Source organism: Sarcophilus harrisii, chromosome 1 (assembly GCF_902635505.1).
Source record: "Sarcophilus harrisii chromosome 1, mSarHar1.11, whole genome shotgun sequence".
NCBI lineage: Eukaryota > Metazoa > Chordata > Mammalia > Dasyuromorphia > Dasyuridae > Sarcophilus > Sarcophilus harrisii.
In genome coordinates, this window is record NC_045426.1 from 2,303,910 (window position 1) to 2,423,426 (window position 119,517).

Here is a 119,517-nt window from a genome sequence, read left to right on the forward strand (position 1 = left end):
AGGCAGTAATTATCAAAATGATCTCATATTGGCTAAGAAATAGAAAAGTAGATCAATGGGACAGAAAAGATATGCAATTTACAGCAGCAAATAAAAATAGTAACTTTGAATTTTACAAGCATAAAGATTTGAGATTTGGGTATAAGAATTCATTATTGCTTTAAAAAAATTGTTGGGAAAATTGGAAAGCAGCAAGGCAGATATTGAATGTAGAGAACTATCTTATACCATTTATAAAAAAAGATCAAGGGGCAGCTAGGTAGCACAGTGGATAGAGCACCAGCCCTGAAGTCAGGAGGTCCTGAGTTCAAATCTGATCTCAGATACTTAACACTTCCTAGCTGTGTGATCCTGGGAAAATCGCTTAACCCCAATTGCCTCCAAAAAAAAACAGGTCAAGATAGATATATGACCGACCAAGATATATATATGATATATATGACCTATATCTTGTAATATAAAGAGATATATTACAAGAAAAGTTGAAGAACATAGAACATATTACTGATAAGACATGAAATGGTAAACGAATATTGAAGTGAACAAATGAAAGCAGAGAAAGGTATTAAATGGACAATTTCAATTACATTAAATTTTAAAAGCCTTTGAACAAACTAAACAAATGTCAGCAAGATCAGAGGGAAAACAGAACATTAGGGGAGGAATTTATAGCATAGCCAGTTTTTCAGATAAAGATTTCACATTTCAAATATATAAAGAACTTTGTCAACTCTGTAAAAATACAAGTCATTCCCCTAAATAATCAATAGCAAAAGGATATGAACAGGAAATTTTTAGATAAAGAAATCAAAGCAATTTGTATGGGAAAATAGTAAATAACTCATTATTGACTAGAGAAATACAGAATAAAACTATCTTGAGATATCATTTCTAACCTATCAGATTGGCTAAAATGATTGAAGAGGATAAAGACATGTTGAAGAGGATGTGGAAAAACTAGGAATTGTGAACTGATCCAACCATTTTTGAGAACAATCTGGAATTGCACCCAGATTGATTGAGCAATACCACTGCTAAGTCTGTATCCCAAAGAGATATTTTTTATTTTTTTTTAATTTAATAGCCTTTTATTTACAGGATATATACATGGGTAACTTTACAGCATTAACAATTGCCAAACCTCTTGTTCCAATTTTTCACCTCTTACCCCCCCCACCCCCTCCCCTAGATGGCAGGATGACCAGTAGATGTTAAATATATTAAAATATAACTTAGATACACAATAAGTATACATGACCAAAGTTATTTTGCTGTACAAAAAGAATCAGACTCTGAAATATTGTACAATTAGCTTGTGAAGGAAATCAAAAATGCAGGTGTGCATAAATATAGGGATTGGGAATTCAATGTAATGGTTTTTAGTCATCTCCCAGAGTTCTTTCTCTGGGCATAGCTGGTTCAGTTCATTACTGCTCCATTAGAAATGATTTGGTTGATCTCGTTGCTGAGGATGGCCTGGTCCATCAGAACTGGTCATCATATAGTATTGTATCATATAGTATATCATATAGTATATAATGATCTCCTGGTCCTGCTCATTTCACTCAGCATCAGTTCGTGTAAGTCTCTCCAGGCCTTTCTGAAATCATCCTGTTGGTCATTTCTTACAGAACAGTAATATTCCATAATTTTCATATACCACAATTTATTCAGCCATTCTCCAACTGATGGACATCCATTCAGTTTCCAGTTTCTAGCCACTACAAAAAGGGCTGCCACAAACATTCGTGCACATACAGGTCCCTTTCCCTTCTTTATAATCTCTTTGGGATATAATCCCAGTAGTAACACTGCTGGATCAAAGGGTATGCACAGTTTGATAACTTTTTGAGCATAGTTCCAAACTACTCTCCAAAATGGTTGGATTCGTTCACAACTCCACCAACAATGCATCAATGTCCCAGTTTTCCCGCATCCCCTCCAACAATCATCATTATTTTTTCCTGTCATCTTAGCCAATCTGACAGGTGTGTAGTGGTATCTTAGAGTTGTCTTAATTTGCATTTCTCTGATTAATAATGACTTGGAGCATCTTTTCATATGACTAGAAATAGTTTCAATTTCTTCATCTGAGAATTGTCTGTTCATATCCTTTGACCATTTTTCAATTGGAGAATGGCTTGATTTTTTATAAATTAGAGTTAATTCTCTATATATTTTGGAAATGAGGCCTTTATCAGAACCTTTGACTGTAAAAATATTTTCCCAGTTTATTGCTTCCCTTCTAATCTTGTCTGCATTAGTTTTGTTTGTACAAAAACTTTTCAGTTTGGTATAATCGAAATTTTCTATTTTGTGATCAGTAATGATCTCTAGTTCTGCTTTGGTCATAAAGACCTTCCCCTTCCACAGGTCTGAGAGGTAAACTATCCTATGTTCCTCTAATTTATTAATAATTTCATTCTTTATGCCTAGGTCATGAACCCATTTTGACCTTATCTTGGTGTACGGCGTTAAGTATGGATCAATGCCTAGTTTCTGCCATATTAGTTTCCAATTTTCCCAGCAATTTTTATCAAACAGTAAGTTCTTATCCCAAAAGCTGGGATCTTTGGGTTTGTCAAAGACTAGGTTGCTATATTTGTTGACTGTTTTATCCCTTGAACCTAATCTATTCCACTGATCAACTAATCTATTCCTTAGCCAATACCAAATAGTTTTGGTAACTGCTGCTCTATAATATAATTTTAGATCTGGTACAGCTAAGCCACCATCATTTGATTTTTTTTTCATTAATTCCCTTGAAATTCTTGACCTTTTGTTTTTCCATATGAACTTTGTTGTTATTTTTTCTAGGTCATTAAAATAGTTTTTTGGGAGTCTGATTGGTATAGCGCTAAATAAATAGATTAGTTTAGGTAATATTGTCATCTTTATTATATTTGCTCGCCCTATCCAAGAGCATTTAATATTTTTCCAATTGGTTAGATCAGACTTAATTTGTGTGAAAAGTGGTCTGTAATTTTGCTCATAAAGTTTCTGATTTTCCCTTGGCAGATAGATTCCTAAATATTTTATATTATCAGTAGTTACTTTAAATGGAATTTCTCTTTGTAACTCTGACTGTTGGATTTTGTTAGTGATATATAAGAATGCTGATGACTTATGTGGGTTTATTTTATAACCAGCAACTTTGCTAAAGTTGTGGATTATTTCTAATAACTTTTTAGCAGAATCTCTGGGGTTCTCTAAGTATACCATCATGTCATCGGCAAAGAGTGATAATTTGGCTTCCTCATTGCCTATTCTTATTCCTTTAATCTCTTTCTCAGCTCTTATTGCTATAGCTAGCGTTTCTAATACAATATTAAATAGTAACGGTGATAGTGGGCAACCTTGTTTCACTCCAGATCTTATTGGGAATGGTTGCAGTTTGTCTCCATTACATATGATGCTTACTGATGGTTTTCAATAGATGCTGCTGATTATTTTAAGGAAAAGTCCATTTATTCCTATACTCTCAAGTGTTTTTAATAGGAATGGATGTTGGATTTTATCAAATGCTTTTTCTGCATCTATTGAGATGATCATATGGTTTTTGTTAATTTGGTTATTAACATGGCCAATTATATTGATAGTTTTCCTAATATTGAACCAGCCCTGCATTCCTGGTATAAATCCTACTTGATCATAGTGTATTATCTTGGAGATGATTTTCTGTAGTCTTTTTGCTAATATCTTATTTTAAGATTTTAGCATCAATATTCATTAGGGAGATTGGTCTATAATTTTCTTTCTCTGTTTTCAGCCTACCTGGTTTAGGTATCAGTACCATGTCTGTGTCATAGAAGGAATTTAGGGTTATTATTATTATTAAAGAGATATTTTTTAAAAGGATCTATGATGCACAAACATATTTATAGCAATTTCCTTTGTGATGTCAAAGAACTGGAAATTGCAGTGATAGAAAATGCAATGAAGTCTATCAATCGAGGGATGGATGGGACATGTCATGGTATATGATTGGGATGGAATACTACTGGACTATAAGAAATGATGAGCTCAATGACCAAAGGAAAACATGGATAGACTTGCACAAAATAATGAAGACTGAAATGAGCAGAACCAAGAGAGTATTATATATAGTAACAGCAATACTGTTTTAAGAACAACTTTGAGGAATAAGTCATTTTGACTATTATATATGCCCAAATTAACTACAAAAGGAAAACACTATCTGCCTCCAAAAAAAGAACTGACAAATAGAAGTATGTACAGAATGATAGTGATACGTATATACATATATATGTTTATATTTTGATATATATGTAATATTTCTGACTAATGGTAACTATCTCTACGATGGGATGGGGGGAGGAGAAATTTACATCATAATTTTGTTATTTTTTAAATATCAGATTGTACATAATAGATCTGCAATTATCTTTGTTATACTCTGTTGTAGAAATGCTTGATTTATTCCATAAATTAAAAATAAATTTTTTTTATAAAATATTTTTGTAATCATCTGCAATCGGTGTCATGTTGTAGTTTCACTATACATCTTCCTGTTCTGGCTTGAGTGCACAGACACAAGATCTTTTTTTAGAAAAAAATCCCATTTGACCAAGACTGTCAATTGCTGCTAGGACAGTTCCCCAAACCAGAGACACTCAAGCACCTTAGCCCAACACCAGAGAGGGAGCTCCCAGGATCTCAGCTCTTCAGACTCGCCTGCACAGCACCCTAGCCCTGAAAATCAGGACAGTTGCCTGACTCATTGAGATGCTGCTGAGTGAGGCTGGAGGCCCTGCCACCTACGCTCCTGCTCCAGTTCTGGAAGATTAGTTGTGTAAAGGCCACTTTGGAGAAACAGGTAGAAGAGAGAGAACTCTGTTAACATAAAAGTGCTTAGCCCCTCAGGGACCAAACTTGAAAGTCAGAGGATGAAAAAAAAAAAGGCTTCCTATCTGAAACTTGCTTTAAACTTTGATCTCCTCTGGGGCCTTTCCATTCCACTCAATTTGCCTATTGATGGTGTCAGCACGGAATTACCTGAGAATTCATAGTACCCAAGCACAGGGGCTATGGATCTGCAGTCAGGAAAAGCTAAATACAAACCTCATTTCCAAGGGTTTGTGAATTATATGATCCTTTACCAGTCATTTATCCTCTCTGAAATTCAGTTTCTTCATCTATTTTTAGACTTATAAATTCTGGGATCTTTATCTCAACTCCCATTTGGAATGAATTGGGTTCCCAGAGCAAGACTGGTTGCAACTCTCTCATCAGGATTCTAGAGTTACCCCTGAAGGATTCAGGATGTCTTCCTCTAATCCAGTTGACTTGAGTTCTCACTCTGGTGTAATCCCACCTACTTGTAGTAAACAGTGAGTATTTATCATTTAACCAATAATCAATGAAAGGGATATTTACTGAGAAGATAGAGTTAAGAACAGAAATAGAAACATTTCCCCCAACACTCAGGTCACCCTTTCTTCTACACACTAGCTTGGTCTCTAAGGAGAGTGGACTCAGTCTTAAAGTCATTTACACTTTTCTGACCAGTCACTTCTGAATGTAGCAGAGGCAACATATGATTGTCACTCCCTCTTAGCTGTTTTCCATTCATTTGTATGATGAATCAAACAGGCTTCTTTGAATATCATTACTCCCCAAACTCAACTATTCACAAAAGTCCAGAACAGATCCCAGCTCCTTGTTCTTCTGACCTTTTGAAGTTCCCAAGATTGCAATCTAGCCCAAAATCCCTTACCCAAGAGCAGGGAAGAACAGGAGAGGCAAAGAACAGAAATCTGTATTCATAGCTCTGGGTAGAGAGATAAAGTCTCAAGTGTTGTCTTTTTTTGTAGGATTCTCTTTTTTAAATCCACTCTGCTATTTTAAAGAGAATTCATTCTGTTCACATTCACAGTTATGATTACTAGCTCTGTATTTCCCTCCATCCTATTTTCTTCCCTATATATACTTTTGTTCTTTCTTTCCACCTTATCCCTCCTTAGTATTGTTTTGTTTCTAATTCACCTTGTCCTCTACCTACCCTCACTTCTATCACCCTGCCGCCTTTCTCTTATCTCTTTTCCCTAGTGCCCTCTTTTCTAATTAGCCCCTCCTTTTTCGTTTCCCTTTCTCCTCCTATTTCCTTATAGGATAAGATAAATTTGTATACCCAATTGAGTGATTATGCTATTCCCTCTTTGAGTCAAAAATGACGAGATCAACCTTCAGACAATGTTCATCCCCCTCCCTTCTTTCCCTTTATTGTAATAAGTCTTTTGTGTCTCTTCATATGATGTTATTTGTCCCATTTTACCTCCCCTTTCCTCTTCTCTCAGTACAATCCTTTCTCTACCCTTAAAGTCTTTTTCTTTGATATCATCACATCAGAATCCATTTCTATCCACAGCCTCCATTCATGTTTGCCCCCTCTAACTACCTTAATAACATATACAATTCTCAGGAGTTACAGATATCATTTTTTCATCTAGGGATCTAAACAATATGACCTTGAAATCATGTGTGAATGTGGGTATATGTAGGTAATATGTATACATTTTCACCTATTTATCTTTCTATACTTCTCTTGAGTCCTGTTTTTGTAGATCAAATTTTCTGTTTAGTTTTGTTTTTTTCAATAGAAATCATTAAAAGTATCTTACTTCATTGAAGATTCATCTCCTCCCCTAAAAGATGATGCTTAGTCTCACTGCATAGTAAATTCTTAGTTTTAACCCCAAGCCTTTGCCTTCTGGAATATGGGTTTTTAGGCCCTCCAATCCTTTATTGTAGATGCCGCCAGATTCTAGGTAATCCTGACTGTTGCTCCTCAATACTTGAATTGTTTTTGTATGGACGATTGCAGTATTTTTTCCTTGAGATTATATAGTTCTGGAGTTTTGAAACAATGCTTCTTGAGGTGTTCCTTGTGGAATCTCTTTCTGGAGATGATTGATGGATTCCCTCAATGACTATTTCTCCCTCTGGTTCTAGCATATCAGGGCAGTTTTCCTTACTTATCTCTTGAAGGATTCTATTTAGATTCTTTTTTTTTTTTTGGTCATGGCCTTCAGGTAGACCAATAATTTTCATACTGTCTCTCCTAATCTATTTTCCAAGTAAATAGTTTTTCCAATAAAGCATTTGACATTTTCTTCCATTTTTTCATTCTTTTTAGTTTGTTTAACTGATTCTTGATGTCTCATAGAATTATTAGCTTCTGGTTTTTAATGTGTGAGTTTCTTCAGTTAGTTTTTGTATCTCTTTTTACATTTAATTCTACTTTTCAAAGTGTTTTTTCTTCAATTGATTTTTTTTGGCATTTGACCTGTTGTGTTTTTTAAGGAATTGTTTTCTTCAGTCAATTTTTTTCTTCCTTTTCCAAATTGTTGACTCTCTCTCCTGCATACCTTGATTCTTTTCTCATTTTTCTTCTACCTCTCTTATTTGCCTTTTAAAATTTTTTATGGCTACTTCCAAGAGGCCTCTTTGGGCTTGAAACCAATTTATATCACTCTTTGAGATTTCCTATATGGACATTTTGTCCTCATCTGAGTTGGTGTTTTGGTCATACCTATCACCATAGTAGCTTTCTATGGTTATGGTTCTTTTCTGTTTCTTGCTCATTTTCTTTCCTTCTCTTTTTTCCTCTTTTGTGCCTTTTATGGCTGAACTCTGCTCTTGAGGTAAAGCGGGGCACTCCCAAGCTTCCTGTGCAGCTCTGAACCTTGGCTTTGGGCACAGGGTCCCCTTTTGTTGGGTGTCTTGCTCACAGCAGGAGGTAATCCAACCTACTCTCTCCAGAAAACAGTCTCGTTTCCTTAGCTGGCAATTTGCCTTCTGAACTGGGATTGAAGGCTACCCCACTTCTCTGTGTCATTACTGAGTCAGAACCGAGAGCTCAGTTGCTGATCTGCTGTGATTCCAGACACCATCTGAGTTTGGGCTGAATACCCCTTTCACTCCAATGAGACTGACCTTTTTTGAAGTACTTTCAATCTCTCTTGAGCTGGATAATGGTTCCATTCCATCAGTCTCCATTCAGAAGCTTGGTTTCATATGATTTTCTCAGTTCAGTCTTAAAGCATCTCTTCCTTCAATCATAACCAGGTAGTCAAGGGGATTGAATCATCTGGATACTGCCCTTTGGGAGCAGTTTTAGTTCCAGCTCTCTAGAGTCCTTGATTTCATGTTGCAAGCATTCAAGAACCAACCCAGCACATGTTTTAATGGCCACATGGAGACTATGTCAGGCAGAACACTCTGAATACTCTTAAAAAAAACTTTGCTCTTATTGGTCAATTCTAGTCTTGGTTACATGTGAAATGTGGATAATAATGGCACCTACATCACAAGGCTGTTGTAAAGATCAGATGAGATAATATTTGTAAAGTGCTTTGTAAATCTTAAAATACTGTGGAACTGTCCAGCATCATTTTTACTGGGTTGTTTTGCCTGGAAAAGAGATGACTCAGATTGGGATGGAGGATACGAGGAAGACATGAGAGCTGTCATGAGAAAGAGAGACTCCCTTGTTCTGCTTGATCAAGTGGATGGAACCAGCAGCCATGGATAGAAAATAGAGAGACAGACCTAATCTCAACATAAGGAAAAACAATCTGAAGTGGAATGGATCCCGAGAATTGGGAGGTTTCCCATTATTTGAGGTTTTCCAGTGAAGATCATTCATTCAGTTCATTTCAACAAACATTTATTAGATATAACTATATGCCAGGCACTGTCAACTTACTATCTATACCAACTTGGCAGTAATACTGTAGTCAAGCTCCTGATCACTGAGCTGTAACTGCTTTCTCTAAAGATACCAATGATCTCTTAATTGTCTAACTTAATGGACTTCTTGCCCTCCATGCTTCTGCTATCATGTGGTGACCACCTCCTCTCTAGGCTTTTGAATGCTGACTACCCTCTCCTGGCTCTCCTCCTACTTGTCTTTTTTTGCCAAATCTTCATCCTCATTCCACCCCCTAAATACAGACGTACCCTAGGGTTCTGACTCAGCTCTCTTATCCTTCTGCTTTCAAGCTCTAAGTGACTACATTAGAATTGAGTTCCATTATAATCTCTGTGGAAATGATTTTACTCATCTTTGCCATTTCCATCTTAGCTTTCAACCCAGCTGTTTGGTGATGAAGATCTGAAAATCAGTTCTTAGCCCACTACCATGGCTCCAAACCCCATAAATTGTTTCTGCATAATGTCCCATCCAGCCATCCAGGCAGTCAATAAACATTTGCTATCTGCCAGACACTGGGAAAAGTGCTATAGATTCCAAGAAAACCCAAAACATGGGCCTCAAGGAACCAATGTTTAATGGGACATAAAAAACACACATGCATGCAAACATGCAAAACATGCAACATGGAAAACAACATGCAAAAAAATTTTATGCCTGCAAGAAGAAATACCCAATTGAAATGGAAGGCAATAACAATGGGAAGAGAGGTGGCAGGACAGAAAATGCTTCCTAAAGAAGGTGGGATTTGAACTGAATCTTACAGGAAGTAAGGGAAGCCAGGAGTTGGCTTAAGGAAGAGAAGTCTTCCAGGCATTCAGTTAGGTCATTTCACCATATGTCTGCTGCCTAAGCTTGCATGCCTTCCCCCTACTAGTTTGCCGTCCCAGTCCATAATGATTCATTCGTCCTTGATCACCACTCCTTCATATGTTTTCTCTTTCTTTATTAGAATATAGGCTCTTTGAATCATCAGTGCGCTTTACAATGCTTGGCACATAGTAAGTGCTTAATAAATTCTTGGGTACCCATTCATTCATTCCTATGTATAGGAAGCTCCGCTCTCTCCCAACTTCAGGTCTGCCTCAACGACCGACATCTGGACATTTCCAACCAGATGGACCATGAGCATCTCAATTGCAACATGTCCAACAACAGAACTTGTTATCTCTCTCCCCAAATGCTCCCTCTTGCTCATGTCCTCCTTTCTGCATAGCACACCAGCCTCTTAGCCAAGTTCCATTGTCTTTCCATTGCCTGGACAATCCAAGACAAACTAAGATTTGGTGGGTAGCTCTCAGGGTAGCCCTAACATCTTTGGAAGACTAGTTATACTACACTTTTTCTCACTCTATAGTTTAACCAAATGGTGCCCACTGTTCCTCACACATGCCTCACTGCTAGATCTCTTTCCAAAGACTCATCCCCAAGCCAGGAAGCCATTCCCTCCTCACCTTCACCTCTTAGAACTTTTGGCTCCCTTCAAAACTGAACTCACACGCCACTTCCTTCAGAGGTCCATGAAACCCCTCTATTTGAAAATGATTACCTGCTGCACCATTTCCTGGTACTGATTTTGCAAGGATTTTAGAGACCTTGATATATGTACATGTACTTTCCCCCAATGGGATATAAGTTGCTTGATCTGTCTCTTTAAAACTCCATGTTACTTATCTGCCATCTAATTGAGAGGGGAATCTGTCTCTCTTTTTTGGAACCCCAGTCCATAGCACATTGCTTAGAACATAGTTGTTCCTTACTAAATGTTTATGGCTAGATATGCTACTTTAATGGCCAATAGAGAGGCAGCTAGATGGTACAGTATAGAAAGTGCTAATTATGGACCTGAATTCTAATGCTCCTTCAAACACTTTCTAACCATGCTCAAAAGGCAATAAAACTATGCTTCCCCTTTGATCCAGCAATCCCACTACTAGGTTTGTATCCCAAAGAGATCAAAAAAGGGAATAGGGGGAGATGACCTATTTGTACAAAAATATTTACAGCAGCTCTTTTTGTGGTTGCAAAGAAATGAATGCTGAGGGGATTCTCAATTGGAGAAGGGCAGAACAAGTGGTATACGATTATGATGGAACACTATTGTATTTCAGAAAAACCTGAGAAGACTTGCATGAACTGATGCACAGTGAAGTGAGCAGAACCAGGAGAACAGTGTATATAGTAGCAACAACACTGTTCAACGAAGAACTGTGAATGACAGCTATTCCCAGCAATAAAATGATCTGAGCAATCCCAAAGGAATAATGAAACATACTATCCACCTCCAGAGAAAGAACTGATATTATCTGAATGCAGGTTGAAGCAAGTGATTTTGCACTTCCTTTCTTTCATTTTTTTTCTTTGATTCAAGTCTTTTTGTACAAAATGACTATTATGGGAATGTTTTGCATAATTGCATATTTGCGACAGTTGATTGCTCACTGTCTTAGAGAAGAGGGAGGGGAGGGAGGGAATCTGGAAATCAAAATTTTAAATAAAAAAATATTTAAAAAAAAAACTTCCTAGAGGTGTGACAGAGCAAATCATTTAACCTTTGCTCGCCCTCATTAACTCTCAACTGCAAAATGGTACTTTTCATTGAAGATACAACGAGATTATATTTGTAAATCACTTTACAAATCTTAGAACACTACATAATGCTGGCTGTTGTTATCATCATGACCCAAATGCCCTTTCACTCTCTGCCATGGGTTTTTAATATTGTGTCTGTGAACCTATTTTTGTTTGGTTTGGTTGATAGCTTTATGTGCTTCTTTTGTTCTTTGATTGTATTCACAAAGATGATTCTGAGAGGAGATCCATAGGTTTCACCAGATTAATTGCCCAAAGGGTCTATGAGAGATGCTCCTTTTGAGACAGAAGTCTCTACTGGCCTTCAGGCCCTATTCTTGAGAACTGGGCAGCAGGATTGTCGGTTTGCATCTTGGCAGAGGACTGTTTGCTGCTCTATAGGTGCAGACATGTAGGGGAAAAAATCCAGGTCCAGAGGCTTGAGGCATTTTCCCAGGCTATTTGTCAAGAGACTGATGGATCTTTCATGACTGCTAATGAATAAATGGGTAATCAGAAGGAGGTCAGCTGGATTGAGGCTTATATGCAACATTAACTCATAGATCGCCTCCCCCAAACTAGCGCCGAGCATCTGGGGCCATGCTGGCCCACCTCGCTTGGTGGCTGTGGGGCAAAGGAGGGGGTTGATTTTCTGATGAAAAAAGCAGATACTGTCCCTCAGAGCGTCCTGGGGATCTGCTTCTGTTTTGAACGATGGCCCTTCCACTGGCTCCTCTGAGCGTTGTTTAAGATTCATAGCCATTAATGTGATATAACTTAAACATTCATAACCCGTTACAGATGATAAATGCAGAAGTTTCTTATGTGGTGGTTGGTGTCTCAATGCTCCATATATGGAAAGAAGATTCTCATCTGAGGGGATTAACCCCAGCTGGAACGGGCTCCATTTGGAAGAGTGAGCTGGGGGTGTCACTCCTGGGTTCTGAGACTTGGCTTCTAGAATAAAATGGGCTGGGACTGTCTGCTGTCAAATCAAGTTTACAAAGTGCTTCAGAATCCCCAAAGATAAATGCCAAAACAATTAGAAATTAATAGAGCGCTGTTATTTATTCCTGCCAACACCACTATTTCCAATCATTCATCATGGGTGCTGTCCCACGGATATATGCTACCCAGCTGAATACAGAATTCCAGTGGCAGCCATTCCATCAAATATTTTAGGTTTCTGGATCCGCCGCGTGCTCTCTGCTGGCCCGCCGCCAACGCGCCTGGCACCAGACTCGGCCCGGCTTCCCTTTTGTTCGATGATATTCTCTTTTTAACGATAAGTGCCTTTCCTTATCTATCGTTAGAATTGGAGAAGATGAGGCATCCTTATCACTCTCAAATAGAATATTATGGGCTGGGATAGGCTTTGGAATTGGAGCCACCTACCTGAGTTCAAATCTAGCCTCAGACACTTAACACTTCCTAGCTGTGTGACCCTGGGCACTTACTTAATCCCAATTGCCTCAGCAAAGAATAATAATAATAAATAAAGATAAAAATTGGAGGGACTTTAAGAGCCATTTCCAGAAGAGTAAACAGTCCCAAGGCAAGCAAATGATTTCTGAAGGTTACTCAGGAGAGTCAATATTCAAGTTCAGATTTTTCCTTCTCCAAATCCAGTTGTCTTCCCAAGTAACAGAACCTACATACATTTGAAAAAGAATGGTACGGATGTGATGGAGACATGCCGTTTATTCAGTCTCTCGAAGGTACATTTTCTCTTGGGGAATATGTTTGCTGAGGTTTAATAAAAATTAAATAATTTTTTTTATTTATTATTTATTTATATTGTTTATTATACATAAATAAATAAATAAATTTTAAAAATAAATAGCTAGATGGTGTAGTGGATAGAATATCAGCCCTGAAATCAGGAGGACCCAAGTTCAAATCTGTTCTCAGGCGCTTAACACTTCCTAGCTGTGGGACCCTAAACAAGTCACTTGACTCCAATTGCCTCCAGCAAAAACAAAAAATTAAATTAAATTAAAATTAAAAATGTCAGAAGGCTGGTGTGCTTGTGAGTTGGAGGACCATCTTTACAATAATCTCCCAACCTCTTAGGAGTCCTTAGGCCACATGTGGAAATCACTGGGGTAATTCACTGTGTGAGGATGAAGGGAGAGGAAAAGAGAAACATAGAAGAGGGAGAACCAGAGAGAAGAGAGTTGACGAACTCAGGAGGCAGAGACCGGCCCAGGCCTGAGGGAGGAAGGGGAGCCTGAGCTCCCACCTGGGTGATCCTGCCCTGGCTTTACTGGAAGTCTCAGGCTGTCTTTCTAGGTGCACATCATTTCCTTTGCTGACTATCCTTTCCAATTAAATTGGCATCCTTGCTGCTTCCCGAATGGAAAACTCCATCTCCCCCCTCTGCATCTTTGCACCGCCACTACCTCACGCCTCAGATGCCATCTCTCTTCACCCCCCTTAGAATCCTCAGCTTGCTTCAAGGCTCCTACAAGAGCCTGGGCTTGGAAGCCAGAGACGGGGCTCAAAACCAGGCTCTTCCACCTCTTGCACCCTCTGGCCAGTCTTGGACAAGGCTCTCCTCTTCCATGAGCCTCAGTTTCCTTGTCTATGAAACCTCTGAAATGCCCTGGATCTAGGAGGAGTCACTGCAGCCTCTCTGTCTCAAGACTGTAAATGTGGCCCTCACTCACCTCTGCTGGTCTCCTTTACCCCCAAGAGAAGGCAGGGCTTCAGGGCAGAGCTGATTGTCTTCCTGTCTCCCTCCCATAAACGTGCCAGGGGGCACCATTCCCGGGAGATGCTTAAGAAATGCCCAAGGAAAGAAGGACTGAATCAGGTCATTCTTCCCAGGATCAGCGCAGCAACGGGAAGCTGGGCCTGGAGACCTGATTCAGACCAGAGAAGGGGAGCCCATCACTGACCAGAAAGGCCAGAAATCCAGAGAGCACAGAACTGCCCGCTCCCACTGGCCAGCTCTAACTGGGGAGGAGGAGCCACTGGGCCTGGCTGCCAGGATGCCAGGAGGAGGCGCCACTAGACTCAGTTGCCATGATGCCAGGAGAAGGCGCCACAGGGCCCAGCTGCCAGGATGCCAGGAGGAGGCGCCACTGGGCCCGGCTGCCAGGATGCTAGAGCTCAGACACCAGAATTTCAGTGTGTTCAGCACGAGTTCAGGGTGCCGTCCTGTGGCCTAAAATTCTGAGTGGAAAGTCAGCCTCAAGGATGAAAAATTCTATCCCCTTTGGTCACTTCCACTCAAATGTTTTTCACGTCAGGCCGGAGGGCAGGAAGAGGCAATGGAACTGAGGTGGACGTTCAGAACCACGTCATCAGTGTCTCCTTCATGAGAGAGGAAGGCGTGGCTCAGAGACAGGAGGGACTAACCTGGAGACTCTCCTGCCAGGCTTCAGATCTCCCTGGTGACTGTTAACACTGCCTTTAAACAGGCAGAAGACCCCAGCTCACTAGCTTTTAAAACCCCTCCTGTGAAGGCTAGACTCCCAGCAGGCGCCTGAGGATGAATGGGAAGGCATCGAATGGTCCTGAAGAGTTCAGATCTGGAGGCTGGAGAGGGAGGCTGAATCCTCCAAAAGAGGTTTTATGAAACTTTTGTCTGGGACAATAGGAAAACTGCAGAGAGAGGAACTGGGAGCGGGCTGAGAGAGGGCAGAGAGAAGGCAAAGCCATGGCCACCATTAGGCCAGACAGGAGGATGGGACAATAGAACAGACATGGACAAAGGGAAGCTCAACCCAAGACAAGCGGGAAGCAGCCAGAGAGAGCCCAGCTGGCTCCAAATGCTGCTGCTCTGGGCTGCTGTCGTGTATCAAGGGGGCCCATATCTAAAGGATATTACCCAGGGGAGGAGTATTGATGATGGAACGAAGCACTGCCACCCGGGGTCCCAGAAATCGCTCTGCAAATCTTGTGGTAGAGTTTCTCCGGCTGCTCCTCAATTAGTCTTCGGAGCTGCCACAGGGAGGGACGCTTTGGTTTTGTTGTCACCCTCTGAAAGCTGCTGGAAGTCAAGGCACTTACCCAGGGTGCTTCAGGGATGGCGAGACCTGATTCAAACCTTGTCTCCTGGACTCCAGGTCTGAGTCCTATCCACTGTCCCCTGCTGCCTCCCCTGTCCCAATGAGCAGATGCTGCTCTCCAGTCCGATCAGACTTAGGGGTTTCTGGGAGATACCACGGCCGGCCTGGGTAGTCCCAGAGATCGACTTTGCCGGATGGCAGCTGAGTCAATGGCAGGAACACTGGCCCAGCAGCAGTGCACAGATTTGGGATGGTCTATCTGGGAGTAATTTTTCTCAATCGCTTAGCTGAAGGGGAAAGCCTCACTAGGCTCCCAGAAGTGGGATGTCGTCCTAGAGGGTCAGTCTTGGGATGGCCCCAAGCGTCATGTTGTACAATCCTCTCATGGTACTTGGAGGCCCGAAGGAAGGAGGCTAGTTACTCAAAGTCACAGGGACCTCAACTCAGGTCTGCTGATCTCCTGTCCACAATTCTTCTTCTAACACTAAACCTTGGTCCCACTTCTACTCACCATCATTTTCCTGACCATCAGCCCATCCCCTCCCCACAATCTGCTGCCAGCTGCAGGCTGATTTTGACTGAGACTTTGAACTCTCTGGACTCCAATTTCCTGGCCTGTGAAATGAAAGGGGGCTCAGACTGGCGAGTTCTCCATTTCCTCCCTGCTCTGGATTCTCCAGCTTCTGAAAGGGTCCATGCCAGAGGACAACTGAGAGGATGAAAGAAGCTCAGTCTGAGGCAGGACCCAGCTAAGCTCGGGAAGCTTGAAAGTCCATTTGAGTTGTGGAGCTTGGAACCCAAACATCTCCTGCAAGAGACATGAGTCCTTTCTGAGTCCTTTCCATTAGTTTGATCCCCGAGCCACAAAGCTGCACTTGACCAAAGTTACACAGAGGTTATGACCTCTCTATCCAGGTAAGAACTAGGATAAAAGAGGCTCAGGGTGAGACTGTTCTGTCAGTAAGAAAATCAGCATTTATTAAGCACCTTCTATATGCCAGGCAGTGTGCTAAATGCTGAGGGTTCAAAGAATGGTAAAAAGCAGTCCTGCCCTTAAAAAGATTACAATCTAATGAGGGAGTCGGCATGCAAACAAATATATACAAAACAAGCTCATGTGCGATCAGTAGGAAATAAGTATGAGAGAGGGCACTAGAATTAAGAGGGCTTCCTGGACAAGGTGGATTTAGTAAGGACTTAAAGGAATCAGGAGGGTGGGAGAGCGTTCTAGGCAGAGGATCCAGCCAGAGAAAATCCCCCGAGTCAGGAGATGCAGGGTCTGGTTTGTGGGCCCGCCAGGAGGCCAGTGACACTGGATCAGATAGGGAGAAAGACATAAGAAGGCTTGGAAGGTAGGAGAGGGCAACGCTCTGACGGGCGCTGAATGTCAAACCGGATTTTGTTTTTGATTCTGGAGGTGATAAGGAGCCACTGGAGTTTATTAAAGAGGAAGGAGAGGGGAGGGAGGAGAATAGGTATTTATATAATCCCCTACTCTGTGCCAGAGACTGTGCTAAATATTTTTTATAAACATCATCTCATTTGATCCTCTCAACAAACAAACAAAAAATGTTTTTCGAGTGTTTGAGTATGGGGGTAACAGGGTTGGACCCACCTGTGCTTTAGGAAAATCCCTGTGGTGGCTGAATGGAGAACGGGCCAGAGTGGGGGGAGGGTCAGACTTGAGACAGGTGTTGACCCGCCACCAATGGGCTGTCGCAATACTCCAGGAGCAAAGTGGTGAGAGCTCACCCCAGAGCACTGGAGGCATATCTTGGCAAGAGATTGGATAACGCGGGCAGGAGGGGTGAGTCATAGTAAGTACTTGAAGAGAAAACCTAGGTTGGGAACCTGGGGGATAACGCTGGGCAGAGGGGGCGGATTAACTACTGCCTGGCACAGAGAAGGTGCTGAATAAGTGGAAGGTTTAGGGGAAAGAAAAGAGTTCAGCTTTGGTCACGCTGAGTTTCTGATGTCTATCTCACATCCAGAAGATCTACCAGAGGCAGTTGGAGCTACAAGAGGAAAGGCCAGCAAGCTCTTGTCGCAGTCCATGGCAAAACTGGCACAGTACGTTGTAATCTCCCGAGGGTATGAATGTTGTAACCTCCTGAGGGTATGAACCATTCCTCATTGGCGATTCCATCCCTGGCGCTCAGCAAGGTACCTAGCACTTAGTGGGCACTTCTAAACGTTTCCCAGATTGCCCCGGTGCACGGAGATAAGCATCAGCCCAAGGTCTCGGGGTTTGCATTTCTCTCCTTTAGGACAGAGTGGGCAAGAATGACAATATCTGGGGGAAGAGACTTCTCTTAAGTAACGTGGCAGGCCAGAGATTTGGCGTCAGACTGAGATCCTTGATTCCACCACTCTCCTGCGAACTCCGAGGGCTAATTAAGGCTGATGAGCTGAGTGTGCCAGTACAGATCTCTCAGGGTGATTAGTGATTAGAATAAATAGAAGGTGCCTTTTCCTAGCCCACATCAAGGTCTGGTGCTGGAAAAGACAGTGACTGAATCCAGCAGGACTTCCTTGCTTGTTTGTGGTGCTCTGAGCCTACAGTGTGGGGGCAGGGGGATATTTTTTTTTCATTAAATATCTCCCAGTTACAATTTTAATAATCATTTGTTTACATTTTCAGTTTCAAATTCTCTCCCTCCCTCCTGCCCCTCCTCCACCCCCAGAAGGCAAGCAACATGATATCGATTATATAAGAGCAGTCATGTGGAACACATTTCCACAATAATGTGTAGGGTTTAAAAAAGACAAAGCCAAACTCCAAGGCTGACCATGCTTTAGAGGTACGCCCGGGATCTGCCGCACCTTTGGATTCTCATCTTTTCTCACCCTTCATTGGAACACCACCGGCTCCTCCCTTTGTCACCCTCCTAACTACCATGGGGCTTCTTCTAGTCCTTTCCTCCTGTCCCACTCCTCATGACACTGGGCCCTCCAGGGTCACCAGAGGCCTCCTTATCACCAAATCCAGTAGTCTGGCTTCCCTTGGTCTTCCTTCCCCTTGACCCTGCTGCATCAGCCATGGTCGGTTCCCCTTCCTAAAGGCTTTTCATAGTTCCCCCATTTTCCCCCTCCATCACTAACCACTTATTTCCCCTCCCTTGGCCCTGCTTGTTTGTCCCAATGGGCTTATGGGGGTTTTTGCCAAAGCTCTGTCCTTTGCCCTCTGATCCCCCCTCTTCTTTGAGAACCCCCCCAAAAAAACTTCTACTTTCTTCTGCTTCAAGCACCACATCCACAATGAGCACTCCTGAGTCCATATCTAGCCTGAGATCATGAGAAAGCATTATGGGAAGGCCCCAGAGGTCCATGATTCAAAGTCATCCATTTTAAAAGGCTCTTCAGTGGCGTCCCTGGGGAGGATCACCTAGCCTCTGCTTGAGGATTCCCCATTGAGTGCTGGGAAGTTTGCTTTCCCTCAGAGCTGCAGCTCCCTTTCTGCACCCTCCCTGCTGGTTCTGCTCCTGGTGCCAAGGACAACAAGACTGTGCAATGTTCTTTAACTCCTATCCTCTTCCCTTCAGTCTTTTCTTCCCAAGCTCCAGTGTCTTGTACCAACCAATCTTTACGTAATAGTTTCATCATTCTCACCATCCAGGTCATCCTTAACACTATGACTGGTCCAGAGTCAGAGCTGAATCGATTCTTTTTCCTCATTCATTTCTCCTTCTCTGGAGACTTCTTGTTTGTCACTGGCCTCCTCAGATTGAACCTCCTAGAGCTGAGCCCAATTCTCCAGTTGTAGTATGACCAGAGCAGCAGAAGCCCCAGAATCTAGAGCCCTTTTTTCTAGCCTTTACAAACTCTCTCTAAGCTCACTGGGCGCATGGGCAGCCAAATCACTTTCCTTCTCATGCGAGCCCCTCTGGCCACTAAACTCACTAGATTTTTTTTTCATATCCATAGTTATCTAACCGTGTCACCTCCTCCCTTGACACAATCCTATACACATGCTGTAGATTTGCTGGCGTCGTGGGAAGGATTTCATGTACACGTGCAAAAAAATCTGCCATTTTGTCCCCCTAGGGAACACCCAGTGTAGATATTCCCTTCACCAAAACATAATATCACCCTCTCCTGGGATTTAATTGATAAATCTGAGGGAAACATCGGGGACCCAGGTTATTTCACAAGTGCTAAGTGCCAAAGCAGCATTTGAGGCCAGCTCCTCCTGATTCCAGGACCGGTGCTCCACATCCATATGCCTCCTTATCCCTACTAAGGTACAACTCCTTTAGAGCCATCATTCCAGCCTGCTAAGCTCTTCCCAGTTCTAATTCTGCCACACACCGTAATCCCCTTGCCTCTGAGTTTCCTTTGACCTTCAAATCTGCTAACATAGCATGAGGCTGCCTTGGCAAACTGTCAAAGAGCAGGACTGCAACTGACTCTGGGGGGCTTTCCCCCTGGAGATCATCATCCACACGGGCAGCCACCCATTGCTCAGGATTCTTCCTGTTGGTTAATTGTTTCACCCTCCGTGACTTTTGGACCAGCCAGCCTACAGGGAACTGAAAGGGGACAAACTGCTCCGGGGAGACAGCCATGGGGCATTCCTTTGGTCTCACAAACTAGGAACCCCATCATCATAAACCAGAAATGAAGCTAGACTAGCGTGCCTCAATACTGATGGAACTGTGCTGGCTCCAGGGACTGTGGTGAGCATATTCTCTGCTTGTTTCCATGGCTGTATCTTGTTTCCCACAAAAGAAAAGCAGGAACTCCGTTTTTTTGGTTTATCTCTGTATCCCTCTCCCTAACATAGTCATAGGGAGTTAATAAATTAAACAGTAATTATCACTCCATCTGCCAATACAATGGAATATATTTTATACAGGCCTGATGATGTAACCTTACGAGGGCAGCTTTAGCATTCCTGAAACTACCTAGAGAAACGTGAACCTTCTTCACTTCACCTGTCCTTTCTCTAATCTTCCAAAGTCATGCTTGAAAAATCTTCTCCCCCTCAATCTCTCTCTCTCTCTCTCTCTCTCTCTCTCTCTCTCTCTCTCTCTCTCTCTCTGTGTGTCTCTCTCTCTCTCTCTCTCTCTCTCTCTCTCTCTCTGTGTGTGTGTGTGTGTGTGTCTGTGTCTCTCTCTCTTTCCCTCTCTCTTTCTCTGTCTCTCTGTCTGTCTCTCTCTCTTTCCCTCTCTCTCCTATGTGTGTGTATTCACACATATATGTATAAACATTTTTACATATATATAATCTCTCTCCCTCTCAATCTCTCTCTTTATCTCTTTTTGCCTCTGTCTCTATCTCTCTCTGTACATACTTATATATGAGATGTATATGTATGTATGTATAAATGTTTATACATATATATGTCTGTCTGTCTCTCTATATGTATATTTATATGTGTGTATGTATAAATACTGTACATATATATAATCTCTCTCCCTCTCAATCTCTCTCTGTTTCTATCTCTTTTTGTCTCTGTACATACATAGAGATGTATGTATATATATTTATGCAAATATATGTAACCTCCCTCCTCAATCTATCCCTTTTTTCCTCTGTCTCTGTCTCTCACTCACTTACTCATTCATCCTTTCTCTCTCCTCTCTCCCTCCCTCCCTCTTCTACCTCCTCCAATCTCCACATCATTAACTGTAGCATGATCCTTGAGGAAATATTGATGTTAATATTGAAGTTTCCTAGCCTGAGAAGAGGCAGTTTGGTGGCCCAGAGGATAGAGCACCAATCTAGGGTCAGGATTATCTTAGTTCAAATCTGGCCTTAGACACTTCCTAGTTATTCACATTTCCTGAACAAGTCACTTCACCCTGTGTGCCCCAGTTTCCCCAGCTGTAAAATGAGCTGGAGAAGGAAATGGCCAACCACGTCAGTAGCTTTGTCAAGAAAACCCAGAAACGGGGTCCTGAAGAGCCAGACAGAACTAAAATAACTGAACAACAACCGCATGAGAACAGGAGATGAGGACAGAAAGACTGTGAGCTCATTCAGGAAAGAGAGAAAGTGTCAGGGGGAGACTCAGTGATGGCCGCGAGTCTGCATTTGATGACAAATGCGGATGGCACAAATCTTGAAGGCAAAGCTGCTAAGGGATGTGGCAGGGGGAGAGGATGGAGCTGGCAGTGAGGAACAATGAGGATTGCATTTCTTCCCTCCCCCCCCCAAATCAATCAGCACTTACAGGGGCGGGAGAGGAAGTGTGGATAGTGCTGGGTGACCAGGGAAGCCGGTCACCCACAAGGAGCCAGGTCTCATATGAGTGCCAAAGTTGGTAAGAGGGAGAAAAGAAGAAGTAAAGATGAAAAGCCAGTTTTTGTATTCTGAAGCAAGTGCTCCTGAAGGCCCAGTGGGAAAGGTGGCTAGATCCTGAGGGACTGGCTTGAGGTGGATGGGTTTAAGGAAGGAGTAAATTGCAGATGAGGATTAGGGTTTGTATTTTGGTAACCGAGGGGTTTCAATCTCACTAGGACAAGAGTAATATCAATGGCCTGGAGTATGATGATGACTGAGGTAGTGGGCCAGGAAGACTATAAGCAATTAGAGAAGTATTGGGGGGAAAACATGTGATTAGCTTGTTCAAGCCCTTTCTCCACCTCCATTGTAGGTCCAACCTCAAGGAGAGTAGTGCTCCTGGGTCCATCTCACAACAGACAGAAGCAGGAGGAAAGGCCCACACAATCCTTTTCCAGAAGCAGGAGATGGCAGTGGGCATGGGCACCGGCTAAATAGGGGCCTGCTGGTGCTGACTGGGGCCAGGAGGCGGAACTGCCTCTGAAGAATCGGGGGGCTCTGGGAGCTTGCTTAGCTTAACACACTTTCTTCTCCAAAGTGCAACTTCCCCGCTCCCTCCTACATGAAACATTCCCTAATACTCAAACTATGAGTGCCATCCCGCCTCCGATGACCTTGTCGATATTCTGAATACAAGCTTAAACATACATAGAGTTTCCCCTGGTGGACTAGGAACTCCTGAGGGTGGGTGACATGCTCCTAGTCTTGTATTAGCAGCACTTATTCTGGTACTTGGCATAAAGTACTCTTAATATGCTTATTGATTAAATAACCTGGTCTCCCTAAATCTCAAAAGAACATGAACTCCCCAATTTTTCCCCCTCTATGTGTCACAAACACTAAGATTCAGTGATTTTAATGAAAGCATAGAAATCTTACTTAATAGATTTGTAGATTACGTGAAATTAAGAGAGATTTCAATACTCTGGCTAAACCCTAAAGGATTTGGACAAACTAGGAGGGGCCAACTCTAAGAAGGCAAAATATCACTGGGATGTTTGGGTTCAAAAACTAAGTGTCCAGAGACAGGATGGTGAAGGTGTGACTATGTCAAAGACCGCGGGAGGACCACAAGCTCCACAGATGGCAGCCAGAAAGGGAAATAAGCAACTGATGTTCTGGGCTGTGGTTAGACAGATCTTGCAAGTTTTCAGAATGGAGGAGGCTCTAGTCCCACCACGAGTCTGGTCAAGGTACACTTGAAGTCTTACATTCAGGGCCGAGAGCTCCATTTCAGGAGGAACGTAGCCAGGCTAGAGCATGGCCAGAACGAGGTGACCTGGCTCTGGTCCCTGAAGAGTCCTGGCTGAAATAAGTGGCCATGTTTGACCTGGAGGAGAGAAGACTTGGGGAGAAAGAGGGACGAGGAGCTGTCTTCAGATCTTTCAAATCTTCTATCCCACAGGAGAGAAGTTGTTCATTTGGGCCCCAGAGCACGGGATGAAAATGCCAGATTCTGATTCTGGTGGGCTGGAGGCAAAAGTACTAGAAGTGTGCCCCAGCACGACGAGCTGCATTGGGAGGGGTGGGTCCCGCTTCTTCCCTTTCACTAAGGGTTTTTGGGCAAAGACCAGATAGCCATGGCAGGCTGATATAGCCTGGATCAGAGGAGCCAAGTCAGGCTAATCTAGCCTAGGATTAGAGGGCCCCTGCATGACGAGCTGCATTGGGAGGGATGGGTTCCGGTTCCTCTCCTTCATTAAGGGTTTTCAGGCAAAGACCAGAGAGCTATGTCAGGCTGATATAGCCTGGATCAGAGGGGCCGTGTCGGGCCGATATCGCCTGGGTCAGAGGGCCTATGAGAGAGACCATTCAGTTCATGGAAGCCCAGTTAAGGTGGGGAGCAGCACCAGTGGAAAGGGAGCAGCAGCAGCATGAAGAGAAAGCATGAGGAAGAGCCAGTAAGCCGATGTTTAGCTAATAGGTGGTTTTTACATTACATTATACCTCTAATATATGACATGTTGCCTCATTCTTATGCTGTGTGTTATTTTCCCACTTTATGACATAGGCTGTGCACGGCTTTCTGTTGTATCTAATTCTATAGCCTAGTGTTATGTATAATACCAACAGTAGGATGCCATGAGCAGCCAAGGTTTGACCCCTGCCCTGTCTTCGAAGGTCTAAGAGTCTGTACTTGCCAAACAGGGCTGAGGGGGAGCTACAAAGAATGTTCCTTCAGCAATGGAAAGGCGATGGGCAAGTGGGCCCGAGGTAAACCACGGGCAGACCGTGATCTGCAGAATGGCTGGGAGAGGCCTTGGGGTCCCCACGACTTTGTCTCCAGACAGGGAGGACCTCTGTCCCCAGAGATCTGGGAGGCCTTCTCTACTAACCTGGGAACATCTGAAAACAGCCTGATTTTAAAATTAAAGGGGTCATTTGGGGGGTTAATTCTTTGGGCCCCCAGAGCCAGGCACATGTTAGTTCTATTCACAGCCGGGAGGTTCAGTCCCTTCTTGGGGAACAGCAGGGTGCCCAGCACGGAGCGATCATCCGGCCCAACTCCCCTTGATAGAAAAGCGTGACTGGCTCCCCCAGATTCAGCGGGCTCTCTCCATTACCTGAAGCGTTTGGGGGCAGCCAGGGCGTGGGGAAGGGAGCTGCTTGTGGATGCATCGGATCCAGCTCCAGCTCTGCCCAGTGCTACCTGGGGGCCTTCCCTGCATCTCGGAAGTAAGGCGCTTGGCCAAGGCCGGTTCCCCTCCAGTCCCAGGACCGGGCGGTCCCATGGCCAGTGGACACCGGGGCAGCCGGGGCCGGAATGATCCGGGGCAGCCGGGGGCGGTGGGAGCCTGCGGATTGATGCGAACTCCGTTTTCCTGGGGCTGGGCAGAAACAGGCCATGCTCGGAACAGCTTCTGGCCTTGGCAGAGCGCTGGCTATTTACACCAATATTTCATTGACTCTGAGCTTGACGAAAGGCAGAATGGAAAAAGCAAACTAGAAAGATGGGCTAGGGAGCCGGCGCTTCCCCAGGCAAGGCGAAGGGCGTCCTGGGCGCGAGGCTCCCTGCCCCTCCGAAAGCCTCGGCTGGCCTCCCCCTCCCCCCTCCCCCGCTGATTCGGACCCGCGATCTCCGGTAGCGACCCCACAGGCCCCGGCAACGGGCTTGCCCCCAGGGCAGAGATGCTCCCGGGCGCGCGCATCCTGAAGCTGAGCACGTCCGCCCGGGCTTCCTCTCGCTGCTATGACAGTCCGAGAAGCCGCTCGGTCCGGAGGAAGCCCCTCGTCCGTCCTTCCCCCTCCCTCCCTCCCTCCCTCCTCCCGCCCTCCTGGCTCTTTCAGCGCCTGCCCGGGGGGTGGGAGCAGCCCTGCCCGCTTCCGCGGCCGCTCCCCCGGATCGCCGGGGTCCGCCGGGGGGACGGGCAGAACCTCAGGCGGGAGGGCCTGCGGAGCCACCGGGAAGCCGGCCCGGACCCGGGGCCGGCCCAGCCCGCCGCCGCCGCCGCCGCCGCCGCCGCCGCCGCCGCCACTGGCTGGCTTCCCTCGAAACAGAGCTGCCCGGGGAAGGAGCGAGGGCAAGGCAGAAGGGGGCAGGGCGGCGCAGAGCAGGCAGGAGGGAGGGGCGCGGGGAGGGAGGAGATATTAGCAGAGAAGAAACGTGAGTGGAAAAGGAAAGCTAGGAGGGGAGACGGAGCCCCCACGTCAGAGGCTCCCAGCCCTGCTCGCTGATTCAAACTGAGAGCAGAGTTTCTGAGCTGTGGGAAACCAAGGCAGGAAGAGGCCGCTCTCCAGCCTGGACCAGAACCCCCCGGATTCCCTCGAAAGGTAGAATGATTCCTCCGAGCAGTCGCCGGGAGGACCTGGGGCACGAGCTGATCCAAGAGAACCCAGGGGGCAGCAGCGCCGAGCGACCTCCGTCCCCAGCCTCGACCCACAGCCAGGAATCCAAGGTACTGCCTCGCCTCGCCGGCCCCACCTCCCCTTCTTGCAAGTTCTCCGTGTCTCTGTGTATCTCTGTATGTGTGTCTCTCTGTGTCTGTATGTGTCTGTCTCTCTGTGTGTGTCTCTGTTTTTCTGTGTGTGTGTCTCTCTCTCTGCCTCTCTTTGCCTCTCTGTCTCTCTCTGTGTCTCTCTGTCTCTCTCTGAATCTCTCTGTGTGTCTCTCTATCTCTGTCTCTTCTCCCTCTTTTCTTTTCACCTCTCCGCCTTCTTTTCTCATCTTTCCCTGCTTCTCTTCTCTCCCCTCCTTTTCTCCCTCCCTCCCCTCCTTTCCTCTTCCCTCCTCTCCTCTTCTACATCGTTCTTTCCTCTCTTATCTTTTTCTCCCTAGCCCTCTCGAGTTGTCCGGTCCCTCCCTCTCCTCTCCTGTATCTTTGCTCCCGCTGCCAGCTAGAAAATGGGGCGAGCTCTGGAAGCCTGGCCCCATTTGCCGGGGGCCGCTTGGGCGGGGATGCGCAAGGGCCCCAGCGGGGCTCTCCCCGGGATCCCCCCGCCCCTGATCTCCAGGGCCGGAGCTCAGCCCAGATGTTGGGTGGGGCACAAGCAGATCCACAGAGAAAGCCCTGGCTTCACCTGGCCGGCGGGAGCTCGGCTGGGTGTTCGATGCTCGCTGGGACACGCCTTCAGCCCAGCCCGACGCGTCCAGTCCCATCTCGGTAGCTTTCTCGTTATCTGGTTTAACAATCACGAAGAGACGCTCGTGATTTGGGACGGGATTTGCCCCCTCTCCCTCCTCCCCCCTCCCCGGGGTTTTGCCCTCCTGTGCGTGTGTGCCGAGAGCATCAGAGTGTGAGCGGCTTCCTTCCGAGAGCTGTGTCACAGTGGGCTGGGCAGGAGAGAGACCCTGCAAATCGGGAGCGTGAGAGAGAGGGGCTAAGCGAGTCGTCTGTCGCTGGGGGTCTGAATGGCAGCCCTCCTTCACCGTGCTGGCTGTCGGGGCGTTCTAAGCTGGGAGAGGCTGGGCTACAGCGGTGTCGCTGAAAGTTTGAGTAACTGTGTCAGAGACTCCACTAACAACTTAAGGATACTTCTACCCCCCCCCAAAAAAAAAAAAAAAAACCTAACCGAAACAGTGGCAGAACAAACTCCCGGGGCATTGTCTGGGGGCGGCTGGTTACATTGTTGCACCAAAACCTGTTTTCTCCAGCTCCTCTTTCCGGTATCCGTTACATTGTTACCCAGTCAGAGACTCGCACTTGGCTACAATGTTGCATTTCTCCTTGCACTGTATACTTGGACGTGCTAACGGCCTTCCTTACATTTTCATACGTACTGGCAGCTATGTACCTATGATGGTAGAACATTATGGAACCCACCTGCAGGGAAGGAAGCCCAGCTTCCTGGGAGAGCCCAAGCCCAGCTTCCTGGGAGAGCCCAAGCCCAGCTTCCTGGGAGAGCCCAAGCCCAGCTTCCTGGGAGAGCCCAAAGGCAGCTCTGTGCCACACACTACCCACACCTCTGTGCAGACTTCTTTTCCTCTGGGGACTCAGTCTCATAATCTACAAAAAGAACGAGTTGGAAACTGTGGGATCCCTCAGTTCCATTCATGTCACTCAATCGCACCTTCTGTGAAGGATTCATTAGAGGGATCAGTCTTGTGGGGTGAGATCTTGTGGAAGAATTCCCAGCTCTTGCCACAGCTCACCTCCTGAGCCTCCCGGGCCGCCTAGGCTGTGCCCTTGTCCCCCACCCCAGAGATCAGGGGGCCAGAGGCAAAAGGCAGTCTGGGGCTTTTGCCCAACTGTTTGAACATCATGAGAAACCACTTAGAAAGAGCAAGGGCTGTCCCCACTCAAAGGGCTCTTTCAGACCATCCTGCCCAAAGTTCCAAGTTAGTAACGGGCTCTAGGGGAAAGTTTGAGTTCCCTGAGCCAGAGCCGGTGCTCTGATGCACCTACTAAGCAGAACTGTAGCCGGGGCCCTCCCGGCAGGAACAGAGTGAATTGGGTGCAGGGCATATTTCTGCCAAGAGGGCTACAGCATAAAGAAATCAATAAAAATAAAAACTGGCACCTAGTGACTCCCAAGGCCTTCATCTAGAGCTCATATTCCTCCCAATAACCTTGCAGGCTACATGCGCACGTACTGTCAGCAGCACTTCCATTTTATAGACAAGGAAAACTGAGGCTCGAGGCACTGTGCCCATGGTCACACGGCTGTGGTAAAGCTTTCTTCTCCCTGAAACATTCTGCAGCAGCCTTATAGTTCCCCTCCTCACACACACACACACACACACACGCATACCACACATACACACATATATACACCATATACACATATGTGTATACATACACATACGTGCATTGCATGTATATACAGACACACCACGCATATATTTACATGCACACATGCTCATATACATACATATACACACACATACATATACATGCCCCCTCACACAGAGCAGGCTCTAGCTCTGTCCCCCTCCCCCACGTCTCATTTCTCATGGGTGGCTTGTCATGATCCGTCCCTCACCTAAGTCTGACTGATCGGTGGCTGTTCCCCAGACTTGCCTCCAACGGGCATTCGGGCGGGAGAGAGCTTTTCCTCTGCTCCCAGGTCACCGTTCACGTTACCAGCTGCAGGTGGGCCTCTGGCTTGGCAGTGAGAATGATGCAGAGAAGCACATTTAAAGACCAACCCCTCTTTAAATGAACCAGAGCTTGGGGATCCCCACGGGAAATCATCCTGTCAAGCAAGAATCCAGTTGTGATCGGAACAGGCGACCCAGGCCTGAGCGGCGCAGCCTTCTGTATCTGTCTGACGAGTTAGGGCTCACAGACGGGCTCACAGACGGGCTCACAGACGGACTCCGTGGCTCTGCTCACACCTGCCCAGGCCCCGCCTGGAGGGGGTCCCTGGGACTTCCCGGACTGCCCCAGCAAAGCCCACCTGGCTATGACTACAGAGGAAGAGATGTCAGTAGGGTGTCAGAGCCAGATCCTTTAAATGAGACCTTTCACACACGCACGTATATGTGTGCAAATACACACTAGCACAAGACTTCTTTCTCTGTCTCTGGGGCAGTCATAGGAAGGCCCAGAAGATCCTTAAGGTCTTCAGCGGGACACACTCTGGGAATGACCAGAGGAGATGCCAGGGGGCCCAAGATCCTTTCAGCACTGAGGCCCTTGTCCATAAAGCCTGCGTCCACGAGTCCCTGTTCCAGGAGGCTGAACAGTAGCTGATGATGAGTGGGGGCAGGGCGGCTCATGAAGTGGTCCGAGCCTAGAATGGCCCCTGGTTCTGTGGACTTAGAAACATCACCAAGAAGGACTGAGAGTCAGGAAGACTTGGATTCAAATCTCACCTCAGTCAGTCACAAGCTGAGTGACTTTGGGCTAATCATCTCACCTCCTAAGGGCTTCGGGCTCCTCTGTAAAATAAGGAGGCTGGCGTAGCCAAGCTCTGAGGCCCCTTTCAGCTCCAAATCCCTGATTCAGTTTCATAGGCACGTATATTCTTTGGTTTCACAAACATTGATTAAGCACCTACTGCATGCTTGCCATTAGATGACTTCTCTAGCACGAGAGCTCACAGTCCAATAGGAGGGAAGGGTGAGCGTCCATTTTTCTCCACTGCCAGACCTGAAATCCCCAAATCCTAGACTTGGAGGCAGAAGGGGTTGTACACCATGGGGTCCAAGGCCCTTATTTGACAGATGAGGAAACAAGGCCCGAGAGGCTGGATTGGGAAAAGCCAATGGATGTCTAACCTGGTATCTAGGCCCAGATCTACCTGCCCCCAACCCAGTTCGACCCTCCCCACTCCCCCAAGTGCAGCCCCCATTGTCTCTCACCCACCCTACTCCAATAACCTTTACGTGGGTTCTTCTTCCCGGCCCATCCTTCACAACATTTCCAAAATTCTGTTCTTGCGGCACAGTGATCACTCCCGGATCAGAAACATCTTCCACGATCCCCCGTTGTCTCTAGGTTAAAATCCGAGTTTTTCAGCCCCAGATGCAAGGCCCCACACTGTCTGGCAGCAGCCCAGCCTGCCGGCCATTGCAGCCAACCTGGATTCCAGCTGCTCTCTGATCTCCTCACACTCTCCTTTGCCTCCATGTCCTTGCACCTGCCATCCCTCAGGCCCCCTCATTGTCTCTGAGAAACCTTCTCTCTCTTAGTGGCTCGGTTCACGGGCCATCGCCTCCATGAAGCCTGCCTTGCTTCCCCAGCTGATGCTCTCTTTCCTCTCTGCAAAAATCTTCAGCTTTTGCTCAGGCTTTCTCCTTCGGCGCCCCTTTGACTGCTTATCTTGTATCATATTTAGAAGAGTAAATGTGTGTGAGAGAGAGAAAGAGACGGAGAAAGTGGGGAGAGAGGGAGGGAAAGAGAGGGAGGAAGGAAGGAGGGGGAGGGAGAGAAAGAGAGGGATAGAGAGACAAAGAGACAGAAAGAGAGGGAGAAGAAGGGAAGCACAGAGGGAGAGAGACAGAGAGAAACAGAGAGAGACATTAAGTTCTTCTAAAGGAAGACTTAAAACAAATTCATTATATTAAGTAATTATGTGAAACAAATAATTGAGTTAAATTCCTTGCACACTTACTTTCCATTAGAAACTGAAACCAGTCCCAAAATCCCAGAGTAAAAGGGGAAAACCACAAAGACTTTACTTTGCCTAGAGTAGCTTGTTGACATCGGAAACTCCTATAGGATGCGTGGGTTTTTCCAAAACCAGAACCAACCAAGGGGCGTGTGTGAGTGTGTGTGCACCTGCACATGTATGTGTGTGTGCATGTGCATGCACAAGTGTGTGCCTGTGTGCACAGATGCATATGTACTGTATACACTGTGTATACCATCAGGCACACTGTGTGTGTGTGTGTGTGTGTGTGTGTGTGATTCAGCATGGAGGCACACACTCCTACCATTTATTGCTTTTTATTTTTACTTCAGGTATGTATCTGCATTACAAGGCATGATTTTTTGCTGAGGCAATTGGGGTTAAATGACTTGCCCAGGGTCACACAGACTCACCCAGAGGCACATAGACAGGCATGTTTTTTGAGCCTCTGTCTCCATAACAGTCATCCAAGTGCCTTCATTGTGAGGCAGGGGAAGGTGGGGGATGGAACACCAGATGTAGGGGCAGAAATCCCAGCACTAGAGTAGTGGGACTGGATGGAGCAATGGGCTCAGAGGCTGGTGCCGTTTTAGACACTCATTAACTCGGTGACTTTGCCTAGTCCTGCCTCTCTGGCCCTGTTTCTTCATCTGTCAAATAAGGGCCTTGGATCCCATGGTGCTTAAGACCCTTCTACCTCTGTCTAGTTTTCTGTGATAGAAAGTCTGCAAGTGGAGAAGAAGGGAAGCTGGCTGAGGCCTGGAGAGCCTTTCCTTTTGGCTTTGTATTCCACACACTTGCAAAAAGCCTCCAAACCACAGACACTGAACCAACATTTGATGGATGGAACCGGAGGGGATGTTTGTAAGGGACAGGGTGGAAGCAGAGCCCACAGAACTGAGTCACATGTTGGCCATGATGGAGGAAGAGAGAAAGAGGCAAAGGTGCCGTAGGTAGAGGTTGGATTGCTGTCTTGATAGAGGTGATAATTGTAGTCTTGGGAGCTGAGGAGATCCCCAAGCGAATTAATACAGAGAAAAAAGAAGAGGACAAGTAGAACCTCGAGGGATACCCATGGTTAAAAGGTCTATAGTGGCTGAGGATTCAGCTAAGGCCTTGAAGAAGACACACTCGGTTATTAGGAAGAGATCCCCGAGAGCAATTTCCCAGAAGCCCAAGTTAGAGAGTGTCCAGAAAAAGAGGATCAGTACTGTCACCCACAGCAGAGAGAGCAGCATGGGTCACTGAGAGCTGAGCAGTTTCAGTTCTGTGGTGAGGTCAGAAGTCAGAGTGCAGGGAACAGAGGGATGAGGGAGTACTATCTCCAGCGACTCCCCACACAATCCCTCCTTTCTCTCCTTCATTTTCCCCTCCCCTCTCACTCTCTCGTGTGGTTCCCCATATTCATGTATGTGACTATAGTATGTGTGTGTGTGTGTGTGTACGCACACATGCGTATGTGTGTGCATATTGTGTGCATGTGTGTTGCCACTTTGCTGCCCCTTTCACCTAAAACAGTCCTTGGAAATAGGGCAGACCTTCCCCACTGCTCTATTCTGGTCTAATGTCCTCGCTAGCAGCACTCAGCAATGCCGACAGATCTTCTTGCCCCTCTGGATGGCCCTGACTTGGTTTGTTATTCCTACTTTGAACGCTGGTTTTGAAACATCTAAGGCCAGAAGCATTTCTCTCTGGCCCTTTTCAGTTAATCTCTTGTAAACTGCTGAGCTTTTGCATTGATTTTCCTCTTGGGTTTTCCTTATTGCTGCCTTTGGTAGCTGCTCCGGCTAGTGTGTCTATTGTGTCCCTCCCCTTCCCTTTTTACTCCCTAACTCTAAAGATCACATTAACAAACTTCCAAGCAAACACTTCTAGGTCACTGGCAGATGGGTTCCGTGTCTGGTCCCAAGGCCCATTATTTCTGCACATTCAGTCCCAATCTGGAACGCAAATCTATTCTCCACCTCCGTCTTCTTAGCCACAGATTTTCTTCCTAGGTCTTCATTTTTCTTTTTCTGTTTCTACTTTCAACTGCTCCAAATGATGGATGTACCAGCTGATCCCTCACAAATGGCAGCTGCCTTCCCAGATCTCCCCGAGTTGCTTTTGGGGTTCCTTCTGACTTATGCTCCAGCCCCATCAATATGTCATTAGAAATGGAGAGGACGTATCGGATCTCCAGAGGCTCTTTGTCACCTCTGCCAGGACAGCACACTTCTTCTCTTCCGATCATCCCAATATTTGGAATCTTGTTAATAAGAGATCGCCTCTGTAAGCTGTCAGCAGGGCTAGACAAGCACGGTGATCTATCTCTTCATCCTGAAGCCAATAATGGATATTCTGGCTACAGATGGTGTGTCTAGGCACCCCTCTGAGGTATATGAAGCTGCTTCTTCCTCCAGAAGGTCCAGATCCCACCTCACCTAAGGGCCTTATTCCAGGGCAGCAACAGCAGCTCCAAGGGTTCAGATGAGTTCCGTCTTCACTGTTCCCTCTGTGTCGCCTCCTTGCACCCTCCACCTCCACTACCTGGCTTAGATTCCTCTTGGTTTCCTTGGAATCCTTAGAGTTTCTTCAATCCTTTCCAGGAATGTTTCCTATCCCTTTGGGCAAAAGAGTTGAGGGACATTCTGTCACCCTTTCACCTTCTTCTGCATTAAAAAATCAACAACCACTTTATTCTGCCTTTATCTACATGAAGCTCTTTGTCCTTGCTGGGAAGAACATAGAGCCCCATCCTTGCAGGCCCATGGGATCTCTTCCTGCCTGCCCCACCCTGCTTTCTCTCCAGCAAATGAAACCATTGGCACTTTGCCCTAGCTAATTGCCTCTGCCAGGTCTCTTCATCATGCCAGCAGACGCTGTCACCAGGGAGCTCTAAGCAAGTCCATGGCCTGAGCATTGCCCCTTCTTATCTTGCTCTGGTGCTACTGGATCAGCAGCTAAGAGTCCCTTGCTGATCGCCAAATACAAAATGGTGCCACAGAGCCGCTGCTTCCTAGGAGCTCTCCAAATGCTGGAGCCTCATTGCTCCCTAACGTCCCTCTTTGGAGATTTGTGTCCTATCTTTGGTGCATCGGTGACTCCTCTAGGCTTTATGTTTCTGAAGAACAGGCTACACGTTTTACTTCTATTTATACCCACCTTAGCCCTAGTTAATTACATGCAGTAGTAATGCACATCATTAGGATCTTCTATTTTAAATGGCCAGGTTATGCCTCAAAACTGAAGGAAATGTGCACAATTAATATTTTTTAATTCTGAATACAAGTCAGTAGAACAGTGATGTTTTATAAGCTTTTCAGGATCTTAGTTCTTATGTAAATATTTCATTAAAACTTTTTTAAAATACCCATGCATGTTTTGTAAATAAAAAGCTTTAATTAAAAAAAAAAACTTTTTAAAAAATCAGCATATTTGCCAAACAAAAGACTTAAAATAAGTTTAAACATATAGTAGGTGTTTAATAAATGTTTGTTGAATAAAGAGCATGCTGAATGTGGAGCAAAAGGACCTGAGTTCAATCCCTACCTTAGACATTTATTCCAGTGGGACCTTAAATAAATCACTTCCCTCCCTGGGCCTCAGTTTCCTCATCTATAAAATAAAGATTGAATTCAATGGCCTCTTAGCTCTCCATTTATGATTCAGTGAATGAACTGAGCTAATTTCACTACTTCTATACAAGTTCTGGCCAACCAGAAGCTATGGTTTACCATAGTATGAGGTGTCACAAATGGTAATGTTGGAAATAACTTAAAAGCAAGACAGCAGAAAGTGCCAGGGTCGGGATCTGCTCCATCCTGATAAAAACATCAGTCCTCCTTCTCACTGAGAAGAAACGTTGTGGTAACAACGGTGACCTGCTGAAATGGTCAAAAAAGACCATTTGAGTCTTGTGCAGTGGCTCATGGGCCCCTGCACCCTCTGCCACCCTCTCTTTCAGCTGGGATTTGGTGCCAACATAATGACATCATTTTCTGTTCTTCATTGTACTCTTGGACCAAAACTCATCCCCAACTGTATCATGGGAAGAACAAGTCCAAAATGGCCCTCTAACCTCACCGGGGCCATCACCAAGGTCGGCTGCCATCAGCTGTCTCTGGCAACCCACCTTGGACTCCCACCCAACTAGTTAAGAGTAGGTGCCAAGAAAAATAGCTCATGGCCCTCCTCTCCTCCGGCCAACCTCAGCAGATTCGGGCTCCTTTGTCTGCTTTTCCAAGCCCTCTTCCATTTAGATCCAGCCCTCTTAACTAACCTTATTGCCCTCCATCTCTCAATATGGATCTTCTACTGTCACCCAGTCGGCCCAGTTCAGGACCTGACCCACTTAGAACCTTCTCTTCCTCATTCCCAGAGTATTTTCCTGCTTTAAAATACCCTTCCATTAGCTTAACTCGGGGCAGAAGTTAACACAGTAGGGCTGCTGGTGACCACTTCCTTATCCTCATAGTCAGGCTTGGGGTGTCGGGGGCCCAGTGCCTGTCTCTTTCTGCCAAAATATCAGCCACCCCAAAACTGTATTCTCCCAACCTTCAGTCTGCTTTCAGTCAGCCTTAGTTATAACCCTTTCTTTTCTTGCCCTTACTAGCCAGCTCAGTTTTCAAACTAAAAACTATAACTAGCATTTATATCACATCTCACTGAAAAGCATTATCTCATTTGATCATTACAGTAACCTTATCAGATGATGTTATGTAATAGTTTTAATGCCATTATTTTACACAAAGGGAAACCGAGGTAAGCAGAAATTCAGATGACTTGCCCAAGGTCACACATGTGCCAGGACAGCCCACATCATAATATTTAGGATCTTATTAATCTTGTCAATATGAGATTGCCTCTGTAAGCTGTCAGTAGGGCTAGGTAGCCACGGTGATCTAGCTCTTCATCCTGAAGCCAATCATGGATATTCTGATGCCAGATTTTAACTCAGATCTTCCTTACTCGAGGTCCAGCCCTCTCTCCACAGTGCCAGCTTGCTGCCTTTCCTGAGTATTCTGTGGCCAAATTTCCCCTGGACTAAGCCAGAATCAATTCAAATTCGAATGCCTAGACTTCCGTGTGAAAGAGGGATTAACCTGATTCTGCTTGGTATTGGGGGGGATGAACCAGGCACAGTGGGTGGGCCTTGAAAAACCAGAGGCTTGAGTCCAGGGGAAATGCTTCAACCAGCTGAGGTGCCGATGATGGGAAGGCCCGTCCTGAGAAGTGGAGGGTTCCCGTTCCGGGGGGATTTTCAGTGGAGGCCAGAGGATGTCTTAGGAAATGTATCCTAGTGAGAATTCCTTTCAGGTATGTGTCTTCCTGGAACAATCCCTTTCAAGGACCAATGAGACCCTTTCCGAGTCTCAGATTCCATGGCTCTGGGTTTCTGGATGTTGCAGGCTTGGCTGAGCCCAGAGTAAAGCTGTTTTGTCAGTGCTAGATGGGTGTGTGGACATGATTTTCTCCGACCATGAAGACTTTTAGGGTCTCTAAGGGTCATCTGAATGGAAAGCCAACCTGTCTGGCCATAATTTGGGCAGGACCCAACTTCCCCATTGAGCCTCCTCTATAAACATGAGTCAGTTGGTCAGAACCGGCGCTAAAGACTGCCTGATGACTTTGGTCCAGCTCTAGTTTTTATGACATGTTTACTTAAGCAAGGATTTCCATGGTGAGGGCTTGCTATCCAGCCCAGGCCACTTCAGGGGCAGCCAGGATGGGCTTCAGATGTGTCTACACAAGGGCAGCTCTGAAGTGAATCTCATCATTGAACAATATTTTCCTCTTGACTTATAAAATTAGAAATGGATTTCCATGGAAGGAACTGGACTGGAGATTAAATAAAAATCACACTGAACCTTTTAAAAATCATCTGCAGAAAGGACAGTTGCTCATTTTCTGATAAAAACATCAGTCCTGCTTCTCACCGAGAAGAAATATTGTGGTAGCGACGGCTCCCTCTGGGCACCCATACTGTGGGGAGAAGGACTCTTTCTAGCCTGATTAATTATTCCTCTTTAAAATGCCAGTCTATCAGATGGAAAACGCAAAACTAATGAGCTAGTGCTGACTGATGTTCCCGTGGTCTGTTTGTTTAATTACTGGGATTCAGTATCTTAAAGCAGGTTTGCTGTGTGGCCCACTTGGTTTGTGTCCCTCTAGGGCCCAAGTCCTGTCATTCATCATTGGAAAGCAGAGTTCCCTAATTTATTGTTTCAGTGATAGAGAGCTGGCTAACGTGAAGGGAGGTGGGAGCTTTTATCCTCTTCAGGGGAGACCGAGAGAACTGAGTCCTGGCCGGTTGCTGAAGATTCCCACAGTGAATGTCCTTGGGTACCTCCCATGGAGCAGAGTGGGGAGCAGGCAGGGATGGGCACCGGTGTCCATAGGAGCCCAGCGTGAAGCTCTCAGATGCCACGTGTGGGAGACGAGCTCTGTGAAGCAAGACCACAGATAAATGCGAAAGGCAGCCTCGTGCCCCGAGGTCGCCCGAACAGCAGAAATGTGGCCATCGTACACAGGTTAAAATGCAAGCGGAGCATTTACCTTCCTGAGAGAATAACTCACGTCCAACCTTTCCAACCGAGTTCTCTCTACTTCGGTGGGTTTTATGGCCCTGCCTAGAAAAAGAAATCAAAGCAAAATCCAGAATCTATGGCATGTTTCATTTTGAGAGTTGTGGGTGCTGGTGTTTTAAACTGAAATGAGAGAGAAAGGGAGGGTATTTTTGTTTGTGTTTTTGTTTTGCTATTTTTATCTTGACAAATGACCAAGAGAATAGTCCCCAAAGCTTCCGTGTTAGTAAACAAGTCCTCTGGTCCTGTCGGGTAATAACCCCTGGGCCAGCCTGGGATGGATTTCCAATGTGCGCACAGGAGCGACCCAAGCTTTTCTGCCCAGGGTTGCCCTATTGACACTTACAACCTCCCAGAGTTGGTGTGAGGAAATGAGATAATAGTAAAGCACTTACACAGTGCCTGCACGTAGTAGGCCCCGTTTCAGTGTTAGCTCTTGTTATTGTTTGTCAGTTCAGTGCACATTCAGTCCCTGGGGACGGCAGCTGACGGAGGAGCCAGAGCCCAGCCACCTGTGCCCAGCAGCAGGCAGCAGTGCCGGCAAGTGGCCCAGGGGCCATCAAACAGCCTGGAGCTGGGAGGCTCGACGGAAAGCCAGCAAGAGCTGCCTCGCTGCTCCAGGAGGTGGAGGGCATTTCCCGGGAAAGCTGCAAGTTTGTCAGATATACCTGCTACATGTGAATCCATTAAAAAATTAAAAAGGCAGATACTTTAGCTCCGGCTCCCTCCATATCCCCTGGTTCAGGGTAGCTGATGGAGCCACACCAGGAAGCAGTAGCCAGATTTGGTTATTTTCTTCCATGAAAAAACAGGTACATTTGTCAAATTTCAAAAACGTTCTTCCTAAGCATTTCAGTAATCCGTTAGAAGGGCTCTCCTCCAAATACGTGCCCACGTTAGATGAATTAAGAATTAAAAGGGACCTTAGTGACAATCTAGTCACACAGCCCTGATTTATGGATCAGCCTCAGAGAGTTACCTCCCAGGGCCCCTCAAGGGCTAAGATGCGCTCAAGGTTCAAATCGAGCCTCTCCAACTCTCTGCCAAGGGCTCTGTCCTCTACTCCCCGACTGCACCTACAATGGGCCACTCGGTGTTTTCTTGCCACTGACCCTTCCTGAGGGGTTGCCCCGATGCAGAAGTTCCCCCAAACCAACCCAACATTGCAAAAACAATGCTTTGGGGACACAGCTACTGAAACTCCTGGGGAAGTATTCCATCCAAGGTTCAGTAACCACTTGAATCCATGGATGTGAGGTGCGAGTCCACATTCAGCAGAGCAGTCAAGGCTTAATCATTTCAATTGGGGATCTTGCAGTTCATTGAATATGGCCCGATTCACTAGTTTGGGGTGCTTGAACCAATCACTAACCCCTGCCCTAATGTAGGGCAAACAGAGGCCCCCTGTCCCCCTAAGATCACAGGGCCAGGCCCACTGGCCTTGGGCTGCAGCCCCTCAGTGACCCACAATCCCAGTTCTTTGGAGATCCCATGACTCAGTTATATCAATGTTTAAAACATAGGGTTTTGCTTCCCAGAGCAGCTAGGGGCTGGAGAAAAGCTGCACAATTTCTCCCATGCCATCCAGTCTCCAAACTTCCTCCGGTTTAATCCTGGACTCAAATAATTGTCCATTCAAATATCTCAGCCAAATGCCCATTCTTTATAAATCTGTAGGATGCTCCTATTAAAAAGAATTCACTTTTGCATGATGTGCTAAGGTTTCCAAAGTATTTTATTTGAATTTTCTCCTGTTCTGTTGTCACCACAACTCAAGGAGGCAGGTACTATTTTGATCCCCATTTTACACATAAGAAAACAGAGGCAGACAGAGCTTAAGTGACTTGCCTAGGGTCACACAGACATTAAGTGTCTGAAGCCACATTTAAGCTCAGAATTTCCTGACTCTTTATTCAATGCTCTATTCATTATGATGCCGTCTAACTGCCCAGGCTCAGAAAGACAGAGAGACTTTGTGCCATCCAGCAGAACAGTGTCTCAACAGCACCGATGCTCCCATGAAGGTCAAAGCGATTGTCTCTCCTTCCCACTCACCAGATGATATCCTAGAGAAGTGAAAGTCATTGACAAAGATCTGATACTGAAATGGCTGGTCCACCTGAAGACGTCTTTGATAAAAACATGAGCTTGAGCAGCCGACAGGGCTTTGCACATGTTCTTCTCCAATGGAGCGAATCTTCATGGGCCACAAGCACACAGGGAAGGATGGGAAAGGAAAATCCTCTGGGTCTCTTGTTCATTAACTTTCTGAATGGATTTGCCTGGACCCAAATCCCACTCACACAGCAGTGTGCCTTCCTGAGTGGGTCTTGGAATATCCCAGTCTTAGAGAGGGAGAAGGTGAAAGAGGTTGGGCAACCTCTATGATGGCAGCTCTCCATTACCCAGCTGTCCTAGGTGGAGCCTGAGAAAGTGGCCAAATAGTGGTTGCTTATGTCTTTTCAATTGCTTTTTTTTGGTAGAAGCTCCTTCTGCAATCTTTTTGTCCTTATAAAATCTATGTCTTTGATATACCTTGATTGTCAGCATCTAAATACTTTTAAAGTTATTTTTAAATAAATATTACTTATTAATATTCCTTTAATATAAATAATAATCCTGTTTATTCCAAGATGGATTCCTTCTGTAATTGTTCAGGGTCTCTCACTCTTCTCTGCCCTTTCTTCATGGAGTATATTTGGTCAAATCCCAATGTAGTCAGTTTGCTATAATCACAAATCGTTCATTAAAAAATAGAAAGGCTACCAGACCTTTTCATTTTACTTATTTTGTCCTGGTTTCATGAATTTGTAACCGCGCTCCCTAAAGCCTAGGCCAGGTTCTCTGAGGGAGCCTCGGAAGTACCACACTGCATATGTGTCCTGACTGGATGAGAGATCACTGAGCCGCTATGTGAATACAGCAAAAGTTTCCTGTAGGTGGTTGGAGACAGAGGTGGGTTGTGAGAAAAGGGAGCTTGTTTTTTTGGAAGCCAGTGACCCTCTCATCCTTGAGCCCTGTGCCTGTGGTCCTAGAGACTGCTGAAAATGGACTCCTGGCTCAAGCTGGCTTAAGAACTCCTCTCTTCTAGTTGATGAGATCATTCCTTTCATGTGTTCTCTGGAATATTCTAAGCCATCTAGCTTCCTTCCTGCTTTTTGTGATAAAGAATTGGGCCTCTGCCCCTAGACTGAGCAAGTAAAGAAAGGACAATTTTTGGTCATCTAGGAAATGACGTGTACTATTCCCAGCTGTTCCCTATGACCTCTGGAAGCAAATGTAAGATCTTCTACCTTTTAAAACCCTTCATAGCCTGATACCTTTCAGAACCTTGCCAGTCTTATTAAACCCTCCTCCCTTCCGAATAGTGTATACTCCAATGAGGCTGGACTCCTCCTTTCTTAAACATAATATCCCATCTCTCAGTGCCAGATATTTTACTGACCTTCATACCCGGAATGCTCTCCCTCTTCATCTCTACCTCCTGGCTTCCCTGCCTTCCTTCAAATCTCAGGAAAAACCCTATTTTTGTCAGAAGCCTTGATAGATGACTTTTAATCCTATGGCTTTTCCTTTGAGATTATCTCCAATTTCTCCTGTATATCTTGTTTGTACAGAGCAGTTTGCTCTTCTTAAAAGCTGATATTATTTTTGTCTTTCTTTTCGCTCTCCAGTGCTTTGCCAGGGCCCGGCACATCATATATGCTTAATAAATGCTCGTTGATTTCCCGTGGTTGTTGTGATATAGCCAGACATGATTGTTCATCATGGGCCATTCAGACTATTCTGGATACTGGCAGAAAAGTGGGCATTCAGTTTTTTCTCTCTACTTGATTTTACTGGCTTATAATAAACTTCATTTCTTAAGTCTTGGGACACTTTGTGCTTATAAGAGGAGCTGACTGACAACTAGATTTTAGATGGGAAGAAGGGACTTGAGCTGCTGAAGGTTTAAGGATATTTGGACAGAGCAAATAAGTCATATAAATAGAAGCTCCACGCCCACTAAAGAAGTGTTATGTGTGTGCGGCTATATAAGATGTAGCTTGGGGATCGCACAGATGGACATGACCTGGGATCTGTCCTACCCTTGAAGAACAAAAAGGGGGACTTTGCTGTCAGTGGCAACAGCTGAGTGGGAGAGAGGGGCAAGAGGATCCTGGGTGCCCGGGATGGCCAATCACTCTTCCTTTCTCCAAGGGTATTAGACCAGAATGGCACTGATTTCCTAAAGCTCAGATACCTCATGTCTGGGGATCTGATCCTGAGGGGCTCCAAATCTGGGTCCGTCTCCAGTTATCCTGGTCTTTATCTTGCCCCCTGGAACCAGATGGCTTTGGGGGAGAGAGTGAGGCCGGTGACTTTGCACAGCTCTCCCCCACTTAAATCCGATTCACTTGCAAGTCATGACATCACCTTCCTGATGTCATGGTCCCCTTTGAGAAAGAAGGTCAAACATTAGGAAAACAGTTGCAATCATTCTCAAATAGGATTATAAATCTCCACTTCCACTTATCATCTCAGGCCCTTTCCATCACTTTCTACTTCCCAAGCACCATGTCATCCTTGGACTTTGTGACATGGCAAAAATCTGGTAGCTTCGTGCTTGTGGTCAGTGGAGAGTCCAGAGGCCTCCACTTTCATTCTGGTATAAACCTGGCTCCTTGCCCCCTCTGCTAATTGTGTGGCTCCTTGCTGCCTTTTTTGCAAGGTTGGGGAATAAGAGGAAGGGAGGATGGCATCGAATCATAAAACCCTGTGCAGCTTATCACGCTCTCTGGAGCAAGAGGACCAGGGAACGAAAAACGAAGCCCTTTTTCCCAGCATACCCAGCCAATGGCACCGGGGAGGGACAGATGTACAGCTCAGCTATAGCCACAAACGTTCCAGATGCTCACACTCAGATCCCTCCCCAGCCCTCCACCTTTTCTGCAGGTTCATTTTCCCCTCAGTAATAGCTTGCTTTGCTTTGGGCACTCCATGAGGTGGCATTATTGTTTCAAGCTTCTCTTCAACACCTCAAGATTTCTTTTTCCGTGTATCGCCCGCTTGTTGCTTTTGAACCAGGATCCTTAGATATGTCTAGGATGTGACTGAGTGTGTGTATGTGTGAGCACAAAAGCAAAATAGCCCAAAAAGCCAACTCTGCGGACTAACACACACAAACTGAGGCAGCTGGCAGGTGGTTGAGGTGTGTACTCTTTGTGGATTCCTACACGGTTTGGTGCAAGTGGGTGCAATTTTCATGCTGACAGAAGAAATGGAGCAAATGCAAAAGCCACATTATGTTCCAACTGTTCCCTTTTGTATCTTATTGGGAGAAAAACCTCATGTTTCACTGGTAGAGCTGACTAATACGGTGGGGTGCGGGAGAACGCCAATTACCCAGATTCCTTTGTTCACCTCTCTGCTGAGAAACAAAGCCATCCTTCCATCTGAGCTCCAGCGAGTCTGTGGTGTGCATTAACCACGGATGTGATTCATCTCCTTCTAGGAAAGCAGGTACAGGCAGGGTGTGCTCTTGCTGGGGGGCCCTCGTGACATTTTGGCAGCAATAGCCAGTGGCCCCTGGCTTTGGTCTTATGCTCTAGAAGTTCCAGAAAACGGGCTGTAACTGCTGTGGATGCACGTCCACACCCCGCTTCCTGCATTCTGACCATTATCCTCATCCCTTTTTCCCATTTGCATGCTGGCATCTACACACACACACACTCACTCACAAACACCCACACATGTACTCACTCTCACACACACATACACACACACACACACACACACACACACACACACACAAATCCTGGATTCTACCTTTGAGACACTGGGCTCTAACAGGAGTGCCCTAGCTTGCCCAGAAGGCACGGCCATCACTTCCCAGCCATTTCCAAACCCGGCCACCACACGTGTATTCCCCTCTCTCTGTTGTCTTCTCCCATTAGAATTTAAGCTCTTCAAAGATCAGAACGGTCTTGTTTGATTAGCCAGCGCTTTGCAGAGTGCCTGGAACGTTGCAAGCACTTGATAATGCTTTATTTTATCAACTAATTAGTCAGGGAAGGATATCTTCTTCATGCCTGTGTAGCAGCAGCCGAATCCTGCCAAGTCTTGTGTTGAAAAGGGGCTGTCTCCCAGGATGCTCCATTCACCTGGAGTTCTAAACTCTCGGGCTATGAAAAGGTGACACTCCTCCAAACTACTGGGCAAAATGCAAAATGACATCTGGGACTTGCAGCCCCTATTCCAATCCCGAGACCTCTCTTCAGTAGCAACCCTTTAATTATTACCGCAGCTTCGTACTTCAGGAAACCTCCTAAACTGCCATGCTAGCAACAGGGAAAGAAAACTGTCCACATTGAAAAGTGCTCCCTGCCTCCATCTCCCCAGGCCTCTTCATCTTTTCCTCTGGGGATGTTGAAGGGACCTTCCAATTACTCACCCCAGCCCCTGCAGGTAACAAAGATGAGCAAGGAACACGTCATGCATCAAGGACCTCCCTGGGTCATTTTGTTGTCCAAGAAGATGGGGATAAGGAGGACGGCCTCCTGGCTTTCTTGCCAAGCCCCGGGTCTTTCATAGCATCTGCCAGGCCTTACCTCTGTTGGGCTTTTGTCTCAGTCAAGTCTCTTCCTTCATTGCCAGCCCCAATTCCCCCTGTTTTTGATCTTAGTCCCAGCAGTTAATCTAATACCACAATGCCCCGCAGCTGAAGCTATGTGGATTCCAGGCAGTCACTATCTCTGCCTTGGCTCCTTGCCACAGAATTAAATGTCAGGGCAAAAAAGGATGTTGATCCCAAAATCCCAAAATCCCAAAAAGGTTGGGAGTGGGGCAGGGGCCAGGAACAGTTAAGGGAGAAGTGTCCAATCCAGCCTAGCATCCATATCCTGGGTGCCTCCTAATTCTGTCCTCTCCTGCGGGCCATCCTCTTCCACGAATCCATGAAAGTAAGGTGGGGGGAGAGAGATCTGAGCTTCCTGTCCTTATTGCACAAGAGCAGAGGGGGAGGGAATTGGGGCCTGATTACGATGCTCCACTCTCCCTCCTCAATCCCAAAGTGCCATTGCATGGGGTCCTGGGGAGCGTGGCCATCCAGATGAGAAGGGATTGGGATGGCTGCCATGAGCTCTCCCCAGTGGATTCTTTTGTCATATTTCCAGGAGATCCAAAAATGTGCAAACTGAGTCACTCAAAGTCATCATTTGGATTTATTTTCTAGTCCTTAGGATGCTCCAGCCAGAAAAACAATTGTTAGCTGAGGGCTAGAACCCTCATGATGCATATCTGGAGTAAGCTCACCTGCCCCAGGACAGTGGACCTAGGAAGGAATAAAGAAAAGCCCTATTTCCCTCTCCCCTTGCCTTAACAAAGGGTCCTGAAGGTTGGAGCTGGGCCCTTCCTCTTAAAATGAGGTCTCTGTCACCTCAGGGCTAAACAACCATGGAGATGGGGGACTAGCCAGTGACCGAGTGCCCTCAATTATCTCTCCGGCAGGATCTCCTTCCCAAGGTCCTGCTGGCAGGTGCCCACTGCAGAGATGTCCCTTGATCTGTGGGCTCACGCAGATTCCCTGCCCAAACCCACTGGCTTCTTGCTTCCTAAGACTCTTGATCAAGGGGGAAGAGAAGGAGGGGGAAGAAAAACATCATCAGTTCTGAAGCTTTCCTAAGAACTGCCAAAAGACCAGGATGAAAAACAGGGAGAATGTGCTAAATGGAAGCCCCTTTCTTGACCTTTGATTGTGAGAAAGTTTTTCACAGCATCAGGCTAAAAGTCATTTCTCTGTAAGGCTCCCTTCTCAACCCTTGTCCTAGTTCTGCCTTCTGGGACCACCCAGAACAAGGCTGATCATCCCTCATTCACATCCCCCAAAATAACCATACTGTTCTTGAGTCTTGCCTTCTTCGGGCTGAAGAACCTCATTCTTTCAGTCAGATTCCCTTCCTCCAGACACTCTCCCAGGTTTCCATGCCCTTCCTGAACTGTGGGGCCCAGAACTGAACACGAGACTCCAGAGAAGGGCAGAGAATGGAGAAACCATCAGCTCCTTAATCCTCAAAGCCGAAACCCACCATTAGGCTGCCCTTCAAAGACAAGCTTTGCTGGGGATGTATTCCTCAGCTTCTGTCTCAATAGTAAAAGGATTTTCATGGTGGTCTGGAACTGGAAAAAATCTTGGAGATCACCTAATCTTATCCCCTTCATTTCCCCGATCTCTTCTAATTCACCCCATTTCTCTCCATGATGAAAGACTTCATTATCAAAGATCCCATTCCCTGGAATGGCTGGTTCTCAGAAAACAGATGCTCTACAGTCTGTATTTTGACCATCAGTTCTTTAAACTGGAGAACTTTATCCAGTGACCAGAAAGGAAACATGTCACTGGAGGAGATGAATCCCAGGGATCTTGACATTCTTGCTATAAATGAAAATAGGAGAAAGAAGGACATTGCGGCTCAATGGAAGGTTGGCTCCCAGGGATCCTTGGAGGAGCCAAGAAATAGTTAATGGGGGAGAGTTAGCATAAACCTGGAAGCTATGAATGTGACTCCCTGTGAGCCAACGTTGTTTTATTCGTTGTCTCTCTGTCTTTGACACTAGAATATATTATTATCCCTTCCACATCATAAGGGTTAGGACACAGCACCCCAACAATCTGGAAAATCCCCATAAAAATTTTGGCTTTTCCTTCATACCAGAGAAAAGATCTGACTTTTTTTCTTTTTCTTTTCTGGGGTGTTTACAGTACTATGTTGTAAAATTTAGGGTTAAGTATTTTGGTTGATGTTAAGTTAAAAATATTAGCCTTTGAGTGTCATCTTCTGGCTTTTTCATTCTTTTTGGGAAACTTTGACTTATTTATTTTATTTTAACTTTTAAATATTTGATTTATTCATTTAAATTATATTTAAAATAATATTTAAACATTTATTAATTTAATTAACAAATGAATAAATAATAAATAAATAAAATATATATTTAAATATTAAATATTTATTTTAACTTTTAAAAAGAAATTGCATTTTTTTTAAAGAATTTTTTTTTTGCTGAGGTAATTGGAGTTAAGTGACTTGCCCAGGGTCATACAGGTAGGAAGTGTTAAGTGTCTGAGACCAGATTTGAACTCGGGTCCTCCTGACTTCATGGTTGGTGCTCTATCCACTGTAACCCCAAAGTTGCATATACTTTTAAATTATATGTATTGCGTATGTTAAAAGATAAAATATGATGATATTATATCATACTACCCATACATTTTATGCCTTTCTGGCAATTTTAACTTTTTCTGCTGGTCTTCACACATTGGCTACGGCTTCCACAAAACTCCCCCAAATTCCCATTTAATTTTCTTATGTCAACCCATGATAAATCAAAACCATGGTGGGGGTGCTAGAGGGAGTCCCGGTGTGGGAAGGATAATGGAAAACAACACTTAATAAATGCCCGATGATGTTTTATCCCATCGGACATTCAGTCATCATGGAGTGCAGCATTAATCATAATTATCAGGGCTTCTGTTCCAACGTTAGATTGCGAGATCATAGAGACCAGCCAGACGTGATCTAACCCAACTTCCTCATCTGACAAATGAGGACACATCTCAGCTGAGAGGCAGAGGTACCTGTCCCAGGCCCACAACTAGAAAGTGGCGGAAGGAAAGGAAGTCTGAGCTGAACCTTGAAGGGAGCCGGGGACCTGAAAGGGCAGATTGATCACAGCCAGGCTGGGAAGCCCCAGATAACAGAGACCAATCAGTCAATCAGCAATTGATTGAGCAATGACTGTATGCCAGGCACTCGTCCAGAAACCAGTGAACAAAGAAAAAATAAGCTATTCCTGCTTTCAAGGAGTATATACAATCTGTTGTGGGAATACACCATGTGAGAAGATAGGAAAATAAAAACTATAAACCAAGTAAATAGAGGGACAGTGTGGCATGGTGGTTAGAGAGCCTCCCTAGTGTCAAGAAGACTTGGATCCAGATCCTTCCTCTGACACCGGTTAGTGGCACATTGACCAGGGGCGTGTTCCCTTAACCTCTCAGCCGCCCAGCCAGCTCTCTAAGCTGCAGGTCTCTGTTGGTAGAGGCCGAGTCCTTATCTGGGACTCTCTCCACCAATGAGATCGTGGGCAATGAAAAAACATTTCATTTTTGGGGGGTGGGGGAAGCTGCCAGCCAGGACCTCATGTAGAAGGGGGTGCCTGCGCTGGACTTGGAAGGACCATGATGATTGAATTTGAAAAGGCAGAAGCAAAGGGAGGAAGTGCATCCTTCGGGAGGCGTTCCCTCCCCGACATCAGGGGCAGCCTGGGCAGAAGCATGAAAGTAAGAGCTGGAACTGATGTCGGGTTCTTTGGCCAGTTCAAAGTGTGGATTAAGGGGACCAGAACTGAATTAGCCCAGAAAGGGAGCCAGAGGGGGCTGGGCTTAGAAAGGGAAGAGTGGTTTCTACCTCTCAGTTCAGGCTAAATTAGACGTGGCCACTCTTGCTTTTCTGCCATTTGGGTGGGCACTGCTTTCAGTGTGGCAGGGGCCCTGGCTTCTCAGGAAGGGAGGATGACTTCCGGCTCCATCCCAGCCCCTCCAGCCTTTCTAATCCTCTGAGAGTCTTGTCCACTTATCTTCTAGTGCATCTAGTCACCTTAGCATTTGCTCAGTCCCTGCTAGGCGTTAGGTACCCTCCCCCGCCAAGATCCTCCTAGAGGCTTCGGCTCATCCAGTCCAGTTTGGAGCCCCCTGCTCTCCTCTGACCTCAGTTTGTGGCAGGATTCCCCGCCCCGCCTGTCCCCAGTACCACCACCTAGTGCCTGGATAGGAGATCCCCACAGCCTGCCCAGTGGGTCTCAGCATCCTTCCTGCCTCTGACCGGAGTCCTCCCCTTTCTGCTGCAGTGCAGCCACTGAAGTGCTCTGCCCACACTGGCACATTAGCCCCTGATTTTTTCATTAGAGTCTTGGCTCTATCTGCCCTTTCCCATCACTGAGCTGGGCGTCTCTCTGAGGTTCAGGAGTGAGCCTGGCACTGCATCTCTAGCACGACGAGAAGATAAACAGTCTTCTTACTCGGGACCCATAATTCCCTTCCTGACAGTTTCCATTTTCTTTGTAGATTACATGTTAGGGAACTTTTCCCATTAAAAAATAAGTGTCTCCTACACAGTAAGGATGATGGAATTAACTGCTGCCTGACCCAGAAAACAACCGGGGACTCTGGGGGATCACGGAGCTGCCCCTCCGACTCTCTCCAGTTACGTGATGCACAAGGGATGATGTCCTTCTCGGGAGGAGCCCGTGGGGAACACACCCCCACAGGCTCGGGCAGACCCAGCTCGTTTCATTAGGGTGGCCGTCCCAGGGACATTTTTAAAAGACAAGCTTTGGGGGAATACTCAGTTATAAAACTTTCTTTTGAATCATCAGACTAAAGAAATGAAAACTGAGGCAGGCTCCCTCATTTAATTAATAACTCAACTTTGCTTTAAAAACCCAAAACCTTAAAATTGAGACACAAGACCCCAGCCTTCCCTGAAGGCATCAGGATGTACCTGGAGCAGAGGCCGAGCCAGAAGGACTTGGGGAACACAGCAGGAAGCAGATTATCAGACTGAGACACTGAAGGAAATGATTCTGGGAAGCCGAGTAGAAAGGGGCCTTCTGGGGTCTCCAGTGAGCCCTGCTGGAATCACAGTCATCCAGCAAATGACTGCGGCAAGCACTGAGGCAGAGGAGTCTGACTGCACTGTCTCATGGTGTGGCCATGGGAGACGGGAGGAAGGGAGAGGAGGAGAAAGGGGAGGGAAAGAGAGAAGGGGAAAAGAAAAGAAAGGGGGAAAGAGGAGGGAAGGAGAGCGGAAGGAGAGGAGAGGCGTCCTAAACTTTAGGACATTCTCCAGACAGAAATGACTAATGTAATGAGCTTTAGCTTCACCATCTCATTTCAAGTCAGAGTGGGGGAAGGGATTAGCTTTGATCAACAGCAAATTATATTGTGAAACAGAAAATCTGATTTAGGGCCTGTAATTCTTGATTGATCTTTGTTTCCAACCTGAAAAGCCTCCCCAGCCCAGGAAGTTTACATGACTACAGTGAGCTCTCTGTCTGCAGGCCTGTGGAAACAGCTTCCTCAAGGCATGTGGGCACATTTTGTGGGGGCCCCTAACCTCTGCTTGGCTTTGGTTCAGAGGGAAAAGGCCCTGGGGGATAGTTGAGGAGCAGAAATGGCGTTTTCCTATTCACATCTCAAGATGGTGGCAATTGGGAAGGAAAGAAAGGAAGGAGAGATCTTCCAGCTAGTCACACAACGGCACTTCCTGCTAGCTCCCAACGGGAAGTGAACCCAAGCACACTTATTATCTGTGTGACCATGGGAAGTTCTTCCTGTCTCTGGGCCTCAGTTCCTCTGGCCATTTGTTGGAGGCTCAATGGTGGAAGAAAGAACTTTATTTCTATTAAATGTCCTGGCAGAGCAGTTACCAGTGCTGTGGTTGGCCCCCCGTCATACAAGAAGGGACAGTTAGTGGTGAAGGCGGCTCACCGGTCCCCATGGGTGATTCCCCTAGACATTGCCTATGTGGGTACCCCAACTTGAGTATCCTTCCTCTCTTGCCTGCCCTGGAGTTGACCTCACATGAAAACATTCAGTGAGCTTTGGGGGCAGCCCCTTGTTTGACAAATTGAAGACCTCGGTCTTGATCTCTGGGAACCACAGACGGACTCTCTGCATCATAGTTTAGACTCACTCTTGCCCCAGGAAGAAAGGGAGGCTCTCCATCTATTTTTGACTATAGTTGTCCATTTTTGCTTTGCATTTAATGAAAAGAAGGTGACCACAAGTCCACACAAAGAGCCCCCAGAAATGACATCCCTATTATTGGTTCTGAACGCTCACAGAGCTGCCGTTTCCTAACCAGTGTGCATCCTCAATGAGCCACGCAAATTTCCGAACCCCCTCGGGGCAGCCGCATAGTAAAGAAAAGGGAACACGGCACTGGCAATCAGAAGGCACAAGTTCCACCATTTGCTGATCCTATCAACTGGAACAAGTCACTTCCTGTCTATGGTTCCTCTTCCATTAAATGAAGGACATGGTCTAAACAACCAACTCTAGATCATGAATCTGGATCCATTGTTGAGAATGCCGAAATCAAAAATCGTAACGAGCTGCCCTCCTGAGAAAGCTCCAGCTCAAACTACTGGAGCGAGAGAGCCTGGGTCTAGACCAACCTGTGCCCTTCCACTTCCTCAGATAACCTCCTGTTACAGCTCTCCACATGTTGGGGAATGGCTGTGGAAGCGACACCTGTCATGGAAATTTACCAGTCATCAAAAACATTTGTTCATTTAGGAAGTGGATCTCTCTCCTCCTCCTTCCTTTTCTCCCTCCCTTTTCCTCTCCCTCTCCATCTTCCTCTTCTCTCCCTCTCTCCTTCTCCCTCTCTCTTTCCCTCTCCCTCTTCTCCTTTCCTTCTCTCTCCCCTATCTCTGCCTCTGTCTCTCTGTCTCTGTCCCTCTCTCTCTTACGCACACACACACACACACACACACAGTACATATACCTGCATGCACATGCACACACACACACATATATGCCCAGGAATACACCCTTCTTATTTTTAACCAGACAAATGATAAAAAGCAGATGCAGGCCCAGGGGTTGCTGGAACTGGAGTTGAGCTTGTTGCTGCTCTCATGCTCTTTGCTGCAAGTTTTCACTTGATTTTAGAAGCTGCTAAGCTGAAAATTGTGTAGAGAACGTGTTACCCTAAGGGCTGCCAACAGAAGCTCAAACTCTTGCCCACAAAATGAAGTGATTGATTCCATAGAACTCCAGCAGCCGTACTCGGAGAATCGCTAAAGCTCAGATCGGAGTGGGGCGGGGGGCCTCAGCCAGCACCTCGTCCAGCTCAGAGCTGGCCAAGATTCCTGTCCACAATCCTCCCCTATTCCCAGAATCAGCCAGTCTTGACCTGACAATCTCCAGGAAGCATAACCCACTGCCTCCCGAGGTAGCCCCTCCCACTCCAGGTTAATGCTAATTGTGAGGAAGTTCCAGATTGAATAAAGCCTAAATTGGGTCCTTGTAGCTTCTCCCACTCCACTCCCCTGCCCAGCTCCCAGTTGCGTCTTCAGAGGATCAACGAAAACGCTCCATCTTCCACAGGCCAGCTTCTCAGGTACTCAGGCAGCTGCCATGTCCAGGCTCAACTTTTCTTCTCCGGTTCCTTCAAATGATCATGTGCCATGAATTTGAGATTCTTCACTACCTACTATGTTCCATCTACTCTCCAATGTATTAATATCCTTATCCTTATCCTTAGAGACCATCTGTTCTAACTTCACTTTACAAATGAGGAAACTGAGAAAAGTTAAATGACTTGCCCAGAGTCACACAACTAGTCTGTATCTGGAGTGAGATTTGAACTCAGGTTTTCCTAACTCCAAGTCCAGCGCTCTCTCCCCTATACTGTGCTGAGCTCCCTAAACTGAGCCCACTCACCCAGAAGTGATCTGACCAGGGCAATGAGAGGGTCTAACTCTTCTCTGTATCATTGAATGTTGCCCGAGATCATCTCCTGTGCCTTACATATCCTTCGCTTTCAGCCCACTGTTACCTCTGATCTTCACATGGCTGGGGAACCATCATTCCCCAAAAAGCCACTTGAAAAGTCCATTTTTAGCCCAAGGATGATGTTCCATTTATCTCAATTGCTTTCCATCTTCTTTGTAGATTCAGCTCAGCCTGCCTCAATCCTTCATGATGCCGATTCTGTCTCCTAGCATGTTAACCATCCTTTTCAGCTTAAAGTCAGCTGAAAATGTTATTGAGGCCTTTGTTCATGTCGCTGATAAAAAATCGTGTTACTTAGCACCACCTGGGCCGGGCAGAGATCCAGGAGCAACTCCCCTGAAGACTCCCTTCCCCAGTGGCATCAAACTCTCAATGACTGTCCTTTGGTTCTGTCCACTTACGAAAAGGTCCACTTATGCTCTCATCTATATGGCATGGGTGAGACACCCACGCCAAGAATAGCAAGAGATTCTGGATCCAACACTTGTCTAAAATAAGGTAAACTAAATTTATAGCATTTCCCTGATCTACCATTTAATAAATTTGTCCCCAAAAGGCCTAAGCTTATTCTACCAAAACCTGTTCTTCAGTTTGTTTGTTTTTTCAGATCCACATTTTCTCTCTCACCTTCCTCTTCCCAATTGAGAAAGTAAGCTGTTACAAATTGGTATAGACATGACCTGTTCTTAATCTAACCAGACCTCATTTAAGGATCCTTTTCTAGGTGCTCATTAGCCATCTCTCTGATAAAACTTTCTACAATTTCACGAGAGGCTCAGCTCATTGACTCCTTGAGTTCAGACTCTATTTTCTTACTTTAAAAATAATAATACAAAACAAACAAACAAAAAATTCTGCATTCCTCATTCTGCATCTGCTATTGGCCAGGTCTCAATGCCATGGAACAAGGCACCTTTTCCAGGTTAATCTTAATATTTCCAGGTTAATCTTAATAATTGTCCACTCCTAATCTCACCACCAAGCTACCTAAATCGAGCCTTCACTAACACCACCTCTTTCCTTGAATTGGAGGGCTGGAGGGTGGAGCACCAAACTCCTCCCAAAGTCTTTCTTTAGAGAGGGCAGAAACTGAGTTTTTCAGCTCAATCTGCTCTGCATCTGATTCCAGGTCTGATTTCAACTGCCCAGAGCAAGGTGCTCCTGCATCGGATCCCCCCGAATCTCGCCCCTACTTTTCTAGCTCCTTTTTGAATACTGTCTTCCTTTTATTAATTCTATCCCCAGCATCTAGCACAGCACCTGGCACATAGTAGGGACTGAGTAAATATTTACTGACTGGATTCTCCATCCTGCAGAACCTCTCCTGCTCTCTGTGATTTTTTTGAGTTTCCCTTTAGGGGGTCAGCCACCATATCAGTAACCTAGTAGTTTAACCTAGTTGTTCACTTAGGCCAGGAAAATGGGCAGGCAGATGCTCTCTTACTGTCTGATTCCTGGGAATCTCATTCAGGCCTGTTTGATCCCAGAGTCATTGTCCTCCTTGGGGAGAGGGAGAGGAAGGGAGATCCAAGTGGGGAGTCTTCCTCATCTCTGCAGTCAGTTTGCAGTTTCCCATCTGCTCTGAGCAAGGGATCTGAGCATTTCTCTAAGCCTCCTGTTTTGCCCAGGACAGCTGGGAAGCGGGGAAAGAGGAAGCCGACTGCCTCTGGCTTGTTCATTGGGAACGGAGCACCCCCAATTCTGGTGCCAGATCCTAAGCTAATTCTAGTTCCTAATTCTAATTTCCAGAAATCATAGTAATTCAAGGAGTGATATATGAAGAGAAAAGTGGTATGTGAGGGATAGTTCCCCTAATCATAAGGGGAAAAAATTACTTTCATCAGTGTTTACAGAGATACCCCGTAAGCTTCCGAATTATCAGGCAGCTATAAAACTAATATATTTCAAAGTGCTTTACAAATGCTAACATGCGACATAAATTCTGGTTGTTATTATTATCATCCAGGATTTATTTATTGCTTACTATGCTGATTATTTCCCTGCCCTCAAGGAGTTTACGTTCCACTGGAGAAATAAAATAAAAAAAAAAAAAAACAGGTGAAGCTGACACAGAATAAGTAGAGAATGATAGGAGGGGAGGAATTGGTAGCTACTGGAAGAATCCAAGTGTGAGAAGCTGAGGCCCAGCACTAGACTGGCTGTGGTGTCAATGGAGAAAAGGGGAGGGGAGGGAGGGTGTGGAGGAGTTGAGATCAGTATGACTTGGCAAGTGATTTAAAATGATGGCTGAAGGGGCCTGAAGACTTGGGATGACACCGAGGTGGTGAACGTGGGAGACAGAGTCCTCCAAGAGTCAGAGAAGTTAAAGGGAGCAGTGACTTGGGGGAATAGGACGATTTCTGTCTGAGGCTCCTTATGTTCTGGGACCTCTAGGTGGGAGCATCCACCAGGCAATGAGAGGGGCAGACCAGGAGCTCGGGACAGAGGTGAGGGCTGGATATATGATTCAGAGCCATCTGTAGAGAGATGCTAGATCACCAAACCTATGGAAAATGATAAGGTCAACAAGGAAGGGGGTGAGAAGAGAGCCCCGGGGGACTGGGACCCATTCCACAGACACCAGTCTGACAGCCTGGACGGAGTCAGACAAGAACATACACCCTTCTCCGTGCCCCGTCCCTTCCCTTCCCCTCCTCTCCCACTGGAGACTTTTCTGCCCCATTGAATCCTCACCCTGGAAAGTGAGCAGGATCCATGTCATTATTCCCACTGTAGAATTGAAAAGACAGGAGAAATAACCTGAGTTCAAATCCAGGACTCAAACACTTAAAGCTATGTTGACTGTGGGCAAGTCATTTGGGCAGCCTTGCCAAAAATAAATAAATAAATAATAATGATAGTAAAATTTTGTATCTGGAAAGGACATTTGAGATGATTCTTCCACCACCACCTCAATTCTAAGTCAATTGGGGCCCAGGAGGAAATAACATGTCCAAGGCCTCCTGGGTAGCCAGGGTGAAATTAGAATGGGGATCCTCTGTCCGACTGAGGGTGCTGGAAGTATACCCAATTACACGCCCTGCCTCCCCAGTGGAACAGGTTCTCTTTGCTTGCTGCTCATTGTTTGCAATAGATTCATCCCTACATTTGCTTCTGGCTTTGCTCTCCATGGGTCCAGCCGGCCACTGAGTGGCCTCCCAAGGGGGCCCTTCCCATGATACTTAGCCCCTGGTGTGTTCCACAATCCCGTGGGGTTATTTTGGAGTTAGAGGAGATGTGTTTGGAGTTATAGGAGTTAGATATAGACAGACATATATACACATACATACATATAGATATAGATATAGATAAGCTTTTTGTAAGGAAAATGTCCTAAGCCCTAGAGCTGGGTCCCGGGAGAACGGGCGCTCTGACAGGCGTGGCCGGTCACTCGGTGTCCTTGCAGATGATCCCCTTGCTCAAGCGTCCCTAAAGCCCGTTCCGGCTCTGACACTCTGGGGCTCTCAGCTTCCAGCTGACCCGGCGCCTGGGCCTCGGAGCCAGCGCTCTCTGGAGACCTGGGGGCGGCGGGGAGGCAGAGGAGGAGCAGAATGAGGAGGGCGCGGCCCGCCCGAGGACCTTCCCGTCAGTCCCTCTGGCCCCAGCCACCCCGGAGGGATGGGCCCTCTCTCTGGGCCGCGCTTTTCTCATGCCGGGGAAGCAGGAGGCCGGAGCCCCCGAGGCTGCTGCTGAGAGCGCGGGCCGGCCGGGCCCCAGAGCTGCGGAGCATGGCGGGTAAGAGGGCCTGTTGTGTCGTTCTGTTGCAGCTGCAGAAGCTGAAGCGCTCGCTCTCTTTCAAGACCAGAAGTTTACGGAGTAAAAGTGCCGACAACTTCTTCCAGGGGCCGGGCGGCGACGGCAAGCTCCCGGCGGACGCGGCGCCCGAGGGCCCCGGCGGCGGCGCGTTCCGACCCCGGGGCGCGGGCAGCCTGAGCGCCACGCCCACCCGCGGCCGCCTGCAGCCCCCCGCGGACGGCGGGGCCCACGCCTTCCAGGAGCACGTCTTCAAGAAGCCCACCTTCTGCGAGGTCTGCAGCCACATGATCGTAGGTAAGGCTCGGCCTCCGCCGTCCCCTCCCCCAGCCCTTGGCCTTCCGCGGGATTCTGGACCCTCGGCCCACCAAGGTGGTGGCCAGTCTGTGGCTGGGCCAGGGGCCTGATATTGTAGCCGAAGGGCAACTGGGCTAGGAGCTTCCTGCGAGGGCGGGGGAGGGCCAGCGCTGGGGGCCAGACCCCCCCCCCAAGCCAGCCTCAATGATTGTCACATGGCTCTGCACCCAAACAGCCGCGTGTCTGAGAAGGGAGAGGCTCCCCAGGACTCCCGGAGAAGTCGCCAAGCTTGACTTGACTCTGAGACCTTTCCCCTCCTCCTCCTGGCAGCCCCTTCTCCACTAACCCGAAAACTAAGGGGTCTGGAAAGAGGGAGGGGGAGAGAGAAAAGGGGGGTGGAGAAGAGAGGCAGAGATGAGACACAGAGACAGAGATAGAGACTAAAACACAGAGAGAAACTGAGGCAGGGACAGAGACTAAAACACAGAGAGAAACTGAGGCAGGGACAGAAAGTAAAACAGAGAGAAACTGAGGCAGGGACAGAGACTAAAACACAGAGAGAAACTGAGGCAGGGACAGAGACTAAAACACAGAGAGAAACTAAGGCAGAGAAAGAGAGAAGGGGATTCTCAAAACAGACAGGAGCAAAGTAACTTGCCCTAGTAATGCTGTGGCCTCTGATGTGGGGTTTGTCCCCAAGCGATGGCCGATTTGGCCATGTGAAGAATTCACAATGGCCGCTGTCCTTGGCAAAAGGGAGATTATTTAGGAGACGTCACAGACAGAACGAAGGGATTCATAGACACGGGGAATGGCAAATATGAAACAGTGGGAGAGCATGGGAAAGACAAGCTCCTCCGTGGAACTCACAATCAGCCGGGAGAAAGGGCGCCCCCCCCCATGAGGTTGAAGCGCGCCCTTAGCTGGTGGGCTAAATCCTGAAGGGGACGGAGCCCCCTGAGTTAGGGAGCTGAGAGGACTCCTCCTCACAGTGGAGGTGAGAAGCAGAGTGGAGTTAGGGGAGACACCACATGGCAGGAGGGGGAGAGGGGCAGGGAGAAAGATGCCATGAGGCAGAGTGACTGCGGGGCGGGGGGGGGTGGGGAGGACTGACCCAAATGGGGAGCAGCCAGGCCCCGAGGTGCTTTGTAGACAAAATTTGGCCTCAGGGTTCTGACATACTTTTTACCACTCCCTCTGCTGCCCACACCTGTCCCTGAACATGGCATCAGTAAGAAGCATCAGAGCACGGGTGGGAACACAGGCTCTGGGACCTAGACCAATGTTCTCCCCTCTTTGCCAAGTTCCCTCTTGATTGAAGACCAGGGGTGGGGGTCAGAACCCATAACTTTGTCGCTCCCTCCCTCCCTTGCTCCTCCTTAGTGCACCGGAACACAGGGGTCATTTCTGGAACCCCTAAAGGCGTGGGCAGCTCTCAGCCAGCTACCGTCACTTTCCCTTGGATCCTCAAGCTTAGCTCGCTGCCCGACACTTAGCAGGGACTTAAGTCATTCTTGTTTGGCCTCTTCCAGTCTGAGAATTACCTTGTCCAAGATGACCTTTGCCGATGATGAATGAGTAACCAAGCTCAGAGCCCAAAAATCCGTGAGATGAAAATCATTAACATGAGCCTGCTCACAATGGGGGGGCAGGGGGGGAAACCAGTGACTCAGGCCTGGGTCTGTGGAGACACCCTCCTCTCAACAGCTCAGAGAAACTCAGCCAGTTCAGCTGCCTCTGAACCAAAGTCCACCCTTAGGAGCCATGACCTGGGATCATGCAGCCTTTGTTGGGGTTGCCATCATCCCACAAGGAGGCCACAATGGGGTATATACCCACTGTGACTTGATGCTGCTTTTTTTCTCAGTAACGTGCACACACACACACACACACACACACACACCCCTCTATGACAAAGAGATCCCACAAAATTTAGTCTCCTACAAAACAGATTATCTTGAGAAGTTCCCTAAACGTGGGGTGGCTTTTCTGGAGACAAACCAGAAGAGAAGGGAGGTCGAGTTCGGCAGACATGGTACCAGTCAGCAAACCCCAAAGTGTGAGCCCATGATCCTCGGACGCATGGGCTGAGAGCAGTGTGAGGGTACAAAGGGAAGAGCTGAAGCTCAGTGTTGAGAAAAGCCACGAGATCTATGTATTCGCAGCAGCAGCTTCCAGGGAAAGTTGCCCCCCCTCTCTTGGAGAGCCAGATCCCTGGAGATGGGTAAAAATAGATGGTGCAAAGCCCTGGAAAGAGGGGAAGAGGGACACGCACTGTGGAGCAGAGAGGACTGATCTGCCTGGCAGGAACAGCTGTGAGTCCTCCGCCACCGTGCTCCCTGCATGGAGCTGCTGGGCTCTCCCGGCCTGCAGCAAGCCGCCCTGCAGCGGGCTCTGGAGGGCTCCTGCATCCTAGTTTGGCTTTCTTTTGACTCCTTCAGGGGATGGAGTCCCTTACGTGAGCCTGGGGACAGTGGCTGGAACTTCGACTAAAGGGAACCGTTATTTGTATCTTAAAATGGAGCCCCTGGGATGGCTTCACAGCTGACTCACGTCCCACCAGGTCTCACTGCTGCCCCCGACTAGGAAGGGTCAGGGAATTCTGTCCCAGAGGAGAAAGATGGTGAGTGGGGTCTCCTGCTCCAAAACTCCAAGAGCCAGGTTTGGGGAAGGTTCACCTGGTGGATCTGCACTCCACCCCTCAGCAACAGAAGGGGCAAACGCTGGCTCCCAGAGCACTGGTGACCTCCTAGCCACCTCTCTCAGGATGGTAGAGTCCATCACCTTCATCCAGTGGGTACAATACAGAACAGCTTTAGCCAATCAGAAGGAGGCTCAAGCCCCCAGCCACCAGGACAATTTTGCATCCTCCCAGTCCAGTGGATTTCATCAGGTCAGGAAGGCAGCAGGTGAGCAGACCACTCTCCACTATATAAAGTCCTTCTTCAACTAAAGGAGCCCAATCAGGAATGGATTTTCACAACGATGGCGCTGGCCACGTGTCTGAAGCTTCTCCGAGAAGGAGGCAGTCCGTAATGAGAGACACTAAGACCGAAAACGTAGCATTCCAGGGCAGGCCAAGGTGTCTAGACATAGATCAGCTACTCCCATGCAGAGTTATAATCACTTCCAAAGAGGGAACCAACAAAGCTCCCTAGTGCAGAACTAGTAAATCTCTCCAGTGCAGCCATAGCCCTTTGAACTCGGCCACAGAGTCTTCCATCGGTCCCACCTGGTACATGCGGAGCTCTCTAGGTCTCACCAGTTCAGGGCCAGTCTTTTCTATTTGATAACCTACCATTGGCAGAGACCTCTGGCTGTGGCTGAATTATCTCTCAGAGATGGAAAATGGACACAAAGGCAGGCCCCAGCATGGAGACTTACAGCCATTCTTCCCTCTCCTCTGTTCCTCTGTTCTATTTATCCATCCATTCATCCATCTGGCTAGATAAGTATCCATCCATTCATCCAGTCTCAAGTGAGCACCTTAGCTGGAATGGTCTGAAGAAGGCCTACATTTTCTCTACAGCCTGGATCACAACCTGACTCCCTAGTCTTTGGTTCTTTCCTTTTGGAGTTGATATTCTTTTTTTAGTAAAGCTTTTTATTTTCAAAATGTATGCCTGGATAATTTTTCCACATTGACCCTTGCAAAACCTTGTGTTCCAATTTTCCCTCTTCCCCCGCCCCTTCCCTTAGATGGCAAGTAATCCAATATATGTTATACATAGTAAAAATATATGTTAAATTCAATACATGCGTACCTGTTTATACAATTATCTTGCTACACAAGAAAAATCAGGCCAAAAAGAAAAAAAAATTGAGAAAGAAAATAAAATGCAAGCGAACAACAAAAAGAGTGAAAATGCTGTGCTCTGATCCCCACTCAGTCCCCACAGTCCTCTCTGTGGATGTAAATGGCTCTCTTCATCACAAGATCATTGGAACTGGCCCAGATCATCTATCTCACTGTTGAAAAGAGCCACATCCATCAGAATTGATCATTGTATAATCTTGTTGCTGTGTACATTGATCTCCTGGTCCTGCTCATTTCACTTAGCATCAGTTCCTGTCAGTCTCTCCAGGTCTCTAAAATCCTCCTGCTGGTCGTTTCTTACAGAACAATAATATTCCATCACATTCATATTCCATCACTTATTCAGCCATTCTCCCACTGATGGGCAGCCACTCACTTTCCAGTTCCTTGCCACTACAACAATGGGTGCCACAGACATTTTTGCCCAGGTGGGTCCCTTCCCCTCCTTTAAGATCTCCCTGGGATCTAAGCCTAGTAGAAACACTGCTGGGTCAAAGGGGATGCACAGTTTGATAACACATTGGGCCCAGGAACTGGTATTCTGTGAGCAGGAACCACAGCTCGTCAGGAGGAACACTAGCCACCACATTGGGATGCCATTGAACAATGATTTGTTCGATGAGTCTTCATCTAAACTTCCTTCTCTGTTAAAAGGGAAATAGAGTCCTGGACTCCTGGAGAAGCGACAAAACTTGCCTTGGATCTGTGCCCTATCCCTTCCTCCTCCTGGCTACCTTCCTCTTGCCACTCTGGCTGAGATGCTGACCTGAGAGTTAAGGGTAGGAATGGGTGGATAGATGCATAGGTAGGTAGGTAGATAATAGGTGGGCATGTAGCTAGGTACTCATTTTTAAGCATTTATTATGTACCTGGGATTGTTGAATACGATAGATGTGATTTGACTCACATCTAAAAGGCAGGTTTATGCCCAAATTTGGTGATTCTGCACTTAGAAGAGTGGTCGCTCAATGGCTCCCGCTTATGCCCCCAGTTAGAGAAGAAAATCTTAGCAGTGAGTGGGCTGGGGGGTGAGCTCCTAGCCCCGACAGGCCCTCCCTTCCCGCGTGGCTCCCATGAGCCACATGACACAATGACATAAACCGCGGGACACCTATCGACATAAGGGCAGGGTTAACTGCCCGTGTTTCTGAGAATCCGAAATCCAGTGGGTGTGTTCTTTACCAGAATATGTTGGAGAAAAGCAATGATGGGAGTCAGGTAGGGCTGGGCCAGGGCTCACCCATTATCCCCCTCTCATCCTTCCATCTTGTTCCCTCTCCACTTCCGCTTCTAGCACACAGGCCCCTGTGATAAACTACAAGAGACCTCCCAGTCTGGGACAGAGAGAAGTCATTTCTCCCACAATCTCACAGAAGGGAACTGCAGAGTGGCGAGCACCTGCTGCTGCCCCAGGCTCCCGGGCTGGCACGGGAGGAACACCACGCCCCCCTTCTTTTCTCCTCGTTCTCCCCTCTCTCTCCCCCTCCTCCCAATCAGCTTTCTCGTATTGAGTTTCAGAGCCTTGACTCACACCTCGAGGATTCGTGGAGTGGGAATGGAGGATGATACATGAGCACACTTGAGACCCTCTCGGGTGAAATATTCTTGCTGTCTGTTCGCTCCCATAAACCCCAGCACAGCCAGGGGCAAAACCCTCCCTCTTCCACCACTAAACTTGTATGAGCTTCCTCTTTCCAAGGTGGGGAGAACTCCAACTTTCAGAGGGGTAGGGAATCATCCAGCTCCTTCCCAGGGTTACCACCTAGCTATAAATACAAGTGAACATGACAGTCCCTACCTGAAGGGTCAAAGTCCCCAGCTTCCATTTCAGGCCTTCCTTTCTCTTTTTTGGAACCAAGGTTTCCTTTTAAGAATTAGTAAGAGCCCCCAACTCTCCGGACCCTAGGAACAGGAAGGTACCTTTAGCCTCACTCATCTGTTATTAACTGACATCCTGGTACCTGTCCCCAATTCATCTGGTCCCTGTGTCACCCTGTCCCCACATCACCCTATCCCCATGCCACCCTGTCCTCATGCCACCCTGGAACTCTGTCTCCATGTCGCTCTGTCCCCATGTCGCTCTGTCCCTGGGTTACCCCAGAACTCTGTCCCCATGTCACTCTGTCCCCGGGTTACCCCGGAACTCTGTCCCCATGTTGCTCTGTCCCCATGTCGCTCTGTCCCCGGGTAACCCTATCTCTATGTTCCCAGTTTAGCTGAATTTAATACAATAATCACAAAACCAACCAAGGAATAGAAGTGAACACAGACGGCACAGTTTTGAACCCAAATAATGGAGTAATATCCAGCAAATGTTCAAGATGAGCCGCATAGCTGATAGATATTCATTTCAAGCCCAAATTTCAGTGTCCTGTATTGTCTTGAATTCAGGTTTTAGAATTTGTCTTACTCAAAGAAGTAGCTGGTAGCAAGGCCTTAAAGGGTTTTTGAGAAGGATGATCCTTGACCAAATCAGAAATAAAGTCCCAAGAGAAAGAGATCTCCTCCCTCCCAACCTTGGGGACTTTCTTGTACTCCATTTGCTCTGGAAAATGAGGGGGGTGGGTTACATGATCTCATCCCTTCCCAAATTTGGACCCAAGGATTCTCTCGTCACGGCAATGGAGGAAAGCCAGGACGCCCAGGCCAAGGGGCATGGACAGGGAGAATCCAAGGGTTTGTGATTTCCAAGAGCATAATGAGAGGCAAGAGCAGGCTCAGTAGGAGTGGGGACTTGGAGGGGGGAAGGGACAGGAGAGGGTTCCGATGGGAGTCTCAGAGTTTGGGATTTGGGTGACACGAGAGTGATAGAAAGAGTGGATGACGGGGAGACCGGAGGAGCTTCGGAAGCAGCGGGGGCAAGAGCTTTGAGGAGAGTGCAAAGTCCTGAGAGGAAGCCCAGGAGACAGGCACTATTCTTAGCACAAAGAGGAGGAAGGTGCCCTGGTGGGAAAGGGAGCTGGGGTCAGCCGTCCCCGCAGCTGTCACAAAAAGAGCTTATATGAAGGTTCCCCTTCTGAAGGTCCTTGTGGTGGCCCCTTCCCCTTCCCCTTCCTCTCCAAGCAGACCCGATGGCCCCTTGGCAGGGGCGCTGTTCAGTGGTGGAGCTAGAAGCTGTCGGAGTCCTTCCCATCAGCAGGCAGCCGGAGCCGGCCGGAGAGGCTGGGAAACCTTGTTAAGTTCTCCGCGTGAGCATTTACACTTTGGAAATGCTACAAATGAGGCTTCTCATGCTGTCAAATTCTACATTTAAGAAAATGATGGTGAAAATATTCCCAGGCTTGTTGCGCTCACAGAGTTCGCTGGCTGTACGTTTGGGGAGGCGGCGTGCCAGGCTTCCTGCTCTGGGGTTCCAGGATTCCGGGCACTGTGGGCCTTCGTCAGGCGGCCATTTTCCCCTATGTTGGTTTTCTCCCTAGAACCCTGATCCATCAGTTCTCCTCCGGTTACAGCGGCCACAGGACACAAGCTCAGGCATCACTGTGGGGCATGTCAGCCTACCTAGATTGCCTAAGGAGGGAAAGCTGGGCCATGGCTGAGCCTGAAGCTCTCCTGAAAATGGCTTGTGTCCCTTCCAAAGAGCCATAGCAGGTGCTTCTGAGCCCCGGCCGCCAGGCTAGGGTGTGTGACCTCTGCACCTCGGTGTCCTCCCTGGGAAAAGGAGAGGATTGGCTTTCGTACTTTCCACTATCCCCTGTGGCCCTGAAAGCCCAGGAGAGGGAGGCTGCCCTGGCCTGCCACACTGCCCACAAATAGATGCCCTCTCTCGTTCCTCAAAGGAGGTCCCTTCTCCCCTCCTCCCTTCTACCGGCCACCTTGACCAGGCTTTCCTTCCAGACATTGGAAGTGGCAGGTCATCTGTTTTGTTGTTTTTCCCCACTGTCGCCCACCAGGCTTAAAATACGTGACCTGCTCCCAGCAGCGGTTGTTGCTTCCCGTGTGACAGATAAATGGGTAGAAATTACAGGGAGACACATTTGGACTCAAAAGAAAAAAAAAAAAAAAAAATCTTTCTGACAATCCAAGCTGGCCTAAACCTGCCAATGAGTGAGGTCCCCACCAGGCGCTGCAGAGAGCACCCATGTAACGGGCAGTGGAGTGGACAGGATGACCCTCTCCACACAGGAAAGACTTTGGGTTAGGTCATTCTCATAATACCAGCCATTGATGGAGGAGAAGCTAAGACCTAGAGCACTCAGGTGACCCGCCCACAATCTGTACCAGAGAGTGTCAGATCACCTGACTCCCCACTACAGCGAGTGGGGTGGAGACGTGTGTGGGGAGGAGAGCACCGAGCCACCCCGTGGCTTTTCCATAGGATCGGCCGGTGATACAAAGGGCCCAAATCTCAAACAGCTCTAGAAAAATCAGCTGGGGCAGAGCCGCGTTCCTACAGGGCCAGACAAGGAGGGGGGCCGGACACGCCGGCTCCGTGACCTGATTCAAAGCCCGGCAGAGCGGCACCGCATGGCCTTGGTGCGGAGAGGTCTGAGACGCCTGCCTGTGCCGAGGGGCTGACCCCTGCTCCCGATCCGCATAGAGCAAGGGGAATGGGGCCTGCTGAGGACCGTGGCCCCGTAGATCCCAGGAGTCTTCTGGGAGAGCCGAATTGGTGGGAGCTTAAGGGATGACAGAGCCAGTTCCCAAGGGCCGAGGGAGCCATCAGGATTGGAAGCAGACGTGAGGATCCAAAACAAGGCTTGGGAAGAGCTCGGGAAGGAGCCAGTGGCTGGGCTCCAGCCCAGGACTCGGGTCTCAGTGAGCCTCTACACAAATGCCCCCAGTCTGTGTCTTCCTTCAGGCTCCCCTTTATCCACTCAGGTGGCCCCTGGGTGTGGAGGACATGCTTATGGACAGCAAGAGGCCCAGTGACACCCAATGCAGTCGCCTTCCGAACGGCGTTTGCCCTTACGCCGGCCCCCACTCTTGCTGAGGAATGTCTCCCCTCGGGAGCCCGTGACCCACAAATACCCCAGCCAACCAACAGCAGGATTTGAACCGGCGGCCTCGAGGTGAAAGGCTGCGGACTCCAAATAACAGCCCGAGCCAGCGCGTCTCCTACTATTTTTACAGGCCAATGGGGATGAGGGATAGAAGAAAGCAGAGAGAATTTTTCCACTAGCAGTCAGGACCCGAAATAGGAAAGACCAACAGAGGCTTTTCTAAACAAGGAATACCATTAATGTTTTTAAGGGACGGGGGCTGGAGAAGCGATCGTGAAAGGAGGGGTGGGAGGGCTCCAGAGCCTTCATTTTTTAATGTACCGTGGGGTGTCCTTCGTGGTCTCTCTAGCCAACACCCCGAGCTCCCACTTTCCCAGAAGGCCTTGGAGTCATGCCAGAGATCCCACAGTCATTCCAAGTGTGACCTGGGTAAGGAGGGGTCTCAAAGGGCTTATTTTTAATCAATCCCCCATGACAAGGAGTTGATGTGATGGAAAATATGTTCCCTTTTTTCCTTTCACAGAAATCCCCAGAAACATCGACTCTGTGTTCAGCAACAGAATCCTATCTATTATGATCTGTCCGTCCCACAGTGGGCTGGATGAGAAGTGGAGGGATGGGGGTGGGATGACATCATGGTATGCTGGAGGAAAATCCCGGAGACTCAGGGAACCTCTGTCTGAAACGCAGCTTGGTGGTATCAGGGCCTGGAAGTGATCCTGGGCAGGTCATTTTCCTTCCTAGATCATGGCTTCTTATCTGTAAAGTGAGGAATGAGATGACCTCACAGGTCCTTTCCCACCCTGAATTCTATGGTCCAATTCCAGGATCGAGGTTTCCCCAGCTCGGGGAATTAGCCCAGATTTTGCCTTCTGTCTTAGTGGTGATGATGTGGGGTCAATTGTAAGAAGGAGGCTTTTGGAAGAAGGGGGGAGTGGGCCTGGAGGGACAACGAAGCCCATGGGAGGAAGTCTAATTTTGGAATTTCCCTGCACACATGCATTCCTTCCCAAAATTCCTCACTAATCTTTTCTGTTGCGATCTCCTCGGTAGAAACAAGAAGGGGGCAGCAGCTTCTTGTTTGCTCAACAGCAGAGGTCTCACCTTGGGAATCTTGTCCTTAGTGTCGCCTTTCCTGGGGCTGAGAACACCAGCTCACATACACACAGTAGGAACTTCATCAGAGCTTATTGGATGAGTGGATGGATGGATGGGTGGATTGGTGGGTGGATGGATGGATGAGTGAATGGGTGTAGGGATAGGTAGATGGATGGGTGGATGGGTGGGTGGAGGGATGAAAGGAAGGATGAGTGAATGGGTGGATGGATGAGTGGGCCCAGCTCCCTTTCCATTTGTCTTTCCCCGGGTAGCTGTCCTCCCAAGAGCCATTTCTCAGATCATTACCCTATTTGCAAGAGAAAATCCCTCCCTTGAACCAGAAGTGTCCCTTAAAGTCAAATCAGATAATCAGGTGTTTTATCTCCTTGGCCCTGAGCAAAGGTTCGATCCTTTAATTTAAAACTAAATTAACTAAACTAAAGCTAAAAATGCATTACATTTGGAGTTCTGTACTCCAGCCAGAGCAGAAAGAACAGAGAGTAGGTCAAAGGGTATGGGGGACCCCTCCCCAGTGGCAAATGTTCATTACAAGGGCAGGGAATTTGAGGACCAATCACAGGCTACAGTTAAGATGAGAACTTAAGATTGTTTTTTGAGAAGCGAGTTGGAAGGAAGGAGGGAACAAGCATTTATTAATCACCCATCCTGTGCTCAGCATGCCCCATGTGGTAAAGGCTCCCAGTATTATCTCCTTTGATCCCCACAACACCCCTGGGGGGGAGAGGAGGTGCTGATATTATCCCCACTTTACAGTCGAGGAAACTGAGGCAGACAGGATGAGCAGATCAGATACAGGCTCCAAGTACTTCCTAGAGAGGAAGCTGGCGCTCCCTCTGAACTAAGGTGGTGGAGGGAGTGATGGGATGAGCCAGGGGAGATGTCGGATCCCCACAGGGCCATGGGAAGAGCTAGTGGTGAGCTCAGATCCCCACAGGGCCATGGCCCCTCAGAACTTTCCTCTGCAGCCGAGCATGTGGCTGCCCAGTGGCTGCTGGGAGAGGAGGCAGCAGCCCGTGGGCAGGATGAAGCATCCGGAGGCTTGGCGCCCAGTCCAGGAGGCAGAACAGCCCAGCAGGGAGCCCCTGGCCTCTGACCCCATCCCCGCTGTCTTCCACAGGGGGCAACGCCAAGCAGGGCCTGCGCTGCAAAGCGTGCAAGATGAGTCTCCACCACAAGTGTGCGGACGGCCTGGGCCCCCAGCGCTGCATGGGCAAACTGGTAAGGCAGTGGCTGGGGGGGAGGGGGGCAAGGGCAGCCACAGACTGGGGCAAAAGCTGCCTCTCTCCTCCAACAGCTCGGAACCGATTATCCCCATTTTACAGAGGGGCAAGTTGAGGTGCGGGGATTGGCCCAAGGCCCACCCAGAGTCAGAGGCAGGATTTTAAATCAAATCCTCCTTTGGCCGAGTCACCAGGCCACATGACTGCCGGTGATGTACAAGCTTGAGGGGCCTCCCCCTGTGGCCAAGCTGCTCTTGTGAGAGGAAAGGGGGTCATGGGGCATGAGGGGGCTGTCCCTGCTGCCCCGTCCCAGTCACTGGAGGTGGGGGGGGAAGAGAAGAGCCTGGGGAGAAAGACTGCTTGAGCCTCGAGGGGACCCCAGCAGCCCCTCCCCCACGCCAGGCAGGACCCCCACACACACATAATGGGAGGGAGGCTCCTGGGCAGGCTGAGCAGGAGGGCTCCATGCTGTCCAGCAGCGAGGGAGCTGCCCTCAGGGAGGAGGCCGGTGGGAGGGGGTGACGATGTTGTTCCTGCCGGTACCATTCGGTCCCTCTCTGTTTCTGCAGCCCAAGGGCTTCCGGCGCTACTACAGCTCCCCCTTACTCATCCAGGAGCAGTTTGGCTGCATCAGAGAAGTCATGCCCATCGGTGAGTGGGGAGCGGCCGGACTGTGGGTGAGCCTCGCCCTGACCCTGGACTCCTTCCCCGTCTTTTATTCCTGGCTGTCCCAGGGACAGGGAAGTTCGGGGTCCCAAGCCTCCATCATCCCTCGCCTTCTTCCTTGGGGAGATACCCCCGAAGCTTTCCGGGTTTATTTCTGGCCCGTTCTTCCTGGCTTTCTCCTCTGTCCTGGAGCCTCGGCCTCCCTCCTTTGCACTTTGGGCCATTGGGGGAGCCCCAAACCCAGGAAACCTGGGAGGACTCGCTCCGGCCCATCTGTGCCCTTGAGGGAACCCAGTGCTGCTCTCCAGGTCGTCTCTCTCCGGGAGTCCCAGGCTTTCCGGTCCAGACAAAAGTGTTGACTTGAGGAATAGAGGGGCAAAGTTTCCTGCCTGCTTAGGGAGGGCCCAGAATCAGAGGGGGGCAGGTGTGGCCCGTGCCTGCAGCCTTCCATGGATGCCAGCCCCTCGTGCTCAGTACTGACCCATCAGATGGCAGGGCGGGGTTGGGGGAGGGGTGGGGAAAGACCCCCCCCCCCAGGGAGGGACCAGAGGTTGGGGAGGGACCTGGCCAGGATGGCCGCCCCCTCACAGACTTCCTGATTCTGCTTTCAGCCTGTGGCAACAAGGTGGACCCAGTGTACGAGACTCTCCGGTTTGGCACATCCTTGGCTCAGAAAACCAAGAAGTCGAGCTCAGGGAGCGGATCCAGTTCTCCCAACCGGAACTCGGTAATCCTTTCTCCCTCTGCCCATACTTGCTCACAAAGCGTCTCAATCTGCAGGCATTTCAGAAACACCTCCCGTTTCTTACCTGTTTATTTAGCCAGGCAGCAGGCCAGGTGACAAGGATGCAGAGATCAGGGAGAGAGACACTCTCTTTCTTCTCCATTTCTGTCTCTCTCTTCCTGTCTCTGGCCCCTGCCCCTGCCTCTCCTACCTGTGCCTCCCCCTGAGGAGCATGGCCCCTTTGAGCCTTCCCTTCCCGCTCTTTCTTCTCCATCTCTGTCTCTCTCTTCCTGTCTCTGGCCCCTGCCCCTGCCTCTCCTACCTGTGCCTCCCCCTGAGGAGCATGGCCCCTTTGAGCCTTCCCTTCCCGCTCCGAGAGCTGGGGTATGGCGGAGCAGTCTGGCCACCTAACTCCACTTCCCTCACTTGTCAGCCATATGACTTTGTACAGTCTCTTCTCCTCAGTATAGGATGAGGGTGATCATGCTGGGTGGAGAGTACTTGGGGCTAGAGAGGCACTCTAGAGCTGGGACTATCAGAGCCTGCCTCCCCGTGAGAATGTGCTCTGATCTGCCCAGCTGCCCTCCCCACAGCTCACTTTTAGCAGTCAGAACTCCTTCTATTTCTAAGTCACCTGGGGAAGTTATCCCTTCCCTCAAAGCAAGAAGCACATACATCCTATGCATCTATAATTCTCACCAGGGCCCAGCACAGAGTAGGTGCTTAATGATGTTTATTAAATGAATGAATGAACCACATCAATAGGATTCAAGGAAATCTCAGACAGAATCAGTCCTGGGCCCCAGTCAAGGCCAGGCATGGGAAGAGCTTTGATCTCTCAATTTGTGTCCAGTCCTTCCCCAGTTATGCCTTAGTTCCCTCCTCAATCCAAAGCTAGACTGATGTCCTCAGCTGCGTGGGCCACTGGAGAAGTCAAGTCCTCGGGTACAAGGCATAATCCAACTCACAGCTCAACAGTCTCTCAGCTCTGAGATCAATCAATAAACATTTATTAAGCACCTACTATGTGCCACACACTGTGCTAAACACATGAGAAGAAAATGAGACAAGACTCAGCCCAGTGAGGTCTGTGAGCCCTCCCACTCTCTAGGATGGCATAGGGGCTGCTTTTTGGACCAGTAACAGCCTAGTTAATGGAGAGAACTCTCCTGGTTGTAGAGACCATGAGGTTGTCACTCTTCTCCTGGCACAAAGACAGAGATACTTTGTTAGCACTCCCTTCACTCAATGAGCACTGGATCAGTGCGGGTACAGCCAGCCAAGAGGCACAACAGTCAGAAAGTCAGTACTCACTGCCATATTGCTAAGCTTCTTCTGTCCAGATACAGTGCTAAAACATAATTGAGTCTAAGCTGACCATGTGAAAAAACTCAAGGAATACTGAGGAGAGGTGGTGAGGAGGCAACTAGCATGCCAGCAAGAGACACAGGCAATTCAGCACGCAACAGAAAAGGCTGTGCCACTGGGAGATGCTCTGTCTGGGTCACTTGTAATATTCTGATGTTCTGGAGCTTAGATGAGAGCCCCTGGGAAGCTGTCAGCTGCTTAGCATCTCCAGATCATGTGGTGATGAGACAACACCAGACAAATTTATCCAAAGGTTCAGCGACAATAAGGGGAAGAGGGGGACAGAGTGATCTGGAGATGGTGTGATGAGAAGGTGGTATGAGCTGGTCATGGGTGATCAAGAAATGGTATAAACTAGGCATAGTGTGAGCTAAAGATGGGGTGAATTAGAGATAATGTGAGCTAGAGATGTTGTAATTTAGAGATGGGGTAATCTGGAGATGTATGAATTAGAGACTGAGCTAGAGATGATGTGAACTGGACATGGTGTGATCAAGAGATGGTGATTATGAGATTTAGAACTGGTATGATTAGGAAACCAGCTGAACTCACAAGACTTCCTCTGAATGAATCATGGTTGCATGTTAAATACTGGCATAATCCTTTCAAACCAAAGGGATGATAGATATACTGAAGCATCTTGAGGTTTTTAATGCCCTAATACACAGTCAATTTTTGTATAGGTTCCATGTACCACCAAGAAAAAAGTATATTCCTTTCTATCCCCATTCACTGTTTTCCAAAAGCCTATCATAGCTAACTTTTCTAAAATTCTATTTACCTCCTTAACTTCTTATTTATTTTGTGGTTCGATTTATCTAGTTCTGATAGAGTGAGGTTGAGATCCCCCACTGGTAGAGTTTTGCTGTGTATTTCTTCTTACAACTCTTTTAATTTCCCCTCTAGGAATTTGGATGCTGTATCATTAGGTACATCTGTTTAATATTGATATTACATCATTATCTATGGTATCCTTTAGCAAGATGTTTTCCTTCCTTATCTCTCTCTCTCTCTTTTTTTTTTTTTTTTTTTTTTTTTTTGCTTCAGCTGAAGCATAATAGATTTATAGCTTCAGTCTTTTACCTCTACTTTGTATATGTCTCTCTGCTTCAAATGTGTTTCTTATAAACAACATACTGTAGGATTCTGGCTTTTAATCCACTCTGCTATTCATTTCTGTTTTATAGGAGAGTTCATGCCATTCACATTCACAGTTAAAAGGACTAATTCTGTATTTCCCACCATCCTATTTTTCCCAAATTATACTTTTCTCTCTCCTTTCCCCCTTTCCTTCCTCAGCAGTGTTTTGCTTCTGACCACTACCTTCCTCAATCTGCCCTCCATTTTTCAGCTTCTCTCCCTTTTTTATTGCTTTCCCCATCTACTTCTGCTTTCATTTCTATTAGCTTTCCCCTTTCCTTTCCTTTTTCCCTCCTGCTTCCCTATAGGGCGAGACAAGTTTCTATATCAAACTAAATATGTATGATATTATCTCTTTGAGCCAAATCCAATGAGATTAAGGTTACTTATTCCTTCTCATTCCCCTCCCTTTTTTCTTTCAACTGTAATAAGTTGTTTTTACATCTTCATATGATGTAATTTACCCCACTTTCTCTCCCCTTTCCTTTTCTAGTACAAGCCCTTTTCCAACCCAGTTTCTTTTTTATATCATCACAATAAAGTCAAATTATACATATTCCCTCTAAGTACACCCCTAACAAAAATACAGTTCTCAAGAATTACACATATCATTTTCCATGTCGGAATGTAAACATTTTAACCTTTAAAAAAAACATAGGTTTTTTTCCCTTTCCTCTTTACCTTCTCATGTTTCTTTTGAGCTCTGTATTTGAAGATCACATTTTCTGTTCAGCTCTGGTCTTTTCATCAAAAATAATTGAAAATCTCTTGTTTCATGCTGGGTAATTGATTCTTGGCTATAGTACAAACTCCTTTGCTCTTTGGAATATCATATTTTAGACCCTTTGATCCTTTAAAGTGGAAATTGCTAGGTTCTGGGTAATCCTGATTGTGGCTCCTCAATATTTGAATTATTTTTTTCTGGCTGCTTGCAGAATTTTCTCTTTGATCTAATAATTCTGGAATTTAGCTACAATATTCCTTGGAGTTCTCATTTTCAGGTCTCTTTCAAGAGGTAATTTGTGGATTCTTTCAATGCGCTATTTTACCCTCTGGTTCTAGAATATTAGAGTAGTTTTCCTTAATGATTTCTTGAAAGATGTTATCCAGTCTCTTTTTTTCATCATGGTTTTCAGGTTGTCCAATAGTTCTTAGATTGTCTCTCCTGGATCTGTTTTCCAGGTCAGTTGTTTTTTCCAATTAAGTACTTTATATTTTCTTCTATTTTCTCATTTTTTGTTTTCTTTTTGACTGTTTGATTCTTGATGTCTTATTAAACCATTCACTTCAATTTGTTCAGTTCTAATTTTTAGTGAATTATTTTCTTCAGTTAGCTTTTTTAAACCTCCTTTTGGATTTGACCAATTGACTTTTTAAGGGAGTTGTTTTGTTCACTGGATTTTTTTCCCCATTTCACCGATTCTATTTTTAAGAAGTTTTTCTTTTTTTCCATTTCACCAATTGTATTTTTAAAAGTTATTTTCTTTTTCCATTTCACCAATTTTGTTTTCTAAGGAGTTGTTTTCTTCAGACGTTTTCTGTGTTTTCTTTTCCAAACTCTTCAGCAAAGTTCTCGTTTCATTTCCCTGTTTTTCTTCTAACTCGTTTAAGATCCTCTTTGAATTCTTCCAAGAGTACTTTTTGAGTTGGAGACCAGTTCATATCTCCCTTTGAGGCTTCATCTGGAGGTGTTTTGCCTTTAGTGCCCTCAGATCTGTTCTCCCTGTCTCCATAATAGCTATCTATAGTCAGAGCTCTTTTTGGTTTTTTTGCTCATTTTTAAAGGTTAAGGTCTGCTCCTAGGTCAGGGGAGATATTCCTGAGCTTCCTCTACAGAGCTGGTGACAGGCGTTTTACACTCTATACCATGGGCCTCTCTGTGCTGCACTTGTGCTGGACTGTGTTTCCCTCACCTCCCCCCTCTGATTAAGAGAAACCTTTCCTGAAGTCCTTCTAAGATATCTTCTGCTGGAAATTTATTACGCTCCAAATATTTGTGGGTTCTGTCACTCCAAATTTTGTTCAGAGTCTTAGTCTGCTGTTGATTGAGGGAAACCAGGAAGAGTTCAGGCAAGGTTCTGTCTATTCTCTGCCATCTTGGCTCCACTCCTGCTTTGAAACATCTTAATCACAGACACCCAATTACCTCAGTCTTTCTGCATCAGAGATTGAGGTCTCAGAAACTACAGGGATTCCAACAGACCAGTGTGGAAAGCCTATGATCAGAACTTAAAGAGTCCCTACTTCCTTACTTAAAAGTCCTTTGACTTTAACAACTGGCTTTTTGGACTCTCTAGAGTCTGCCTAAGGACTGCCTGAAATTGTGCAGGAGATAAGACCTCTAACCCTCGCAAAGGATGTTTTCTCCAGAGATCAGTTACTTAACATAGTGAACAGCCTGAAGAGTAGATGAGACAAAGTTCTAAAAAGTCAGTCTCTGCAATTCAATTTAATCCAACAAACATTTATCATGTATTAGGCACTTTGCAAGATACTTGGAATCCATGGCAGATGAATGCTCCAAGAGCTTTCATTCCAAATCAGTGTGGGCACTGAGAAGTAAATAAACTCAAAGAAATCCGAGGAGCAAGAGAACATTCCTGGGGGAATCAGGAAGTTTATCTCACTCATCCCCAAAAGAAATGGCAACTGAATGGAGATAAGAATTCTGAGAAGCAGAAAGAAACCAGGAGAGAACCCATCTCCAATAGGAGAGAGCGCCTATCCAAAGGCCTGGCAAGGCGAGCTGAGGGAATAGTAAATGGACCGATATGTGTGGAACATTGAGCATGTAAAAGTAGGTAATGTGATGTCAGACTTGGAAGGGAGCTCAAAGGACTTTCAATGTCGATTCAAGGTGTCTATGGTTTATCTTCCAAGTATAGGAAATTATTGAACAGGTGAGACATTATTAAGATACCTTAAGAAGATGATTTGGGCAGCTGACTGGGAGAAAGGAGACTAAGCTGAAATAGGAGGGCAATTAAGGGGCTATGGTCCTAGTCCATCTGAAACGGACCTTCATTCAGAGATGTCAGGCAGAATCAAGATTTCACAATTGATTGGATGGGGAGAGGAGGGGATACAGTGAGAGGAGGATGGCTTAAGGATTGCTTTAGGCTCACTAACTGGAGTGTTGGAAATCCTCCCAGTTCACACCCTTGACAAAGAGCAGGAAATATTTCTCCCTCCATGGGTGCAAAAATTTCTGGGACTTCAAATAAATGGAATATTTAACAAAGGATCAATTTAACAAAGACTACTTAACAAAGGATCAATTTGAAATGATGTTTCAATGATACCTGTAATTTTTATACAATTATTTGCCAATATACATCCCCTCTACCCCTCCCTCGTAACTAAACCAATCAATATGTTCTGTTCCCATAGTTCCCTGGGGTGCACGTGCCCACCCAGTGCCTTCCAGTTCTTAGTTTCCAGAAACATTGCTGCTAAGTCTATATTGGAGCTATCTTTCTTTGACCTTCTTAGGATATATGCCCAGTAGTGCAAAGGTTAAAAAACAGGAAGAAAAGAAATTGGGAAGAAGACAAAGCATGGAGTAAAGAGGGAGGAAGGAAGGAAAGAAAGCGGGAAGGAGAGAAAGCAGGAAGGTTGGAGGAGTAAAGGGAAAAGGGAAGAGGAGAGAAAGAGACAGACAGAGAGGGAGGGGGAAAGGCATATTGGAATGATGTGGCTGCCTAAGATGGACCTCAGTGGGCAGGGTTTGGTGCCTATCGCATTTTCTTCCTATTGTTCATCGCATTCCCTCATTGGCTCCCTCAGCGTCTGTCCTGGAAGTGTGGATGTGAGGGACAGCCTTTCTCCAGCTCACACAAACCAGCCCTGACGCTAGAATGTCTAGTCCCGGGGTGCAGAGGGGGAGAGAGGACAGCAAGATGGGGAGGGCCATGGCAGAGGGCCATCCACACTGGCTCCCCACATGTGCTGAGCCACAGCAGGAGTCCAAGTTCAGTTGGAAAAGGCCACCATTTGGAATTTCTCATCAGGTTTCTCTGATTTCTTGGGTAAGTGTCGGACCCAAAGTGGGGCCAAGGGTGAGACTCTCGTGGTCAAAACTATGAATAGCAATGAGATTGCTTGTGATTAAATGAAAAAGAAAATGCTCCCATTCCATTAGAGGGGAAGGCGGAGCGCAAAGGGCCAAGCCTCCCTCTGCCATGACTCTGCCGTCTGGTTGGAGTACACAATCGTGCCCAGACCCCCTTGGTGCTGGGATCTGCTGCAATGGCAGCATCCATTTCTATGGTTACTCTGGGCAGCCCATGGGCAAAAAGGGAATTGCTTGGTAGAAATTCAACAGATCCCAGAAGTCCTTCTCCACCTGCAGGACCAGGGGCCCAGAGGGATCGTCCCCAACATTTATGTCAACCTATGGACCCAACCCCAGACCCCACTCTTCATTGGTGGGGCCAGCCCTGCACCCAGACCTGTCCAGAGCTCATGCCCCAAAGAGCCCCAAGACAAACTGACGTGAAGCATTTAGTCCTTTTGTTGAAATCCCATCAGTGTCTCCAGCTGGGGCTGCCCCGGCCCGGGATGCTGACCGATCCCCAGCTCATCTTCCTCTCTTCCCATAGATTTCGGACCTTGGAGAGGTCCCAGAGGAAGTGCCCGGAGTATTTTTTGAGCCCAGCAGGAGGCGAAGCAACAGTGGTGAGTAGAAAAGAGAGAGCCGCTGGTCTGAGCTCATCTCAGAACCACTCAAGTCACAAGCATGGGAATGGAGCAGGCTCCTTCCCCTCTGTCCCATTTCTGGTCCCCAGCCACACTGCACAGGCAGGTTCCCAGGGGATCATGGGAAGGATGCTTACACAGCGATATAGTGACGCCCATGATGTGTCCCCTCTAATTCTTAGGTACAACTTCTGGTTTCCTTACCCCCCGCCACTTCAGAGCTTGCCGACTCTGCCATCCAAAGGTTCAACATTCACTCGGTGCACTTTGCTGCCCTGGCCTAATTTGCGGGTTTCCCTAGAAGTGGGATAAATTGTCAAGGCATCCCAAGGATGGGGGATGGGGGAAAGAGCAAAGGTGATTGGGTTGGACCAGGGCTGGACTGGAGACGGCATGAAAGGGAGCAGGGTCCAGTGGCTGGGAAGATGAGTCGGACTGTATTTGTGTTTGCTCCTGAGGCACTAGGGAGTCATTGGGGTTTCATGAGTAGGAGAGTGACACAGCAGACTTGTTCTTTAGGAGAATCACTGGGCAGCCACATAGAATGGGTTGGAGAGGGGAAAGACAAAGCAGGGAGACCAGGATGCCCTTGTGGCGATCCAGGTAGAGGGGAAGAGAGGAAGTTGGCTATGAATGTGCTACAGCATTCACACCAATTGAAAACAAACTCCAATCTGGCTCAGTATGTACAAAGAAAGTGAAAAATAAACCAATTGGGATGGGACAGGGGAATGTTTTTCCCACAATCAGAGGAGCTCCCTTTCCTTCAAATTAGGAGATTCAAGAAAATGGCTTAGAGTCTAAAGAAAAACAGAGAAACTTGAGCCTATAATTCAGAGACTGACTCTCCTGGGAGCTCAGACCACCAGTCCCAAAGTCCCCCAGTGAAGGAAGATCCTGCTTGGCTCCGAGCAGGAAAAGAGGGCAGGGTGTCCATAGTGGCCAAAGGGTGTGGCCCTGGCCAGCCCTGAGGACTTGTCATGTGTGTGCTCTCCTTCACAGTGTTCACGTATCCTGAAAACAGGTCCGATTACATCAGAGAAGACTTGAAGACCACGAATGGCCCCGTATTTACCAAAGTAGGGAAAAATGTATTCCCATGGGGCATTGGGGGTAATTCTTCAGAGAACAGCGACATTTGGGAGGAGACCGGGCATACAAAGTGGGGCCTCCATCAATGGCCTTGTCCCCCCATCCCCCAGCATGGTCTGGTACATAGGAGAGGGTGGGTACTAGCAGGTCCAGGGGAGAAATGGTCCCTGAGCTTCCCTGGAAGTACCTGACCCAACTATTGGCATGAGAAGGAAGGGAGCCAGCCCACGGGCCAGTGGTGGGGATAGAGGCCAAGTACCAAGTCTGCATAGAGTCAAAAAGCCCACACTCGACTCAACATTTGTCCACAAAGTCAAAAATGAAACAATCCCTGCCCTCAGGAGAGACAAAACCAGTATGTACAGGACACAGAGATTCACAGCTAGGAGCCAGAGCTGCCTGGGATTTCACTGGCATGAGGACACTGCCCTGCCCGGGCAGACTGGCACCTGCTCTGCATCTATTTATGCAGATTAGACACGAGGTATTGGGGAAGGGGCAAATAGGACACAAGCAGCCAGAGAAGAGGAAGGCGCTCGTGAAGAAAGCAGGAGGGTCCTAGGCATCCCAAGAGATAAAGGCCAAGGGGGCCCATCCCAGATGGGGGGATCTGTTGGGTGGAGGAAAAGCAAGAGGCCATGGAGGCTAGACAAGAGAGCTCCAAGGGGAAGAAGATGGGAAGCCTAAGTCAGAGCCAGTGGTAAAGACTACGTGATGGGTGGATGGATCCTCCTGGGGGTACAGCCGTCGTCTACACTGCCCTGTAACTCCTCGAGACCAGGGACCCATCCTAGGGTTTGGCTGCGTCACATACAGGCGCCGAGGTGAGGACTGGGCCGAGGAACTCCCAGGTGAGGGAATTCCCTCTACCAGTGTGGGCCAGCACCTCCCCCCAAACTTAGGAGTTATAGAGTTGCCTAGACTACACCCCAAGGCCCCGAGTGACTTCCCCAAGAACACACAGGCAGAGTATGCCCGAGGTAGCATTTGGACACAGAGCTTCCTGGCCTGGAGGCCTCTCTCTCGCTCAACTGATGGGCACAGGAGGACTTCAATGAGTGTTTGCCAAATGGACGGGTGGCTGGTGGGAGGGATGAGTAAATGGCAGAATGAGCGGAGGAAGGAAATCCAGTTCCTCAGCTTTGGGGCCCGATATTATATCCCCCCTCCCAACACTGGGTCAGTCAAGGCCCAGGCAAGAGTCATTCTCCTGAAAAGACTAGAGATTTTCCCTTCTTGCTCTGCAGTAGATAAACCAACCAACAAACACAAAGTGGCTCTCGACGCCCACCCCAAGCCCGCCCCGTGGGCCCAGCCATCTTGCCCTACCAAACAGCTGGCATCTGCTTATGTAGTTTGGGAACCCCTCCCACTTGTCCAACTAGGAAAGTCCAAGTCCATCTGTTTGCGGGTTCTTGGCCAGGGGTCAGAGAAGGGAGAAATGCCCTGATTTCTGTGGCCTCTCACCCCATTCTTCCCCAGCCCCCCCCCCCCTCTCCCAGCCTTCTCATTAATGAGCATCCGGAAACACGAGCAGAGTCAGGCAATTCTGGCACATTCTAAGGGTGGGAGTGGAAGCCAGCGCAGGTCCCAGCGGCCCTGGAGAAGGAGGGACACCTTCACCCTTCGGGGTGAGCACCCTGAAAGGAAGGGGCCTCCACGCCATCATTCCCTTCTTCTCTCCTTCCCTCAGGGCTCCCTGCACAAAGACACCTCACAGACCAGCACCTACGTTGCCTTGTACAAGTTTGTCCCCCAGGAGAATGAGGACCTGGAAATGAGGTAAGAAAGGGTCAGGGCTCCCCTGGCAAGAAGGAAAAACAAGCACTGGGTCTCACCAACTGCCTGATCGAAGAATAGCTCCTTCAGGACTCCCATGAATCACTAGCTACATCAAGCTTGAGAAATGGTGGACCAAGTGGCCCGAGCCTTTTGCCCCTTCGGGAGGGACCCCTGCATAGCGTGGAACTGGACAGCTCCCAGCCCCAACCGAGCCTTGCAGCCCCCCGCTGGGGGGCACTGATCAGAGCTCTGGGGAGGCAGAAGCACCAATAAGGGACAGTCAGCCATGTGCTCATCTGTCGGGGGCAAGTGAAAAGCCATTTTCCTCTTTTCCCATCAAGATTAGGAGATAGGAGGAAGTCTCATGAGGAGGTTTATGGATTTTCCAACCTTGTTTCTGCAGGAAAGGGGAGAATCTTCCAGGCCAGATGGGCCCTTTGGGGTTTGTCCTTTTTTCCTCTGAAGATAATGGGAAGTTAATTAGCAATTAAAGCTGCTGAAATGCTTTGCTAATGCTGGCTTCTGGAAAAGTGGGGCATGGGAAAATCCGCTCCAGCATCCTCAGCGAGGAGGCTCAGGGAGAAGGATCGGGAATGATTTATAAGCCCCCTACCCCCATGTCTTGGGGAGGGCTGCTCGAGGATTTTTGAGATGAAGCAATATTCATAGCATCCTCATTATTCACCCAAATCATCCTCCAGTCTCGCTCCCCTCCCTTCTCCAGCTCCGTCTTCCTCTCCTCTCAGACTTACTCTGTCTTCCTCTCCCCCTCTCTCCTCGGTCCTCCCCTCTCCCACACTCCATTCCTTTCCTCTTCTCCCTGAAACTTCCCCAAGCTTCTCAGAAGGAAGGAGACTTGAGTGACAGGGTTACTCTGAGGACTCCCGAGCTCTCTTGTCTCTAACCTTTGGTCCACCAAAGACGAGCTCTCTCTGGGGTGCTGACGGAGGGGGGTTTAGTGGCCGCTCTCTCTGAAATCGGCCCAGTTGTTGCTGTTGACTTGGGTCAGGTTCAGGACTGCTAGAGACAGAACGGAGCAGCGGCGTTGATGGGAGGTAGAGACCGCCAGGGCGTGAGGTGCGTTGGCCCTGGAGATGAATCCTGTGGCCAGTGCTGAGCTCCCTGCTTCAGGGTATGGCCTCAATGCAGAGGTGCCCTTCGGAGAGCCGGGTTCTCTTAGGAGATCCAGGCGCCCCTCAGAGAGCTGGGTGTCCTTTGGAGAGCCAGGCGCCCCTCGGAGACCTGGGTGCCCTTTGGAGAGCCGGGCACCCCTCAGAGAGCTGGCCTCCTGGGTGTCTCAGCCATGGGAGTTCTCATCTTCTCCCTTGTGCCCCAGCTGAAGCTCAGGATGCACTTTGAGGTCCCTGGGATTTCTGCTACATCCTGGTGACCCCTGGTCTAAGCGCCCACCCCAGCTGGGAGGGCGGCAGGGATCCCAGCAGGGTCTGGGTTGTCCCCAGTACAGATACCTCTGAGCATCTCCCACAGGACTGAGCTTGGGATCTGTACGATAAAAAGAATTCAACGGCAGCTCGCTAGAATTAGCGCAAGAGAAAGATGCCACAAAGCCCAGAAGCTTTACTACAGACTGAGCTAAGCTGGGGCGGAAGGAAACGGGCAGCTCTGCTTTTGGGCCGGCCCGCCAGCCGGCTCCGTGCTGCAAAACCCCAGCCCAAGGCAGGGGAGCAAAGCCACTTGGCTTTGCTCGGCTCTGGGGTGTGAGGATTTTTTACCTTTACATACTAGCAGGCGAGTCTGACCTAGAGGGAGAACAAGGCACGGAAAGGGCACTGGGCTTCAGCCCGGGCTCCGCCCCTGGGTGACCCTCTCTGGTCATCAGCGTTTATCTGGAAAGTGAGGCTGGGTGGGACGGGCTCTAGGGCCTCTCTCAGCTCCAGATGTCCGGTGGGGGGGGAGGTGTCAGAAAGGCAGAGGCAGGGTTGGAATTCAGCCCTTTGGGTACCAGAACTACAGCAAACCCCCCCCCACTGTGCCCCAAGGGTGCGGGAGCTCGGGGACATTTGATGCCTTTGGGCTCTTTCTGGGCCCATTCCACAGGCAAGCTCATTCCCCCATTGGGGAGGAGAACAGTGGAACCAGCCCTTCTGCAAGAGGCCACTGGGTGATGTGTAGCGGGTAAAGCATGAGCACGGGGCCTGGGGTCAGTAGCACTGGGTTCGAACCCAGCCCTGGCTCACACGGCTCCCAGCATCTCGTGCCCGGACCAGCCCAGTAGGTTTTGCTCAGTCTCGCTGCCTCGGGTCTCCCCCATCGCCACTTTTACCCTTACTTGGTTAGAAAGGGATTTTCTTAAAGCATGGAACTCACCATTTCCCCTTCCTCACTGACCCTCATGTGTCCCCATCACTTCCTCCATCTGATGTTCAAGGCTCCCCTTGCCCTCCCGGTGCCTCATAACATGGTCCACCCATGCACTCTCTGATCCGGAGACATTAACCCGTGTTAAAGTTGGCATTAACAGACACATCTCCCAGGGGCAGAACACTCTTCTTCCTCTGCCGGACCAGAGTCCCTCCCAAGGGGGCACTGCCAGCCAGCTTTCTCTTATGGTGCCGGTGCCGTGCTCCCCGGGGGGCCTGTGTGCCCAGGACACGGGGTCTGTGCTGAAGGCAAAGCTCCCAGGGGAGATCGGGAACGTCCCCAGGGCCTTCCTGCAGACAGCAGGCAGGTCTCTCGCATCCCTCGGGGAGCCCGCGAGCACTCGGCCCTCGGCCCGCACCTCCTAAGCCACAGGCCTCTCTCTCCTTGCAGGCCGGGAGACGTGGTCACTCTCCTTGAGGACTCCAACGAAGACTGGTGGAAGGTGATGTAACCCCGTCCCCTTTTGTTAGTCACTTGCAGCAGCCTGAAGCAGACGCACTCACGCTCCTCTTCACGTTTCAGGGGAAAATCCAAGACCGGACGGGGTTTTTTCCCGCCAACTTTGTCCAGCGTGTGCAGCCGGAGGAGAAGATTTTCAAGTGCGTGCAGACCTTCATTGGCTGCAAAGAGCAGGGACAGATCACCCTGAAGGAGAACCAGGTGGGTGAGGGCCCAGGCTCCCGGGAAAGGAGAGCCCAGGGTGGCCAGCTGATCAGACGGAGTGGGTAGCGGGTGATGGTCTGCCACTGTCACCATTAGCACTTAGTCCGTGCTGTCAGCGCTGCTCCTGGCAGCCTTGGGCCTCTGGCCTCCAGACAAGGCAACTCAGAGGTGGAGTCTAAGAGCCGCTTCTTGGGGGAATAAGCGCCTCCTGCCCGGCTCTCCCACCCAGCCTGCTTACCGGCTCGGTGCCTCCTCGTCACAGGGGGACCCCCCGAGGGGATCCTGCCCTGGCTGGCACAGGGGTCAGTCCTGAAGACAGCACTGAGGAGCCCTGGTGAAGAGAGGCCAGAGCTGAGGCCGGGCCCCTGCTCTTCCTGCCTTCTCCCACTTTGCCTCTCAGATCTCAGGGCTCCAAGTGCCCATAGTGCCTGAGAGTGGCCATAGTACCTACGAGTGCCCGTAGCGCCTCCCAGTGCCCATAGTGCCTCCAACTGCCCATAGCGCCTCCGACTGCCCGTAGCGCCTCTAGGCTCTAGCTCCTATGGAGCCAGGGGCAAACAGACATGTGGGCAGACTTCCCGTCTCTGCTCGGGTCTAGCCGAGGCTTTGGGTTTCCTGCTCTCCAATACATCCCAGGCAGAAGGCAGCTGGGCCCATGAATCACTGCCCTGCTCATTTTCTGTGTTTAATCCCTTTCTTGTTCCCTTGAAATCTGCAGCTCCACGTGCCCGTGCTTCCTTCTCAGACCCTAGCTTGACCAGCCAGACATCCAGCCCCTTCCTTGAGCTCAGCCCTCGAGAGCAGGTTCAACCCTTTTACCTTAGAGTCTAGGGTAGGGCCCTCACCCAAGGCCAGGTGCTCTACCCCCCTCCCCCAGCTTCCCCACTGCAGCAAAACTCCCAGACTGTGAAGTGCATTTGGAATAAGGTCTTGGGGAGTGGAGAGGGAGGCCTCTAGAAGACCCATTTCAAGGGTGGCTTTTAACCCATAATTACAGCAAGTCACCGAACTTCTCAGACAATGAGGTAGCTCTAAGGCTGCTACTCATCTGGCCCGGTGGAGGGTATTTACTCCCGGACAGGCCCCGCACCAATTAACCAGAGATCCAGAACCAAATGGCCCAAACACTCCCATCCTTCTGCAGGACCCGCTCAGAGTCCCACCCATCCACTCATTTGGACAACATAGATCTCCAGCCTTTGGTGGGAATCCATGATCCCAGCCCAGGATGTGCTCCCTCCCCTCCTCTGAAGTTGGGCCACCAATCCTGCCCCCCCCCATCCAGAGGGGCTCAGCTATCGTGTCAGGGACCTTTCTCGGGGTCTCTCATCCTGGCCCTTGTCATCTGAGCCACCCCCCCCTTTTCCCAGGCTGGCCCCTTTCTCCGGCCCCTTCTTTGGTATTAAGATGCCGTGTCCACCCCGGCCCCCCTCCCTCCGTTGCCCTCCGAGTTGCCCACGGCCTTCAGACTGTGGGATTGTGACCACCCTGCAGCATGGCCAGAAAAGGCCGATGTGAAAAAAAGACCAGCCTTTGCTTTGGACGTCAGGTGGAGGTCGCCAAAAGTGGCGCGCCCTTTCCCCAGGACAAGCCAACTCCTCCTCCCCTGTCCAGTCCTGGCCCAGCTTGGTCCCCAAGGCCCAACGTCTGGCCACCGTCTGCTCCTTAACTTCCCCAATGAGACGGTTTCCAATCTACCACTAATTCACTTTTACAGCATTTTTTTTTTAAATTCCAACCACTTAGCAGGAAATTTGCATTTATGAGCCTATAATTAAGAGTGATTTTGCGGGAGGACCGCTCTTTGGTGCCCCCCATGTTACAGGGCGTGAGTTTGCGCCAGCTGTTAGTCAGTGACAGGCAAGAACAGTCTCTGTTCCCTCCACACAAGAGAGAAAGTAGTTCATGGAACCCACGACCGACGATCCCTGCAATTAGACAATGTACTTCAGCAGCCATCAAGCCTAGGAGATGACCTGTGTGTAATCCAAAAGGGGCTCATTGAGGCCGAGGCCTGCAGCAAAGTAACACGTCAGGGGAGGTACTCGTCGGGGCCTTTGCACTCCCTTCCACGCCGCAGAGGGGGTCCCGGGACATCCCTGGGAAGATTCCCTCCAACAATTATTGGATCGATGCAGCCAGGGTTAGCGAAGCACCGTGCCGTACGGTCAGCCCTCTGCAGGTGAATGGGAGGATGGGGCTTTCACCGAGCCGCACTCACTCATTGTGAGCAGCTCTTGCCCAAAGCCTTCCCCCCCTCAAGAGAGGGGCCCCCCAGTGTCCTTGGACCTTGGTACCTACCACCCCCACATCTTGCACCTCTTGAAGGGCGTTCCCGTCTTAAGTCAGCGGGGAAGGAGGCTGCTCTTGGTTAGTGTCCACTGCCCCATGATTCCCTGCCTTCCAGCATGGCCACAGGAGAGTGGCATGGAAGGCAAGGCCTTCCTGAGATCCTGAGCTTTGGCAGAATCGGTGCCTTCCCTCTGCCATGATCAGATCCCATCTGGAGGGCTGGACACACTGGCAGCGCCCCTCTGTGGAAGGTAATGGTGGGCTGGAGGATCTCGAGACTTCAGTCATTCTCATGTGACTTCAACTCAGCTCCCACCCTCCCCCAAAGTCAAGGCCACCTGCCATGAACGCACTCTTCTGGGCTTTCCCCCCCTCCCTGAAAAGTCATTCCCTTCACCAAAGGGTTCTGGAGGGGGGACCGAGCCCTGAGCCTGCTCCTTCCTTTCCTTTGCATTCAGATCTGTGTGACCTCAGAAGAGGGACGAGACGGCTTCATCAAGGTCTGCAGTGGCAGAAAGAAGGGCCTGGTGCCTCTGGACATCCTAGAGAACATCTGATTCCGTGCCCACTGTGGGCATTGGAAACTTTGGCCGACAGTGGCCAGCGGCCTCTTCAGGTGGACGTTGTCGGGACCCTCAGGGGAGCCAGACTGTAAATGCTCAAATGCACACACACGGACACACACAAACACCCACAAACCCAAACTACTGAGCAACGGTGAGAATGGAAACAGAATGGAAGGTTTGCTTAGGAAACGCATTTAGTCAACCACTGAACGGAGACTGGAGGCAACGCCCTTCTCAGGGGAATTGGGGGGAGGGGAGCAGGAAGCAGTTGGAATTCAAATATACTTGTCTAGTAAAAAGATGTCTGCGTGTCTGAAGAAGCCACCACTACCTGAGGTAAGCCTGTGTCACCGGAGCCCCCGGCGGGAGCACTGACCTTCTCTGGACGAAGCAGCCCGATGCTTCGGCGTCATGCCGCGGGAGCCACCGGCCAGTGGCTGCTGGAGGTCTCACTCAGACCCATAGAATGGATCTCTTCACGTGAGAGGAGGAGGATACAAGGAGACTGAGAGGCCGTCACTGTTCTCTGAGCTCCCCATTGAGAGGCCGTTGCATTATCTGACCTCCCTCCTCTTCCATCTGCCTCCAATTTATCTCATTCCCAGTCCACAAGCCACACCTGTGTCAGTAAAGGTTGCCTGGCAACTCCTTCAGATGCTGTGATCCACAGATGTGGAGGCTCTCGGAGAACTGAGCTGCCCCTTCCCCTAAGTGTGGTCCTTATCACTGGGGGTCCCCAGGGCATGAGCCCTAGCTTTCTGTTCCCAATATTAGACAAACAGTGGAACATTTTAAACTGGGGTAGCCAGCCTCCCCAGAAAGCTGTTTGGAGCCCACCAATGTGGGAGGGTCTAGAATCCCATATTACCATGTTGTCAAGAAATACATTGGCCCACTGAGGTTCGTTCTCTCTTTTCTCTCTCTCTCTCTCTCTCTCTCTCTCTCTCTCTCTCTCTCTCTCTCTCTCTCTCTCTCTCTCTCTCTCTCTCTCTCTCTCTCTCTCTCTCTCTCTCTCTCCTTCTTTCTCTGTGTCTTCTGTCTCTCTGCCTCTCTCTGTCTCTGTCTCTGCCTCTGTTTTGTCACTATATAACACATTACAAGGCAATGGTGCCCTGTGTTTTACACCCATCAAAGCCAGAGGAGACACTGGTCCCAGCAGGTCTCTCCTTCCTCCCTTATTCTACTTTTCCCACAGATCTTGGAGATGCCATGCATCCAGTGATGGTTGGGTGAAGGGAACCTTTATTTACTATCAAAAAGAATCCATTTTCTTCTTCTTTCTCCTTGGGTTCAAAGCCAGGCAGCCTCCCAGGGCACTTTCATTTCCAACACCCCCCATCTGTTTGTCAGAGACCCTGGCCCTATAGGGGGGTTCCCAGGTCTGTCTGATTTAGGGATCAGAGTCAGGGGTAAGAAGGAGCCCAAATCTGGGGTTACCGAGCCCAAATCCCTATTTCCTTAGGGTCGTTTACTATAAGCTCCCAATTGGAGAAAGGAGATGCTACCCTCCCTCTTCTCGTTTGGTGTCTCCTGGCGAAACATGACGCTGCTCTTCTCCCCTCCTCCACCCCGATCTAGTGCACATGGATGCGCCATCCCATAATGTTTCCCCCTTCAGTCTCCTCCTCCTCCTTGTATTCCAACTCGAGGTGTAGCATCTGGGTCAAAGAAGGAGAAGGTGATCGAATCCACCATGGCCTTGAAATCAGTGTCAGTTTGATTTGTTTTGATCCGGAGCAATAGAGCAATTAAAGTGATTGCCAGACAGCTTCTATCCTGTCCGCTGATACGTCGCTTTTCCAAACCAAAGCCTGGCTGTCTCCAGTGACTCCTTTCTTCGTTGGGGCCTGGGACTGAGCAGGAGTGGGGAATGGGTGGAAGCCTTGTGTTCTTTTTTCAGATGCCTTACCCTCAATTCTGAGGCAGCGCCCCCCACACCGAGTTCCCTCCCTGCCTAAGATGAGGGATGTAGATGGGAGTTCAGGGAACACACAGACTCTCTCAAAATGGGATGGATGCATTGCCTGTAAACCGAATGTCTGAAGACCTTTGCTGTTTGCCTCTAACTCCATGTTCTATTTAATAATAAAAAATGTCCATCAGTGTAAGAACAACCTGCGTCCTGGCTTCTTCTTGAACTCCAACGGGATGTGCTTTGGGCTGATGGCCAAGAGGAGGCCAGACGGTATTGGTCCCAGCACGCCCACTTTGTCCTTCTATTTGTCTCTCAACCCATCCAGACTACAAAGTCCCCTCCCCACGTGGTACATGGAAGGGGTGGGATTGGATCCCAGATCCAGGGCTTTTTCCCAGATATCACTATATAAATTAACAGCTACAGGCTCCAGCAGCAGCAGCAGCAGCAGTGGTGGGGTGGGAGAGGGGGAAGAGTAGCCACATTCTCATCCAGGAAGGGCCTGGGAAGGGACAGGGCCATATTCTCTCTGAATTACCTGCCCTCTTCACCCATAGAACCCCTCATAAGGGCAAGGGAGGCTTGTATGTTCTCTGCTCCTTTCAGCCAACTGTGTGACTCTGAAGATGGGGTGCGATGGCAGGATCGCTGACTTTGAAATCAAAGAACCTTAGCTCTACTGCTGCTGACACAATCTCTGTGACCTTGGACAAGTCCCTTCACTCCTCTTGAGGAATGAAGAAGTCGGACTTTTCCTGCTCTCAGTTTCTGACCCTCTGGCAAATGTCATTTGGAAAAGCCCTTTGTTTCCTTCTCCCACTGCACCAAGGGCACCTTCCCTTCATGTGCAGCCCATCTGCCTTAGAGGGCACCGAAGCTGGCACACCTGGTAGTTATTTATACCACCACCCCTTCAGATGGCACAAAAGCGTTCCTTCAGCCAAAGCTTTGGAAATGCTGGTGAGTCAAGCCCAAATCCCCTGTGGGTCCTTGGCTCAGGCTGCTGCCCGGCTCATTTCATCTTCTGATCCTGGTGGCCACGGGAGTGGGCTTCGGTAGGGCACATCCCATGAGACGCAGCGTAAAGAGCAACCCAAAGACTGTCCGGGATGGGGAAAGCCGATGGGCTGATCATAGAAAGAAGTCACGGGACCACAGAGAGAGGAAATGCTTGGGAAGCACTTGCCTTATGGAGGGAGAACTCCGAACCGGTGAGGGAGACGGAGAAGAGGGCTTAGAGGGTGGAAGTGGACCCAGGGGGACTTTTCCACAAGCTTCAGTCACAAAGTCCCCAGGCAAGGATCCCAAGAAAACGCCCACCTTGGGATTGCCCAGGCCAAAGAAGGCCGGTTCCTCCAAAAGCCGCCGGACAAGAACGGGATTAATGAGCCTGGGCCTGAGGAGGGCTGGCTCTGGGGGACATTCCCCTGGTCCTGCCAGGGAGCACAGCTGATAGATGAATAGGGCCTCCAAAGTGTCAGGAAAGAGATGAGCCCATTAAAATGAAAGAGGAACGTGCCCAGTCCCGGGCAAGGGCAAGCGCCAGGTGCTGCCAGACCATTACTCACACAGACAAGGAGAAGAGCCTGCAGTCTTGATGCAGCCCAGGTCAGAGGCAGACAGACACAAGCGACCCGTCGGGCTGCTGGCAAGGGCATCTTGGGAAAGGGGCCGCTGAGCTCCTGAAGGGGGATTGGGCCAGTGTATCTTGACTTTGATTTCAGAAGATCTCAAAGTGGGTACAAGAAAGTCTGGGATTAGTTGATACCTATGAGCACTTTGGCAACTCCATGTCCATAACTGCCCCCCACCAGCCCCCTGTACATACTCTCTGGCTGCAATTCATTGTCAGGGACAGGTGAAGGAAAATGACCCCAAGACCCTCAAACCAGCTCAGGGGAGTGTCCTGGCACACAGATCCCTTAGAAGAGAGAGGGAGACAGAGACAGAAAGGCAGAGAGAGTCAGCGAGACAGAGACAGAGAGAGACACAGAGACAGACAGAGATAGAGAGACAGAGACAGAGAGAAGAGACAGATATAGAGCCAGGGGTGGAGAAGGACTCACTTCTCACCTTCTAGGTTGCACTTGAAGGTTCAAAGCAGGGAGGGAGCTGATCTGTATTGGTAGAGGGTTCTCGGAGTCAATAAGATTACAGGTCCAGACATTGTCTGTACTCTTGTTGCTGAACTTGGCTTAAAAGGGAGTAAAGGGGACAGCTCTTTGACGCAGTGGGTAGAGCACCAGCCCTGGAGTCAGGAGGACCTGAATTCAAATCTGACCTCAGACATTTAATACTTCCTAACTGGGTGACCCTGGCATGTCACTTAACCCCAACTGCCTCAGCAAAAATAATAATAAGGGAGTAAAGAAATCACGAGAAGACTTGCACAAGAACCTTAAAGGAACTTGCATTGCATTAGAACAAAACACTCAGGTACAAACTTTCTAAATGGCCCTTGTTGTTGTTGTTCAGTCGTTTTAATTATGTCTGATTTTTTGTGACCTCATTTAGTGTTTTCTTTCCAGAGAGGCTGCAGTGGTTCAGTTTGCCATTTCCTTCTCCAGCTCATTCTACAGATAAGGAAACTGAGGCAAACAGAGTTCAGTGACTTGTCCAGGGTCATACGTCTTGTAAGTGCCTTAGGTCAGATATGACCTTAGGGCTTCCTGACTTGAGCCCCAGCACTGTGCTAGTTGCCCTTAGTAAATCCTTACTTTCTTACTGCTTTTTCACCTATTCAAAAATGTCTGCATAGAATGAATTCCTGGTCAGTTGGTTATCTTGTCATTTCTATAATTTATATTCACAATCCACATGGTATCGATTCAATTTGTTTGGGGAGCAAGACCTCATCACACCACTCGCCCTGTGCTATAGGTCTCCTGTTTGACCATCCCCCATGCCAATCCCCCAAGATGACAGCCCCACTTCCCCCGGAGAGAGACAGGGACATGCACAGGAACAACTGCCTGGGCTCTGAGCAGAGGTCACCCCATACATTCCTTCCCACGCCCCCAACCTGGCATGGCACCCACCACCCAGGCAATCCCAGCAGGGCTGGAGCCCACAAAAAAACCCACAGAACAGAATCAAGATCGGGGGAGATGTCACCGAAAGGCCGGGCGGCCTCCCAGTGAAGGCTGCCCAAAGGTGGAATGGGGGGCTCTGGTCCCCTCTTCCTAGAGCCCTTGAGGCACAGGCTGGAGGCCAGTTGGTGATGGAGACAAACCTTGAAGATCCAGGAAATGCCTGTTGGTCAGAGCATCATAGATCTAGACATGAAGAGGATCTCAGAGGTCTCCACATTCACTCGTACAAACACACACACACACACATATACACACACATACACACAAACACGTGCACGCACATACACACACACACACACATACACACACACACACACACACACACACACACACACACACACACTTTTCCATTTGTTACTTCAATTCCCATCATTCTTCTGGCAACGGATCAAGCCAATTTTCCTCGCCTCCACAAAAGCACTAAACTCAATCTCCTTATCCATAAAATGTGGATAATACCTACCTCACATGGGTGCTGTATCTTATTAAATTAAAAGCAACAGAGACATCTGAATCTTCATCAAAACAATCATTCATTAAACACCTGCTCTATGGTGGGGTCTGGGCATATTAATACTGTGAGGGACATGGAAGACCCTTACCCAAAATGACTACTCGGGGATCATTCAGTAAAAAGCAGAAAGTTGTTTATTGAAAACCTCCGGAGGATGAGGCGTCCCATTGCGAGATAAGAAAGAGAAAGCTCGCGGTAGGAGGCTAAAGAAGTAGTAAAGATGCGTAGCTTTTATACAAGAGATTACATCACAAGGAAGAGAGCATTGAGAAGGGGAGAGGGAGGCACCCAATTGGTTGTTGCTATTTGGGGAGATTGGAATGGAAGGTTTCTGTTTGCCTGAAATCTCCTGATTTCTAGGAAACAGAAGGTCAGGCCTTCAGGCTTAATCAAGCAGACAGTGGTCCAGCTAATAGACTAAATATCGATAAATGTCAAATGCTGATCGATGTCGTCAGCTCAGGTTAAGTAAATGTGTTTCTAGCTGGCCAAGGCTCAAGTAAATATGAGCCCGCACATATTACACAGGTCAGAGGGGAGACACAGAAATAATGAAAATAAAATACAGAAAAAAAAAATTCCTACATTCCTGTAAGCTCTTCACCTTATTTCTCTCTATTCCACCCAATACAAACAATGAAACAATCCTTTGTCTCAAGTAATTTCCAATCTATTGAGAGAGACAAGTACTTGCATAAATACAGAATCAATAAAAATATTGAGGGTCAGTTGAGGCAATCAACATAAGGGTGAAGGGATCAGCGGAAACCATTGTCTCAAGAAAGAACAGCCAATAAATTATGAGAGAGAAACAGAGAGAGAGAGAGAGAGAGAGAGAGAGAGAGAGAGAATAAGGCCTAAACAACTCTATTGAGTCAATCTTCAGACTGGTTATAGTTTGATGAATTTATGAATCCTTAAAAGCCATGAGATGAACTAGAGTATCTCTGCACAGAAAGCAGGCTGGGTTTAGTTGAGGGAAAATGGAAAAGCCTGTTACGGAGCTAAGCTGTTGAGCACCTGGGAGAGGTGAGCCTCTGCAGCGCAGTGGCAGATGCCTTCAGCCAAGCCCCTGGGCCAAAATCGCTGGCTGAGGGGTGGGGAGGAGAAGATGACGCTTCAAACTCAGACTCTTGTCTTTGGGCAAAGGAGTCCAAGAGCATGCGTGCCCCTGGAGAAAGGGAGGGGCTCTAGGAAGTAGAGAGGGATGAGAAACAATTGGGACAAATGGGTAGAGGCAAGAAAACGGAGGGTCATGAGTCAGTAGCCAAGAGAAAGCCTTCTTGTTGGGGTTGGTTCTGGGAAGACTGGAAAGATGCCTGGGACCAGATCATGAAAGGTTTTTAAAGCTAAACAAAGGAACTTACATGTTTATCTGAGAGGCAATAAAGAGTCACTAGAGTTTATGGAGTAAAAAGTGGATTAGTCAGATATACCTTTAAAGAAAGCCACTCGGGGACTGAAATAGAGGGAGACTGGAGGAGGGGAGGCCGGCCGGGAGGCTGCTACAAAAATCTAGGGCAGAAGTGCTGGGGACCAGAACAGTGGCAACAGCTTGAGTGACCAGAAGAGGTCTGAAAGGAGAGCTGCTGTTGAAGCAGAAGCAGCAAGATCCGGTGGCTGGGTGTGGGCAGGGGGACGGGAAAGGGGAAGGGGTAGGAGAGGAGGAGGAGCACAGAATAATGGTCAACTTAGAGACCCTGCAGCTGGGGGAATGATGGTACTTTGGACAAGAAGATTGTTGTTGTTTGTCCTTATTTGTCGAAGAGGAGAAGGCCATCGAGGAGGTGATGGCATGACATGCAAGTGAAGGGAGGGCTGCACAAGGTCACTGGCCTCATGCTGCAGTGGTAAGATAGATAGATAGATAGATAGATAGATAGAGGATGGAGGCAGATAGATGGCAAAGTGGATAGAGTACAGGTGCTGAAGTCAGGAGGACCTGAGTTCAAATTTGACCTCAGACATTTAATATTCCTAATCTGTGTGACCCTAGGCAAGTCACTTAATATCCAGTTGCCTTACCAAAAATAAGGGAGAGAGGGAGAGGGAGAGAGAGAGAGAGAGAGAGAGAGAGAGAGAGAGAGAGAGAGAGAGAGAAATCAGGACAATTGGAGATGACCTCGAATGCAATGGGAGACCTTGGCCTTTTTAAACAAATGTCTTTAACTGAGGAAACAACACTCGGTGATTAAGGCTTAGGTTAGGGTTAGGGGCTATTTTAACTAGTCTAAAGAAATAAATCTGGAATGGGAAGAACCTTGAAGTTTCTGGTCAAAACAGAAACAACTACATTCACTCTAAACCAACCTAATCTATATCTTGAGACTGGAGATGAAGGGAAGATAGCCTGATTACTATGTGGCAGACAGCAAGCATGTAAGTGCTTCTTAGGAGTCAGCTTCTGTGCCAGGCACTTAGGAAACAGGCACAAAAATGAAACTTTGTCTCCCCGAAAAATGTTAACCTTCTATGGGGAAAGGAACATTGTATCATTGCTGCTGTAGCTTTTGCTACTGATGCTCTTACTGCTGCTACTGTTGCTGCTGCTGCTACTGTTACTGCTGCTCTTGATATTGATATTGTTGCTTTTGTTTCTGTTAGTGTCGCTATAGGTTTTGTTACTGTTGCTGCTGCTGCTGCTACTGCTACTGCTGCTCTTGATATTGATGTTACAGCTTTTGATTTTGTTGCTTTTGTTTCTGTCAGTGTTGCCATAGATTTTGCTACTGTTACTGCTTCTATTGATGTTGATGTTATTACTCTTGTTTATGTCAGTGTCTCTATAAGTTTTGTTACTGTTGCTGCTGCTGCTGCTACTGCTACTGCTGCTCTTGATATTGATGTTACTGCTTTTGATTTTGTTGTTTTTGTTTCTGTCAGTGTTGCCATAGATTTTGCTACTGTTACTGCTGCTCTTGATATTGATGTTACAGCTTTTGATTTTGTTGCTTTTGTTTCTGTCAGTGTTGCTATAGGTTTTGCTACTGTTGCTGCTGCTGCTGCTACTGCTACTGCTGCTCTTGATATTGATGTTACAGCTTTTGATTTTGTTGCTTTTGTTTCTGTCAGTGTTGCCATAGATTTTGCTACTGTTGCTGCTTCTATTGATGTTGATGTTATTACTCTTGTTTATGTCAGTGTCTCTATAAGTTTTGCTACTGTTGCTGCTGCTGCTGCTACTGCTACTGCTGCTCTTGATATTGATGTTACTGCTTTTGATTTTGTTGCTTTTGTTTCTGTCAGTGTTGCCATAGATTTTGCTACTGCTGCTGCTGCTGCTACTGTTACTGCTTCTATTGATGTTGATGTTATTACTCTTGTTTATGTCAGTGTCTCTATAAGTTTTGCTACTGTTGCTGCTGCTGCTGCTACTGTTACTGCTGCTCTTGATATTGATGTTACAGCTTTTGATTTTGTTGCTTTTGTTTCTGTCAGTGTTGCCATAGATTTTGCTACTGTTGCTGCTTCTATTGATGTTGATGTTATTACTCTTGTTTATGTCAGTGTCTCTATAAGTTTTGCTACTGTTGCTGCTGCTGCTGCTACTGCTACTGCTGCTCTTGATATTGATGTTACAGCTTTTGATTTTGTTGCTTTTGTTTCTGTCAGTGTTGCCATAGATTTTGCTACTGCTGCTGCTGCTGCTACTGTTACTGCTTCTATTGATGTTGATGTTATTACTCTTGTTTATGTCAGTGTCTCTATAAGTTTTGCTACTGTTGCTGTTGCCCCTGCTAGGGGCAGTACTGTTGCTACTGCTGCACATGTTCTTCAGTTGGTTGTCTTTCCAGGAGGTTGGGCTTTGGGTTCTGGGCCTGGTCACTTCATACTTGGATTACTTCCGGAGATTATCCGGTCTGATCCAGCCCTGGTGCACCAACCAATGTGGATGCAGCAAACAGACTAATTCTACAGGAGAGTTCACTTCCATTCTGTGCCAGGGCACTCAGAGAGCAGGGATAGGGAAGGGAATGCCAAGAAGTCAGCATTAATGTGATCAACCAGCCCCCTGGAAAGGAATAGGGCCAGCCTTGGTCGCGACCATCTCAGGTAATAACAGGCCAAAAGTAGAAATCCATGGGATACCAGATCGATCCCAACCAATTCAGCAAGCACTTATTAGGCACCAATTATATGCCATACGCTGTGCTTGATCTTGGGACTCCAAAGAGGTGCTTGCAGTTTGCTATGGAGGAGAAGAGGAGATGTTATTGATCCAAAACTTTCCCATGATTTCTTACAAGAGAGGACACATGGCCTGAGGATGCCAGAACTGGAAGCACATGACTGAGAATGTCAGAGCTGAAGGTACTTAGAGTTTCAGGGCTCAGCTTTTCATTCTATAGACATTAAGTCTTGTGGAAGGAATTAGCTTGCCAGAGGCTATAGCCAGCCAAGGTGGGGATGCAGGGGGCCTCCAGAAGCAGATCTCTGGCCTCCACTTCTCACCCATCACACTGAGGGGAGGTACAAGGGAATTTTCCTTCAACAGTTTGTCCAAAAAGGCCTCTGGGGAGTTTTGTGGCCACCTGGTGCTGAATTAGTGAGTACCCAGCTTCTCTCTTTCCCAGAGCACGCTCTCTCAGTGAACATAAAACTCATTTATCTGATAGTTGGTCCTAGAACACTATTCATTCAAAGGAATCGATCTAGAAATGCATTGGCTCTCACACACAAGGGAGGCAGGGAGGATGAGGAAGGCAGAAAGGACACTGGCCTCTGAAAAAGCCAGATTAGTTACTCTGGTCAGGATGCTGGTCTGGGATCATCAGGCACCTTCCCAGCTTTGGACAAGATGATGCCATTGAACTTTCTATTCTAATATAAGGAGGTATTGCTCCCATTACTGCCTGTGCAATCTCGGACAAGTTCTTTGTCCTGCCTGAGGCTGGTTATTCATCTAGGAAATATGCCGGAGCTTCCATTAGGGCTTATCAGCAGCCACAATAAAAAAATAAAAAACCAGCAAGTCTTTGAATCATATCCACTAAAAATCAAAAGAACTAGGCCTGTGGTCAAAAGTATCATATCCAGAAAAATCATCTATAATATTGAATGAGAAAAAATGAACATTCAATGAACTTGCAGATTTTTAGGTCTTTCTATCAACCAAACCTGAACTTACTAGAAAATTTAACACATAAGAGCCAATATCAAAGATCAATTTCAAGAAACTCAACATGGACAAACTGTTTTTGTACATGGGAAATAAATGCCATATTTTAAGATTGACATCAACAGATTGTTGGAGGGGATGTGGGAAAACTGGGACATTGATTCATTGTTGGTGGAGTTGTGAACGAATCCAACCATTTTGGAGAGTAGTTTGGAACTATGCTCAAAAAGTTATCAAACTGTGCATACCCTTTGATCCAGCAGTGTTACTACTGGGATTATATCCCAAAGAGATTATAAAGAAGGGAAAGGGACCTGTATGTGCACGAATGTTTGTGGCAGCCCTTTTTGTAGTGGCTAGAAACTGGAAACTGAATGGATGTCCATCAGTTGGAGACTGGCTGAATAAATTGTGGTATATGAAAATTATGGAATATTACTGTTCTGTAAGAAATGACCAACAGGATGATTTCAGAAAGGCCTGGAGAGACTTACACGAACTGATGCTGAGTGAAATGAGCAGGACCAGGAGATCATTATATACTTCAACAACAATACTAGATGATGACCAGTTCTGATGGATCAGGCCATCCTCAGCAACAAGATCAACCAAATCATTTCTAATGGAGCAGTAATGAACTGAACCAGCTATACCCAGAAAAAGAACTCTGGGGATGACTAAAAACCATTACATTGAATTCCCAATCCCTATATTTATGCACACCTGCATTTTTGATTTCCTTCACAAGCTAATTGTACAATAATTCAGAGTCTGATTCTTTTTGTACAGCAAAATAATGTTTTGGTCATGTATACTTATTATGTATCTAAGTTATATTTTAATATATTTAACATCTACTGGTCATCCTGCCATTTAGGGAGGGTGGGGGTAAGAGGTGAAAAATTGAACAAGAGGTTTGGCAATTGTTAATGCTGTAAAGTTACCCATGTATATATCCTGTAAATAAAAGGCTATTAAATAAAAAAAAAAAAAAAAAGAAAATGGTAACCCTTTTAGCTATTTAAAAAAAAAAAAAAAAAAAGATTGACATCAACATCTAGAGGATGCTGTAGCTCAAAAGAAATATCAGAACAGAGTTAAGGTAAAAGTAGTAATTATGTTATACAAATATATATAAATATATGTTTATATATATATATTTCTTGATCTGGAATTTAATGTTACACATATTTGAATCCTCCCTGATGGTCTGCTGGGCACATGACAATGCTTTTTTGTTTTGTTTCATTTTGTTTTGTATTCCATTTCTGTTTTTTTTTCTTATTACATTTTTTAAAAATACAATAAATTTTAAAACAAACAAAATATACCCAGAATACATATATGGAAAAGTAAAAAGACAAAAACAAAAACAAAATTGGGAATAAAAGTCAACAGGGAGCCAAAATGTTAGTCAGTGAAAGGATCACAGGGAAGAAAGATCTGGTTAAGATGATGGCAGAAAAGGTCACCATCGAGGACAAACTTCCCTCATGTACTCCAATGATTCTTTAAATAGGGCATCACCCATCAATTGGTGAATGGATGAATAAGTTATGATATGGGAAAGTAATGGAATATTATTGTTCTATAAAAAATGACGAACAGGCTGATTTTAGAAAGACTAGAAAAATTTACATGAACCAATGCTGAGGAAACCAGGAATAATTGTACACAGTAATGGCAAGATTGTTCAATGATCAACTCTGAAAGGTTTGGTTCTTCTCAGTGGCTCAATGATCCAAGGCAATCTTAATGAACTTTGGATAGAAAACACCATCTACATCCAGAGAGAGAACGATGGAGACATCTATGTTCACTTTTTTCATTTCTCTTTCTTCTATTTTTTTTCTCTCTCACATTTTTCCCTTTTCTAATTTTTTTTCTCCCAACATGATTCACAAAGAAATGTGTGTGTGTGTATTTAAAATATCTGTGTATAACCAGAAAAAAGAGAACCATAAACAAGGGGGAAAATAAAATTAAAATTAAAATATAAAATAAACAGGGCATCTAATCAAATAAGAAGACAGAAATCCAAAAAGAAAGTACATAAAGCTTTCCTTCATCCAGCCCAGGGCTGCACAAAAAGACATTCAAAGTTGTAGGCAGCACTCTGCCTGGGAAGCCTTGCAGAAGGCACTGGAGGTTGCAGAAGGGGCCCCCTTGACCAGGAACAAACACCCCAGTGAGGGCAAGATACTTCCGTAGAGGAAATGGAAGCCTGAAGCATCTCCCCTGCCCAGTGATGCTCCATAAGGAATGGAAGGCTCAGGCAGTACCCTGACCAGAGATAGTAGACCACAGAGCTCTGACCAAGGACCCATGGAAAGCACCTTGAAAACCTTAAAGAACTATGTGAATACTTAGCATCATCATCAAAGGAGCCAGAGGAAGAGTCCAGAAAATTGAGGTCAGGAGCAAACAGGGATTCACTCCGCCCCAGAGCACAGGACAGAGCAGAGTTTGACCAATACAAATTCCCAGATCATGAACTGATGTTGGAGATATGAATAAAAAGAAGAAAGAAAGCCAATAACTATGAAGAAATAGTGTGGGTCAAAAGAAGTCCAAGATAGAAACTCAGAAGTAGAGAAAGGAACTCCATGATAAATACCAACAGAGCTTCTGGGGAGAGTGTGCAGTCCCAAGGAGTACTACAAGAGCTTGGGAAAAATGAAGGGAGACATTTTTTAAATGAAATTAGAGCTCAAGAAAAAAATGGGAAGAAAGAGAAATAACTCTAAAACAGTCGAAAGAAAACTTTACTCAAGCTGTGGGACTCTGAAAATGAAAATAAGCCAAATACAACTTGCTTCCATGAAACAACAAGAAACATTAGAATGAAATCAAAAGATATGATTTGAATTAGAGTTAGACCAAAAAAGAAATAGAAATATGTGTGAGGGATCCACTATCAAAAGAATCTAGAGGATGCTGTAAAACCATAATATCCTCCTAAAAACATAGTTATATCAAAGGATAAAAAGTCTGTATTTTGGGCAGATGTCTACCCAAATAATTCATTAACTAAATAAAACTAAATCTCAATTTTTCTGCTTATTGAGTGATCCAAAAAAGATAGTTTCTCCATGCCTTTGGAAAGCTCTCTGACACTGGTCATTTTGGAACTACTGTTCATAGTATCTCCAAATAATCAACAAAATTTCTAGATAAACTAGAACATAGTTACAGAGATCAATTACAAAGACTACATTGTTATAAACATTTTACTAACTTCATCCAATGGAAGAATAATCTCTTAAAATTAGAAACACCCTAGGGAATAATATCTCTACAATCATTCAATCTCTCCTTCCTCCCTCCCTTCAAGGATTCCTCTTTCAGCAACTATACTTCCATTGACTGAAGAAACTGAAGAATTACTGCTTCTCTTAATCTGATAATTACTCTAATTACTTCATGGAAGAGTCCATCCTGAACCCATCAGTTGTGTGGGATCATGAGGATAGGTTAGAAACTGGTTAGACATTCAGAAAGCAGAATATAAAAAGGGTTCATTGTAGAGTCTTGTTTTAGAATTGATGGTTTAAGAAAGACTAAGAAGAATTTCTCATTCAGATGGGACAAGGACTTTTGGCTAAAATATTTTCCTAATATTTTAGAACATATTATAAGGCAACAGGAGGAAGGAGATGTGGCATCTGCTTGCACAAATGCCGTTTTTTAAGGAATCATAAATTAAGACTGTTCAGATCTCCTAGAATAAAAGAGCAACAAATAGAAACATTCTCTATTCTTTTTGTAAGAGAATATTCAAAATGAAAACTCCAAGAATTCCATAGTCAATAACTAGAACTTCAAGTCAAAAGAAAATAGTGCAAGTACCAAAGATTGCTGGGATCATGAAAAATCTGGCAGTGGATGTTGTTCGTTGTTCAGTCATTTCAATCATGTCCAAGTCTTCAAGATCAGATTTGGAGTTTTCTTGGCAAAGATACTGGAGTAGGTTTCCATTTCCTTCTCCTGGCAGTAGATATTTGACTCTAAAAAAAGAGAAGAATCCTAGAAAGTGATATTGTACAAGGCAAAGATAAAAGTTTTTGTTCTCTCTATGTGTGTCTCCATCTCTCTCTCTCTCTTTCTGTCTCTCCTCTCTGTCTCTGTGGAACACACACACACACACACACACACACACACACACACACACCTTATCCTGCAAGACCCAATATACTTCTACATGGAAAGAAATGATTTTTTTTTAGGGAAATGAATTTTAATGCACAAGAAGACTTTCAATTATTTCTGATAAAAACATAGTAGAAGCTTTCAAATGCATACACAAGAGGGAATATAAACATTAAAAAGGTTAATACATTTGAGCAATTGAAAGAAATGAAGCAAAGGTGAAGTGTTTGTTCTAATAGAGAGAAGGGACAAGTGTCCCCTCAGAATACTAATATGCTTTGGGGTTACAAAGGGAATTAAATAAGACAGAAACCCTGGGTGTTTTTGATGATCTGAAGAAAAGAAAGAAAAATGATGGGGAAAGGAATATACCAAGGGAAAAAAAGAGGGAAGTGGAGCTTTAAAAGTCATATATAAGCCATAAGTCATATATAAGGATGTGTGAGAAGAGTTATAGGATAGGATGGGGAAAGCATGAGGGAACCTCACTCTTAGCAAGCAGGACAGAGGAGAGTTGACCATGCAGAGAAGGGCGAGGGGGGAGAGGGACGGAGGGAGGGAGATGGGGGGAACCTATCAAAGAAATAGGCTGGGAAAGGGAATAGTTTGAGAGAAAGGGTAGAGTCATGGAGGAAATAAGCACAAGCAAAACAAACATCAGCTTCGGAGAGTGAATTAAAATGGGGAGTTTAAAGGGAAAATGAAAATTAAGAACCACGTATCAGGATCTAGATGTAGGGAAGAGAAAAGGGGCAGTGGAGTAGAAGCTCATCTTCAATATTAGGTTACTAGAGTGGATCACATTCACCACTTTCTTTTTTGTAAAATGTGGGCAGAGGCAAAGAGAATAAAATCATATGAAGATAAGATGGAAAAGAATACAAAATTAATTATCCTAGCCGTGAACGTGAATGGGATAAACTCACAAATGATACAGAAAAGGACAGTAGGATAAATTAGAAAGCAGGATCCACCAACATGTTTACAAGAAAGATAACTGAAAGATAAAGATCCACACCGTTAAAATAAAAATATGGAATTTGCTATGCTTAAAATGATTTTTTTAATAAGCAACTATGATTTCAGACAAGTTAACAGTAAAAACAGTTACAGTAAAAGAGATAAACTTGGTAGCACTCTGGCCAATGAAATAATTATTCTACATATCCTTAATGCCATAGTGTCTAAATACTTACATACTTAAAGGAAAAGCTAATTTAATTTTAAGGAAAAATAGACAGAAAAACTATAATAGAGGAGGATGTCAGTTCAGTCATCTAGATTCAACAAATTTAACAAAAATGCAAACAAGAAAGACGCTAAGCAACTTACAGAATTTTTGAAAAAATAGATATGATAGCTCTCAGGCAATTACTGAATAGGAATAGGGAGGATTTTATATATATATATATATATATATATATATATATATATATATATATACAATATCTTTACAAAAAAATGATCCTGTGAAACATGAAAATCTTCATAAGCAAATGCCAAAACCAGAAATATTACAAAATGTCTTTTACTTACCAACACAATGAAATAATATTTTAATCGATGGCTCTTCAAAAAGTGGATTCACTCTTAAATGAACACTAAATAATTTAATTCTTTTTTAAAATGGCAAGTCAAAGAACAAATCAGGGAAATGATGGATAATCTCATCAAAGAAAATGACATCGATAAGACTACATAACAAAACTTTGAGATACAATCAAACATTCCTTAGGAGAAACTTTATGTCATTAAATATTTCATCAGCAAAAGAAAGAAAAAAATAGTATTAGGAAAAAAGTTTTAATTCAATGAAACATAAGAAATATATAAGACCTCTACCACAGTAGGGAGAAGGACCCTGGACCCATTTGTATTGGTGAGAGTCAGAGTTTTCACTCACTCCCCAATATGAGCATCTTCTAAGGCCTGAGACTTCATTGGCTGTTTCAGTCCAGTTCTCACTCACATTGTATTCTCAGCTCTCGGCACACAGCCTGGCACATAGCAAATACTTAGAAAATGTTTGTTGAATGATTACTAATTGGAAGACTTGAATGAATTAAGTAAAATCAGAACCATTGATAGAATAACAATATAGAAGAAGAAGAAGAAGAAGAAGAAGAAGAAGAAGAAGAAGAAGAAGAAGAAGAAGAAGAAGAAAGAAAGAAAGAAAGAAAGAAAGAAGAAGAAAGAAGGAAGAAGAAGAAGAAGAAAGAAGAAGGAAGAAGAAGAAGAAGAAAGAAGAAGAAGGAAGAAGAAGAAGAAGAAGAAGAAGAAGAAGAAGAAGAAGAAGAAGAAGAAGAAGAAGAAGAAGAAGAAGAAGAAGAAGAAGAAGAAACACCTTCAAAAGCTTAAAGAACCTGGATCAATGGAATGATCAACTACATCTCAAAGGAGTTGGTATTAGTACATGCTTCCCCATCTTTTGCCAGAGAAGTGAGGGACTAAAGGTGCAGAATGCAGCATACATTATCAGTCATGGCCGATGTGTGGTTTTGTTTGCTTATGCTAGCTTTTTTAAAGGGGGGGATAATATGGGAAGAGATAAAGAAGAGAATCAGAAACTAGTATATACTATGGGAAGGCAAGGCAAGGGGAAATGTCAGTAAAACATTTTTAATACACAGAAACATGTTAAAGGAAAACAGACAAAAGGTCAGATTTGGAACTAACATGCTACATTTAGCAAACACTTTTTATTATTTTATTAAAGTTTTTTTTTAATTTTCAAACAATTGCATTGATAATTTTCAACACTGACCCTTGCAAAACCTTCTGTTCCAAATTTTCCTCCTTCCCCCACTCCCTCCCCTAGATGGCAAGTAGTACAATATATGTTAAATGTGTTTTTAAAAATGTATTAAATCCAATATATGTATACATAGTTATACAATTATCATGGTGCACAAGAAAAATCAGATCAAAAATGAAAAAAATAAGAAAACAAAATGCAAGCGAACAACAACAAGGTGAGAATGCTATGTTGTGATCCACACTCACTTCCCACAGTCCTCTGGTGCAGATGGCTCTCTTCATCACAAGATCATTGGAATCTGAACCATCTCACTGCTGAAGAGAGTCATGTCCATCAGAAGTGATCCTCGTATAATCTTGCTGTTGCCGTGTACAATGATCTCCTGGTCCTGCTCATTTCACTCAGCATCAGTTCATGTAGGTCTCTCCAGGCCTCTCTGAAATCATCCTGCTGATCATTTCTTACAGAACAATAATATTCCAGAACATTCATATACCGTAACTCATTCAGCCATTCTCCCACTGATGGGCATCCACTCGTTTCCAGTTTCTGGCCACTACAAAAAACATCCACCACAAACATTTTTGTCCATGTGGGTCCTTTTCCATCCTTTAAGATCTCTTTGGGATACAGGCCCAGTAGAAACACTGCTGGATCAAAGGGCGTGCCTAGTTTGATAGCCCTTTGGGCAGAGTTCCCAATTGCTCTCCACAATGATTGGATTCGTTCACAACTCCACCAACAATGCATCAGTGTCCCAGTTTTCCCACATTCCATCCAATATGGGTCATTATCTTTTTCTGTCAATTTGTCAGATTGTTGCCAATCTGAGAGGTGGATTGTGATACCTCATAGTTGTCTTAATTTAGGACAGACTTTTAAAAATTCAAGCCCTGTATAATAGAGAACATAGTTTCATATTCAGTCCTCTTTTTCTGTTCTTGATAGGTAGAAATGTTCAGGCTTGTTAATGTTTGTCAAGTTCAGAACAAGGGGAAAAATTAAATGAGGCTCATAAAATTACAGATCTGAAGTTGAAAGGAACTTTTACATCCAAATCTCTTTCTTTTTCAGATAAGGGAACTGCTTCCCAGAGAGGGAAGAACTTGTCCAAGGTCACACAGATAATAAGGGACAGACTAGAATTTTAAGTCAGATGCTCAGACGGTAAACCCAGTATTTTCCCTCTCTGCTACACTGGCAAATGACAAAGAGAAAGATGAAAAGAATAGGGGGAAATTGCTTCTGAATTGTGACTCGTCTAAAAAATGATGTTTCATTAAAAATCAGTTACAGCATCATAGAACCACATTATGTCAGAGCTGGAAGGACCTTAGTGATCACTTAGTCCAAGCCTGAGCTTACCACAAAATGCCCATCTTTAGTGCTCTCAACAAGAGGTCAGCCAGCCTCGGCTTGAAGACTTTGAGAAGGAAAAACTCAAAAACTCTTAAGGGAGCAACCTTCTCTATAAGTCAGCTCCCATTGTGAGGAAAGTTATCAGGTCAATTCAATAAGCATTTATGAAATGCCTACTGTATATCTGGAACTGAACTAAGCACTAGGATACAAAGAGAGCAGCAGCCAGTCTTTGCCCTCCAGGAGCTTACAATCTATCTAATGGGGAAAGAGAAAACAAGAGAAATAGATAATAATGAACAGAGGGAAAGTGCTAGACTGAAGAGGGGTGGGAGGAGGCTTGCTATGGGAAGGGACATTTTAGGGGACAATAATTCTGTTGACACTGGAGCGAAATTGGCTTCTTTACAGCTTCCACCTATTGGATCTGAAGCCTAATCTCTCCTTTTAGTGATAACCTTGAAAAGACCAGAAAAGTGGCTTCTCCAGGCTAAAGATTCCCAATGCATTCAACAAATCCCTAATGACGAGCTAGAATTTGGATACCGCATGAGGTTTGTGACTTTCTCATTTGATATCAAAGTGTATAGAGAGCTGGGTCTGCAGTCAGGAAGACCTGAATTCAAATCCAGTTTCAAATCTAGTTTGAGACTCTGGGCAAATGAAATAAGAGATGACTTAACTTCTGTCTGCCTCAGTTTTCACATCTCTAAAGTGTAATAAGTAATAATAATAATAATACTGACCAGGATTCTTGTATCAAGCATACATACATATATGTAGTTTTTAAAGCACTATGTAAATGCCAATTATTATCAGCACCATCAGCACCATCAAGGCCTTGTCCTGGCTTCTTGCCCGCGTCACACTCCAGCTTGTCCATCTCCTTCTAGAAATGTGGGGCTACCGATGACAGCACAGGACTGAGCTCCGAGGAGCTCCTTTGGCTCAGCATCACACAGCAGGGACTTGGTCCCCAAAATCTCCATGCTCATGATTCCCCTCCCTCCTGGCGGGAGACGCCTGGCAGCCCACCGCCACTCTTCCTCCTGCCCCTGGGCAGCACACATCCGCATCTTAGACCAAGGGCTCGTCGGTCTCTTAAGACCATTTGGGAAGACCGAGTTTCAGGTCCGCGTCCAGCGCTCGCTGGCCGGCCAGAGGCCGGGCTGGTTTGCTCGCTTCTCTCGTCTGCAAAATGTGAATCACATTAGAGTAGCTCCTTTCCAGGTCTGTTTTCACAACCAAATGAGATAAATGTAGATGAAGTGCTTTTCACATCTCTAAGTGCTACAGAAATGTCAGCCATTATCGTTCTCCAAATGGCATTTCTTCTCCATTAGAGTCTGCGGTCGGATGGAACAAATCCCCGCCGTGTGCTCTGACTGCCGTGCCAGGGAGCTCCGAGGGGAAATTTTGCCCACAAACTGAACATCTGTAGGTGAAGGAAGGCAGAGCCCATTAACCAAAGTACATGGGGAGGAGGGGGAGGGAGTGGGGAGGAGGGAGAGGGAGCGGGGAGGAGGGGGAAGAGGAGGGGGGGGGGGCATGGGAAGTAGGAACTTGGCCAATTAAGAAGCAGGCCCTAATTTAAGCCTCTGACTCACCTCTCCCCGATGCTGAGATGAAGCTCTGGGCTTTCTCACTGAGGGTCTCCAAGTCCTCGGGCCAGTTCTTCCCTCTGGCCACAGAAGAAGCAAATGGACTTTCAGCATTCTCAAAAGCAAGAGTGTGAGAGATGCTAAACGATCTCCCGGGAGCCTTGTGCTCAGCACCAGAAATGGCGGCCGAAGTGCTGAGGAGAAGCACTATGGCGGCCTCTGGCTTGCGAGCTGCCTGGCTTTTCCACGGGTGCACCCGGGCCCACGGAGTCATCAAGTGCACGGGAAGCACAAAAGGCTGAGGTCTGAGCAAACATCCTCCTGCTCCCAGGGAGACAAGCCAGACTCATCCATCAGCAGTCCAACCTTGCTGAGGGTGATTGTGGGAGCGATGAGAGGTGTCCAAGGGCTAAGCCCCCGCAAAGGGCTCAGATTCTTCCTCTGGGACTTGGGACTTCAGTCCCCCCCCCCAAATAAAAGGGCAATTTTGCACCATTCTTTCTCCAGCGAGCCTGGCTGGCTCCTGCCCAGAGAACATGGAATAGAACCCCCTGACAAGTGGGCTCTTCCTCACTTTGTGGCTGCAGCTATAGCCACAAGCACCTGGCCAGGTAGGACTGGGACCCAGGTAGGAAGCGAGGAGGGGGCGCTTACCAGCTGTGTGCTCACACCCTGAGAAGGGCTGGGAATGCAGGATATCCCAGCCTCATGTAGCACGGGTTAGGAGTCCAGAAAAATCTGCTAGGCGCAAATGCACTGAAAACCCAGCGCTGGGCTGACGCCTACAACCAGATCAGTCAGTGACCTTGCCTCATGGCCTGGAGTTGCTTTCTATGCCTTTTACTCCATCCACTCACTTGTGGGAGAGATGAGAAATTTAGCCCCCCCCCCATCCCTTTCCCCACTTACCTTTGGCAATTTGCTGGAAGATGACATAAACGGGTGCTGACCAGGAACACGTTAATCATTGGAAATTAAGAAGAAAGTCTTGGTTGAAGTCCAAGAGACTCCTGATAAATGCTCTCCTTGGTGACCAGGGGGAAATAGAATGAGATCCTGCTAGCTGAGGCAGCTTAGCCCCAAGATTCAGGGGCCTAGGGCAGGAAATCTTCCTTCTTTTTGGAGGCAAACAGGATCAAGTGACTGGTCCAAGATCACACAACTAGTAAGCGTCTGAGACCAGATTTGAACTCTGGTCCTCCTGACTCCAGGATTGATGAAAAAATTTCTTGCTGGCAACAAAATGCCTATGCCTACCTACTTGTGGAAAGATCAAAGACCTCTTTTTGAGGAGGTGAGTGAGTACTCTGCCTTTTCTAAAAGTTAGAGCAGAAAAGTCTCTGAGCTTAAGGCTAACAGGGCACTTGCAGAGCCCACTTTGCTGATGAGGAAGATTATTATTAAACGCTATCACTATACACAGCAACGGCAAGATTATACAGTGATCAATTCTGATGGACGTGGCTCTTTTCAACAATGAGATGATCCAGGCCAGCTCCAATGGTCTTGTGATGGAGACAGCCATCTGCTCCCAGAGAGAGGATTGTGGGAACTGGATGGGGATCAGAGCATAGCACTTTCACTTTTTTGTTATGGTTTTGCTTGCATTTTGTTTTCTTTCTTATTTTTTCCCTTTTTGATGCGATTTTTCTCGTGCAGCGTGACAAATGTGGAAATATGTAGAGAGGAATTGCCCATGTTTGACCTATATTGGATTATTTGCTGTATTAGAGAGGAGGAAAAAAATTGGAACACAAGGTTTTGCAAGGGTGAATGATGAAAATTATTCATGTCTATATTTCAAAGGAAAAAAAAGCTTTAATTTAAATAAGTAAGTAAATGTGGAGGAAAAGAAAATGAGGGGATTGGACCAAAGTCCCATCCAGCTCTAAGCCTATGGTTGCTAACTTACACTAAGATAACCTTGGTTTTTTAACTAGGCTGTGTTTCCTTTTCCTTCCCTCTTCCCCCTCTCAGACAGCTTTCCTCTATAACAAAGGGCATGAAGGCTTCTTGTCATTCTACTTTCATACAAATTTGTGAGGAAACTGGAAGGACAAGGGGATGGATTTGGGACTGCTCAAATGGCCGGACCCAGAGAATGTCATTAATGGTCCAATGTCAACTTGAAGAGAGGCCGAAGTGTCCCAGAAGTCTGGGGGGCTTAATAAGGTTAATAAGGTGCTTAATAAGGTCAGTGACTTGCATAAGGCTTGGATGGCACGCCCCTCTGTGCGGAAGGTGACAAGGTGGGGAAGGCCACCACAGATGCCATTTACCGTCCCAAAATGCGGGCAGAGGTTAAAACCAGTCTAATTCATTCCAATGAAACTTAATAGGGAGAAATCTCAAATCCCCAAGCAAGGGGTCAGGGAGGCAGGGCTAGACAGCAGCTTCTCAGGGAAATATCTGAAAGTTTCCATGATGGCACAGCTCAGTGTGACTTAGCAACCTACTGGGAGGAAGCGCATGGGATCATGAGTCACGGAAAGAGGCACCATTTCCAAGAATCGGGAATCAATAGTCCTGTTACAGTTCTCTGCTCAGACCCCATCTGGAGCAATGAGTTAAGTCCTGAGACCACACAAGACTTTGATGAGATGGAAAACATGCGGAGGAGGACATCCTGGACCTTGAAAAGGTTCAAGTCACACCATAGAAGCATAAATTGGAGCAACTGGAGACATTTAACCTAGAGAAGACAAGGCTTAGGAAGGGGGGATGAACATAACAATAGTGATGAGATTGATGATGAGCATGATGAGAATGAGGAGGAGGAGGAGGAGGAGGAGGAGGAGAAGGATAGCAGTGATCATAATCATTACGGCTTATAGAGCTCTCTGAGGTTCCAAAGTGCTTTACAAGTATTATCTCATTTGCTCAATGTTGGGTTCAAGGGGAATGAAGGGGAATTTCTTAGGGAAGAAGTTCTAGACTCTTTATTTGTTTGACCTAAGAAGGCGAGACTAGGATTCATTGATGGATGATGAAAAGAAGAAAATTTAGGCCTGACATAAAAAAAATAAAAATAAAAAAATAAAAAAATAAACTTCTCACCCATAGAGCTACAAAAATGACACAAAGGTCACAAAGAGAACTACAATGTTCTAAAAGTCATTCAGATGGCTTTCTACCTCCTGTTGAGTTATGGATCTACATAATTGTCCAAGATACAGACTATGGCCATCGAGGAAGATAGATGGTCCAGTGGTTAGAGGATTGGGGCCAGGATCAAGAAGACTTGAGTTCACATCTAGCCCCAGATACTTTCTATCTGTTTGACCTTGGGCAATTATGTTACCTCTGCCTGCCTCAATTTCCTTAAATGTAAAATAGGAATAATAAGAGCATCCACCTCAAAAGATTGTGATGAAGATCAAAGAAGACATTTGAAAAGTGTCTTGAACATAGTAGGGACTATATAAATGCTTATTCCTTCACCTTCCCCGTGGACAAACTGTGTGCATTGTCTTACTTCATAGCACAATCTAGACAATAGGCCTTCTTTGTATGTGTGTGTGTATGTGAGATTAGGCTGAATTCTGAGATACAGATCTCATTAAGGATGTTCTTTGATATTCCAGTGCTTGACTTAATTAGCCCAAGATTATCTGCTAGCCAGACCAAATGAAGGACCTCCCTACCTACAGAGCTAGGAAAAGACCCCCCCCCCCTCCCGGCACGCTGAGCAAGCTCCTTGTGGTGGCTTGTATGAGGGAATACAGACAAGGTCCATTAGTCAGTCAGTCGGTCAGTAAGCATTAATTAAGTGCTTGCTGTGTCCAGGAGTTCGAATAGCAGGAAGGAATGCAGCCCAGCTTCCCCATCATATATTCTCCACAACGATCTAGAAAATTTCGGATCAGGAAATCTAAGAAAAAGCAAAGTGAATCATTTCCCCAGGAAGGCCTGGATAGACATTGTGGAACCTTCCAGCGCCTAGGGACTATTTACATTCTTAAATGGGGAAATAATACATGTGTCCCCTCGGGACTCTTCTCATTATCAGGGACTAGAGAAGGAGTCTGATTAGACAGAGGGCCTAAGAATCGTTCTGTTAGGTTCTAATGATGGAAAGGTGAAAGGGGGAAGGAAGAAGAATGAGGAATATTATCTCACATCATTGGGTTGTACAATTACAAATCCCTATAAGAAAAAAGGGGTGAGGGAGGGTCGGCAAGACTTGAATCTCACTCTTGTATGAACTGGCCAAAGGAGAAAAGACTGTACATAATCCCCCTAACTTAGAGTTGGTTACAGAACTAGATCTCATTCAACCAATTAAGGGGTTTGTTTTGCCTATTCAGGCAAACGGGAGAGAAGGAGAGGAGATGAAAGATGTGTGGTATTTTAAAAGGCTCAGGAGACTTAATTTCAGGGTGATTTAATTATTTTATTAATAATGGCAGCATTTTTATTGATAAAAGGATGGTCATTTAGTCATGTCTCTTAGAACAAAGATCCCTCTGGCAGGGAGCTCATGGTTTAACATAAGAATAAGTACTTATGAGGGTGACAATCAACTGTGATTGGTAAAGAATTAATGAGAAAATAAATATTACAATAAGAAACTGGGCTATATTACATTAAGGGCCAGGTGCTATGTGAATTAGATCAACCAAACCTTGGTAAAAGAGCTTAGCAATTTCCAAACTACCTTTCTAACAAAAGGGAGAATCAACATTTTCCCAGACCTGTCTGAGTAAGCACCATGAGCACGAATGGACCCATCAGCCCAAACTTAGAATTTCTTTTACTGCCTTTGATTAGATTTCAGTCATCCTGGCGGGGCAAGTATTTTAGCAAGATTTCCCACACTGTTTGATCTCTGGATGAGGAAGCAGAAAAGAGCAAAAACCTTGGTCCTAATTCAATAATTAGTGATACAAGAGAGAAATCATCATTTCCCGAAGTAGGGAACAAGAGGGAGGGACAGAGGGAAGGAAGGGAGCCCAGCAGTACCAGAACTCAACCATACTACAAAACTGGAATTGTTTTTTTAAACTACAGTTTGGTACTGGGTAAGAAACAGATAGGTCAATCATTGTAAAAGATCAGGTATGCAATATGCAGAAGCAAATGAGCACAGCAACCTAATATTTAAAAACCCAAATATCTGAGCTGTCTCAACAAGAACTCAAAATAATAGCAACTATTGGGAAAACTTTGAAAACAGCCTTACAGAAACTAGACATAGACTAATATTTTACATTGTCCATATGCCCAAATGACCTCCAAATGGGCATGGGATTTAAACCAAAAGGGTGACATCAAAGACATTAGTGACTGATGCAGGATGGATTGAAGTACAGAGAGACTTGGGGCATGTAGAACCACCAGCAGCTAGTGCAGTAATTCAGGTGTGAGGTGATCAGGGTCTGCAGCAGAGTGGGGGCAGGGCCAGAGCAGAGACGGGGCAGGGGGGGGGGGGATAGTCTTGAAATTTTTCAAAGGTAAAATCACCAGGCCCTAGCAACAGCTCAGATATAGGGTTGTGATATTGTGACGTTGAAGTTGACTCCTAGGTTATAAGCCTGAAGGATTGGGAGAATGGTGTCACCCTCTGTAAAACGAAAGGAGGGAGAGAATTTAGGGGGAAAGTAACGAGTTCGGTTTTGGCCACGTTGAGTTTAAGATCTACTGGATACCTAGTTCAAGATGCCTGGAGGGCAATTGGAGGTGTGAGACTGTAGGTCAGATTGGGGCAGGAAAGAGATTTGCAGATGCTCAGCATAGAGATGGTCATTAAATCCCTGGATGCTTATGAGATCATCAGTGAAGTAGGAAAGTGGGAGAAGAGGGCCCCAAGACAGAGTCAGGAAGGAAGGAAGGAAGGAAGGAAGGAAGGAAGGAAGGAAGGAAGGAAGGAAGGAAGGAAGGAAGGGAGGGAGGGAGGGAGGGAGGGAGGGAGGAAGAAAGGAAGGAAGGGACAGAGGCAGGGAGGGAGGAAAAGAATGATGCCCTATTCTGAATGAATCCCAGAAATCAAATGTAATGGACAAGGCTAAGAAAAGGGTCCCTCAGACCTGTCCAGGACCAGATGCTTTCTAGTGTTCCATGTCAGACCCTCCAGGTGAACTAGTCCCCTGTCTTTTACAAAGGACCAAAACAGCCTCCTGTTAGCATGGGACAGTTCTCTTGCCTGAGAAAGGGGCAGCCCAGCTCTGTGCCCCAAGTTCCTTCACAAAAGAATAAGCCGTCATGGGAGGAAGAACAGAGCAGGGAGAAGAGCCTAGGGCCCTGGGCTCTTGGCCATGAGCTTGGAGAGGAGGCCACGTGGACACTGCTGCTTGGACCGCTTCATGTCCACCTCCTCAGATCTGTCACTCCCAGATCCACCTCCCCCGCCTGGCCCTGCCCGCCTCCACGGGGAGCTGGGATCTCTCCCCTGAGCAGTGATTATAGATTAAGCGATTTCATAGACAAATCGGAACGGGGCTGACGCTCTGTCGTCACCCTTAATGAGATATCGACCTCCCCGGAACTCGGGTGGAAAATTTCACTGTCAGTCAGGCTGGGAATCCTCCGGACAGACGTCAGCACCTGGCCTTCGAAAAGGAAGTGGGGTGAGGGGAGCCTGTCAAACCGGAAAAGGAAAACTTCTGCTCTGGCTGCTGGGCCGCCCCCTCGGCGACCACCTCCCAGCCAGGAGCCTTCGGGCCTCCCAGCAGAGCATTTCTCCACAGCCGCCCTCTCGGGCTTGTGCCAGACCAGATCCTCCGAGGAATATTGTCCCCATCAGCCTCCCTGCAGGATGAGCCTGTCGCCAGCCTCCCCGGGCCCTCCCTCTGAGCTGCCTGGGCACCGACTGCAGGCAGAGCTGGTCAGTGTCCAGGGCGGGCAACGCTGGCAGGGCCGCCCAGCACCTCGGCTGTGGGTCAGCCCTGCCATCTGCCCAGAGGCAGCTCACAGCTTGGCAGGAATTCCGGGGCAGGAAAGCTCCAGCGCCTGCACTGGCTGCCGTTGTGGTCCATTGGGCTTCCCATCACTCAGAACCAGCCCCCCAGAGCCAGCCTTCGAGCTCCCCGAGGGCTCAGTCAAGCAGTGACTGGGCGGCTGCTCAGCACCAGGCCCTGGCCAGCTCTTCCCCTCCTCCACGTGGACAGAGACCAGCAATGTGGACGTGGGGGCGCAGAGACCGTGTCCTTCCCAAAGTGGCAGGGCCTGAGTTCAAATCTACCCTCAAACACTTAGTCATGGAACCTCAGGCAGGTCAGTAGGAAGGTGACTTCCTCATTATAAAACGGGGGTGATAAGAGCACCCTCTCCAGGTGCTTAGCACAAGGCCTGGCATACAGTAGGTGCTTAATAAAGGCTCATTTTCTTTCGTCTTCATTCCATCCATTGTTCATTAAAAAACAAGCAGAGACCAGGGAAGGGCCATGAAGCCACAGACATAGACAAGCTCAACGGAGCTTAGGTAACAGCACCACCTGCTGGCAAGGCTCTGACAGCACTAGGGATGCTCCTAGACTGGGGAGCCATCAAAGCATATGAGGGAGGGGGGAGCCAAGATTCCCACTGTCCCCTTAAAAAGGGAAAACCCGAGGACAAGGCGCAGGAGCCCAAAAAGCGGCCATCTTCCTGCTGAACATAACAATTGCATTTCTCCAGGAATGGAAGGTTCGAAGAGCAATTCACCCATTTTCTCACTTTTCCTCCAACAAACCTGGTGTGGGAAAACCACGAGTAAGACTCCTAGAAAGAATGGCTTCTGTGCCCGAGGGGCGGGTGCACTGCATCCCAAAGGCACTAGGGAGCCCCTGGTTCTTCTTGAGCAGGGGCTCAAGTGTTCAGACCTGAATTTTACCAGAGACCACTGAGGAGGCTACTTCAGCATCCAGCCCCTTCTGCAGTCAAGGTGACCCTGGTTTTTCTTCCCTGAGCAACGAGGCTTTAGAGGAGAAGAGCAGATGAAACAATGTCACAGATGCCTCCCCATCGTGGCTCACGCATTCAGGCTGTGGATTTGAAGTTGGCTAACTTTGGGCAATAGCGAAACATGGAGGTTTCCCAACAATGTCCCTCTTGATCTCCTCCAGAACTTCTTAAAGAAATTCAGTTCCTGGAGGGCGGGGCCAAGATGGCAGAGAAAAGGCAGGGACTCTCCTGAGCTCTCCCAAATTCCCCTCAAACAACCTTAAATAACGCCCAAGAACGAATTCAGCAGCGTGCGGAACCCACAAAAGGACAACAGGAAACAACTTTCCAGCCAAGACAACTCAGAGAGTCAGCGGGAAAGGCTTGTGGCCCCAGGGTGCGCCCGTCCTGACAGGCCCCACTCAAGCAAACCAGGAGCAGCAGCCTCTGGAGCTCCCAGCTCCTGTGGGGATCAAACAGCTGGTCAGAAGGAGATTGCGTGGATCCTCTTGCTTCCACGGGATGCGGGGCTCTGTGGCATTGTCCAGATTTGGACCTGGGTTTGGCTTCGACCACATCATTCATCTCCCTGAAAAACTCGATCGCCTCCAGGATACAATATAAAACTCTACATTGCTGGGAACACTAGCACGCCAGAGCTTCGTGCCACAGGGGAGCGGGGACCCAGGGTGGAAAAGAGAGCTTGTGGCTGCTCACAGACCAGAGCACCGGAGAGTAGTAAACATACCTCTCTTTAGATCCTTGCTACCTTGGAAGAACTGAAAGCTTACAGTCCTCCAGAATAAGCTCTAGACCCAGAGCTGGGATAGTGGCTCCCTCCATCCCAGGAGCAGCCCAACTTTAACAAAAAAAAATCAAGGAACAGTTAGGGAAAATGAGCTGGAAAAACAATCTATCTGGAAAATATATCAGAAAGAGATCACTTAAGAAGTATTGGGATTTTTAAAAATATTGGGATTATCTTAAAGCAAAAAAGGAGTGTAGACATTCTCTTGCAAGAAACTGATCAAGGGCAATTGCCCTGATATCCTATAAATAAATAAAAGAGAAGCTAGAAGAATCCACACGCAAACTCCCAGGAATAGTATAGTCTAATTCCAGAGCTCCTGGTCAAAGATCAAGGATAAGGAAGCAGCCGGAAAGAAATAATTGCAATATCGTGGAGCCAGGCAGGAGCCAGAAAGACCCAGCTGCTTGGACACCACAGGGTCAGAGGGCTGGAGTCGGAGGGAATGAAAGTTTCCCTGTGGTGTCAGAGGGCTGGAGTCGGAGGGAAACTTTCATTCCCTCTAGTTCAGAAGAAAACCACCAAGGTGGTGAACGAATGGGTCAGATGAGGACTGGGAAACTGGCCATGGCTAGCCTGATGCAGAAGAGATTCACGGTCACTTCCCCAGACTACTTTGGATCCATTTATTCACTTTATATTGTATTTATTTTTAGCTACTTCTTGTCTCATCCATTAGAACATAAACTCATTGCAAACAGGGATTGTCTTGGCCTTTGCATTTTATCTTCACTAATAGGTGCTTAATAAATGTTATTGTTCAGTTAAAAAAAAAAAAGAAAAAAGAAGATTCATGGGGGTAAAATCACTTTCTTAGAGGACATGAAGGACTTGGTGTAGGAAGAACTAGACTTATAGTGCTCGGTACCAGGGGACAGAACCGGGGCAATGGGTACAATTTGGAATCTGGGCCAATTTGGGCTTGAAGTCTGGACAAAGTTTCTGAAAATAGGAGCTGGCCAAAAGTGGATTTATCGGGCTAAAAAGGAAGCGGCGTTCCCCCTCGCTGGAGAGCTCCGAGCAGATGCCCACTCACTGGGATGTCATCGCGCTGCTTCCTTTGGGGCAGGGGCGGCATCGGGCGGCCCCTGGGGTCCCCGCCGATGCCCCCGTTGTTCTGTGAGAACAGAACAGGAACTGAATTTCTTTAACTGAGAAGTTCTGGATGAGATCAAGAGGGACATTGTTGGGAAACCTCCATGTTTCACCATCGCCCAAAGTTAGCCAACTTCAAACCCACATGATCCCATGACCCCAAAAAGAACCCATCTGCCGCAAGCCGCCCCTCCTAGCCAGCGTCCCTCCGCACAGACGAAGGCAGACTGTCCCACTCAGGAACAGCTCTCCTGCTTAGGAAGCTTTCTGAATGTCGTCTACACGCCCCTCTCTGCCATTGGTCCCCAGGGCCCCAGCAGTTGCTGCCTCGGTTTCCCTCGTACAGGCCCTGTTAAATTCCCATTCTGAGACAGAGGCCTCAGCTAGGGGGACACTCCCTGGGGCTGGACATCATGGGTGGTGGCTGAACCACTCCCAGCACAGGAGGCTGACACGGAGCTGGCAAAGGTGCGTGTCATGATCAGGTCAGAGTGCCCTAGGGCATTCGGGGCCACTGCCCAGCTCAGGGGAGGGGCCCAGAGCCTCCTCTCCCCGGCCCTTGGCTGAGGCCTCATGAGCAATGACCCTTGGCCAGGACAACAGACTCAAATGGCAGCCGAGGGCCAGAGAGGCCCCTTTGGGCCCCGGGGTATGCTGCTGAGCCAGCGAGCAGCCCGATGCCCGGCCACCCTCACAGCCTCTACCCAGGAAAACTGTCCGGGCCAGGAACTTTTCCAGAGAGCATCAAGTGTTCAGATTGGCCAGATGGTGAACACTCATTAGACGCCTCCTCTGTGCCACGTCTGACTGTCCTGAGGGCTGGAGACTCTAAGAAAGCTAAAAGGAGCTGCCAAGGAGCTCAGGGTCTCCTGAAAGAAACAACACCCAGATGATTTTGCATAAACAACTAAAGCCGGTGGAGGCGAAAAAGAGATCTCAGCCAGGATGTAGCTGCCCCCCCACCCCGCACACTCATCCTAATGGAGCGACCCCCTTTCTCCTGGGGTTCCCTGATTCAAGTCCCCCCTCCCATGCCCAACTATCCTCGCCCAGGTCTGATCTTGTCATTCGCTTCCTCAATAAGCTCCAGTGGCTCCCTATTGCCTCCAGGATCCAATGTAAAATGCCCTGGGTTGCAATGGCTTCCTAAGCCGGAGCCCATCCTCTCTCCCAGCCCCCCAGGCCTTGCCCACTGACTCCCTCCAGGCACACTGCACCCGGTCTTCCGCTCTCTGCTGCTCCTTGGGGCCGGGCCTGGGAACCAGCCTGGGCTCAGCTGGGACACAAGGAAGGCACGAGGTCCCCTCCCACAGGCGTCCGTCCTCGGCCCCCCCCCCCGCCCAGATACACAGCAAATAGTAGCAATGACCCAAGTGGGGGAGAGCAGGCACTTATGTTGTCACTGCCATCCCTGCCCGGTGGCAGGAGAGGTTAGGGAGATGGCAGCTCTCCTGCTCTTGCCGCTTTCCCGTGGGAAAGAGCCAGCTCCCCTGTGGTAGAAGGGCCCGGTCAGCTCCGGTCTCACGTCCTGGCTCGCAGAGCCCCAGCTTCTTTGCTCTACTTGCTCTAGCTCAGGCCCGCCCCGCATCCAGAACACGAGCCCCATCTTCTGCCTCCACGCATCTGTACTGGCCGAGTATCGTTCGCAGGCTCCCAGCTGGGGGGCCGAACAGCGTGAAGGCTGGAAAGCCCCTGTGGGCTCGTCCCCCTCCTCTATTTGCGGGCGAGGAAGCCGAGCGTGAGGTCCCTTTGCCAAGGAGACACCGTGAGGCGGGTGTAAAACCCGCCCTCTGCGTCCGAGGCTAGCCCACACCATGACGCCTTCCCCGTTCAAGGTTCCACATTCGAATGCAGCACAGAATCAGAACTAACGGCTTCTTCTCAGGAAGTCCACCCCTGCACAGCAGTTCCCAGCAACCCCTGGGGTCTTCCCCAGGGTCCCTTAGCAGCCAAACTGGGCACCGGCTGTGAGGTGGGAACACCTTCCACTTGGGGCTCCGCAGGTGGCTTCCTCCCAGTTTCCTTTGCTTTCTGCATCTGCAGCAGCTCCCAGGGGGGCCCTGAACCCTCCTTGGAAGCTGACTCTGATCCTGGAGGCTGAAGTGGTCCTAAAAGCCCCACTCCCCCGCCCAGACAAGAAGCCACCCTGCGTGCCCAGCCACCCCCAGAAGGAGGGGGATCCCAATGGGAGCGGGCTCCAGGCCAAACCTTCCCTTCCAGGCAAGCACAGTGAATGTGCAGGAACAATCGGAGTCTTAGCCCATTTGTTCCCAGACTCTCTCAACCAAATGGGCCCCACCATGATAAATGCCCCCCCTCTCTGAAGATCAGCAGGGCCAGAGCAAAAGGGGACTCGCCCCTGTCTGTTTGTCATGTGCAACGTACATTTCTGGAGATGCGCCGCCCCCCCCCCCCATAAGGCTGTCAGCCCTGGAGGGCAGGACTTCTCTCCCTGACAGTGCCGGCACACAGTAGGTGCTTCATAAATGCTGCTGATGACTCTGGCTCATTCATTCTGACTCCGAACTATTTCCTTTTCTATGAAACGAGCCTCTTGCTGGTTTTGGCCAAAAGCATTCTGGTCTTCTCTTTGTTCCTTCCTTTTCCTCCTTCCCTCCCTCCCTTTTTGATGTTCGAGGCTTCTTGGACAAATGGCCAGTAATGGAAACGTTTTGTATGTTTGCACACGTGCAGGAGGGAGGCGGAAGGGGGAAGATTCAGAACTCCAAACTCTAAAAAGAGTTTTCTTAAATGTTTGAACGTGTAAATGGGGAAGAAATAAAAAAGGGAAGGGAGGGAAGAAAAAGGAGGAGAGGAAAGGGGAGTGGCAAGGGAGGGGAAGCAAGGCAGGAATAATGAGCACTTTGTGGGACTCACTGGGGCCGGCGCTGGGCTAAGAGCCCTACGAACACCCTACCCTCCCATTGGCTCACATAAAACAGGAGCCGTTCCCAGCGGGGGGGGGGGGTGCTACCAGGCTCGCTCTCACCACCACAGACTTTGGGCGGGCAAGGCCTCGCCTCTGGGGGAACCGTGGGCTTGGTTCTCTTGGAGTCCAAGGGTGGGAGCATGAAGAGAAGGGAAGGGTGGCCAAAGTGGGCTCCCGAGGCTTTCAGCCCGGGCACCCGGGCCCTCTTCCGACAAGCCAGGACGGGCACCCTCCGGGAGCTTGGAGAAGGGGTGGCCTGGGGAGGGCGGAGCTGGGTGGCTTCTGCCATCCCATCCAGCTTTGGGAGCCTGAGCGTCTGCGGCCCCGCCTCCCACAGGGCAGGCTCTGGTCTGTGCCAGGCTCTGGTCTGTGCCAGGTGAGGAGAATCATGCCAGTGAAACTGAAGATTTTTTAAATGACCCTCCATGGCCCGTCTCCATGCTTGGAACTGGCCCGCCCTCCTCCCCGCTGCCCTCCTCCCCGCTGCCCTCCTCCTCACCTCGCCCTCTTTAAGCCTCAGCTCAAGGGCTGCCTCCTGCAGGAGACCTCACCTGTCCCTCCCAGCCACAGCTTCCTGCTCTCACCAGTTACCCTTTATCCACTTCTTGGCGATCAATAAATCATCCAGGCAGCTCTGTTTGAGCACCTACTGTATGATGAGCATCAGCAGACAAAGGCTTTCCCAGGAGCTCTTAGTCCAATGGGGGAAGACGCAAACTACGTCAAACACCAGACACAGGAAACAAGATGGGGGGGGGGGGACCTGAGATCAAGGAGGACTGGGGGGGGGGGAAGCTGAGAGGCAGGAGGAAGATGGGGGAGGGAGAGTGTCCTGGGGAAAGCCTGAGGAGGAGGGGAGGTGGAGACCAGGGTGACCAGACCACGGCCCATTACCCAGGGGCACCCCAAGCACACCCGGCTCGACGAAGGGCAAGCTCCTGGCCGGCAGGGACGGCGGCATGTTGTCCTGGGGCCCCCTTGGGGCGGTGCCCGGCCCCGAGCTGGCGTCCGACAAGGGCCTGGCAGCCGATGCACCGGGCACTGGGAGGCAGCGAGCCCAGCACAGGAGGAGGCGCCGGGACAAAGAAGCGCCCGCTTCCCTACTCCTGGTCCAAGGGTGGCTGTTCCAGGGCCAAGGATGGGGGAAGAGGGACACCAGGAGGAGCCTTCCTGGGCAGGACTCAGCCAAGGAACAAGAAGACGTGTCCTTCTGCCCAGCAGGGGCCAAGGGGTGCCTGCCACCGGTGCCCACCAGTGCCCATCACCAACTCCTGCCACCAGTGCCCACCATGAGTGCCTGCCACCAATGCCCAACACTAGCATCTGCCAGCGCCTCTCAGGATCATGCTGTGGGATGATTCTGTACCTGGAGGACAGGAGTCCTGGAGCCTCCTGGAGGGGGGAGGAGGGGGGCAGAGCTATATCTGGGGGTGGGGGGGCAGTGCACAGAAGGAGAAGCCTCTGAGTTCTCATGAAACACTTTATTCCCCACAAAGCCCCTGCTGGTGTCCCTGCGGATGCAGCTTCTGGGGCAGTGCAGGGGGGGGGGGTCCCAATTGACAAACAACTTTCCCATAAATTCATCACAGAGGGGACACAAACAGCAGGTTAGACCCGGGAACAACCTCCCCTCCCCCAGCCTCTCTCTCCATTTTCAAAGCCACTGATGGGAAACACTTCCAATAGAAACAGTTTGATTCAGCAGACATGGCCGAGGGGCCCAACAGGCACAAGGCACAGGGCATGACAGGGCCAGGGAGTGGCCTTCGGGGGCCGCCTCTGCCCGAGGGGTGAGGAAGGGGCAGACAGAAACCTGCCAGGGAGAAGGGGAGTCTTTCCTCGCTGAATCTGAATCTGTTTCTCTCTGTCTCTGTCTCTCTGTCTTCTTCTGTCTCTGTCTCTGTTTCCCTCTATCTTTCCGTCTCTTTCTTTCTTTCTGTCTCTGTCTTTCTCTGTCTCTGTGTGTCTGTTTCTCTTTGTCTCTATCTTTCTCAGTCTCTGTCTCTCTGTGTCTGTCTCTGTCTGTCTCTATCTGTCTCTCTTTGTCTCTTCCTCTGTCTCTCTGTCTCTGTCTTTCTGTCTCTCTCTCTTTCTGTCTCTTTCTGCCTCTCTGTCTCTGTCTGTCTCTATCTTCTCTCTTTATTTCTGTTTCTCTCTGTCTCTCTATCTATCTGTCTCTCTGTCTCTGTCTCTCTCTCTGTCTCTATCTCTCTCTGTCTCTTTCTCTCTCTCTGTCTCTGTCTCTTCTCTCTGTCCCTCTTCCTCTCTCTGTGTCTCTCTCTCTCTTTCTCTCTCTGCTTGTCTCTCTGTGTCTTTCTGGTCTGTCTGTCTCTCTGTCTTCTTCGTTCTGTCTTTGTTTCCTCTATCTTTCCTCTCTTTCTTTCTTTTTCTCTTCTTTTCTCTGCCTTGTGTCTTTTGTTTTCTTTTCTATCTTTCTCAGTCTCTGTCTCTGTTCCTCGTCGTCTTTCATCTCTCCCTTCCTCTGTCTTCGCTCTTCTCTGTCTTTCTCTTTCTGTCTCTTTCTGCCTCTCTGTCTCTGTCTGTCTC

The 119,517-nt window shown here is 47.5% G+C and overlaps 2 protein-coding genes across 3 annotated transcripts; one reads left to right on the forward strand and one right to left on the reverse strand.

The window, feature by feature from the left end:
* Nucleotides 1–24,765: 24,765 nt before the first annotated feature.
* STAC (SH3 and cysteine rich domain) lies at nucleotides 24,766–84,380 on the forward strand. 2 transcript variants are annotated; one of them, XM_031951486.1, is made up of 11 exons: nucleotides 24,766–25,502; nucleotides 55,017–55,299; nucleotides 66,296–66,396; nucleotides 66,968–67,049; nucleotides 67,676–67,791; nucleotides 74,898–74,973; nucleotides 75,997–76,073; nucleotides 77,780–77,868; nucleotides 80,641–80,692; nucleotides 80,773–80,910; nucleotides 83,664–84,380. In XM_031951486.1, the coding sequence occupies exons 1-11, from the start codon at nucleotides 25,383–25,385 to the stop codon at nucleotides 83,760–83,762; spliced, it is 1,233 nt and encodes a 410-aa protein (XP_031807346.1). In that variant the 5' UTR covers nucleotides 24,766–25,382; the 3' UTR covers nucleotides 83,763–84,380. The 2 variants fall into 2 exon arrangements, with proteins under 2 accessions (XP_031807346.1, XP_023354287.2); XM_023498519.2 differs by lacking the exon at nucleotides 24,766–25,502 and having other exon boundaries at nucleotides 53,509–55,299.
* Nucleotides 84,381–90,296: 5,916 nt separating this feature from the next.
* On the reverse strand, nucleotides 90,297–93,061 carry LOC116421873 (uncharacterized protein DDB_G0271670-like). Its single transcript, XM_031955937.1, has 2 exons — nucleotides 91,918–93,061; nucleotides 90,297–90,463 (listed from the first exon to the last, which is right to left on the reverse strand). The coding sequence occupies exons 1-2, from the start codon at nucleotides 93,059–93,061 to the stop codon at nucleotides 90,297–90,299; spliced, it is 1,311 nt and encodes a 436-aa protein (XP_031811797.1).
* Between the last annotated feature and the right edge of the window lie 26,456 nt (nucleotides 93,062–119,517).

Excerpts from the sequence above, each read along its gene's own strand:
- LOC116421873 (XM_031955937.1), bottom strand. The coding sequence starts at position 93,061 with ATGTGCAGCAGTAGCAACAGTACTGCCCCTAGCAGGGGCAACAGCAAC. Across the intron at positions 90,464-91,917 it reads TAGCAGCAGCAGCAGCAACA|GGGCACGCATGCTCTTGGAC; the intron begins GTAACAAAACCT and ends CCCTTTCTCCAG.
- STAC (XM_023498519.2), top strand. The coding sequence starts at position 54,801 with ATGAGGAGGGCGCGGCCCGCCCGAGGACCTTCCCGTCAGTCCCTCTGG. Across the intron at positions 77,869-80,640 it reads AATGAGGACCTGGAAATGAG|GCCGGGAGACGTGGTCACTC; the intron begins GTAAGAAAGGGT and ends CTCTCCTTGCAG. Across the intron at positions 80,911-83,663 it reads TCACCCTGAAGGAGAACCAG|ATCTGTGTGACCTCAGAAGA; the intron begins GTGGGTGAGGGC and ends CTTTGCATTCAG.